General features: G+C 43.6%; 6 protein-coding genes and 1 pseudogene across 9 annotated transcripts; 3 read left to right on the forward strand and 4 right to left on the reverse strand.

Annotated features, from left to right (window-relative positions):
- Positions 1-14,597: 14,597 nt before the first annotated feature.
- stk16 (serine/threonine kinase 16) lies at positions 14,598-21,008 on the reverse strand. 2 transcript variants are annotated; one of them, XM_083662291.1, is made up of 8 exons: positions 20,930-21,008; positions 20,417-20,541; positions 20,199-20,307; positions 19,424-19,557; positions 18,729-18,816; positions 18,001-18,129; positions 17,760-17,881; positions 14,598-15,022 (listed from the first exon to the last, which is right to left on the reverse strand). In XM_083662291.1, the coding sequence occupies exons 2-8, from the start codon at positions 20,500-20,502 to the stop codon at positions 14,884-14,886; spliced, it is 807 nt and encodes a 268-aa protein (XP_083518417.1). In that variant the 5' UTR covers positions 20,503-20,541; positions 20,930-21,008; the 3' UTR covers positions 14,598-14,883. The 2 variants fall into 2 exon arrangements, with proteins under 2 accessions (XP_083518417.1, XP_083518416.1); XM_083662290.1 differs by having other exon boundaries at positions 20,088-20,307.
- An 86-nt stretch (positions 21,009-21,094) lies between these two features.
- On the forward strand, positions 21,095-27,397 carry pcnp (PEST proteolytic signal containing nuclear protein). Its single transcript, XM_083662067.1, has 7 exons — positions 21,095-21,151; positions 21,875-22,095; positions 22,498-22,704; positions 24,320-24,526; positions 25,257-25,334; positions 25,416-25,468; positions 25,724-27,397. Exons 1-7 carry the CDS (start codon positions 21,106-21,108, stop codon positions 25,830-25,832), a joined length of 921 nt encoding a protein of 306 aa, XP_083518193.1. The 5' UTR covers positions 21,095-21,105; the 3' UTR covers positions 25,833-27,397.
- Positions 27,398-28,165: 768 nt separating this feature from the next.
- Positions 28,166-31,737, reverse strand: ubap1lb (ubiquitin associated protein 1-like b; the record flags this gene model as incomplete). The annotated part of the gene is made up of 5 exons (XM_083662153.1): positions 28,166-28,300; positions 28,399-28,500; positions 29,299-29,469; positions 30,254-30,790; positions 31,627-31,737. 5 exons carry the CDS (start codon positions 31,735-31,737, stop codon positions 28,166-28,168), a joined length of 1,056 nt encoding a protein of 351 aa, XP_083518279.1.
- A 2,035-nt stretch (positions 31,738-33,772) lies between these two features.
- On the forward strand, positions 33,773-47,514 carry spg21 (SPG21 abhydrolase domain containing, maspardin). 2 transcript variants are annotated; one of them, XM_083662263.1, is made up of 9 exons: positions 33,773-33,871; positions 34,237-34,301; positions 37,749-37,910; positions 39,875-39,955; positions 40,419-40,564; positions 45,140-45,248; positions 45,801-45,908; positions 46,053-46,193; positions 46,482-47,514. In XM_083662263.1, exons 2-9 carry the CDS (start codon positions 34,239-34,241, stop codon positions 46,605-46,607), a joined length of 936 nt encoding a protein of 311 aa, XP_083518389.1. In that variant the 5' UTR covers positions 33,773-33,871; positions 34,237-34,238; the 3' UTR covers positions 46,608-47,514. The 2 variants fall into 2 exon arrangements, with proteins under 2 accessions (XP_083518389.1, XP_083518390.1); XM_083662264.1 differs by having other exon boundaries at positions 33,814-33,878.
- LOC310799822 (tubulin polymerization-promoting protein family member 3 pseudogene) lies at positions 38,507-39,031 on the reverse strand (annotated as a pseudogene). The gene has a single exon. The product of its transcript is annotated as a tubulin polymerization-promoting protein family member 3 pseudogene (transcript).
- Positions 47,515-56,524: 9,010 nt separating the features above from the next.
- On the reverse strand, positions 56,525-74,700 carry LOC310799741 (solute carrier organic anion transporter family member 3A1-like; the record flags this gene model as incomplete). Its single annotated transcript, XM_083662338.1, has 11 exons — positions 56,525-57,734; positions 58,960-59,024; positions 59,420-59,592; positions 60,272-60,407; positions 61,992-62,190; positions 63,595-63,759; positions 65,619-65,888; positions 66,868-66,966; positions 70,387-70,480; positions 71,013-71,378; positions 74,515-74,700. 11 exons carry the CDS (start codon positions 74,698-74,700, stop codon positions 57,358-57,360), a joined length of 2,130 nt encoding a protein of 709 aa, XP_083518464.1. The 3' UTR covers positions 56,525-57,357.
- Positions 74,701-80,911: 6,211 nt separating this feature from the next.
- On the forward strand, positions 80,912-101,154 carry LOC310799809 (alanine aminotransferase 2-like). The gene is made up of 11 exons (XM_083662426.1): positions 80,912-81,297; positions 85,469-85,558; positions 86,576-86,684; positions 88,254-88,387; positions 89,472-89,715; positions 90,329-90,408; positions 93,235-93,371; positions 93,526-93,700; positions 96,558-96,713; positions 97,468-97,580; positions 97,766-101,154. The coding sequence occupies exons 1-11, from the start codon at positions 81,043-81,045 to the stop codon at positions 97,908-97,910; spliced, it is 1,638 nt and encodes a 545-aa protein (XP_083518552.1). The 5' UTR covers positions 80,912-81,042; the 3' UTR covers positions 97,911-101,154.
- The last annotated feature ends 7,260 nt before the right edge of the window (positions 101,155-108,414 follow it).

Genomic DNA, 108,414 nt, shown 5'->3' on the forward strand with positions numbered 1-108,414 from the left:
CTCGCCCCTCTCTGAGGCTGCTCGCCCCTCTCTGAGGCTGCTCGCCCCTCTCTGAGGCTGCTCGCCCCTCCCTGAGGCTGCTCGCCCCTCTCTGAGGCTGCTCGCCCCTCCCTGAGACATGAGGCTGCTCGCTCTCCCTGTGACATGAGGCTGCTCGCCCCTCCCTGAGGCTGCTTGCCCCTCCCTGAGGCATGAGGCTGCTCGCCCCTCACTGAGACATGATGCTGCTCGCCCCTCCCCGAGGCTGGTCGCCCCTCCCTGAGACATGAGGCTGCTTGCCCTCTCTGAGGCTGCTCACCCCTCCCTGAGACATGAGGCTGCTCGCCCTCTCTGAGGATGCTCGCCCCTCCCTGAGACATGAGGCTGCTCACCCCTCCCTGAAACATGAGGCTGCTCGCCCCTCCCTGAGACATGAGGCTGCTCGCCCTCTCTGAGGCTGCTCACCCCTCCCTGAGACATGAGGCTGCTCGCCCTCTCTGAGGCTGCTCACCCCTCCCTGAGACATGAGGCTGCTCGCCCTTCCCTGAGACATGAGGCTGCTCGCCCTCTCTGAGGCTGCTCGCCCCTCCCTGAGGCTGCCCCCCCTCCCTGAGGCTGCTCGCCCCTCCCTGAGGCATGAGGCTGCTCACCCCTCCCTGAGGCTGCTCACCCCTCCCTGAGGCATGAGGCTGCTCACCCCTCCCTGAGGCTGCCCCCCCTCCCTGAGGCTGCTCGCCCCTCCCTGAGACATGAGGCTGCCCCCCCTCCCTGAGGCTGCTCGCCCCTCCCTGAGACGGCCTCCCCTCCCTGAGACATGAGGCTGCCCCCCCCTCCCTGAGGCTGCTCGCCCCTCCCTGAGACATGAGGCTAGCTGCCCCCCCCCCCCCTCCCCGAGGCTGTGTGTTTGCAGTGACAATGCAGCATTATGGAAATAAATGGTTCCATTAGGTGCATTGTGTTCTGTCATCAGGCCAAACACACTGGGTTATTAATGGACACAGCCTCCGCATTGATTAAGACAGAAGATTTATGTAGAAACACGCACTGGTGGCGTACCACCCTTCAATACACTTCTGCTGGTTGAAGTGTGCTCTCGCAAGTGGGCGCACGCACGCACGCACGCACGCACGCACACACACACACACACACACACACAGACAAGGAGTGACCTTATCGAGAGGCAAAGTGACCGCCTACTTCCTGCTTCAGCACTGTACCAGAGATTTTTACCCGCTATTTATTTTCCCATAGACATTTCGTAAAATGCTTATAAAAATAGCTTTACTTGTTCAAACCAAATGGTTCAGATATATTTAGAATCGGGAGAGACCATAGAACATTTAACTCGGACCAAAACCTTAAAAAAAAAAAACATAAAAAAATATTTTCTTTAAATCCACAATTTTTGGTCCGAGTGAAATGTTATGTGGTCTCTCCTGTTTCTAAATATATCTGAACCGTTTGGTTTGAACAAGTAAAGCTATTTTTATAAGCATTTTACAAAATGTCTATGGGAAAATAAATGGCGGATGAAAATCTCTGGTACAGTGCTGAAGCAGGAAGTAGGCGGTCACTTTGACTATCTATTAAAGTTGCCAAATTAGGATGCTTCTGCAATAATAGTGGGCCCTCTATAATTATATATATATTATATTATATATATATACAATATATAAATATAATTTGACAGATACACAAGACAATTTCCCAATTTCCTCTTTCAGCTTATTCATATCCACAGTGTCAGTGATGGAAAGATATAGTAAGTACCCTATAAAATGGGAATGACTTTTACAGAACCCCCCAGGTATTGTCATTAAATATTATACACATATACAATTCAAGAATTCACACTGATGTAGTTTGCATCGATACATTTGATAATGATATATATTTTTGTTTCTTACATTATCGTGAGTTCAGCCAGATCCCAGTAACATTGAAAACATCAGTGTGGAAATGACGAGTGCACTTCCCAAACTGCTCTGACAGCATGGCCAGGTACATCAACTCAAATGTAACGTGGTGAAGGTAATCTCAAATTTATCTGCAGCCACTCAGCGTCGTGTTGCCAGGCCCACTTCGTTAAGGTTGCTGACCAATCAAAACTCTTAACGAGCACTCAATTAGGATTATTATTTCACTTGCCGTTTGACAAAAATAACCTCCGCAAAACTTGAATGTGTGTGTTTGTGTGAGAGAGAGCGAGAGATAGAGAGAGAGCGAGAGATAGAGAGAGAGAGAGAGAGAGAGAGAGAGAGCGAGAGAGAGAGAGTGTGTGACTGGCAATGAATGCCTGCAATGTGCAGAATATGGCATAAATGCATACATCTGTTTCTGTATCTTTGTTAGTATCACATGTGTTACTCCTTCCTTTTCTACAGGATTTCTATAAGACAGGTGTCTCTGTGAGTGTGTGTGTGTGTGTGTGTGTGTGTGTGTGTGTGTGTGTGTGTGTGTGTGTGTGTGTGTGTGCGTGTGTGTGTGTGTGTGTGTGGCTGATCCCATTCATCAGGCCAGTTAACCCTTGGCAGCAAGTTGTAATATGGAGCAGGGGACCAGAAGGGGATGCAGGCACTTGCTCTAATTAAACCACTGCTCCCCCTCCCATTCCCCCATCCACACACACACACACACACACACGCACACGCACACACACACACACACACACACACACACACACACACACACACACACACACACACACACACACACACACACACACACACACACACACACCCACACCCCTCCTTGGGCATGACCTCCCCCCTCCAGGTTAGACATGGGGATAGATTTCAGTTCTGTTTACACCTGCATCTTTCGCTGACAGACATGAGAATTAAGTTGCTGACCAATGATGAATCCACACAGAGGCTCTTTGAATCGGACAGAGCGGGAGTTTGTTGAAGACTCTCTTACTAGCTGACATGTTTGTGTGGTAGCCCCTCACTGGATAAGACGTTGCCATATTGAAAGAGAAGAAATAACACTTACACCAGGGATACTCAACTTGCTTTGCCTGGGGGCCACTTTTGTAGAAATGATAGGAGGCCAGGGGCCAGTTAATAATATACAAACATTCATATGAATTTGTCTGTAGCGGATTGTAGGTTTTTGGCGTGTCAGCCGGAGTTTAGTCTGACAATTTTGTACACACAGGATAGTTAAGTTAGTTAGGTTAAGTTAAGTAGATATAGGTGCCTGGGTGGCGAGCAGAGAGCGGTATTTGACAATTTAGCTGGAGCTCAGTCAAACTTTATTTCACATCAGTTTTCATTGTGAATTAGAGAACGGTCGGGGGGGCCACTCTGCCCCCTATCGCGGGCCGCATCTGGCCCCCGGGCCGCAAGTTGAGTATCACTGGCTTACACAGTACTTGAAGTAATAGTCATAACTGGTATTGTAAGGCTTCACACTAATCACAACATATGCAGTACCATACCTCCAGGAGTTGAATATTCTTATATTTGCACGACACTTTCTGATACGATTATAAATATGGAACAGTGAATACATGCTGGGGGTTAACACATTTATAATGGGGTTATGATGCCTCACACAAGTAAAGTGGAAATTATAACTAAACTATGTTGACCCAGTCAGGTGTTAAGACCACACAGTTGCACGTTGACGGATGGAATCAACACAATCGATGACCTCAAAGCGACAAACGGACCCATTTTATTCATCGGAAAAAACAAAAACACCGTGGTCATAATAACTCCATAATACTCTTCCGACATTGATCTACGTGTGTGATGCAAGGTTTCCTAATTGTATTTGCGTTCCCAGGCTTGTTGACTTTAATCGACCTATGATGATGATTCTTTCACCCTGTAAGTACATTTTGCTGAGCTGTTGACCTTCTCGAAATCCTACGAGCTTAAATATAAATGACTTGTTTCCTTCAGTCGTGAAGCGATGACAGTGAGTCAAGTGGCATAAATGTGAGGAAGTGTTTGCACTGGTATGAACGCACACAGCTGGCCTTTGTGTGGCACAGTGGGTTCAACAGGGGGTTAAGATCGGGCCGATCTGTCTGCTTGACAGCATCAAAGGAGGCTGGCATCGTGAATACAGTCCCAGGCTGAGGCGTAGTCCACAGCGGCTGTTTGCGCCGAAGGTTAGCGTGCACTTGCACACTATACCTGCAAGCATGTATGCACATGTGCAGGCATTTTTGTTTTGAGTGAAATATACACATATTAAAAAAGAAAAAATCCAACCTAAGCAGTATGCAAAACAGCTCATTGGCAATGTGCCTCGCATTTCTGGCTAGAGCTGCGACGATGAATCGATCAGTCGATCGACAGAAAATTAATCGACAACTATTTTGATCGATTCATCGTTTTGAGTACAAGTTTAAGAGAAAAGGTCTAAATTCTCTGATTCCAGCTTCTTAAATGTGAATATTTTCTGGTTTCTTTACTCCTGTATGACAGTAATCTGATATTATCTTTGAGTTGTGGACAAAACAAGACATTTGAGGGCGTCATCTTGGGCTTTGGGAAACACTGATCGTCATTTGCTATCGTTTTCTGACATTTTATAGACCAAACAACTAATTGATTAATCGAGAAAATAATCGACAGATGAATCGATTATGAAAATAATCGTTAGTTGCAGCCCGATTTCTGGCCTCATATTGTATGTGGTGTATTTTTCTTATTCTCACAGATAACCGACTAAACACAGACCAGGTGACGTCATGCTGAGATATTTGCAGCGCAGCTACAAGTTTATGGAGATAATAGAGGAGTTTATAGCAAATAAATCGATCAATCAATCAATCAACAATAAATAGGCTAAATAATCAAGTCAAGTTTCCGAGTCCCCCAGAATTAAAGAGCGTGGGCTTCTTCCTAGACTCCATTTTGCACCGATGTTCAATGCTATTCCTTTTGCTCTCTCCACCTAAACAGCGAACTTCAGGCATGTTTTTTTTGGCATTCTGGGAAGTTGGAAATCACTAATCCCGCATTTCCACCGCCGGTATCAGCTCTACTCACCCTAACTCTACTCACTTTTTTTTTTGTTTTCCACTGGGCACCCGGGCTGACAAGGTAGGCTGAGGGAAAGGCGATGCGCCAAAAAAGCTAAAAACACACACCAGGACAGAAGTACCCTGGAATGCATAATTGAACATCATAGATTGATATTATTGAGATGACATGGATTTCATATAACAGGGTAAGAGTATCCAAGGGTGGAATTTCCCTTTAGGAGCAGCTTCAATTTTGTATTCTGAGATATTTGGCTCAACTCAAAAGGATAGTTCAGTGGAATCAGGAAGTCAGCTGACCTGATCAGGTGAGGTGTTCAAAGAGAGACAGGATAGCGATATACAACCCGTGGCTTTTATACTGATTTGACTTCTTCAAATCTGATCTGTTGCTTTTCTCTATGTTCCGGATATGCAACCTGCACACAAACATTCTCCTCGTTTGACGTGAGGGATTCAGGTCATTTGCGAGATTTGTATTCTTGTAGGTTATTAGCTATTTTACATAAAACCACAAAGATACCAGTGTGTGTGTGTGTGTGTGTGTGTGTGTGTGTGTGTGTCTGTCTCCATGCATATAGAGAGGGTCACGTCAACATCTCATTTATGTAATGGCTGCACATTTATCGCACCCCGGCGTGACTGACAGGTGGAAATGACATCACTAAACATTTCAATCGTTGTCCTTCTTCTCTCTGCAGAGTAATACATCCTAAGTGATGCATATTCCACCAACAAGCCGTTTTTACCCTCATCTACTTCATCTTTACTTCTTCTCGCTCCACCTTCCTCAGTCTCTCTCTCTCTCTCCCTCACACACACACACACACACACACACACACACACACTCACACACACACTTTAATCCCCCTCTCTCACTTGTCTCCGTTTCGTTTTTTACTGTCCCCACAACCTTATGGTGTCACTTGCAGTATCCAACCTTACGGTGTCACTGCCGTATCCAATTGGCATAATTGAGCCGGGTCAGATGATAAAGGGGACCTATAACAATCAATACAGGTGGAATAAAAAACAGCTCTCGGTTATTACTTTTGTCCTTTTCCGACGTCAATCAATGCCCCTCCCCAGCACGCGCACGGGCTATATTTCAGCTCAACACAAATTATTGTTAAAAAAAAAAGGAAGGAACGCTGCATAGTTTTTGAGGAAATTTGGCGGACATCTCAGGAGGGGTGAGGAGAGATGCACGACATATCCACACAATCATATCGGTGTCAGCCGATGTTATTTAATATTTAATATACCGGTATCGGTCCGATGAGCAAAATATTTAATGAAATTAAATCAAATGAAATGAATGAAAAGGCGTGACTTTGCCCTTTAAAAGTCTCCAGCATCTAGTGACCTCCTTGTCAATACATTTGTATGTATAGCTTTACTCATGTGGTTTTATATTTGATTATGTTTCTTTTTGGGTATGTCCTTTTGGGTTGTATTTTAATGTAAAAGTCGCCCTGTGGACAGGTGTTGAAAATTAGCGTTCCGCTATAAACACTTGACACTGTGTATCTGGCTGTTGTGCATACATGTATGTTACATCTCCAATGCTCTGTGATGTCCATATCAAATAAACTGAACCTAAACCTAAACAAAACAGAAATGTTAATATCGGTTATCGGTAATATATGGTAAATATATGATTTAAGGGCTTTTCCAAATGTTTTGGAAATAAAGCAGATTACTTTTTTCAAATCAGTATTTACATGTGATGTGTTTTTCAGTATGTAGCAAAGTTTGATTATCATAGAAACTTGTTTTTATACAGATCATATTGACGTCGGTAAATATTGGTTATTGGCCATAACACCAATGATCTTCTCAATTTTTAGACGATCGCGATATTAATACCGTATATCGGATAAAAAACAATATCAATATCGGTATCTGCCAAAATATCGATATGGGTGCATCCCTAGTGAGGAGACAAGAGGAGGTGAAAGAAGGAAGAGAGGAGGCTGCTGAGACAGATGAGATGTGACAGGCTGCCACTCTCCTCAGCACCGTTCTCATCAGCATGACACAGCTGTCACGGCCCTATTTCAGGAAAATTAAACAGCCTTACGGTAAACCAGGCTGCCTGCGGGCGGGGGAGGGGCTGGGAGGGAGGGAGCAGGCGGCGTGTGTGTGTGTGTGTGTGTGTGTGAGAAAATGAATAAGCTTGTCGTATGCAGATTGGCACACTGCTCCTCTCCTCCCCCCCTATCTGTTCCCCTCCTCTAAGCACCATCCTCTCCTTTTGACATGGTAATGGCTCCAAATTGATGAAGACACTTCACTCATTCAGTGACAACTCTACATAAACACTTCCCCTACGCCCCCAATCCATCACTCTCCCCCAGGCCCCTCCCTCCCTGCCGCCCTGCCTGCCATTGGCTGGGGGCGGGGACTTGTTTAATCAGCTAATTCGCTCTTCTTCGGTCGGCGTTAATGAGCGTGCCACCTCTGGATTATCTTGTCATCTCGTTCTCTTAATCTGCACTGATGAACTGCTCATCATACTATTAGCTTGCTGTTGCCTTTGAGCAAAGGTTAGAGGCCTATACTTAAATCAAATCTGTCCGGCCACATTTCTCTCTTTGTTAATTGTCGGTCCATAACTACTCTGATCCTGTCTTGTGAGGCGTGCAGAGACACTTATTTCCAACTTCCCTTAAATAAATCGACATAGGGAAATAACCACAAAATGGGTTTTCATGTAGACACCAGTATACATACCATTATAATATATTATAAGATGGAAAATTTCCCCTCTTTGAGTCTTTAGACTAGGATTAATTATGTGCATTATATGTGTTAATTTAATTGTTCAAAAATGTTTTTTTTTAAATTAAATTCTTCATCTTCCCTGCGACCGAATGTATCAATGCAAAGTCGAGTATCCTGCCTTAAGGAGCTGCTAACCCCACTTTGACGTCACACAACTCTAGTGACCCCACCACATTCAAAATACACACATTTTTTTGCTAAAAATTAATTTGTTTCCGATCATGTCATAGTTTGTAATATGTTTCAAAGTAAACGTTCATTTTAGGCCACATTTAGGATATTTCATGTATATTATTGTGGACGGCAGCCAGAGACAGAATAGCCAGGAGAAGCCACAGATTAGTCCACAGTGTGAGGATTTTATTTCCCCAGATGTTCTACAGGTGTGCTGGTATTTACAAGGCTGCAAATTAATGTTGAACAAACAATGACTCAAACAAATTCAACAATGAATAATGAAAAAGAGAAAAAGAGCTAAATAGGTTACAAATAATAATAATGGGCTCTGTCTAATTACTGGAAATGTCAGGCGACCTCATTTGAATTCCACGCGACCCCACTCGGGGTCCCGAGTACGACCCCCAAGGTTGGGAAAGCCTGGCGGCCGGCTAACCCGAAACTAATGTCATTATTCTGGGGTTTCAATAGTGTTTTAGTGTCCTGTGATGCTCTCTAAATACTGCTTCAGAGACTTTTCCACTCTGACAAGAATCATCTTCTGAGGGATCACTTTGAATGCTTGTCTTTTTTTTTGGGCTTGAAAGAAAAATAAAAAAACCAGACATTGAATATGGTGCAAAAATACCAGCTATCAGCAGCGTTCAAATAAACAAGCGCAGATTCGCAATAGCTGCGGCCACATTATGCAAATTTCCAAAATGCAGGATGGCAGGGGCAGCCCACCTTTTAGCCAATTGGCAGGCACATACATTCACACATGACCTCCTTGCCAAATTTCAGCCCTCTGCAATCCTGTGTTCTGACATTTGCCCACCCCACCGCCCCCTTTTAGCCAATTTGGCATGAACACACACACACACACACACACACACACACACACATACACACACACACACACACACACACACACACACACACACACACAGACACACACAGACACACACACACACACACACACACACACACACACAGACACACACAGACACACACACACACACACACACACACACACACACACACACACACACACACACACACACACACACACACACACAGACACACACAGACACACACACACACACACACACACACACACACACACACACACACAACATCCATGCCAAATTCCAGCCTCCTAGGGCAAAAACTGTTCCCGCTAAAGGGTGGTGGACCGACCGACAGAGTGAATAATAGAGCTGCTGGTCGCAGCTAAAAAACACCAGCATGGATATTGGCCTTCAAAACTGCACACTGCTGAAACCCTAATTGACACCAGGAAGTGATACGACCGTACATCACAACATATTCCAGGCTGTAAACGTATAGCAGTAGGCTACATACAATATGACCACAGCTTATGGTGGAGTGAGTGTGTCCTTACCAGTCAAGGCCACAGTGTGGCAGGTTGACGCACTGGCATGCAGAGGAGGCAAATAAGCTACAACTGGTGCAACATGTTCACGGAAACATCATCACCAATACATTCTGAGGGAAGATGGATTTTTTTTCTTTCGCCTTTGCTGATCTGAATCAATTATTTGCAAAAGTAAGACTTTACAACTGTGCGACCCACGCTGGTTGAGACAGAATGTGGTATAACCCTGATTCATTTTCATAATTCTAATTCAGTCCACATTAGAGGCATGGGGATCCCATGTGAGGAGCTATTTTGTCTTTCAGACACAAATCTGACAATGTGTGTGTATATATATATTTGCGTGCGTTTACTTCAAGGGCGTAAAATTCCGCTGCTTTGTCACGCACCTTGTGCGTCGGATGTTAACGCGCGCGGTACCCGTGTGTGCGTCACCCCGGGCAGTACAGTGAGGCTGGTCACGTGACCATGATGTAGCCATGTGCTTCACCCTGGGCACGGTGAGGCTAGTCACGTGACCTCGATTGGGAGAAATGAGGCTGAACGCTGGAGCCGGTGATGGACGCCCTGCAGCAAGGCTGGATCCTGAAGGCCAAGATTTCGTCCCCCGGGCTGCCACCCATATCCACCCTAACCCCAACCAAGTGGCTACCGGTGCCTAACCCCAACCCCAAGCCGTCACTCACCTTTGCCTAAGCCCCCGTTCACACAGGACGCCGAAGCAACGCTCAACCTAAGCTCTACCTACGCTGAACCCCCAAGTTTCATTTAGGCGTCCTTGTTAACAGGCGAGGCCGTTCACACACGACCCGTGCGCGCGTGCCACACTGAAGCCTCGACGAAGCCACGCTCACGCCTTGCTCAAGCGATCGCTCAGGATTCACGCCTATTTTCCAAGCGTGACGTGTGAAGCCAAGCATGAAGTCAATAGAGACAGTCGGCATATGTGGGAACGCCCACAAAATGTTATGCGGCTGGCGCGCGAGTGGGGTAAAACCGGCCATATATCTCAATGGGTTGACTCACCAAAGGAAGGTGCTACAGCTCTAACTACAGTTTTGGGGATTCTAGAGCAGAACACAAGACGTCTGTTCAGATGTGCGTTTACTGCGGTGGTTGAATCCTTGATCGTGTCTGCCTGGGCTGGGCTAGCAGCTAAATTCTAACTTTGCTGAATGGATCGAACGGGGGATTTACCCCACCCTGACCACGCCCCCAGCCAGGCTGAGCCAGCTAACCCAGCGTCTATGACGAGACATCGCCTGAACCTATGGGAGTTGTGGGCGGTTTCAAGGCGCGAGAGTATAGGCGCTGAGAGGAAAAGAGAAGGCTTCTTTGTGTGAACGGTTAGGCCGTACGTTCAGCTTGTGCCTGCTTCAAGCTTCAGTTCTACTTACGTTCGGGCTAACGCCAACCGCCCTCGGCCCCTGTGCGTCCAAATACGACGCACACAAGAGTGCCTAACCCCAACCAGGCGTCCGTGCGCGTCAACATCCGACGCACAAGGTGTGTGAAAAAATGGCGGGATTTGACTTCCTCTGAGTGAGAACGTGTGTTTCCCCCGTGGAGCCGGAGTCGTGTGCTGATGATCTTGTCCCCAGTTGCCCGTTTATGCGACCTTTCGTGCTGCTTCAGCAGTCATGCAGCTAGTAGGTGAAAGAGTTGTGATTCATAACAACACACAACCAGTACTGACCTTATACAGCAAATAAAAACCTATCGATCCTGCCTCACCTTCTCCCCAACTCCCACTTTAAAAGACTTATTGTGGAGTTCCATTTCATCTAATCACTTGGCAAAAACAGCCCAGGGTCTAAATAAAGAAGGGAGTAAATAAAAAAGTCTCCGGGCCAACGTGTTGCTCTCACCTTTGCAGATGAAATTACCCGAAAAGCTGTTACAAATCAATATAATCAATGCAATCAGCTAACTGACACAGGCAATCTCCTGCCAGTAAGTAAAATACCCCCCGGTGGAGATCTTTCAATCTCCAGCGCCATAATTGCCCCCGGGGGCGACGTTAGCGTGTAGCATTTTGTACACTTAATTAAATTAGCGAGCCCGGTGGACAGGCGAGGTTGCCGATCTCGGGGAAGGACGGATAGGTCTGGCCCTGTGCCAGTAATTAAGGCAATACCTTTCCTGATTACGCCAATCCCCCTTAATGAACTCATTATGCATTTTAACCCAAACACTCCCCGGAATTAATGAGCACAAAGAAAGCCGCTGGAAGGAAAAATACGCCCCGATCATAAGCACGAGCCATAACTCATCCACTCAACGGGGGTAGACGTAACGTCCATATTTCTCTCTCTCTCCCTCTCTCTCAGTGCAGCCAAGGCTAATTTGGACTTGAGTGACAGGAAAGTTCTAGGTCCATAACGCTTCAGAGAACAGGAGCACTCAGGATCTCGGGTCTGGAAACAGAAACTCTTTCCCGAGGCCTAACTGGTCTCTGAGCTGACCCTTTTGGAGGATTTACTAAAAAAAATATCCAAACCTGAATCAGTTACAAAGATCTTATATACAGACAGAACCACACTCACGTGACACGCCGCCCAAACACGCACGCGAGCACACAAGACACCCACCACACACACGACGTATAATGATTTAAAGAGACCTAGGAACACTGCGGTGGTGGGAGCAGCTCAGCACTGACCCATAATGCTCGGCTAATTAAATAATTCACTAATTGATTCATCGCCAAATCAATAAAGCCCCGCAGATGGTTTATGTTTATGGTGTGCGAGAGCCGAGGTGAGGAATAGCGATAGGTTTTCTCATCAGGGAGGCTGGTCGGGATACAATGAAAACACACACACACAGCATCCAACTCCCCCTAACTGAACGACGAAGACAAAAGCGCGCGGAATTGGGTGCTAAAAATGTAGGCGGCCATCGAGTTGACCTTGCGCATGTATTGCATGACATCATCTCAGACCCTCACAGGAAGATGATGGTGAATATAAAGGTGGGGGTGATATGTGTGTGTACGCTGAACCCATAAACACACCCCCTCCATCCTAACACCCAATCCCATGGGGAGTCTGGGGGATATGGGCCCGGAGAAGAAATCCCTCTGATATTATTAATTAAAGTGTAATGAATCCTTATAGGGGTGTCTGCGTGCGTAGCTAAAGGGCACATGCACTGTAAATTTGTGGCGATCGTGTTCTGTAAGATTGGTCGTCGTCGTCTGTGTGTGTTTGTTTGTGCTCGGTAAGGGTAAGAATCACCTTTGCGAATAATTAGGACGTGGAGAGTGAGGTACGACGTCCCGTTGATCCGAGTCAACGCGAGGGTTGTAAATCCGGCCACGGCTTCTGATACTGGTTTCCAAGCACGTGCGCTGCACAGACACAAAAACACACACACACACACACACACACACACACAGAGACCTTAGGAAATAACAATTTAACACTGAATAGGGGTAACGATGACATACTATTCATCTGAACCATAGTAATTTCTAAAAAGAAAGTAGTTACAGTATTTCACTTTCTCATTTAATGTGTCAATGGAAAACAGCAATGAAAAACAAAATTCTTTTAAGATTTGAATTAATATTGTCCACAAAAGTAAAACACCCAAGTTCACTAGGATATGATTCTTGTTCATACCAGAGCAACTCACTTTATAGATGTACATGTTTCAGTGTATTTGCAAAGTGTGAATGTCAAACATTCACAAACTTCATTATCACTCAATGTTGTGTTTTGCTGATCAAGGGCAAGTAAATTGTATTTAATTCAAATAACTCACTTTTCTTGATTCATAATTTTGGTTGATAATGCCTTTTTATTCAACAGAAACATTAAAAAACTGTAGACTGCTATATATAGCCTAATCAAATATCCCATTTTCCTGTGTAGTAACAGATAAACATACTGTAATTTCAATAGCAACAGTAACAACGCAATCTTACTTCTTTATATGTGTGAACTTTACCAGTACAATAATACATTTGTTAGTCATTGTTATTGGGCCGATAGCAGTATTGGTTTACCACCAACAACTGCTCAAAATCTGTAGTGATTTGACTAATCCAAATCTTCTATTAAAACATATTCATGCTTTGTGTCAATAACTGTTCCCAACAATAAACAAACTATGGGTCAACAGCCAAGGAAATAAAATTTATTTGCGGTTCAATATGGTCCATTATCACTTGGTTAAGTCACAAAACAAAGCATTATTAGTCTTTATAAAACAAAGCCTTAACCTTCATCTAAATGCCCGAAGTATTATTTTATTTAAAAAATAGTTTCAAAAGTACCATTCAGATCTTGTGAGATAGACCGCCGGACCTTTTGAGAGAACTACTGTAGGTGAACCCCTGAGAGAACAAAAATGCGTTATCCTCTTTTATATTCAACATTCAATCATTACAAATTAAATACACGTATTATGCAAAAGCTGTTGGAATGGAAAATATTTGAGCGTGTTTGAAAATGACAATGAATTAATTCAGTGAAAAGTTAAGTAAAAATATTAAACTGCAATAGCAGGATATGACGATGATATCAATTCTCACTTTAATAAAAGATTTCTAAAAGTGCATCCATTTTACCGGGCCTGACCCTTATTAGAGAGCAGGCATATTCCATAGAATCCCACTATATGCTTTCTTACATTTCTTTGCAAATAAATACCTGATGTATCTTTGATGTGTTTTTACAAAGACCCCATTCACAAATGATCAGCTACACAGACAGAAAGATGAGTGAAGAAGATCTGCTGCACAGGCATGTGTACAGAAGGGGACTGTGATGGTGCAGCACCTCCCTGTGTTCAAATGCAGCATTGCGGGTGAGGAGCACTCGGCTTCTCTGAGTAGAGGCATACGGTGGTGTGGGGTGAAGATGAGGCGAAAGGTTAAAGGTCAAGTTCTAGTTGGAGCTAAGACGGTTACAGCAGTCAGGTGTGACCCCCCCCACCAAGATGTTACGGATACCCCAAAAAAAATCAGTGATCAGCGTAAAAATACAAGAGTCCAGTTTGGAAATGGACCCTGTCAAGTGGTAGGGAATGTACAGCATGGTCTGTATAGTACTAAGTGATGCGTCCTTCCATTCTAGTTTGGCAATGCTTATTTGGTTTTCCTTTGCTCACCTAAAATGCCGACCACATTTTTTGGTTGACAAAAAGTTATACAATTCCACTTTCACATAAGAAAATCCTTTCATAACGCCACTGCATTAACTTAGAAACAACAACACTAGCCCAAAGTCGGACGCATCATAACTCCACACTGGTGCTGGTCTTGCAGACCTGGAACTAATTATATGTAAGGCCTTTGAATTTTTTTTTTTTTGCATTTGGTAAGCCAGGAATCAAAAAGTCCACTGTGATACGCAAGCTGGATCACACACACGCTGAAAGCTAACCGTTTTCCAAGCTCCCCCAGCTGGATGAAAGTCTGTATTCAAGCCATTATATTAGACGTCAATAAATAAAACACACATGTTCAAGCTCCAAAAACAAAAAAAAGGTCCATTCAAGTGTGCAAAGTTCTCATTCCGAGGCGTTTTTAACCCATGGGCAATCAGGCAGATCAGACCATGTTGGTTTGGGTGTTGGGGCTGCGACTCTGCAGGTCCTGGACCTGGTCGCGAACCCAGTTGATGTCGGGTCTCTCCTGGGGATTGGACACCATTATGGAGCTAAGCAGCATCTGCAGGCCTTCTGAGTAACTGGGCATAAAACAAACACCAAACAGTACCAATTCAGTATTATGACCCGTCACAAGTCATTTGTTGCTTGCACACACACACACACACACACAAAAATCGACATATTAACTGAATCACAACTAACCATCAGAAACAGGTGTAACAGTCAGACATAAGTCTTACTTCTGTTCATACTGCACAAAATATCTGTGAGGTTGCGAGGACAACCAATGCAAAGTTTACGCACAATATAAATGCACCAATCTAAATAATGTGCATAAATTAACGTTTTCAGTTCCCATTTCTGTTTCATATGCAAGGGAAAATTCAATTATTTGCAAGTAAGCTTGTATCAGCTTACTTGCAGGCTAATAAAGGCTTGCCAGTGAATGCAGAGAGAAAAGCAGTGATTTGCAAAATGCTAGAAATAAAAAAAGCAGTGGGTATTTATTTTACTTGCCAGCAGTTGAATCCAAATACTTCAGATATAGGTAGGGGTGGGGGGAAAAATCGATACACCATAGTATCGCGATATTTTGCCTGACGATATTGTATGGATATTTGGACGCCAAGTATCGATATAAAAAAAATAATAATAATATATATATATTTTTTTTTGCAGGCCAGGCCATGCCAGGCCACCGGGCATCTGCCCGAAGCGTCCGATGTTGCAGTCCACGCCTGCAGTGGCGTATTGAGTCCAGAGAAGCTTAACAATGTAGCCTACATTTTGGGCAAAAACAAAACAAAACAAAAAAACACTGCATGTTTTACTTCCGGTGAGGTCGAGGAAAAGGTAGGAAAAGTAGTTCGACAATATATCGAAATATCCAATATATTGCAATATCGGTGATATTGCAGTATCGCAATACTATCGTATCGTGACTCAAGTATCGTTTTAGTATCGTATCGTGGGTATCTGGTGATTCCCACCCCTATAGACGGTTTTAACTTGACAACAAAAACATTCTAAATTGAACCCCCGCTCACTTCCTGTTGCAGTGTTTGCTATGGACATAAAAGAAAAAAAACATTCAAGTGCAGGACTGACCATTCCGTGAAAACCGTCTATAGGTTACTGCAGAAAGTTGCTACCAGGGGGGCTCACATGAGGGAAGGGTGTGTGTGTGTGTGTGTGTGTGTGTGTGTGTGTGTGTCTGTGAACTGGATTCAACCCAAGAGTCAAGAATTATGTTCCAGCAGAAGCATTGTCGGGGGGAAACTTGAGAGGAATATCCTTTCAAAGGGAACTAGATGTTGCTTTCAACCAATCACAAAAGTGCTTGCCGGCACTCGACCTCAGAGAGCCGATGGCCATTGTGTGGTGGCGAGCTGGCACAGGCTGGTGGTTGCACCCTTGTAGGACACAGAGGGCCGAGGGGAAAAAGCATGTTGTGCAAGTTGGAGAAATGCAAACACCAGCAGCTGTTGTTGTTCATACCACTAGCTGGTAGGCGTGTGCCATATTGTATCGTCATATGGTTACGTTATATAATCATATCGTCCAAAATTCGTATCGTGATATTGTGATAATGTGGCAATACATTCCGACTGGATGTAATGACGTCAGACCGTTGTTACTAGGGCCGGGTATTGGCAAGGACCTCACGATACGATACGTATCACGATGCATGGGTCGCGATACGATTGTATCACGATACATTGCGATACAATACATATTGCGATATATTGCAATACTCTACACAATTTACTCAAAATTAAATAATAGAGCTAAAGATACAACACACTGTGTACCACCCAGGTAGTGTAATAATATGTACATCACTTTATACTGATAACTTAGTGGACAAATGTAGTCAAAACTACTGAGTGTTGAGTGTGTTACTGAACGCACTGACATAAAAAGTATTCTTATTGTGTCACTGACCACACGGCTGTGCAAAAACATCCATATGGGAAATATCGATACACTTTCGATTAGGGGTGGGAATCACCAGATACAGATGCCCAGTGGCCTGGCTTGGCATGCAATTTTTTTTTTTTTTTTTTTATATCGATACTTGGCGTCCAAATATCGATACAATATCGTCAGGCAAAATATCGCAATATATTGCCGTATCGATTTTATTGCACAGCCCTAGTCGTTACACTGTGCAACAGTGTGTGACGTACCCCACAGCAACAAGAAGCATGGCGGAAAGCGGCTCCACGGGGGGAGGAGTTAATTCCCAAAGAGGGAGTGACTTCAATAGTGTGGAGATGTTTAGGCTACAAAACAGCACGTACAACAAACCACGGTAATATTTCAAGGCAAAATTGGAAATTTTCTTTAAGGCAATCGGCTACATTTATGCTGACATATAAAACTAACACTTATTTTTGTTGCAATTGTAAGTTCTTGAAATTAATAACGAATTTTTCAGCATTTTTGTCATATCGTCAAGAATATCGCTATCGCAGAAATACCCTGAATTATCATGATATTATTTTAGGGCCATATCGGCCACCCCTACTAGCTGGGCCAGAAATAGAAACCTATCCTTGGACCCCTTTGGTGGGGTCCTATGCGTAATATCCCTCACAAGCACATAAGCACCTTTTGTGGCTGGTAGCACCACGTTAATGATGCCAAATTGATCATTGATGTATGCATTTTATTTTTCCTGTGTCTGAGCCTGTTTGTCTTGTTCGTTTATTGTTCTATTAAAAAATTGAAAATAAAATAAAATAGAAACCTATCCCACAAAAGTAAAGTGTAAAGATAGAGTTGATACGTTGCTAGACTTTCAGATCTGACCTGCAAGTCTGAGGGATAGTCACAGGATTCTGGACAGCCAAGGCAACACTGTCCCCCTTCTGAAAGATCAGGTCATACGGCCCCTCCAGCATCATCATGCAGTAAAGCACACAGCCAAGTGACTGAGGGGGAGGAGGTTACAAAAGAGGAAGGTGAGAATAAGGACCAGTCACTAAAAAGGTGCACAGAGATATAAAAGTCATCATAACCGGCACAGGAAGTACAAAATACAAACCCGTACCCAGATATCAGTTCGCTCGTCGATGATGCAGTGGCTCTCGACGTTGAAGAGCTCGGGAGCCCTGTAGGAAATGGTACACCGCTGGGCTGCCCAGTCCTGCACGGTCATAGCCTCCCTAGTTCCTCTCACCTGTAATCAATTCACAGTTCATACTCACTTCCAGGACCGTACACGAGATTTGCACTGACAATAAGGGAGCTCTTTCAACCGATATTTATGTGTTATAGCACTTTGAAAACACAGCAGATGTTGCGTTAGAATTTTTGTTTGTTGTCTGTCATTTTGACATAGGGTCGTACAAATGCTGTCATATTGTCATTTTAATTAAAAAAAAAATAACTATAATGAGACATAGCCTATTTAATACCATTTAATTTTCAAAAACAATCACATTAACATTAATATAGAGAAGAACAAACTTATGCATTTATTCAAGAGAAAAGATTAACAGAGACACCGACCGTGCGGTCACTTTTCAAGTCAACACACAAAGCAGATTAATGATTTTTTTGACATTGTGCATAAACTGGCAAAAAGGAAGGATGCCATTTTACATAATTAGACAATTCCAGCTGCAGAGGTGTTTGTCATTAGGTTTTACGTCTTTGCCTCAGACAGGCGTTTTTATTTTGATCTGAAGGCTGAACCCGTGTACTGCTGCCACACACTGGAGACTGGAAATATTGAAAAAAAATAATCTTAACCATCTCAATGGACTGGCCCCTTACCTCAATCCTGGCTTTATTCATAGAGCCCAGGTCCATCAGAAGCGGCCGGTTATCCTCCTCCAGCAGCACATTTGTAGGCTTCAGGTCTCTGTCAACAAATCATAACAGAAAATGTTTGTGTGCATGAAAGTGTGTGTGAAAGGTGTGAGCATATTAAAATAAAATTGAGAAGAGTTGCATGATATTGGCAAATAATCATATTGCGATTTTGCTGAATATTGCAATTGCAATAAGTATACAGAAGCTGATTTTTTATTTCAGGAAATACTTTAAATAAAAAAAATACAGATGTTGATTTAAAATGTCTACTGTTTGAATACATTACTTTTTTTTACGTGCAATTTAATTTATTTGGCCCCTATGGTCAGAATTTGGCTCAGCAGCACAATATCATGTTTAGGAGTCCATTTTGATCATGTATCACTCCGTGATAAAATAATTGCAGCCTTATGCGATTTGGAAATTTAAGAATTCTGTACAGCAATTTTAGATTTAGATTTTATTAAGAAGCTTTTGTTGGGTTAGGAAAGAGTAGTAGAACAGCAAAGAATGCATTTATATTTTCATCCGACATTTCCAATGTGTGCATGTTTGTGAGAGTTCTACGTGTGTGTGTGTGTGTGTGTGTGTGTGTGTGTGTGTGTGTGTGTGTGTGTGTGTGTGTGGAGGGGGGGGGGGGGTGTTGAGTGAGGTACCTGTGTGCATAACCTCTTTCGTGAATGGCCTTGAGGCCGGAGCAGATGCCAAGCATGATGTGCAAAATCTGTCTTTCAGGCAGGAAGCTCCCCTTGTCTCTCAGCTTCTCCAGAACTGACCAGAGGCTGCCCTTCTGTTCACACAAACACACCAACTTGTCACAAGTTGTCCCATCCAAAGAGGTCACTTCTGATTTACAAGGAAAAGGAAAGGCGCAGATTTGCAATAGCTGCAACCACATGTGATGGCAGGGGCAGCGCCACCCTGCATTTCAAACCCCCCCTCCACCCCCCTTTTAGCCAAATAGCATGAACACAAACACACACCTTCACACACACACACACACACACACACACACACACACACACTTGATCTCTATGTCAAATTACAGCCCTCTGCCCCTGCCATCCTGCATTTTTAAATTGCTACTCCACCGCCCCCTTTTTAGCCAATTGGCATGAACACAAACACACACGACCGCCATGCCAAATTTCAGCATCCTAGGGTGAAAAACTGTGACTGCTAAACTAAAAGCATGGTGAACTTTTTGTGGACCAACCGACTGACCAACCGAGTGACTGATAGCTGGTCGTAGCTAAAAACACACACGGTGCGCACACGCAAAGACACACACACACACAACAAAATGCTGTGCCAACTTACTCTAACATAAGGCAGAAGTAACCAGGCTTCACTCTTGCCCCCACGGTCTACGAAGGTGTGCGCGACTAAGCTCAAGATGTTGGGGTGGTTGAACATCTGGTGCATCTCCACCTCTGTCTGGGCCTCCTGATGGCCCTCACGGTCATGGCACAGAATCCTCTTCAGGGCATAGAAGCGCCCGTCCTGCACGCCCTCGACCAGATCCACATAACTGAACCCACTGATAAGAAGACAGAGAGACAGACAGACAGACAGAGGTTATGATGGCGGGTTTGTCTGGACTGTGACCTGGATTTTGAACCTGCATTGGGCACATGTGATCATCTTACCCTTCATCTAGTTTCTGGATGAAGTAGTATCTCTTGTTGTCGATGACGATGGAGCCACGGGAGCAAATGCACAGGGCCTGGCCCATCTTGTTTGGTACATTGCTTAATACCAAGCTAATGAGGGACTGATAGAGAAATAACATAACATTAATAAATCATCTCTGAGAGAGAGAGAGAGAGAGAGAGAGAGAGAGAGAGAGAGAGAGCGAGCAATGTATTGCTAACGTTAAACAGATAAGCTCATTAATTAAAGATAGCGTTAGATGAATGGTTGGGCCAGTCGTTAAATGTTTTCCCCCTAGTCAGGTGGAACGGCAGAGTATAACGTTACCATGGGTTGCATTTGGTGTCATGGCTAACGACCTACTTCCGAGGAGCTAACGATAACTTTGATAGCTGCCACAACCACAATAATGCCGATATATATCCCAAATAACTACACAATACCATACCAAAAAAAGCCAGGGCATGTAGATTCTGGATTTGGTGGCGAGTGTGGTGACGTTAACTTACCTGTTTGCTACACGGAGGTGCTATAGTACGTTAGCTTGCTGTCATGTTTTCCCTGATGTTGTCCCTTGGGGGGATGAAGGCACACACACACCACCAGTGTAGTTTTGAGCACAGCGCCTGGCGACAACTAGCGGCGTTATCGGGCGTTGCAGCCTGCAACTATTATTGAAGAAATCATGGCGGATAATAAGCGTCGCAGCAAGGGACACACCGACGATGGAGGTGATATTTGTGCAGTTCTAATGTATTAAGTAATGTTTTAAGTTAGGCATAAATCTTATTTAGCTGCGGCTTAGCTAGCAGTGACTTAACATTATGCAACATAGAGAAAAAGTCCACAAATCGTTATATCAGTAGAGCTATCAATAGAGCTAACGTTAATGTTAGCTACTTCTCGTTGGCTAATGCTAAGTAACGCTGACGTTAGCTGCTTAGCTGTTAGCTAAGACACGGGGACTGGCCTCAGTGCAAAATAATGTTAACAGTCGATTCTCAAAACAAATGCTGGCCGGCCAAATCTCAGTGACAATACAGCCTGCTTGCTACTAGCGTGTTAGCTAGCTAGCTAGCGTTACGTTAGCTCACGTTTAGCTTAGCTTGGGTCTTCTTTTGGGTTTTATGGCGGTCGGTCGGCATCCTTAAAGTTGCAATACCGCCACCTACTGGATTGTATCCTTCGCAATGCTAACACTTTACACTACAGTGTCCACCCAAAGTGCTTCATGATATTGTCCATACTATATTAGCTTCACAGTCCCGACTGCCTGGTAAAGCAGTAACGTTAAATTGTAACATCAGTCGAGTTGAATGTAACATTACCGTCAGTTCATTGGTGGCTTGAAACTCAGCCACTCAGGTAACAATAACGTTGATGCTGGTGATAGCTCATTCTGCATTTCTCAGGTAACAGTTACTCACCTTGTTAAGTTGTCTTGCCTCAAGCAGGGCCGGAGGAGGAGGGAGGCAGAGTGAACAATAAGCCTGTCTCTTCTAGCACTGTGGGAGGACGAGGAGCGACTGCAGCCAAACGCACATCCCAACATCTCTCATCTGAAGAGGAGGATGAGCCTGCACCGGCGCAGCTCAAAGTCTCCAAGATAGGGTTTAGCATGAGCAGTCGGATGGGGAAGAAGACCAACCCCATCTCCATCAAACTTGGAGCAACAGTGAGTGTAGAAATAGTCATGCAAAATAACTGTATGTAGATAACCAAATTGTTCTAATTTGGTTCCTAAGCTCCTACACAAGTCAAATGCAGAGTATATTGTATTTTTCCTGGCTTTTACATTGGCTCAGGAGGCATCATTGCTGGTAGTCTGGCCTTGGTTTTTATGTGCAGATTTAAAGATCATACAGCAATTTCTATGAAAAATCCTAAATATATAAAATATTTAAAATGGTCCTTAAGGTGGGTGAAAAAATGTAGGGACCAAAAGTATATGAGAAACTGAATAGCTAGTATCTGATGGCAAACACGCCAGAGAGCAGGTTGAAGAATTGTGATGCTTCTAGATTTTTTTTTAATGTTTTTCTCAACACCCCCCCCCCCCCTCTGCAACCTGTTTTAGAAACCCAAAGAGCCTGTACCAACGGTTCCTGCTAAAAAGGCAGCGCTGGCCTCTGTTTTCAACGAGGACAGTGATGATGATGATGAAGAGGATGAGGAGGAGGAGGATGAGCCTGCAGGCCCACCGGTGCAGCGCAAAGTCTCCAAGATGGGCTTTGGCATGATGGGGAAGAAGACCAACCCCATCTCCATCAAACTTGGAGCAACAGTGAGTGTAGAAATAGTCATGCAAAATAACAGTACGTAGATATATAGGCATGAACCCCAAGCATACAATTTACGAAAGGTGTAACGCTCATCTCAGTAGTGTAGTTACAACATCAAAGCGATGCTATAAGGCATAAAATATGATGTCATCATGATAACACCTTGTCCAGAACTACCCAAAAATAGATGTAACCCCAAATCCTTCCCAGTGTTACAGCTGGTATTGTTAGTTGAATTTCATCCCAACATCTGACTGTTGAAAACCTATAGTTACTTGTAACCATTTGGCTAACATAGCACATGTTCAAGTAGCTGATGAAGAAAGGCTACTTCAATTCTGAGTTTAGCATATAATAGCACAGAGATACTAGACGGTGTCAACCAAAATTTTCTAATTTGGTTCCTAAGCTCCTGAGTCCTACACAAGTCAAATGCAGAGTATATTGTGTTTTTCCTGGCTTTTACATTGGCTCAGGCTGGCATCATTGCTGGTAGTCTGGCCTTCGTTTTTATGTGCAGATTTAAAGATCATACAGCAATTTCTATGAACCCTGTATACAGTGGAAAAGTCCTAAATATATTAAAATATTTAAAATGGTCCTTAAAGTTGAACTGAATCCGTTCGTCACGTGCGTCACAGTCCGTTTCAGACTGAAAACATAACTTGTCTGAGATCACAGGTTGAGAGCCGGGTCATAGTAATATGTTGATGATTTTATTTGAGAATTCTGGGGACTGGATCGGGCTTTGGCCAATCCTGGCGTGTTCCGCCTCCAAATCGAGTGGGATTCAGCGTGTTCATGTTGTGGTGCTCTCCTCGGGAAGAGCCTGCTGACGCGAGGTTAGTGGCTGAGTGGAGCTCAGCGAGCCGCAGGCAGCCAGCTGCCTTCGTGTTGCCGAGCAGAGAGTGCAGCCTGTCGGCCTGGAATCTCCGATGTGCGACCTCTATCAACCAGCAGGCTCTCAAGCGCGCGCCTTTATCGCTGCTGTAAATACGATATTCCTGGAATGCGCGTTTTAACGAGCCAGTTACATTTCTTTGCATTCTTAGACATTACTGTTTTTTTCCCATGTTTCATACAATTGGCCAAGTTAGTAGTTAGTTTATGGGATAGGAATTCTGCCAGATGACAGGCACTAGGTGCCATTTTCCCTTTCTTTGGGAAGAGAAAATTATCCTGAAATGAAGATTTGATTGGCAGCTGCCATGTCCTGATATGATTGGTTGAAATGGGGTAGAAATTTGATAGTACTAGGTGACGTCAGCAAACTGTAGATTACTGTTATCAATGAAATCTTGAAAAATGAACTTTTGATGTGAAAAAGTGAAAAACTAAAGAAATTAGATTTTTGTGATTTGTTGTTGTTTGCATACATTATTAAATAGGTGCACTGCATACCCAGGTATTTGAACTAAAAGAAAAGAAAATAAGTCATTTTTGGGTTCAGCTCGACTTTAAGGTGGGTGAAAAAAATGTAGGGACCAAAAGTATATGAGAAACTGTGTATAGCTAGTATCTGATGGCGAACACGCCAGACAGCAGGTTGAAGAATTGTGATGCTTTCTAGATTTTTTTTAAATCTTTTTCTCAATCCCCCCCTGCAACCTGTTTTAGAAACCCAAAGAGCCTGCACCAACGGTTCCTGCTAAAAAGGCAGCGCTGGCCTCTGTCTTCAACGAGGACAGTGATGATGATGAAGAGGAGGATGAGGAGGAGGATGATGAGCCTGCAGGCCCACCGGCGCAGCTCAAAGTCTCCAAGACAGGCTTTGGCATGATGGGGAAGAAGACCAACCCCATCTCCATCAAACTTGGAGCAACAGTGAGTGTAGAAATAGTCGTGCAAAATAACTGTACGTAGATATATAGGCATGAGCCCCAAGCATACAATTTATGAAAGGTGTAACGTTCGTCTCAAAGCGATGCTATAGGCATAAAATATGATGTCATCATGATAACACCTTGTCCAGAACTACCCAAAAATAGATGTAACCTCCTTCCCAGTGTTACAACTGGTAAAAAGAGACTTGCCCTTATTGTTAGTTGAATTTCATCCCAACATCTGACTGTTGTAAACCTATAGTTACTTGTAACCATTTGGCTAACATAGCAAATGTTCAAGTAGCTGATGAAGGGAGGCTATTTCAATTCTGAGTTTAGCATATAATAGCACAAGGATACTAGACGGTGTCAACCGAATTGTTCTAATTTGGTTCCTAAGCTCCTGAGTCCTACATGACTCAAATGCAGAGTATATTGCATTTTTCCTGGCTTTTACATTGGCTTTTAAAAAGGCTCAAACTACCATCATTGCTGGTAGTCTGGCCTTGGTTTTTATGTGCAGATTTAAAGATCATACAGAATTTCTATGAGTGGAAAAGTCCTAAATATATTAAATATTTAAAATGGTCCTTAAGGTGGGTGAAAAAATGTAGGGACCAAAAGTATATGAGAAACTGTGTATAGCTAGTATCTGATGTGATCTGAAGAATTGTGATGCTTCTAGAATTTTTTTAAAATGTTTTTCTCACCCCCCCCGCAACCTGTTTTAGAAGCCCAAAGAGCCTGTACCAACGGTTCCTGCTAAAAAGGCAGCGCTGGCCTCTGTCTTCAACGAGGACAGTGAGGATGTAAGTGCACACACATGCATGCGTGTAACAAACACAAATCTGCACAGGCTCCAAGGCTAACGAGTTTGTCTCCTTACGCAGAGTGAGGATGAGATGCCCCCAGAAGCTAAGATGAGAATGAAGAACATCGGCCGGTATAATACATATTACACGCATACGTGATTCACTTTACAAAAATATGGCCTCAGCCACTAATTTGAGCTTCTTGAATACTTTTAAATGGATGACATTGAACTGTTTGGCCAATGCTCTCAACTAACGAACCTACTGAAAGGATCGAAGGACTTTTTGTTAGGAAGTTACATTGTCATTCACAGCATTCTCACCATCTTGTGAGAATACATTGAATTTTTGAAGTTTGAAATGACTAACCTCGCTATCGCTTTCAGGGAGACACCAACATCTGCAGGGCCCAACTCCTTCAACAAGGGCAAGCAGGGTTTCTCCGACCACCAGAAGCTTTGGGAGAGGAAGCTGAAGACCCAGTCAGACCAATAGTAAACACGTACCAGAGTTTTTGTCGCTATGGGATGTTTTTGTTTTATTGGTTAAACCAGTGGTTCTCAAATGTTTTCACATGAAGGACCCCTAAACTGACAAAGATTAGACCACAGGCCCCCATTTGATAGGATTTTGTCCCACGGTCCCCCATATGATAATAAGATTGATGCTTTTAGATGTTTTATTACAGAAAGTGTATAAAACCCATGACCAAAATAGTCATTGTGTTACTTATGAATGGAATTATAGCGAAAATAAATTACCACCCTTTTGGCTGGGGACCCCCTCAAGGACCCCCATTTGAGAACCACTGGGTTAAACCATGTCAGATGATTCCTAACGGTAGCCCATGTTTCAACAACCTTTGAGTACGTTCTTTTCAGAAACTGGTGAGTGTTTTGGACAGCAAGTGTTTAAGCCTTCTGTGATTTTCAGTGAGTAGACTCTTTGTTTTTCACTACCAGCTGACACCAAGTGATGGATGCGTCAGAGAGCTGTGGCTCTGGGCTGGGGGTGCAGGGGTGGGCATCTCTTCTAGCAGAGATGGTACAAACAAATTAGCCAGAAAATAAATAGATTTAAGCATAGTCTAAAATGTGCAATGGCACTGTGTAAACAGTTATTTTCTGTTAGTCTACAAAAATGAAAAGATTCTAGCAAAAATTAATCTCTCTACTGTACTTGTTTGCTTGCTAATTTGACAATCTTGCATCTCGTAAGCCCCTCACACCTCTTTGTTGTTGTGATGCATTGCTCGTTTCTAGTCGAAGCTGGTTTAAGTGTACTGAGCAATCTGTTCCGATTGTCGGCTGTTGGTGTAAAAATGTACATAGAATTAACTGTGATGATGTTTTATTTTTCAATTTAAAGCTTGGCGTGTGTGTCAGCGTGTGTAGGTTAATGTGCGTGCGTGGCAAACTATGTGCTAGACACTAAACAGCCTAGACACAGAAGTTGTTTTATCTTTTTCTCTCCACGTTAATGTCCAACTCCAGTTTGGTTTTCACTGAACTGTGCTTATGGTGTTTTTTTTGTTCTCCCCCATTTGTTTGAACCATGTCGATGTTTTTGGCTTGCTTACTCAACATGTAATTCCTCTTCCTGTTTTCCCTGAATCTGGCAAAGTTAGAAATGTTGCTGTGCTGTTGATCTTCAAAATAAAAGGACTGATACTGTTTTGGTATCAACGGTCAATAACTCCTGTGGAGAACAGCACAGTACAGCTGTGATTTGACTACCAGGATTCTGGTATCTCAGTCATATTTCATGCGTTTTGCTATCTAGACGTTTATGTACCATAGGTTAGTAAATGAATGGGCACGTTGACATCTTTATGCTTTTGATCAGTGCCCCATGTCACATCAGATTCAGAAAGCCCCTCGACGACACCGACCCGATCCACTGTTTGCTCAGATAAAATTGTGGTACCTCACTGACTTCTCCTGTGCCTCAAACTCCTTTTGGAAAACCCTTTGATTGGAAATAAAGACATTGAATTCCTCTGTGCATTGTGTACGTATTGTGTAGCATGGCCGGTGAATACTATGCACTGCCATCAGTGTTGGGCAAGTTACTTTCGAAATGTAATATACTACATATTACTAGTTACTTTCATTTGAAAGTACTAGTTACTTTACAATATTACTTTCTGTGTAGAGTAACTCGTTACTTATTACACTACTTTTGCATTACTTTTACCAAAACAACAGCAGCAGCAGAATGACATCGCTGCCCCGGAACCATCCCAAACAATAATTTCAACGGAAGTCAGTGTAAACAATCCAAAATTTTAAATGTTATCCTTTTCCTTTGTTATTGTCATCTATAGTGGTTATTTGCATAAAAACAAATAAGTTTGATTAGGAAACGATTATATCTTTTTTAAATATGTGCTTTGATTTAATAAAATGTAACTCAATTTGTAACGAGTTACTTGAGAAAGTAATTGGTATAATATTACTGAAATCCTATAAGTAATAAGTTATATTACTGAGTTACTGCTAAAAGTAATATATTATTATTATGTAATAATGAGTTACCCCCAACACTGACTGCGACTGCTTCGTCAAACAGACCTGTGTTGAATACGTATTTAATATACAGTTAAATAAGATTTAGGATGTAGTGTAAACATTACTTTTATTGTAGTTTATTGAATTGAAACTGATGTAATAACAGTTTTAATTTGAATGTTAATAAACACTCCATCTTTCAACAAAAAGCAACAGTTGATATAGAAAAATTAAATGAAAATGTGGAGCATAAATTAGCTCTAAGTCACCAAATACACATTTACACACACATTCCAACAACAGTGCCAAAATCCACAGTCACGCCACACGCATCATCAGTTCCTCCAGCGCACGTTCTCGGTGGTTCTCGTGGACCAGCAGCACTTCCTTCGCGTCATTCTGCTGGAAGCCCATCTCATTGAACTGGCTCAGGAGATGAAGAAACTCCTCCGCCTGGACGTCAAACACCAGACAAATTAACCTTGTGAACGAGTGAATTAACAGCAAAAGTGTCTCTCCTTATTGAGAATATTCAAAGGAAATTAATTGACCTTTGTTTCACAGTTTTGAAACATCTCCAGAGCCTCCTCTACCTGAGCTTCATCATAACCCAGCTCACAGAGATGGTCACATGCCACCAGGTAACTCAAGATCTGCAAACAAACACAAGTACTCATCTTCATTCAAAGTATTGTGTAATAGAGGACATACCAAATGAATGTGTCAAAAAGCAGCTACAAATTCATAGTCATATACTGTTGCCCCTCTGACTGCACCATGATTCCAACAGCCTCTGACTGAGAGGGGCTCAAAACTAGGGCATAACAACTTTTTATTCACCAGGCATTGAAATTTGCATCCACAAAAATATTTTAAACAAGCCAGAACATTACATTACATTACGTCATTTGGCAGACGCTTTTATCCTAAGTGACTTACAATAACACATTTTTGTCAGCAATAGAGCAATCAACTATGCAACACAGTCTATGACAACTACAACATCTGAAGGAATAGTGGTAAAGTTAAGCTAGTAATTTTTTTTTTGGTTCAAGAAGAAGAAGAAGAAGGTAAACTCATGAAGGACCATAGAAAATTAATGGGGGTAGCCTACCTGTAAACCATACAAACCTGTGTCTGCCTACATATAAATGACGAGCTTTCCCCAAAATACTGCTGGTTCTGTGCTGTTGTTGATATTTGGTATCTGGTATCTGATGCCTGCAGTACGCTATTCCCCTTATGTAGAAGAGACAGTCTGGCTTGAGAGACTAACAGGAAGTGTAAACACAATCGGAAGTTCTGATTGTGTTTACACTTCCTGTGACTCATAAACCCAGTCTGACCCATATGTGAGTCAAACTAGGTTTGACCAGGTGAGTCTCCCCAATGAGCCTGAGAGTGCAGGGCAGAAAGCAGGGAAAGTCATATAGGTGTGATGATGAGCTGACCTGCTCTGGGGTTTGCTGGCCTGTCTTCTGTAGGGCGACGATGGCAGTGTGGAGGGGGTAACCCCGAGCAGTGACCGCCCCCAGCAGCTCTCTTTCCTCTGGGCTCAGAGCTGAGAGAAGATCCACTGACAAGTCCCGACCAGCAGGGGGGCGCGAGGATGGCCTGAGAGACTTGACAGTGAAAGAACAGACTGTGGTGAGTCAATGGCACTTGGTGAGATGTTTACATTTGTGCATGGGTAAAGGCAAGACACTGAAGTCGGCTATGTACTCGCAGCTACTTATTTGTTGGCTGTCAGGGGAAGATTTGACCCCTCCCCCAAATAATAATAACAATAGGCTAATAAGAAGAAAAAGTTTCCTCTGCATTCTTGATGTAGACTGTAGTGGTTACAGTGCAGCTGATGGAAAAGAAACAGGCTTAGACCGTGTCTAACTCACTCACTCAGTCAATCACTCACTCAGTCAGTCAGTCAGTCAGTCACTACTACTCACTCACTGACTCACTCAGTCATTCACCCCACTTGGGGCCGCGACCCTAAGGTTGGGAACCACTGGGTTAATGCCTTCTGAAGTGGTTACATACTAACTGGAGAGACTGTTGGGAGGGCCATATGAAATCAGTTTAATTTCTTTCCAAATTCTGCCCCCCCCCCCCCCATTCTGTTTTTTCCTTTTTAAATTTAAATTTAATTCAGTAATGATATGTCTATATTTTTGATGACTTTGCTGTCTCAGCGTCAGACAGCCTCTTTCGACATGTTTCTCAAAGTGATAATGAAGTTGTGAGGTGACGTAAGGGTCCCAGGCAAGACCGCGCCCCCTCTCAAACAACAAACGAAAAGGGAATTATTTCTCTAGGCCTATTTTACAATTATGAAATCATTTAGGTTACTACAATGATTTGATGATCCCAATTCCCCTGGTTGGTCTCTCCCAAGGCGTTATCCCTCACCATTTGTGTTGGCTTTTGGTAATCCATGGTGGAGTCTGTGTCGACTGTATTGGCTCTGGAGTTAGGGTGTCTGTGTGAGGAGGACTGGCTGGTCGTCGTGTGGCCATCAACTTGGCTGCGTGTCTCCAGCAACGAGAGGGAAGCCTGCCGCAGGTTCTTCCTGCGTTGGTGTGGCAGGCTGCTCAGGCAGGCAGGAGGCTCCAGGAGGTTTGGGATGAAGGCTTGTGTCTTCCTGGAGCCGCGCTGACACGCAGCAGCAGAAGAAGTGTCTCCACCTGAGGAACCTTCTCGTTCCTCTCCAGAGCCCCAGCTGGGTTTGGAGTTGAGACTGCGGGACCTCTGGCGAGGGTTGGGCTCGCACAGGTCCGAGCCGTGTCGGCCGGCCAAGCGGCTCTGCTGGGGGCTACTGAACATCTGCCAGTAGGGGGGGCAGGATGCCAACACTTCTGATTGGGAGCACGGAGTCGCAGGCCGAGGCTGGATGCTGTAGCCACCCTGCAGCCCTGTGAGCACCCAGTTCTCCAGGCTGAACTCGTACTGCCACAAAACAAGAGATCACATTGGTGACGTGTCATTCTCCTTGCTAGTCCACACTCATCTCCTCCCATCTCCTATTCCTTTGATGCAACACATCTTATTGCAAAGTGTAAGAATAATTAAGGACAATTGACTCAAATGCTGCTTGCTCTGCATGTCAATAGAGAGCCAAAGTCGATGTCACTTCCTGCTTCTGCATGCGCACCAAGAGCTTTTCATCCGCCATTTATTTTCCCATAGACATTTCTTAAAATGCTTGTGGAAATAGTTTTACTTGGTCAAACCAAATGATTCGGCTATATTTAGAATCAGGAGATACCATAGAACATTTCACTCAGACCAAAACATAAAAAAAAAATGTAAAAAAGATATATATTTTTCAAATACGCTATTTATTTACTTTTTGGTCTGAGTGAAATGTTCTGTGGTCTCTCCTGTTTCTAAATATAGCTGAATCATGTGGTTTGACCCAGAGCCATATAATAGAAGAGTTGCGACATCTCCAATCACTCCACTGGACCAGTTTTGTACTCTCAAGAGTTCCCGAGAAGTAAGATTCCTGGGCCCAGTTGCACAAAGCACCTTAGGTTTAGATTTCCCTTCGAGTCAGAGTTAAGGTGTCCATAAAATAGAATCGGCTGCACAAAACACCCTTAAATCTTGTGCTTACGTTTTCCTTAAAATGTTTAACCTTATGGAGAAGATTTAAGGGTGTTTTGTAAAACTATTTTTATAAGCATTTTCCAAAATGTCTATGGGAAAATAAATGCTGGATGAAAGTCTCTTGGTATGCATGCTGAAGCAGTCTCTTGTAGTGTGGTAAGGTAGTCACACACCTCTGTCTCTTGCAGTATCGTAAGGTAGTCGGGGACTAGAATCACCACCTCTTCCTTGGTCTCCTGTGAAGCCATTGGCATCTTCAGAGGTACACCATCAAGACCATTCATGTTGCTGATGAGAGAGGGAGAGAGAATTTGAGTTGTGATGTTTTTTAATGATCAGTTGGGGGGGAGGCAGTGGGGCTTATAGGGTCCCTGAAAAAATTATCTGTACAGAATTCTCTGTCAGGAGAACTCCCGAATTTGAAGTCGATCCGACCAACGGTTCTCGAGACAGACAGACGCTGCTGTCATTATAGTGTAGATATGACATGAATTTCACATAGCTTCTCTGGTTAGCCAGAGAAGTACCTTCAGTGGCATCAAGGTAAACAAACCATAACATACAAACATGTCTCCAATCTGTCCAAGAGTAAAGGATCAAGGTAAACAAGCATGTGATGAGGTCAATGCATCACTGCTAAGTCTCTTCTATCCCCGCTGACGTGACGTCAGAAAGCTAATCACAACACAGCCAGGCTCAACAAGCCAGATGGTCCAGCACTGAAGACACATAAAGAAGCCAGATGCTCCATAATCTCATTAATGTTTCCAATATACAGTACAACACACAACATACAGTAGACAGTAGACACTATAGAGACTATAATTTATTGCAATTTGCTTGTATGGTAAAGTTATCAGAATATTAATATTTTGATTTGATATGTATTACGATTAACACAGTAAAGACAATAAACAAATAAGTCAGTCTTCATCAAAGAAAAGCACAAACAAGGAGAAATTCGAGAATATATATATATATATATATATATATATATATATATATATATATATATATATATATATATATATAAAAAAGCTATAGTGTATATCAGTGGTACTCAACCTTGCCCTACTCAGGAGCCATACCCTCTGAGGTTCGAATATGAGCTGCTTCCTTCCGGGCTCCGCCTTCGTGCCCCCATAGTTAAAAAGAACAGGTACAGAAATTCCTTTGTGCCTGTCTCTATCAGAGCGTTGAACGCTGCTGGGGTACAAATGTAATGTCTCCCCATCTGCCGTTGCTGTTATTTTGTTATTTATTTATTTATCCTTTTATTCTTTTATTCTTTTATCTTTATTTATTCTTAGGGGTACAATACAGTATATCTGTATTATATACTTTGTCTGCCCTTTGGTCTGGACTGAGGTTTTTTCTCTTGTGCTTTAATACAATGATACATTGTAGCTCTTTCTTGTGATATAAATGTGCTGCTGTGAGCGAACTGCACTTTGCTACTATGCACTTTATATCTCTACTGTGCACTTTAGATCGTTGCTACTGTTGTCATTTGCACTTTAACTATTGTGTTGCACTTTAAACTGCTGCTCTAGACTGTTTTTACAATGTTATTTTTGTCTTATTTGTTTTTATGTATGTACTTCGTACTACGCTTTCTGCAATCCAATTTGCCCTTTTGGGACACTTAATAAATCTTGAATCTTGAATCTTGAATACTGACAAAAAAAAAAGGAAAACAGCTGCCCCATGAAAAAAACTAAACAAAAAGAAAAGCCACCTCAAATATGACCAGGCTACCTTGAAGGATCCTAAAAGTTCCAAATATGTGACTAACCAAAATCTGTTAAGAAAGAATAAGTGTGATACTGGTAAATTGTACAATTTCATTATTTATACTGTTGTATACCGTTATATCTATACTTTATAATATTAAGCATTATTCTTTAATTATATGGAAAGACAGGCTTACCTGTATTTGTTTGAGCTGCAGCAGATCCTCTGGTATCCTCTCAGGTGTGTAGCTGACTGAGGACACTGTACCTACCTCCGGAGTGCATGTTGATATCACGTGACAGATTGCCAGACCGAGTCTGATACATTACTGCCCTCTAGTGGCGTTAATTATATCCAACAGTGCATGTATTCACATATCAATAATACCCATGATCAATACACAGAGTACTGCACATAATGGTATTTCATTGTGACTTCTCCTTAGGGGGCCAAAATGGCGGATGCGTAGCTCTGCTGCTGCGCGCTGATGTTACAGTGGAGCGATGTATTATGTCACTTCTTATCAATGTAGGATCTTTGACGCAGTTAAAAAAAAAAAAAAAGATCTACACGGAAGTGTCTGACAGTAAAGTCATATGACCAAAGACCAGAGCTGACTGCCTGGAGAAAATGTTACCCACAAATGGATGAAAGCGCGCAGCTACGGTGATTGATATCCAGAAGGTAAACGGTAACAATAGACAGCTCTTTCTGTCTAACCTTATTGTTTGTTTAGCCTACATGAACCGTGCCGTGTGTGTTGTTGTTCCAGCTAGCAGCTAGTTTACAGCGGATGGCTTCAACAGCCAGGCCCCTAAACCCGCATCGTAACGTTAGTCACGTTACTATTAGCGTCAGTCCTAATGTGTATAAAACTATCTAACGCTAACTACACAATTCTGTAAGGAAATACGCCTGGTTTGGGTTTTTGTCTTTAGCATTAAGTACGAGCGACCATCAGTTATTGGTTGATGAATGTATTAGTTAACATTAGCTATTGAAGTGAGATCTAGTCTGAAGCTGTTTGTTTATTTTTGGATGTGTTCCAGAGATGGAGGAGATTAAATTGTCTCCTGACTATAACTGGTTCAGAAGCACAGTGCCCCTGAAGAGGGTAAGTGTTGTTTGGCTTTGAATTCCCCTCAGATTCTAGCATGTTATCTATCACTGGGCCTAAATATGCAAATGATAGAAATAGGGCGATAGACTGTGTGGATGCAATACATTAATTCATACAGAAACAAATGTATTGAGAAATACACAAATGCGCGTAAAAAATAAATCTCATGTTAAAGAAATATACAAATAAAAATGAACGTGAATAAATACGTAGGCCTATAAGATAAATGATTTTTTATAGGCCTACGTATTTATTTCCCCAGATTTCCCAGTTGTTTTGTGTCTGTATTTGTGTCTACTTTGGGATGACACAGCCTATAAGGAGGCTGATTGAATCAAATGCATGTGGGTGGTGTTTAATGACAATCGGTTGATCGTCCTTGTGGAGCATTGCTTGATTGGGTTTGCCTTATGGCATCTATCTATCTATCTATCTATCTATCTATCCATCTATCTATCTTCTAAATTATAAATAAAATGGACTGTTTGTTTCAAGAATTTTGGCCGGCCACAGCTATGCCATTTTACGTGCGATGGGGCTGAAACTTTCATGAAGTGTAAAGAGCACCCGTGTGGGTAACCTGACGGAGCCAGATTTTTAAATTAGGGATTAATTGCCCTAAAGCCTTTAGTGATGATGTCATCAGTGAACTTTTTAACACAATCAACCCGGCCAAACGCATCAATAAGCTACTGGACTGGACATGAACACTGACCCCTGCATCTGCCACTGGATCCACAGCTTCCTAACGGGGCAACAGAAGGTAAAAATCAACATCACTTCTCACCCTCTGTACCTCAGCACAGGAGCCCCCCAAGGCTGCGTCCTTTCATCTTGGCTATTCTCTCTATACCCCAACCTGCTCATATCCCACTACAACTCTGTCAACATCTACAAATACGCAAGACCATACAACCATCATAGGCCTCATCACAGACAATAATGAAACTGAATACCGTGCACAGATCAACCAAACAGTCACCTGGTGCACAGACAATAACCTCCTACTCAACTCATCCAAAACCCAAGAAATCATCGACTTCAGACGCCAGCCACACCCCAAAACCCCCATACTCATCTCCGGCGAACCCATAACCACCACGGACTCATTTAAATGTCTTGGCACCCACATAAGCAACAACCTCAAATGGAAAACCAACCGATCTAATCAACAAAAAAAGCCAATCAGAGACTCTTCTTCCTCCGTCAGCTCAAAAAATTCATTCAGAAAACATCTGCTCCGGTTCTACCTGGCCATCATACAAAGCATCCTCACCTTCTCCAGAGCAGTGTGGACACTAACTCACAAAAACAAACTACAGAGAATAATCAATAAATCCTCCAAAATAATCAACCCCCCCTTCCGTCACTTGAATCACACACCACATCTTCCAGCTGTTGCCCTCCGGGAGGCGCTACAGGTCCTACATGCCCACCAAAACAACCCGTTTTCAAAATAGTTTCTTCCCCACTGCCATAAGGACACTGAACTCTCTACAATCCCCTATACAGTATGTTAGATGATGTCATCATTCCTACTATGATGTCATAGATCACTGATGATGTCACAGACGGTGATGATGGCATAATTCATAAATGTCTTAAATCATGTCGTCTCCGATGGCCTCACTGATGATGTCATAACACAAGGTGATGTCATATTCGGGACCTATAAAGGTTTGCTCTGCGAGTCCTCTGTAGTTGTTCATAGACTAACCTCACGGCAACCTTCTGCAACAGTTCCCATCTTCGAACCTTGCAGACTCAGCTATCAAGTGCTACAGCGTTCCTAGTTATCGAGACTTCAGTTTACCAAGTGTGTCTTGGACATTAAGTATCCGCACGTAAATCCACCAGTCTCACAGCAACCTTAACAGTATGAACAACTCAGAAATGGGTTTAGCGGATAAGGTTCCACCCATCAAGAGTGAGAGGGAGGAGGGCTCAGTCACCTCGCCCTCGGCATCGGGAATCAAGGCGGAGCCAAGCTGTAATGGTTTTAAAGGTTCTGAGCAAGCCCTACAGTCCCTTCATGACTATTACGAGGGACAGCTGCAAGAGATAGCTGCGGAGAGGGACACTGCAATAGGGAGACACTCGGGGGAAATAAGTCGCCTGGCACATCTCCTGTGTGCCCGGCAGAGTCAAACTTCTGTCGAGGCAACCATGCGCCCCGCCTCCCCTATCTCTGGTTCGTCACAGTGGATAATAACCCCTCCACCACCCATTCCTCCACGCGCCCATGCTTCTGCTTCTGGGTGGGTGGTTGCTGCCCCGGCCCTTACTTCCGCGCTGAGTGCCAGCATGGTTCAAGGCAGGGCAGTGGATGACCTCCTTGGCTTATCCCTCAGTACTCCAGTACCACCTGTTCCTTCTGCCGCTGCATCTACTTCCTCCTTTCCTCCGGGTTTTCCGCAGCAGGCAGGACCACAGGGTGCCGGAGCGGGCCGCCCCGTAGGGCATAGTCGCGTCTCGGCCCCCCGCCCGGTTTTCATGCCCGAAACGTTCACTGGTACCGGCGGCCGTGATTGGTCCGATTGGTCTGGACATTTCGAGCTCGCTGCAGACGTTAATGGGTGGGATGATCAATTGAAATTAAAATGTATCTCATTGCTGCTGTCAGGCCGCGCTCGGGACCTTTATAGTAGCCTTTTCGGCGGAGACTAAGCATGACTTCGCCTTGTTGAGGGGCGCTATGGCTAGATGTTTAGAGCCGTATGATAGTGAGGGCTGGTTTCAGGCGAGCTGCTGCTATGACTGTATTGTGTACTGCTACTGTGTCTATTGTGTATTGTTACTGTGTATTGTTGTGTATTTAACTGTATTTATTGCATATGATGTTCAATGTGGAACTTGAGGCAGAGTAGGGCGGGTCATGATTTTGCGGCATGCGTAATGTTAGAGTGTGTCGTGCGAGCGAGCTAATTCCTGTGTGCTTAACTCCGCTGCTGCTGCAGCTTTCTAAAATCAATATATTGAATTAGCCACTCTTAATTATAGTACCACAGGAATGAGTCTGGGAAGCTTGGACGCTAGGCCAGCACTTCTGGCTTGTACGTTTAAAAGTGAATGGGATTTTTGTATGGTGATTTTGGTTAAATGCATGAAATAAGGTCTGTGGTTAACAAAAGTTTATGAAACAGCGAAGTTTGTGTTCAGCAAGATAATTCACAAACCACTTTTAGGACTTTTGAAGCTTAAAATGTGTATTTCTTTTAACGCGATTAATAGAAAACAAGCAAAATCAAGCATTTTTTTTTATCTAGACAATAAATAAATAAACTGACATCTTGGGACATATTGGCATTAGTACTGTTCAAATATTGATAGCCTGTGCCTGCTGCGCACAGCAATATCACATGACCAGATGATTTAGTTTGAACTTTTTTTTTTAATCGATTGAAATTTTGGTCGTCATGACAACCCTTGTGTCTCCAACAGATCATCGTGGATGACGATGACAGCAAGGTGTGGTCACTGTACGACGCGGGCCCAAAGAGCATACGGTGTCCCATCATCTTCCTTCCCCCGGTCAGTGGAACAGCAGAGGTCTTCTTCCAGCAGGTCCTGGCTCTGACAGGCTGGGGCTACAGAGTCATCTCCGTGAGTTCATCACCCATTTACGGTTTTTCTCTCTTTTTTTTATTAGATTATAGATGGATCACCTCTGTCCTCATTCAACTCCACTCCACTTTCACTACCGGATTCACTATAAAAAACCTTCTGCTCACCTACAAAGCAACCAACACAACCCAGCTCCCACCTATCTTCTCTGACCTCCTCCAGTTGTACACGCCCTCCCGATCCCTGCCTGCGGTCCTCCCTCTGCTGGCCTCCTGACCGTCCTACCGGAGCTCATGAGTGAGCGCGAGCGGCAGGATCTTTGGCTTAAGCGGGGCAAGCAGAGTTGGAGATTTACGTGTCTGCCCGCCTTGTATCTCTTGTCTTTTTTTAATCTATGCTGATCTCTTATTTATGCTATGCTGCTGATGTTTGCCATGCTTGCTGTTTTTATGTGTTTTAGTACCGTATGTTCTTTTAGCATGTTATGTACTTTTATTCACTGTACGGCGTCCAGAGTGCCGCAGTGCAACCTGGTCTGGCCTGTATAGGAGCTTCAGCTCAGGACCAGCAGGGGGGTCAGTTGGACTTCTTGACCTTGTGGTCGTACGTCCCAGTCAGGACCAGCAGGGGGTCAGTCAGTGCTTGTCGTCGTACGTCCCAGCATCCTTGTAGGCGCCGACGTAGCCGGTGTCCTCCACCTTGTCCACGCGGCCGCCGAGGCCCCGCCCCTGGCCACTCTGGTCGAAGCGCTGCTTGTGGCAGCCGGTGTATTTGGACGTGTCGGTCATGCGGTCCACCGCCCCCGTCTTGGACACTTGTGTCACGCCGACGTTGGCGGGCCCTTTGCCTTCGACCAGTTTGAAGATGGACCTCACGGCCTCCTCCCTACTTTGACCTTTGAACCTCTTTGGAGCCATATCCTCCAGGGCCTTCTGGAACTCCTCGTAGGCGATGACCCTGGCCGTCTTGGCTTTGACTTTACTGAACACAATGTCCACTTCGGTGCTGGTGATATTCTTGCCGTCGATGATCTTGCAGTCCTTGCACAGTTTGGCCCAGTTCTTGCCGTTCATCTCCCTGCCGGTGGCCTTGCTGTCACCGTGGACAGCAAAGCGACTGAAGGCCATCAGGAGCTCCTGAAAGTCTCCACTTTCCGCCATGATGTCAAGAGACCTCTGTCTTCTGGTCATATCTATACCCTCAGCGGGAAGGGTTTATGACATCACTGATGATGTCACTAGGGCATGGTCATCAGACAAAAAGTGTGCTATGCGTGTGCTCAATTCTGGTATAGTGATGTCAGACCTGTACCAGGTCATCACTGATCATGTCACAATGTCTATGACAATTGCTCACTCGAGTGTCATCAGTCATCTGTCAATTGCGAAATTAAGCAATTGTGCGATGCGCATGCCAATAGAGCAGGAGAGGCCACGCAGCAGCTGAGCTGCGGGCGAGGCACTCGATGATGTCACCAGTGATGGTCACTCGAGCAATTGTGATGTCACTGATGATGTCACAATGTCTATGACATGCGAATTCGAGCAATTGTGCACTGAGTGATGTCACTCGAGGACGCCATGATGTGATCAGTGATGGTCACTCGAGCAATTGTGATGTCATCAGTGAGTGATGTCGTCAGTGATGCGAAGTTGAGCAAATGTGCACTGCGCATGCCAATAGAGCAGGCGAGGCCAGGCAGCAGCTGAGCTGCGTATGCGAGGCAAGCTGCAGGGTGGGCGGTAGCGAGCCCGCGCAGTGGGCGAGCCTAGGAATCTACGTAAAATGGCCCATATCGACCGATACTTTATCAGATCGATATAAATCGTGCATCCCTACTTTAAATAATCTAAAATATAAGATGGCTTTGGTTTGTTTGACTTCATTGGTCACAGCATAATTCCATTTTGCAGATTTTCTGAAAATTCGTCTAAAATCTGCGATACATTTGGATGGAAACCCAACTCGTGTTGACAGATCATGTTGTTTTCTGTTGCTCTCAGTTGCAGTATCCTGTGTACTGGGATCTCTTGGAGTTCTGCGATGGATTTCGGAAGCTACTCGATCACTTGCAGCTGGACAAAGTAAGCTGGCTTTCGCTCCATCATGTCTCTCTCTGTCTCTTTTGCTTCAACAAGTTCAAAGTATTCGGATAGGCTGATGACTAGAACAGGTGTAATCTGCTGTGTTATGATAGGCTGATGACTAGAGCAGGTGTAATCTGCTGCGTTATGATAGGCTGATGACTAGAACAGGTGTAATCTGCTGTGTTATGATAGGCTGATGACTAGAGCAGGTGTAATCTGCTGTGTAAGGTCAAAGTTTTTAATGAGTTTTATCAGGTCTAGATTATGGAGAAGCGTGCATCTGTCCATCCATCTGTCTTTGTTTATTTTTTATGCCTCTTGATGTGTTGTCATCCCACCGCGTGGTATCGAAAATGGTATAGAGTATCGATATCGATATTTTCCTGCGTATCGGTATCAAAGTAGAAATTCTAGTATCGTGACATCCCTACTAACAACATTGTTTACCCATTTGGTCAAGGTCCATCTTTTCGGGGCATCCTTGGGTGGATTCTTGGCCCAGAAGTTTGCTGAGTGCACACACAAGTCCCCCAGGGTGCACTCCCTGGTACTGTGCAACTCATTCAGTGATACGTCCATCTTTAACCAGACCTGGACAGCAAATAGGTAAGGTAGCCTGTTGATTTATTGATCGTGTTGCCGCCAATGATTTATCGATCTCTAGGGCCATTATGATTTCCGCAAAACAGAAAAAAATGGACAAAGTCATGGAATTTGCTCATAAAAATTGAATCAACTCGAAAACGTGGAATATTGCAGAATCAAAAGTAGACCTAATTATTGTAGTAACCTAAACAATTTCATAATTGTGAAATAGGACTAGAGAAATAATTCAGTTTTCAGTTGTCACATACGGTATATATACCGTATATATCCTATTCCTAATCCTTACATCAACATTAAAACGGATAAAATATATATATATATATATATATATATATATATATATATATATATATATATATAGCCCTAGATTGATCCTTATAGAGTACCGCTGTAAGCCTTTGTTCACACCATAGGCAGAACTGATGCTTGACTCATGCTGAACGTGAGCTAAGCCTAACTGTTCACACCAGACACTCTCCTTTCCTCTAACCGTTCACACCAGACACTCTCCTTTCCTCTAACCGTTCACACCAGACACTCTCCTTTCCTCTAACCGTTCACACCAGACACTCTCCTTTCCTCTAACCGTTCACACCAGACACTCTCCTTTCCTCTAACCGTTCACACCAGACACTCTCCTTTCCTCTAACCGTTCACACCAGACACTCTCCTTTCCTCAGCGCCGGGCTCGGAGCTGCTCCACCGGCCCCCTCCCCCCTCCATTCACCTCATGCATGGCAGCTTCAAGCTTCACGCGTCACGCTTGGAAAATAGGACTGAATCCTGAACGATCGCTTGAGCAAGGCGTGAGCGTGGCTTCAGCGTGACACGTGCGCGCGTAGTGAACGAACAGCCTCGCCTGTTAACAAGGACGCCTAAATGAAACTTGTGGGTTCAGCGTAGGTTGAGCTTAGGTTCAGCGTAGGTTGAGCTTAGGTTCAGCGTAGGTTGAGCTTAGGTTGAGCGTTGCTTCGGCGTGTGGTGTGAACGGCCGCTAATGAGTCCTAAGACCTGCCTGAAACCCAGATGTTAGCACTTCCGGGTCCCTTGTCTCAAAGTGGAACTTGGTGAAACGGAAAAACTTTGTGTTCAGCAAGATCATCTTCACAAATGAGGACCACTTTTACGACTTTTGATCACTTCAAAAATCTTAAAAGTGATCCTCATGTGTGAAGATGATCTTGCTAAACACATGGTTCACCGTTTCATAAACCTTTGTTAACCACAGACCTTATTTCAGGCATCAGCGGAAATCCCCATACAAAAATACCATTGACTTTGAGACGAGGGAACCAGGAAGTGCAGGGATGGCCTACAAAAATATGTCATCCCTGCAGTACACCTATTTCCCAGATTGTATTCTGCCATGTTACATTAGTGAGTGAATGATGTCTCATGTTACATTAGTGAGTGAATGATGTCTCATGTTACATTAGAGTTAATGATGTCTCATGTTACATTAGTGAGTGAATGATGTCTCATGTTAACATTAGTGAGTGAATGATGTCTCATGTTACATTAGTGAGTGAATGATGTCTCATGTTACATTAGTGAGTGAATGATGTCTCATGTTACATTAGTGAGTTAATGATGTCTCATGTTACATTAGTGAGTGAATGATGTCTCATGTTACATTAGTGAGTGAATGATGTCTCATGTTACATTAGAGTTAATGATGTCTCATGTTACATTAGTGAGTGAATGATGTCTCATGTTAACATTAGTGAGTTAATGATGTCTCATGTTACATTAGTGAGTGAATGATGTCTCATGTTACATTAGTGAGTTAATGATGTCTCATGTTACATTAGTGAGTTAATGATGTCTCATGTTACATTAGTGAGTTAATGATGTCTCATGTTACATTAGTGAGTTAATGATGTCTCATGTTACATTAGTGAGTTAATGATGTCTCATGTTACATTAGTGAGTGAATGATGTCTCATGTTACATTAGTGAGTGAATGATGTCTCATGTTACATTAGTGAGTTAATGATGTCTCATGTTACATTAGTGAGTTAATGATGTCTCATGTTACATTAGTGAGTGAATGATGTCTCATGTTACATTAGTGAGTGAATGATGTCTCATGTTACATTAGTGAGTGAATGATGTCTCATGTTAACATTAGTGAGTGAATGATGTCTCATGTTACATTAGTGAGTGAATGATGTCTCATGTTACATTAGTGAGTGAATGATGTCTCATGTTACATTAGTGAGTGAATGATGTCTCATGTTACATTAGTGAGTGAATGATGTCTCATGTTACATTAGTGAGTGAATGATGTCTCATGTTACATTAGTGAGTGAATGATGTCTCATGTTACATTAGTGAGTGAATGATGTCTCATGTTACATTAGTGAGTTAATGATGTCTCATGTCCGTTAGTGAGTTAATGATGTCTCATGTTACATTAGTGAGTTAACACATTGACTGCCAGACGTTTTTTTTTGCTGTAGGTAGCTTCTGCCAAGCCGTTTTTTGAGGATTATGGCTCATTTTACAAGAGCCGAGGATTCGTTTCAGCTTGGAGTTTGTGAACATACAATATCTCAAAAGTACTAATAGAATGTGTACTTTCTCTGTCTAAAAGAGTTAGTTTGTAGAGTTAGTAGTTATGTAAGCATTAGCAGTTGAATACAGCATGGTTTTAGCGTCAGAAAGAATATTCAGAGATAAACGGCTTTTTGTGAAATTGGATGGAACAGTCACTTTAACCATTCATTTTTGGCTCTCTCTCTCTCTCTCTCCCTCCCCCTCTCGCTCTCTCTCTCTCTCTCCCTCCCTCTCGCTCTCCCTCCCTCTCTCTCTCTCTCTCTCTCTCTCTCTCTCTCTCTCTCTCTCCCTCCCTCTCGAGTTGCTTCAACTCCTCCCTCCGTGGGCGGACAAGCTTGTCACCAGTCAGTGCTTTGCTGCTCTCCTGTGCCTGCATGTCTGCACGGCCGCTGTTTGAGGAAGTCGGGATGGACTCGCTCGTTTGGAGTTTTGGTTGAGAGAAGCTTTTGCGATTCTGGTCATATTTATGCTGCGTGTTTCAAAGTGTGTTCCTCCACCTGTAATCTATCACCCGATCATAGTAGATCGGCTGAATCTATTATGTAAATTTGCAATCCCGCATCGCCAGCAATCAGCGCGAAAAGGAGAGCGTTTTCCCCCATCCATTTTTCATGAGAATGGCTGGGCTGAGAATGGCGTGACAAGTTAAAAAAATGCTTTCCTTCCTCTAGCCAGGAGAGCACTGTTGCCACTTAGTGGGTCGGTGGAATGGGTTGTAAACGTTCGGTGACTCCAATAATTATATAAGAGATGTAAAAGGGTTAGATGCACAACCCACCGTCAAAAAAAAAAAATCGATGCCAAAAACGTGTAAACACGTTGTTGGCAGGGAACAGCTGGATTCTGAAAACGTGTTCATACGTTGTTGGCAGTGAATGTGTTAATGATGTCTCATGTTACATTAGTGAGTGAATGATGTCTCATGTTAACATTAGTGAGTGAATGATGTCTCATGTTACATTAGTGAGTGAATGATGTCTCATGTTACATTAGTGAGTGAATGATGTCTCATGTTACATTAGTGAGTGAATGATGTCTCATGTTACATTAGTGAGTGAATGATGTCTCATGTTACATTAGTGAGTGAATGATGTCTCATGTTACATTAGTGAGTTAATGATGTCTCATGTTACATTAGTGAGTGAATGATGTCTCATGTTACATTAGTGAGTGAATGATGTCTCATGTCCGTTAGTGAGTTAATGATGTCTCATGTTACATTAGTGAGTTAATGATGTCTCATGTCCGTTAGTGAGTTAATGATGTCTCATGTTACATTAGTGAGTGAATGATGTCTCATGTTACATTAGTGAGTTAATGATGTCTCATGTTACATTAGTGAGTTAATGATGTCTCATGTTACATTAGTGAGTTAATGATGTCTCATGTCCGTTAGTGAGTTAATGATGTCTCATGTTACATTAGTGAGTGAATGATGTCTCATGTTACATTAGTGAGTTAATGATGTCTCATGTCCGTTAGTGAGTTAATGATGTCTCATGTTACATTAGTGAGTGAATGATGTCTCATGTTACATTAGTGAGTTAATGATGTCTCATGTTACATTAGTGAGTTAATGATGTCTCATGTCCGTTAGTGAGTTAATGATGTCTCATGTGCATTAGAGCAGAGGTTCTCAAATGTTTTTCAGCCAAGGACCCCTTAAGATAGAAAATATACCGGGGACCCCCTCATTCTGATTTGTGATTTTGGGCTAAGCTTAATTGTTTCCACGGTAACGTGCTTGACTTTTAAATTGATAGGTTTGTTAGATTAGAATGTAATCCATGAACCATTTTATATTAAAGCATACAATATTTTCATTGAACTATGAAGCTTTTGCAAAAATATATATATATTTTTTTCATTTTCCTGAAAACTTTTTGCGGACCCCCTGGCAAAGTGCCACGGACCCCTGGGGGTCCCCGGACCCCCATTTGAGAACCACTGCTTTAGGGAGTTAAAGATGTGTCATGTCCATTAGAGTTAATGATGTCTCATGTCCATCTTCCTCAGTTTTTGGCTGATGCCAGCCTTCATGTTGAAGAAGATTGTCCTGGGGAACTTCGCTAAAGGACCTGTAGACCCTAAAATGGCAGGTGCAATTGACTTCATGGTTGACAGGGTAAGTCTTAAAGGCTAAATGTCTCCCACCAATCAGAAACCAGGGGGGGGGCGGGACTTAGCACAATGACTGGTTGTCCGTGGGACTGGACTTATCCCCGTTGAGTCAGGGGTTCCCAACCTGTTTTGCACCGTGGACCAGATTAAAATGGACAAAATTGCTGCGGGGGGGAGGTCACATGTCCATAAGAGCATTTTGGTGCTGTTGGAATGTCTATTTGGCTGGGGACTTAAAGGGGGTAGGCTAGCCCGTTCCGCAGACTACCAGTCATTGTGCTAAGCTAACTAGCAGGAGGGGCGCGTCACAACTTTCTAATGCACGCCCAGAGAAGAGAAGGGCGTCTATCTTCTCGTCTTACTATCGGGAATATGGCAAATAGGCGAATCTCCCAAATGTTGCTGTGTTCCTTTAAAGTTGTTGAAGTCGAGTGATGCTGAATCAGTTGTCTATCAGATAATGAATGAAATGGATAAATGATCCCATGCTGGCAGCAGCGCTGTTAAAATGCTCATGCTGTATTTCTCCCTCCACGTTTCTCTCTGTCTGCTGTAGTTGGAGAGCCTAAACCAAAGTGAGCTAGCATCGCGGCTAACGCTAAACTGTCAGAACTCTTATGTGGAGCCGCACAAAATAAAGGATGTTGCTGTGACCATTATTGATGTAAGTTGTGAGCATCTTTTGTATTGACCAGGTAAATAATCTGTCCCCGTTCAGGTTTATGAGGTTATACCATACATGAGTGTCTAACCTTTTCAATGAAATATGTATGACTTGTGAATTGTGTCCTTTCTTTTTGCTGTGGAGGTGTTTGATCAGAGTGCACTCTCATTGGAAGCCAAGGAGGAAATGTACAAGCTCTACCCAAACGCCAGGCGAGCTCATCTCAAAACGGGTGGAAACTTCCCTTACCTGTGCAGGAGTGCAGAAGTCAACCTCTACATCCAGGTAAAGGGGGCACTACTCAACATCATTAGTTAAGAAGTGACGGAGATAAGCGAGCGCTTTTAGTACGTACGCCAGCTAGGGGGGGCGTCCGGGGCAAAGTTCTGGCACGGTTCCAGTTTTGCAGCCCCGCCCCCACCCAGAGCTGTTAATATAAGACCCCGTGATTAAACACACAGGGCCATATCTTAACACCCGGTGCAGGGGCAGGGGCCAAGCGTTTTCTCTGCTAGTTCCTGTATTCACAGGTTCATTTGCGTCAGTTCTTATTTGGTCCTTTTGTATCCACAGATTCATTTGCGTCAGTTCCACGGAACGAGATATGCTGCCATCAACCCTGCCATGGTGAGCGCCGAGGAGCTCGAGGTCCAGAAGACTCACCTGAGGGAGGACTTGGACCCCGAAGATGACCAGTGAGACCGCATTGGACTATCGCCCCCAGGAGGGGGCAGCACTATGGCTGATGTCCCCTGACCATCGCATCATAGCCAGACATTTTCAACCATAGAGCCAAAGTCACGCCCCACTTCTGGCTTAGGCGTACAAATCAAGGGATTTCATCCGCCATTAATCTTTCCATAGACATTTTGTAAAATGATTATTAAAATAGTTTTACTTGGTCAAATCAAACGATTCAGCTATATTATATAGAGACCATAGCACATTTCACTCAGACCAAAACCAACACAAATAGCAGATTTTTTCCCTCTACTTTATAAATGTTATCTAGACATCTATCTGATTCTAAATATAGCTGAATCACTTGGTTTGACGAAGTAAAGCTATTTTTATAAGCATTTTTATGAGATGTCTATGGAAAATGACGGATGAAATGCCTTGGTTTCGCATACTTAACCCGGAAGTGGGCGTGACTTTGGCACTCTACTGTATACAATACACCAGACATTTTCAACCATTACCCTCTGACCACAATTCTTTACACTGATCTACTGAGGCCCGCATTTCAGAAGGGCTTTAGCTAGATCACCACTGTGGCATTTCTTTTTCTACAAAGCTGAATAATCAGTCGAGTTCAATTGATTATATTTGTATTTTACAGAAGAAGCAATATTTTGATAATCACTTGTACATAAATTGTAGCTGCCTGCTTTGCTTTGGAAATGTTGTATGATGGCACCATGATGCCTTTGCCTTATGTGAAATGAAATTATCTGTTGCACTTTTAAATTGCCCAAATCTTGTGTTTTCTTCAAGTTATGTTTCTTTTTTGGTTTACATACTAGCAGTCTACTATTGATCATAAAGTAAAAAAACAAAACAAAAAACACTGGTCACTGGTGTACAGTTATATCTAATTGTTATGTTAGCTATTTAGTAAAAGTATTGAATTTCATGTGTTGTGCAGTGGTGTTATTTCTACCCATATGGTGTGGTGATGTAAGAAGTATTTGCCAAATCTTTGCTAGTTTCTAGCACTGAAAATATATATATTTTTATTACCACTGGGTCAGTACTTCAAAGGACGTGTTTCAGTGACCCAGTGAACATTTAAAGGGAAAACAATAGATTTTGAGTGCTAGAAATTATAGCAAAGATTTGCACTGCACTTGCACTTGGCGTAAGATATGGCCCTCCTAGTCTCTTGTGTTGCCGCTCTCTCACCATTAGATTATATATATTTATTATATATTTATGATTCGATTTGCTAACACTTTTAAATACAGGGTCTCCCCGAGCATGAAAAACATGGGCAAAGTGTGAAGTGAAGAGAATATTGACGTGAAGTCACGTGTGAAGTGAGCCGAAGGGTGCACTGAGCTGTCTCACAAATTTAGACACCAGATTCACTTCCTGTCTATATGACAAAATAAAAGGAAGTGTTAACTTCCTTCATTAAGGTTCTGTTTTCAGAGGAAGGTTATAGAAACCCTTACAGAAAAACCACATGAACTTCACATGTGCAATATCACGTGTGATTTTTCACATAATGCAATTTCACATGTGAAACGTGAAAACATGTTAAATTTCACATGTGAAAACGTGGAACACGTGAAACGTGCTTTGCCCATCGACATTTTGTAAAATGCTTATAAAAATAGTTTTACTTGCCAAACACTTCAGCTATATTTAGAAACAGGAGCGACACATAACATTACACTCGGACCAAAACGTTGTTTTGTGTTTTTTTTAAAATGTTCTATGGTCTCTCCCGATTCTAAATATAGCTGAATCGCTTGGTTTGACCAAGTAAAACCCTTTTTCTAAGCATTTTACGGAATTATATGGGAAAATAAATGGCGGATGAAAATCTCCGGTACCATGCTGAAGCAGGAAGTGACGTTCACTTTGGCTCTATTGCATTTAGGAGTGTCTTGTCCAAGCTAAACATCCTGTATCTGGTTAAATAGCGCAAGTGGCTGGAATAGCTGCTGGATGAAAAGTTGTGTTTATGGCATGATGAGAATGTATTGTATCAATGGATCCTATCCTTGCACTGGCAAAGAGGAGATTTCACTAACAGGAATACTGTCATAGGTTTGTCAATCAGGCAGGAGAGGTCATCATAAAAACAAAAATAGTATTTAATGTATTTACAATAAACGTACAATCATGTCATCTTTTCCAAGAAATATACAGAACATAACACTTTAAAATATAAATTCATGTAATTTGGGGAGGGGGTAAAATCCAAAGAAGCAATAGAGCATAATCTAAAAATCTTTAGTGACTCTTTGAAAATATAGGTGATATTTTCATATTTCAATGCCCTTTTCCTTTTAAAAGGTCCCTTGCAAAGAGCCATGAAATTCATACATAGAATACCACCCACAACATGAGCAAATACATGACTGTAAACCGTCAATAACATGATTCCACATGCTGCCTAAAGGCTCAAACCAAAGGATTATCTATCTGACATGAAGAGTTTGCTTCAAAATGACATATCCACCATTTGGGAGTGACTACTACACTCAAAAAAATGAATGATAGTAGAAAAAGTAAAATAAATCACAATACTTTTTACAGGATATAATGGCTTGTAACCACGCATACATACATTTTCACTTCATTATGTCTTAACGGCCGCATTTTGGAATACACAGCTTGAATACAACATACTAGTAATACATTTCCTTTTGCATTTTGTAATAAATGATTACATATTGCGCTGTTTATTACAAAATGTGTGTTTCACTTATGATGGTTATTTTGTAATAACCGGCGCAAAAATCTCATAATCTCACTACTATAGAATAAGGCGGATTCCGCGGCGCACAATTTCTCAACTGCCAGTTGAGCAGGCGAGCGCGTGAAGCGTGCGAGGCATGCTAGAAATGAGCGATATTTCTAGTTTGTTACCAAATGCAGGGAAATGTAGCCCAATACATATTAGTGTTCAGGCCGTTTATTACAAAATGCGGCAGATTGTTACATAATGCGTTGTTACACGGCTAACTTACGTTTATTTTGTTAACAAAATGACAGTCTAGACTTTGTTTGCCCACAGTGGATATAGCGTTTTGGAAAGAAACTCTTCATATATGCCAATACTTCTATGGCCAAAGGTCAGCTATAAAACCCAAACCTGCTGTCACTACAAGGCAAGGTCATCAAAAAGAGAACAATGATAAAAAATAAGGTGTAAAAAAAAATGTTTTTATGCTCAAAAGTTCATTTGTCATCACAAGGCAAAAACATCTCAAGCACATTTTGGTGCCAAAAGAAACAGTCCTGTCGCCGCAGGTGAATACAAGGTCAAGCGAACGCGTTACAAACCTACATGTGGTCTCCTTGGCCAGTGTCAAACCTACATGTGGTCTCCTTGGCCAGTGTCAAACCTACATGTGGTCTCCTTGGCCAGTGTCAAACCTACATGTGGTCTCCTTGGCCAGTGTCAAACCTGCATGTGGTCTCCTTGGCCAGTGTCAAACCTACATGTGGTCTCCTTGGCCAGTGTCAAACCGACATGTGGTCTCCTTGGCCAGTGTCAAACCTACATGTGGTCTCCTTGGCCAGTGTCAAACCTACATGTGGTCTCCTTGGCCAGTGTCAAACCGACATGTGGTCTCCTTGGCCAGTGTCAAACCGACATGTGGTCTCCTTGGCCAGTGTCAAACCGACATGTGGTCTCCTTGGCCAGTGTCAAACCGACATGTGGTCTCCTTGGCCAGTGTCAAACCTACATGTGTCAAACCTACATGTGGTCTCCTTGGCCAGTGTCAAACCGACATGGGGTCTCCTTGGCCAGTGTCAAACCGACATGTGGTCTCCTTGGCCAGTGTCAAACCTACATGTGGTCTCCTTGGCCAGTGTCAAACCTACATGTGGTCTCCTTGGCCAGTGTCAAACCGACATGTGGTCTCCTTGGCCAGTGTCAAACCTACATGTGGTCTCCTTGGCCAGTGTCAAACCGACATGTGGTCTCCTTGGCCAGTGTCAAACCGACATGTGGTCTCCTTGGCCAGTGTCAAACCTACATGTGGTCTCCTTGGCCAGTGTCAATGTTACAGTGCACGGGGTGATATATCGGCACACCGTTAAGACTCCCACCAATCAATTCTCAAGAGTAGAGCTAAAATTCCAGGCACAGGTGCAGGACTGCTAATTGTTTAAGTTTGGCTAATATTCTACAGTCAACCTTATCTACAATGTCAGACTATAGCTTAACATTGGTGCCACTTATTTCAAGCAAAGTATTTGTTTTCATTTGGACCAAAGCAACAAAGAGTTATCAGCGTTGCCATAGATGGAAAGAGAGATTAATCTAAATTAAGACAATAACTCCACATGGTAAAAAAAAAAAAAAAAAAGGCCTACATAATCATGAATACATCCTAAATAATATGGTTTTATAGAACGATATACAGCATCTTATAGGCAATACGTTTTTGGGACACTTGTGTTTGTATGATATGGTCAAAGGAGCTGGAGGGAGATGACAGAAAGGCTACATACAGCTGGAGGATCCAGCCAGGTGAGATGGCTTCTCTGTAGAATGTTACAGAACACTTTGGCACTCGTATGGCACTAGTATGTACAGAGGGAACGCAATCAGCACTGACACACTGACTGGACGTTACAAAACATCTCCCTAACGCTAACAGCCAATGAATCCTCTTCTTCTGTTTGAAGGGTTGACGTCTTGTTCCAGTGTTAAAAATCCCTCTTAGTTCACATCAGAAATCAACAGTCGTATTATCTGGTCTAGTTCTAGCGGTATATCAACCCATTCGCACTCTCAGGGCATCGAATTGTATACGCCCACTTGCCACGCCCCCATACTGTAGGTCCAATAATCATTCAACTCATTAGCATCCTCTACTAACTCCTCTGTTTTTTCCCATTGAACTCGAGAACACTCTCTACTAGCTACTCTGTCCCCATTCAACACTTTAACATCCTCTACTAACTCCTCTGTTTCTCCACATTCAACTCTTGAACATCCTCTACTAGCTCTGTTGTTTTTCCCCATTCAACTTTTTCATCCTCTACTAACTCCTGTTTTCCCCATTCAACTCTTTAACATCCTCTAACTCCTCTATTTTCCCAATTCAACTCTTTAACATCCTCTAACTCCTCTGTTGTCCCAATTCAACTCTTTAACATCCTCTAACTCCTCTGTTGTCCCAATTCAACTCTTTAACATCCTCTAACTCCTCTGTTTACCCAATTCAACTCTTTAACATCCTCTACTAACTCCTCTGTTTTCCCCATTCAACTCTTTAACATCCTCTACTAACTCCTTTGTTTTTCCCATTCAACTCTTTAACATCCTCTAACTCCTCTGTTTTCCCCATTCAACTCTTTAACATCCTCTAACTCCTCTGTTTTCCCAATTCAACTCTTTAACATCCTCTACTAACTCCTCTGTTTTTCCCCATTCAACTCTTTAACATCCTCTAACTCCTCTGTTTTCCCCATTCAACTCTTTAACATCCTCTAACTCCTCTGTTTTCCCAATTCAACTCTTTAACATCCTCTACTAACTCCTCTGTTTTTCCCCATTCAACTCTTTAACATACTCTAATAACTCCTCTGTTTTTCCCCATTTAACTCTTTAACATCCTCTAACTCCTCTGTTTTCCCCATTTAACTCTTTAACATCCTCTAATAACTCCTCTGTTTTTCACCATTCAACTCTTTAACATCCTCTAATAACTCCTCTGTTTTCCCCCATTCAACTCTTTAACATTCTCTACTAACTCTTCTATTTTTCACCATTCAACTCTTTAACATCCTCTAATAACTCCTCTGTTTTCCCCCATTCAACTCTTTAACATTCTCTACTAACTCTTCTATTTTTCACCATTCAACTCTTTAACATCCTCTACTAACACTGTTTTCCCCCACTCAATATTTTCTGCTCATTATTATTATGTTGAGACAGCATAAATGAATGGTGTGAGTGACAGAAATCTCTCCAATCTGAATACATGATTATGATGATATGAAGAGTTTGGTTCCAGAATGGCATCTCCATCATTTGAAAAAGTCACTCCTAAAACACGATTGGCAGTACAAATGATGGTTACTTTTTAAAAGAGAGTAGGTAGCTGTAACTAAAGTCCTTTGGTGAATAAATGGCAGCCATTTTAGAGACAGCTTCCTCCCCCTCCAATGGATATTTACAACATTTTGGAAATGAACTCTTCACATATTGTAGTGGTAAATAGCTGGACAAAAGGAGTCCATGTTTTTGATGCAAAACATATTGAGTTCTTACAAAGTAAGCCAGGGAAAAAAGTCAATGTGTCGTTTTCTCTGTAGAAATAAATTATTTGAACAGGATGTGTCAGAAATCAGAATCCCATAGAATTCCTTGACAGATCAATATTTTGAAGGAGAAAAAAGGTATTTTAGACCAGCATCACTGTAGTATGGAGTGATTATGGAGAAGCTGAGGTCAGTAGTAGACTGTTATAAAATCAATTAATTAATTAATAAAATATTTTTTTTGTCAACATCACAATGCAGTATGCATTATTAAGCATTATTCTTCCACGGTCAGAAATACAATTTGGAGGCCATAACAGCTAAATGTCGATTCAACCATCACCATGACCACTGAGTCATGAGCATCACTAGTGTCCGTGCTAGTGACAGACTGAATACTGTATTCTCTTTGTTTTCGTTGCATGCATTATTACTGGCATGCTCTGAACTCTAATGGCGGCAGGGTGGGTAAGTGGTTCAAGAGACTGTGTCCTGTAACTGAAAGGCCACAGGTTCAGTCCCCGAAACGGCTCATGTGTGTCCTGCTCACTCACTCTGGGTAAGGGCATTAGCTAAACACCTAAAAGGTCATGTCTTCTTTTTTAATCTGCTTTTGGGGAAGTTGGAGCTAATTTATAGAAATGTCCCGGAAAGGGAATGTTGGACACCGGAGAAAAAGAAAAGAACCAGTATAGCTCTGTTCTATCCGTAGGCGCTGATCCCGTGGGTGTTCCCGGGCTCAAGCACCCACGGAGAAACCTGAGCAACTACAGGGAAGATGCACTTGATAGGCCCACTTCTATTCGCCAGCGGCCGCCGGCCGGGGTCAAATTTACATTGATTTGATACAGCAAACTCCACCCGTTCCGCAGCGTGGCATAGCCCCACATTGCAAAACAAGCAGATCAAAGGGCATAGCTTGAATGTGATTGGCTAAATTAGGACGCATTGTGCACTGTGTAATCGGTGTGTAGGAGAGAACTACGCTCTAGAGCAGAGGTTCTCAAATGTTTTTGAGCCAAGGAGCCCTTACAAGATAGAAAATATACCGGGGACCCCCTCATTCTGATTTGTGATTTTGGGCTGAGCTTAATTGTTTCCACGGTAACGTGCTCGACTTTTAAATTGATAGGTTTGTTAGATTAGAATGTAATCCATGAACCATTTTAGATTTAAAGCATAAAATATTTTCATTGAACTATGAAGCTTTATTTATTTTCCTGAAAACTTTTTGCGCACCCCCTGGCAAAGTGCCACGGACGCCTGGGGGTCCCCGGACCCCCATTTGAGAACTACTGCTCTAGACTAGACCAAGGCTGATATGGATTTCATAAAAAAAATACTGTGTGACTGTCCCTGTAACATCATGCAGTTCAGAAAGCTCATTTTCAGGCCTGCTGCGTCTCACAACTATAGGGATGGGTATTGTTTCGTATTTTTTCGATACCGGTGCTAAAACAATAGCCTACTTTTAAAACGGTACCGGTGCCTAAACAGTGCCTGAAACGGTACTTTTTAAATGTTTTAAGCGGATTTAAAGCAGTGTTTTTTTTAAGAGGGTGTAAAGAGGATGCAGCTGATTGGACAAATACGAGCGGATGTCCCACGCGGGACGTCCACTCGTATTTCCCCAATCACCTGCCTTTAGGCGGGCCATCCGGGCCATTCCCCTATCATCACTCATTATTTTCCTTGAGTTTCCCCTTTCCGTTTTGACCAAGTTTTCCCAGCTCGAAGTACAGACGTTTAGGCGGAAGCATTTGAAAATTGCGAGAGCTAACCGTCTGTTTTACGAGACGTCTACTTCAGTTACAATACCTTGCGCTGGTAGTACCCCACCGGGATTTCTGACATATTAGTAGATCCAGGCCCAAATGCTCCAAAACAACCTTTAAAACAAGAACAGAAGAAAGAGAGGGAACAGTGAAAGCATTTTTGTTCCTCTTTTCTAAAATTGTAGTTGTCTTAAACATCAATTGAACGGGTCCAAAATGAGATTAAAAGAAAAGTGACACTTACACCCGATGTACATCAGATGCGTTGCGGCTCCATGCGGATCCGGTAAAACTGCCGGAACAGACTGTCGCCCATGTTAATCGATGGGCGATACATGCGGTATACGTAAACAAATATGCACCCGTTACTATTTTTGTCGGATCCCGCATACGTCTGACAGATTACATGAGTGTGGGTCTGTTCACAGCCGTACCAGAGCTGTTCCGGAGCTAGCCCTTACTCTTAGAAAGTCTTCAATAGCACACAAAAAAAGGGTTGACGTGTAATTTCTGGTTCAATGGTGACATCTATTTTTCGACAACAATGTCTTTACAATAAAAACAACAAATCAAGGCTTGGCCCCTCCTCTGCCCTCATCAAGCTTTCCCTCCTGTGCCTCTGATGTTCTGTCTATAAGCTGCGTAGAGGCTAACAATATATATCATCACAAATATAATAACAAAGCAATGAATTAGAAAATGTGTAGTAGGAAAAGAAATTAGCGAGGTTAGCTAAAATGCAATAATTTATGAACCAATACCGTTGTTATTGGTTATATAGATAGCTAACTAGTTAACGGTCCCATTTCAGGCTATTTTGTTGTTGTTTAAAACATTTCTCATGGGGCTTTACAACAAGGTTATGAATTTTGTTACCAAAAAACAAAAACGGTGCGCGGTTTGGGTCAGCAAATTAGGAATATATAGACCCTTTTCACGGGGGCCATTTTGTGTCGAAAAGGCAGAATAAACACAGGTGCAAGCTAAACACTAATGAGGGTTTCCAAATTCCAATCATGGCAGTTGGAAACCCTCATTAGTGTTTTGCTTGCACCTGTGTTTACCCTGCCTTTTTGACACAAAATGGCCCCCGTGAAAAGGGTCTATTGCGGGCACGGTCGGGGCGGTTTCCGAAAGTGACAAAGCAGCAATATTAAATTATTAAATAACTTACAGCAGCAAAACAAGTAGACTAACCATTTCTTTCTCTCTCACACACGTGCACAGACAGACAGCCAAGGCTGGGAGTCTAATGTATGACTACAACACCTGCACTCTCTGTGGTAAAAACAAACAAATTTTAAAACATTTGAAATAGGGGGTAAAAGAAAAAAGGCAACTTTAAGATCTTTGCCGCTACACTTACTCAAAGACGCTGTGATTGATATTGGAGGATCATTATTAATATTATTATTATTATTATTTTAGCATTACGCCTGACACGTGGGGGGAGTAAAGAAAGAAACGTTTAAAATGAGGTAGCCTATGTGCCCTCAACAAACATTTTTGGAAGGCTTATTCATTGTAATTGTAATTTGTCCATAAACGAATTCCACTGCAGTTTTTTGTGTTCACGGACTGTGATCTATTTTTCAACTTTACTGCGACGTGACCAAACAGTTGAGAGCGGTGAAGACATATGAAGGAAATTTAGAGTATTGAAAAGAATAAGAAGTGTTTCTGTTAGACCTACCTCCTTTTGAAGACCTTTTGGATTCACTGAAGAAAGAGTGATATTTTGGGTTTGTAACGGCGACAAAGCGGAAATAACTCTTGTTAAGGGGTTGAGTTGCTGATATTTATGAGTCATATTATGCTTCAGTAAAGCAGACATATTACACATTTCATCTTTAAGTTACTGTTGACAAAATGTTTGCACTTCAACAGAGTGGATCGTCCAGATTTGAAAGATATTGGATTGTGAACTGAAAACTGCTCATATGATTTAGAAATAAAAGATGGTCTGGAGGTAAGGCTGAGTGAGTGAGAAGATGGCAGGGGAACTTCGTGGTTAGAGTCACCGTCCTGTCACCGTCATGGAAAGGTCCTGTTGAAGTGTCTTACTCATTTTAAATCGCCCTGGTATTGGGTAAGCGCATCTGCTAAATCTAGAAGTAAACAGTGTTCCATCACCAGCAATGCAATTAATGCAATTTTGTGATGCATAGCCATGTTAATTGTCTTATTTATGATTTGTTTCTGATAACTGGATCTGAACAATGCTTCGTTGAAAAATTCTAGTAGAAAATAAACCAATAATAATTGCTAATCGACACAATTTCCACGAGTTCCACACCCTGGTCTGAGAGTCATTCTAAATCTCATATGACCCCTAACTTTCATTTGCCTATAATTGATTTAATTCAAAAATTAGATACACCATTTGAAAAAGTGGCACCTACTCTTGGATATAGAGTTTTTTTTTTTTTTTTTTTGGAAATGCACTTTTCAGTTAGCTGACGATTTGACTTCCATCATTCTGCCTTCATGGGTCAGTGAAAAATAAGACCTTAGCCGTGACCGAAACACATTCTCTTAAGCCGAGGCGACATCGACGAGACACCATCCTTCAGGTCAAATGCACGGCTTCAAGCTCCAGTCTCCAGTCCAAGACTGCCACGATAAGACCAGTCCCACTCCAGACTGCCACGATAAGACCAGTCCTACTCCGGACTGCCACGATAAAACCAGTCTCCAGTCCCCGGTCCAGACTGCCACTATAAAACAGACTCCATGTTGTCGCACGACTCCGGATCTTCCAGGTTGTATATGAACTTTGTCCGGTTGGCTGGGTTCTGCGTGATCTCCTTGCCCAGGTTGTCCAGAGTGACGTTGGAGGCGAACAGCTCGGTGGGGGTGAGGTAGCCCTCGCTGTTCTTGATGTACTTCTTGTAGTTCGTCCTCAGACACTGCCAGGTGGTGGCGTACAGGATGAACGCCGAGGACTTGAGGACGATGGCGATGCTGACGTACAGGTGCCTGTAGGCCACGTTGTCGTACAGCAGGCAGGCGCCCTTCTCGCCGCAGACCGAGCTCCAGAACAGACAGGTGGAGTCGATGCCCATGCCGAAGATCAGAGGAGGCGGGATGAAGCCTGGGGTAGATATGGTGGGACGGGGGGACAGACAGCAGGTAAGAAGGTCAAAGAGGGTACCTTTTATATCCACACAGAGGCTGGTGACGTTTATTTCAGCTGAGGGACAAAATCACTCGTAGAGAGTCGGGATTCGAGGGATGGGTTGGGGGAGTGGCTAGGGGGATGTGGGTGGTGGGAGGGGGGGGGGGGGGTGTGATCAGTAAAGGGCGGGGCTAAGAGAAAAGGCGGCGTAGCTACTAGGGATAGGAAGGTTGTAGAGAGTCAGGGTGGCTAGGGGTATAGAGATGCATGTCTGGGAACGCCCACAAAATGTTAAACGGCTGGCGCGCGAGTGGGGTAAAACCGCCGATATATCTCATGGGCTGACTCACCAAAAGACGGTGCTGCGGCTCTAAACTACATGTTTGGGGATTCTAGAGCAGAACACAAGACGTCTGCTCAGATGTGCGTTTACTGCGGTGGTTAAATCCCCGATCGTGTCTGCCTGGGCTGGGCTATCAGCTAAATTCTAACTTTGCTGAATGGATAGAACGAGGGAATTTACCCCACCCAAACCCCGTTCCCAGGCTAACCCAGCGTCTATTGTGGGCGTTCCTAGAGCCTGTATGGGCGTTCCCAGACATGCAGACTGTCTCTATGTGGTTTGTGAAGTGGGCGTGGGCAATAAGCAGTAATGGGGCCATAGCTAGGGACAGGAAGGTCGTAGACAGTCGGGATTCGAGGGGTGGGTTGGGGGAGTGGCTAGGGGCATGTGGGTGTGGTCGTGTGAGTGAGGGGGCGCGATCAGTAAGGGGGCGTGGCTAGGAAAAGGGGCCGTAGCTAGGGATAGGAGAGGGTCGGGGTTTGAGGGGTGGGTAGGGCGGGGAGTGGCTAGGGGAATGTAGGTGGTGGGAGGGATTGTGGTACGACCACGATTAGCCATGTTGTTGAGGTACCCCCAAACATTGCCTAAAGTACCATAAGGCTGAACCCCACTCCACCGTGGAGCGTTTCAAGGCATTTGTGCTTGTATGAGTCTGGACAGGCATGGGTGTAGACAACAACCGGATTGTTGGCGGAGGAAAACAACCGCCAGGTGGTCATTTCTAGTTAATTAATTAGTTGGATTCTGTAGAAATGCAGTATTGTTATGTCCAACAGTTGGATGAAATTCATAAGAAATGGATAAGAATGCATAAGAATGACAGAATGTATAAGAAATGAATGTATTTGAGTTTCTTACCTATCAGTCTGAGGAGCAGGAACAGAACTCCGAGGGCGTAAGATTTAAGCTCTGGACTTACAGTTCTGAAAATAGATATATAAACAATAGATTATATAGATTATACTATATATATATATATATATATATATATATGCAGCCTCTCCTCTCTCCCCCCAGAGGCCTTTCACAGTCCACTTCAATTGGCTGATTATAACTCCTCTCAAATCCAGCTCCGTTAGGTCACCCGCAGGGGGTGCTCTTTACACTTGCTGAAGGATTCAGCCCAATCGCGCGTAAAATGGCATAGCTGTGGCCGAACACAATTCTGCTCACACACACACACACTCACTCACAGACAGACCCTTTGCATTCTTACTATAGCATTTTACTAGTGAAGTGATTCTGATTCCATCGTTTCCCCTTGCTCGGCCAAATGTCAAGAGCTCCCTCTAGTGGGTGTTTTGTGTATGACTCCTACCTGATGAGGATGATGACGGAGGGCGTCTGGGCCATAGCTCCGATCATGCTGCACACGCAGATCACACAGAGGAAGGTGAGGAAGGCCTGCTGACAGCCTGGACTCGGGCACTTCCCTGGTGAAGCCACTGCCTCCTCACTGTTGCTCGATATACAGCTACAACTGGTCAGGTTCTGCACACAAACACACACAGAGACAACAGATATATATATACATACAGTGCACTCCTCTTAAAAGTGTGTATATCAGGGGTCTCAAACTCAAATTACATGGGGGCCGCTGAGTGTCCAGGCTTGTCACAAGGGGGCCACTTCATGTATTTAAAAAAAAAATAGAAAAATGCAACCGTTCGAATTCTCAACATTAACAATTTATTCATTTATTTGAGGGACAATCTATTTTTTACATTAACAATTTATTTGTTTATTTGAGGGACTTTGTTTTCTTTTTTTAGGGACAATGCACATTACTAAATTAGGCAGTGTTAATTTTCAACTGTCCCTTGGAACTCTAGAATTAGAACTGATCATAAATGTCACTTGACAGCTCAGTAATCCGCTCTGCCACTGTGTTGGCTGAAAGGCTGATGTTGCTTAAGTGACTTTTTTTTCTGGACAGACGATATAACATATAACACAAGTGGACTATTGGCCAGAATGACATGAACATTTGGAAACTTATTCGGCGGGTATCTTGCATGTTGCATTCAGGTGCATTGTAAAAAATAAAAATAGAAATTGCAATTCCATCGCGGGCCACACAGGGGGCACCGGCAGGCCGCATGCGGCCCGCGGGCCGAGTTTGAGACCCCTGGTGTGTATATAGTGAAGTGAGGTGGAAGTGTTCACTCACTGGTTTGGTGCAGCCAGCGAAGCAGGCTGAGAGGTAGGTGACTCCGTTGGGACCGCAGACCGGGCTGACCGACGCCGTGTAGCAGTTACAGTTACTGATGCATGCAGAGTCTGGCCGCTGCCACGAGCGCAAGGTCCTAGTGCACACCAACTTAGGGTTAGTGTGTGTGTGTGTGTGTGTGTGTGTGTGTGTGTGTGTGTGTGTGTGTGTGTGTGTGCGTGTGTGTGTGTATGATGTGGCATTCATGTCATATGGGAATACCCATAGGATACGACTGTGGTTGCTCCTTTTTACATTTACATTTACTGTAGCACACATATAACATTTAACACACATATACTTTACACAATGTACTTTACTTTAAAGTCCCTGGAAACCAGAAATATCTTTTTATTATTTAGCATTTTGAGTTCATCACATCACAGGAACCTATGTTAATAAGCCACCAGCCAAATTTGAACGATGATGAACGTCGCAAAGTATATAAATTTAGGTTTGACAGTCATGGCAAAAGTCATGAGAATCAATTATATTTTAGAGTGTATTTTCTCCCGTGGACTGTGTGGGCGTGTCCCATCTGCAACAGGTCTTTTCCTCTCTCTCTCGGAGGAGACTGCTCGGAGGAGACCTCGAGAGAAGGAAAGAGAGATGGAGTGTGTGTGTTCGCGCGTTCCTCGGCGAACACACTCGCCGCTGCGCTGCGAGTGCACAACGCTACTGTGTGTGTGTCAGTGTGTGTGTGCGCGCGTGCGTGCATGCGTGTGTGTGATTCGATTAAATCTTATGACGTGATAAGATCATGCATTTTAGCACCGCGCGCTCCGCTCTCTTCAATGAGGAAATGGAAATCCAGACCTTGTAGAAAAGTGTCGATTTTTGGGGTTAGGGTTGAAAGTAATTCTGTCTCTTTTCTGAGGCACACAATTACTCACATAAGACCCTAAATTTAATAGTTAGAAGGTTTTTGTGGATTTTGGTTTCCAGGGACTTTAACACACATGTACTTTACACAATGTACTTTACTGTAACACACATGTACTTAGTGAGTGGCAAACGTGAGTTCGTTATAATCACATGATATAATTCAAATCCAGCAGGCAATTGTTTCCTGTCAAAGCGTTTTAAAGGAGACGTTCACCCAAAAATGAAAATTCAGTCATTATTATCTCATAAAAGTCATAAAAGTGGTCCTCCTCCTTTGTGAAGATTATCTTGCTGAACACAAACGTTGCCGTTTCATAAACTTTTGTTAACCACAGACCTTATTTCATGCATTTAACCAAAATCACCATACAAAAATTGCATTGCCTTTTCCCCCTACGAACCAGCATGGCGGCGATGTCTGGGTAAGCCTACAAAAATACATCATCCCTGTGGTACTCTATAGATTGCAGTACCTTGCAGAGTTTTTGTGAAGATTTTGATTTTGAGAAACTGGCAGCAGTCACTGCTGTTAGCAGGTGTTCGTGCTGAGCAGGGAAATTATAATTTTTTTCTCTGAAAATGGCATAAAAGTGATTTCACTTACTTCTATAACTTGTGGTAGTATAACAAAACAGGCTAGCGCTGTGATAGAAATGCTTGAAAAAAACACATCAGTAGGTCAAAGGTCAAAGGTCACACAGGGCCATTCAAGAGAGAGTCGCACCAACAGAAGTCCCATTGGAGATGACGCAACTCTAAATTATATCTGAATGGCTCTGGGGGTCACCATGCTTACTCGTTGCCGTAGGCGACGGTCACCCCGGCGACAGGTCCGGTGTCACAGCCCAGGAACAGGAAGGAGACATAGCAGGCGGTGGACACCAGGTTCACCAGCATGGCCATGCGCACCGCACCCAGAGCTGACAGGTTCAACTTCTTCACCAGAAGACCCCCCAGGAAGATCCCCAGACAGGCACAGGGGATGGCTGTCAGACCTGAGGGAGAGAGAGACAGACAGGCACAGGGTATGGCTGTCAGACCTGAGGGAGAGAGACAGACAGTCACACAGGGTATGGCTGTCAGACCTGAGGGAGAGAGACAGACAGTCACACAGGGTATGGCTGTCAGACCTGAGGGAGATCCCCAGACAGGCACAGGGGATGGCTGTCAGACCTGAGGGAGAGAGACAGACAGTCACAGGGGATGGCTGTCAGACCTGAGGGAGAGAGACAGACAGTCACACAAGGTATGGCTGTCAGACCTGAGGGAGAGAGACAGACAGTCACAGGGGATGGCTGTCAGACCTGAGGGAGAGAGACAGACAGGCACAGGGTATGGCTGTCAGACCTGAGGGAGAGAGACAGACAGTCACACAGGGTATGGCTGTCAGACCTGAGGGAGAGAGACAGACAGGCACAGGGGATGGCTGTCAGACCTGAGGGAGAGAGACAGACAGGCACAGGGGATGGCTGTCAGACCTGAGGGAGAGAGACAGACAGGCACAGGGGATGACTGTCAGACCTGAGGGAGAGAGACAGACAGGCACAGGGGATGGCTGTCAGACCTGAGGGAGAGAGACAGACAGTCACACAGGGTATGGCTGTCAGACCTGAGGGAGAGAGACAGACAGTCACACAGGGTATGGCTGTCAGACCTGAGGGAGAGAGACAGACAGGCACACAGGGTATGACTGTCAGACCTGAGGGAGAGAGACAGACAGTCACACAGGGTATGGCTGTCAGACCTGAGGGAGAGAGACAGACAGGCACACAGGGTATGACTGTCAGACCTGAGGGAGAGAGACAGACAGTCACACAGGGTATGGCTGTCAGACCTGAGGGAGAGAGACAGACAGGCACACAGGGTATGACCGTCTGGTGCAGTGTTAGAACCGTGTGCAAAGCTAACTAGCAGCTCATGTGGTCTGTAACAGTAGTTTATTGTGGCCATGTAAACATGTTTAGTTACTGGTGTTTTATTGTGTGGATAAGTTACTGGTTTACCTGTACATTCCAATAGTAATATTTTACTATAGTCTATTGATGTAGCTACAGTATATTCTATTTTACTTATATTGTTTTGTGGATATTATTACTAAGTTATTGCAAAACAATATAAGTAAAATAGAATATACTGTAGCTACATCAATAGACTATAGTAAAATATTACTATTGGAATGTACAGGTAAACCAGTAACTATGTTTTAAATGGACAAACATCATGTGTACCTTTGGCACAATACAAATAAGATCAAAAAGAAATTGTCACTCGCCATTCACCACCATTCTTTTTTTTTCAGACGGCGGTTGGCATAAGGCATGAGCGGAAGGGGAGGGGCTTCGGATCTCTATACCCTGCGGGAATACGGCAGCCAGGTTTGTGAAAAGGGATCCACTCACCTAGCAGCTGATTGGCCGAGGAGGTGGTGAGGTTGAACTGCTGCTCCAGGTATTTGCCCAGGAAGGCAGCGAAGCCGGCTACCACCGCTATCTCCATGCACGCTGCCAGCGTGATGCAGCTGAACACAGGGTTAGACAGCAGGTGCCTCGTCACCCGCGGGATTACTGAGAGACAGACAGACAGACAGACAGACAGACAGACAGACAGAGAGACAGACAGATAGAACAGGGAGAGAGACAGACAGACAGACAGACAGACAGACAGACAGACAGACAGACAGACAGACAGACAGAGAGACAGATAGAACAGGGAGAGAGACAGACAGACAGATGGAGAGACAGACAGACAGAGAGAGAGAGAACAGGGAGAGAGACAGACAGACAGACAGACAGACAGACAGACAGACAGACAGACAGACAGACAGACAGACAGACAGACAGACAGACAGACAGAGAGACAGACAGATAGAACAGGGAGAGAGACAGACAGACAGACAGACAGACAGACAGACAGACAGACAGACAGACAGACAGACAGACAGACAGACAGACAGACAGACAGACAGAGAGACAGATAGAACAGGGAGAGAGACAGACAGACAGACAGACAGACAGACAGACAGACAGACAGACAGACAGACAGACAGACAGACAGACAGAGAGACAGATAGAACAGGGAGAGAGACAGACAGACAGATGGAGAGACAGACAGACAGAGAGAGAGAGAACAGGGAGAGCCACAGAGAGAGAAGTTGAAAAATAATAAGAGATGAGATACTACTACCAGTACAAGTACTACTAACAATAAAAATAACATTTCTACTTGTTTCCCATTGTAATAATAATAACAACAACAACAATAATAATAATAACAATAGTAATAATAATAATATTACCAGATTAATTATTTATGCATATATTATTTACTAGAAATTAGCACGCTCATCTCTAGGATGGAGACTCTGGAGACGATGCACCATGGGTACACGTTCTTTCTGGTGTGACCAAACTCGTGCCAAAATCCGGCACTGGACGCTGTTGGGACCCCAGCAGCGCACCCCCCAAGTTGGATCGGACGAATGGTTCTGGAGCTACGTGAAAGCCGTGTTCTGATTGGTGGAATTGCACGAAATTCAAACTTGCAAACTTGCAAACTCTGCAATTTTGGGTCCCCAGCAGTGCAACCGGCAAGTTTGAAGTCAATCGGATGAACGGTCCTCAAGATAAACCACTTTTTGTGTTGCCAGTAGGTGCGCAATAACTCGGCGCGTGTGTGAAATTGGGCACCGCACTCCGTCGACATACAGACACGGATACATACGGCTCTCCAAGTATAGTAGTGATATAGCACTTAATGAAAAGCCATCGCGGCTTCAGTCGTACGTACGTACTGTGACGTGTTCTGTACGTGTCACCACGTCAAGTCTGCGAGGGTGAGCGACTGCACGGCTATAAGCAAGCTTCTGATACATAGACAGGCCTAAAGACTACGGTAACAAAATGCATTTTACTTACCTCCATGGCCTGTACCTCTACATATTTCTGTCATGATGTGGTTGAATATTATTTCTGGCCTACACAATTCAAGTAACAAGTCATTGTTTTACACGTTAATAATAAGTTATTTTTGTTTTGTTTTTGTTCGGGGAGTGGGAAAACTACGACGTCACGTGTGGAATGAATTGTGGGTAATTAAATCATTGAAGTGTGGTGAAGTTTGCAGCCCGAGCAGACTCTCTGGAAGTCTGCAGATAGTCCTGCTCGAGACCCCTTGTGGACTGGATGAATTGTGGATGTGGAGCGCTCGGCACTCGCAGACCTCCCGGGGAACGCGTCGGCAAAGTCTGCCGGTCTGCAAATGCACTGAAATACGGACGTTTGGATTGGACCGCTCCATGACCTCCTCCCCCTTTTCCACCCCCCCTCCTCTCTCCATGACTTCACGACTCTTCAACCCTTTTCTCTCTCCACCTCCACCTCCTCCCCTTCCGTTTCCTTTCCTTCCTGGCTCTACAACTGCTCACCTCTCAGATGCTCGCATACGGTGAGTCCGCTGTTGGCCTCAAAGCCATGCAGGTCTCCGTTGGGTTTGGAGCCCTGGTATTCCGGCGTTAGAGAGGGAGGCAGCATGGCCTGCTCGCTCTCCCCGCCGCTGTCCACGTCGGGATCGTCCAGCGCCTGGGGGAAGCCGAACATGAAAAGGGACGAGACGAAGAGTAAGGCACCGCAGAGGAGGAAGCCGCCCCACCAGGCCCCGATCCAGCGAGGGTCGTCTGGGGTGATGTCCAGCTTACCTGGACAGACAGGAGGCAAGGGGATGAAGCACAGAGCTTATAGGAGCCCAAGCAGAAGTGTAGGACCAAGCCTTCCCATGGCTGACTAAGTGGCCAACGCAATTTTCCAAGGAGTGCAAGGTAGTATGTCATCTGCAGCTAAACAAAGCAACACATGGTGTATATACAGACTGTACCTTTAATCCTGTATGATCTGAGTGAATAACGGAGCCAGTGACTTTCTTTAGCCTATGTGACAGGACAATTATATAATATTTATATATATTTATATATATAAAATTATAAATACTACTATTATATAAATATTATAAATATATATATATATTTTTTTTTATATAATATTTATAGATAGATAGATAGATAGATAGATAGATAGATAGATAGATAGATAGATAGATAGATAGATAGATAGATAGATTTTTATTTCTGTGTCATGCACCATATTCAAGGTGCCCAGCCCGTCTGGGCTTACAAGACACAAATCATTCAAGTTCAACAATACAAACAAATCAACAAACAAGCTACAAAACGCTCAAACATAACCAAGACAGAATTATATATTCAGATGAACAGCTTCTCCATTCTGAGTTTCCAAGCCCTCCCAATAAACCTGGCCAAACTGAAGACTTCATCTCTGAACATTGAACAACCATTCCAACTTCGCATCATCTCCTGAACAAAATAGTTCCGGTTTCTTATTTTGCATTAACTGAAATAGAGACAATCTTGGTTCCTCATATAGCGTACAATGAAACACAAAATGAAATTCGTCTTCCACAACACCTAATTCACATACAGTACAAAGTCTCTCCTCCTCAGCAATAGAATTGAACCTGCCATTTATATATTTATATATATATAATATTTAGAATGTTGTCAAGTTAAAACTGTCTGTAACTTATTCTATTGTGATAGGTGCTTCTACCACCTTCATTGATAAATATCGAGAGTAATGATGACAAAGCAAATGGCCACTTACTTGTGTCGATGAAGACAGCATCAACATAGACTTTGGTGCAGACGGACCCCAAGATGAAGCCACAAGCCGGACCGAAGACTAAGGTTGAAAATAGAATAGCTGCAGGAGACATGACAGGAAACAGGAAATGGTTAGTCACGTACCAATGGAATCGGCATCAGTGAGTCTGTCACTGGCGGTGTGGTAAAATGCTGATTTGTTTTTGAAAAAAGCAGATTCGTTCAGTTGCATGATAGAACACAAAAACCATAGTGATAACAAGTACTTTGAAAATATAATGATACAAACAAATGAAGTAAAAGAAGAAGAAGAAAGTAAAAAAAAACAAAAAATGTACCCACTGTTCCACCAACCAAAAAACCCTGGAAGAAACCAGTCAAAACATAGAAAATGCAGTTCCCCGGATCTTTCAGCAGAGGGCAGCATTGTATAACGCTGAGCTAGTACTAGCTCAGTGTTATACTGTGTATCAGGGCCTACACTACAGTACAAAAGACATGATGAGAAGGCGCTTTCTACTAGGGTTGTGGAATTCAAATATTCAAAGTTGGAAACTTTCCATTGGACTTAACGGGAATATAAGGGAATTAACAGGAAATAACTGGAAATGTGGTAATTTACTAACGGTATGAATCCACTGTATGATAGAGAACTGTAGGTTATTCCAGATATTGGAAGAGTGAATCCACACACCAAGGGCTTTGCATCTATAAGATGTCTCCCACCGACAGAGTTATTGGCGATCACTGTCATGTCGTGCAGCATGATGGATCTAAGGCCAGATGATCTCGCAGGACCATAAAGAATCAATCAGGAAGTGGGTTATTAGTGTGAAGGTACGGTGAGTTGGAAGGCAGAGGAGGATCTGAGAGCGCGAGAGAGGGAGCGCAGGTGTGAAGGAGTTCAGAGAGATATGAAGGTGCTAGACGATGAAGGGCCTTCAAGGTGAGAAGCTGAATTTTGAAATCGATAACGGTATTTAACGGGGAGCCAATGGAGTTTGTTGAAGAACCGGAGTGATACGGTCTCTGGGAAGGAGGCATTCCTCAGATATCACGTTAACGAACATCGGATGGACGTACCATTGGCAAGACACAAACATTTACAAAGTAGCACACGCAAACCCCATTAAGAGGTGAAGCATAACCTGTTATTTACATTGTTGTTGTAAACATGAACACACACAACGGCAGGTTAATTCACCAACTGAATCTAGCTGATTCTCTGTGTGGGGCAGCGGTGAGCAGTACAATAGAAAGGAGAGGAAGTTGCATCAGCATGGGGTATCAGTCAAGCAGGAGACAGGAATCAATAATCCAATTCCAATCTGGTCCTGGCATTATATTGAAGTGGGCTGAGGAGCTAGCTTCTGTAGGAAGCCATTTCCTCCTCCAAGCAGGAACACGTCTCGTTTGATTGGTCCATGTCAAACAATTCCAGCCATGTGTCCAAACATTACGGGTTAATATAACGAGCGACGTGGTGCTTGTATGTACTATGAACCTTACAGGTTAATATAATGAGCGACGTGGTGCTTGTATGTACTATGAACCTTATACAGGTTAATTTAACGAGCGACGTGGTGCTTGTATGTACTATGAACCTTATACAGGTTAATTTAACGAGCGACGTGGTGCTTGTATGTACTATGAACCTTACAGGTTAATATAACGAGCGACGTGGTGCTTGTATGTACTATGAACCTTACAGGTTAATATAACGAGCGACGTGGTGCTTGTATGTACTATGAACCTTATACAGGTTAATTTAACGAGCGACGTGGTGCTTGTATGTACTATGAACCTTACAGGTTAATATAACGAGCGACGTGGTGCTTGTATGTACTATGAACCTTACAGGTTAATATAACGAGCGACGTGGTGCCTGTATGTACTATGAACCTTACAGGTTAATATAACGAGCGACGTGGTGCTTGTATGTACTATGAACCTTACAGGTTAATATAACGAGCGACGTGGTACTTGTATACTATGAACCTTACAGGTTAATATAACGAGCGACGTGGTACTTAAGAAATTTACCACTCGAGGAAGGGGGTTGTGGCCACATTTACCACTGGTACAGGGTTGTGGCACGAGGCGAATAGCTACCACATAATATAAAAAATACACAATTGTAACATTCAATTCATTTATTTACAATCATTACTGGTTTCAGAATACATTTATCCTTCCGCCACAGAATATAGTTCCATACACAAGATCAATGATTGCACTAAACATTTAGTTGCCTTTGAGCCAAAAAACAACTAACCTATTCCTTAACGGGATTCACGTTCTTTGTTCACTTCACCTTCATCTTCATCTAACCACTGCTCAAAACTCAATCCACCCAGTAAATCAAACATTACTACGAAATCGGACATTTCCTTGTTAGAGATTTGTAGACTGACAGGCTAACAGTGGGCGGAGTCAGCACAGGTGTTCTTCATTCATCAGGGAGCGGAGTGATACTGCGGTTGGAGCCGAACTGTAGATTGTTGGCCTATTTACCACTGTTGCTAGCCAATCAGAATCCAGTATTCACTCATGCTGTTGTAGAATTGTATACTATGAACCTTACAGGTTAATATAACGAGCGACGTGGTGCTTGTATGTACTATGAACCTTACAGGTTAATATAACGAGCGACGTGGTGCTTGTATGTACTAACAGGTTATTATACAACATGTAGTTCTGACCAAGCAATCTGATTGGTCAAGGACCGTTCTCAAATGAGCATAACAGTACACCTAGCCGTTGTCAAATCATTCATTTGAGAACGGCCTCATCACTAAAATATCACTCCACCGTCTGTTCGGCAGACGGCCAAAATTCTGCAGGCAAGATGGCCGCCTATAGTAACCTGGCAGAATTTCAAGCCCATAAACGAATAACTTGGCCAATAAGTATGTAACATACAAAATAAAACAAAACGGTAATGTCTTCATTTGATGTCAAATGCGTAGGACATGTAACTGGTTCGTTAAACTCGCATTCCAGGAATATTGTATTTACCGCACAATTGCTCATGTGACATCACTGATGACATCACTTCCAGTTGAGTGACATCACTTCCGGGACAAAAATCACAGAGCCCACTTGCTCCCTTTTAGTTATGATGATGATGATGATGATGATGATGATGATGATGATGATGATGATGATGAAACGGACAGCTTACCTATTTACTGAAGTCTAACTGACTGACCTAAATTGTCCACGTGATGCCCTCGGCTGTACTTTTACTTGAATGGATAGCAGGGGCCACCATAAACAGAGATCATTATCACCCAGCCAATCAGAGCAGCACATCATTATCGTGACATCCCCGCACACAGCGCATAGTTCATCAGTGGAGAAACTAAGAGGATGGTTTTTGCCACCTTATTTTAAAGACCACTGAGAAATGTTTGAAACGGCTAAAAATAGCATGATTTTAAACAGCTAAAAATAGCATGATTTTAAACAGCTAAAAATAGCATGATTTGGGAGCTGTAGCTCGGTGCCACTCACTCACCTATATAGAGCGAGGAGTCCTTCCTGCGGACATGGTCGTCGATGTAGGATACCCCCAGAGGCTGCACGGGCGTGGCCCCGATGCCCAGCAGCACCTGATGAGTCACACATAGCCCACATATACATTACACACACACACACACCTCACATTGCCATTTTAAAGGTATTCTATGCAACGATTTCAACATTATATACATATAATACAGTTTTCCCTCTAAATCATCACTTCTGACCCATTAGAATTGTGTGCCGGTGTGTTTACGTGGTGAGACGCTGCCGCCATTTTGTATTTTTGTGTTTCCACATTGTTTTGCTGTGTTCTGTGTTGTGTGGTCGAGCGAAGTTGACAATAACTTTTGTATGAGTGTATATAATGTTTTTTAATTAAATAGTTGCAAAGTACACTGACTATACCTTTAACTGAATGTCTACTCATTTTGATTGCTCATTTGTTTTCCTTTTTTTGTTCTTATTCTGTATCTACTGTTGCTTTCTTTTTCTTGTTTCCTTTCTCTGGTTTCTGTTATATTGCATACTTTTTATGGATTATTGTTACAAAAAATTGATAATAAAAGATTTTGTTTAAAAAAAATTGCAAACAAATTGAAGATAAACAAACGTAAACACCTGGGCCCCGATCAGCAACAGGTACATCATGTTGGTGTTTGCTCGGTCGCTGCAGTTGTAGCCCGACTCGCGGCTCTCGATGCGGGACTGGTTGGAGCAGACCTCCCTGCCGTCCTCGGCGTGCCACGAGTCCCCCGCCTCGTACTCGTACTGGTGGGTCAGGAACTCGGGCAGGGCCGACAGCAGCGCGCCCAGCGCCATGACGATCCCCCCACAGCCAATCAGCCGGGGCCGGTGGGCCTTGGCGCCAAAGTAGCTGACGAATAGGATGAGGGCCAGGTTGCCGATCTCGAAGCTGCTGGCGATGACGCCCACGTCGGCGCTCTGGAGGTTGAAGCGTCTCTCCAGCGTGGTCAGAACGCTTACCTGGCAGAGAGAGAGGGACAGCGAGAGAGAGCAGCTGTTATATAGTGTACATTGTACAACTAGCATCCCTAGTTCTTAGAATGGCCTGCAGGGGGCGTCTGGGCAGTGTAGAGCAAAGTTTTTCAAAGTGGGAGGTGGGCCTCCCTCCCCAGGGGGTCTCCAAACAGTTTCTGGGGAGGCTCAGTGAATGGAAGTGTGGGGGGAGGGGAAATCGCTACATATATATAGATAGATAGATAGATAGATAGATAGATAGATAGATAGATAGATAGATAGATAGATAGATAGATAGATAGATAGATAGATAGATAGATAGATATAGATATACTGTATATATAGATATAGATATAGATATGTATGTGTATATATGTATATATGTGTGTGTGTGTGTGTATATATATATATACTGTATAATGTTATGTATTTGGTGCAGTCTGAAGTATGTCAAATGATAATGTGTAATTAATTTTGTTTATCTTATTTCCTTTTAACCATCTTACTGTATATTTTATAGTGCTCACAATTTATCTTTTGTTTCTAATATTTTCCTAAAGCAGAAATCAACGTGTTAAATGATTTGAATGCACTTTGCGGAGACGACCTACCCTCCGCTAGCGTGTCGGGTCGGGTGGTTCTTCACCTCCACGTTGCGCATTGAAATCTTTTAATGCACCCCTAGGAGTTGATTATCTCTTACATAATGCTGCTTGTCAAGAGCAAAATGACTTCAGAAGAACAGTGAGTGACACATGCGACTGTTAACTTATCCGTGTGACAAGAAGCCCCCCCAAGGAGGTACCTACTCGATCAGAGATGTTCTGTCCCTCCACAAAAATAATAATTGGTGTGGCAGTTTCTTTTTTATAGGTAACTTAGGCCCCTCCTCCATGGAATGTGACCAATATTGTGTAATTATAGGACCAAGACTGTGCTAAAGTCTACCAAGGTGGAGGAGATGGAAAATGGCTTGGGTTCACATGACATCATTCATATTTAGGCCAATGTCTGGGCCTAAAGTCAATGATTTAATTACATTGGAGTCACCGCACCGATACATCAATAGTAGCCTCAGACCTCGACTACTCGTTAGTTTCACTCAATCATAGTCTCAGAGTAGGACCGTAATATGGCTCCATTCAACAAGGCCCTACTTTTACATACGTGTAGCAATCACAATAAAACACAAAGTTGTTGTCCGTCGAGTCAGGCTATTCGTCTTCTTAAATATTGCATATTAGTCCGAGCCATTTTTGTCATGCCAGAGCCTGTCTTTCCTTCCGCGTCCTAGCGGGGAAACAGCGCCCTCTCTGCTGTGGCTACGGGTGGAAACCCATAATTACGCATCCGGAAGAACAGAAATGACAAGCTATGGCATGACAAAAACAGCTTGGAATTGGAAAGAACACGAAAAGCCCGCCTCGATGGACAACAAACTTGTGTTTACTTTAAGGCAAGTAGCCTACTGTTTTATTGTGATTTCTACATGTATGAACAAGTGTGAATTTGCAATAGCTGCGACCACATAATATTATGCAAATTTCCAAAATGCAGGATGACAGGGGCAGCCCACCTACTCTGCCTCTGCCCCCCTGCATCTCGAACCCTACCCACCCACCCTTTTAGCCAATCGGCATGCACACAAACACTTGCACACACACACACACACATGACCTGCATGCCAATTTTCAGCCTCCTAGGGTGAAAACTGTGCCCGCTAAAGCGTGGTGAACTTTTTGTTGACTGACCAGCCAACCAATCAACCAACAGAGTGACTTATAGAGCTGCTGGTTCCAAGCTAAGAAAGTAGGGGCCTTATTGAATGGAACCTGCAGTGCCTTACGGTCCCACTCTGAGACTATGATTGAGTGAAACAAAATGAGTAGTCGAATTCTGAGGCTACATCGATAGCAGCTGTGGTTAGGGCATTATACCCAATAATAATACCACCTCAAAATTGAATCAACACACATCTGAATTTTGGTGTGAATAGAGCGTCTTTTGAGAAGAGATTAAATGTGAGAAAATGGTTCAATGTCATTCACCTCTGCATCGGTGGGCAGTGATAAAAGATAATTGTCATTTTTATCTGATGTAACAGTCAGGGCCTAAAGAGGCCTTCAGGGACCTAAACTCACTTTACCGGTCTTTTCATTTGCAGAATAGAGGTTCATTTTATGCTGACATAAATCTTGATGACATCTGTTTCTAATTTACGCTAAACGTTAGTAAAGAGGGGAAACATGCTAAATTCGTGTTTCTCTCTGAAAATATAATAAAATATCTACGGCCTTATGATGATCACCGACTTGACGTCATAGTTTTCCAACCAACCCCCCTCCCTCTCAGTGCCGACTATTATGTTATAATAATAATACATTGTCACGGGCCTGCTGCTGCATTACTGAGGCTGGCATAAAAGGATGTAGCGCGCAGCAGGTCGGCCGTATGTCCAGTGTTTGGTAACATGCTTTCATTGGACCAGCGCATTTCTTCTTGTGGAGAGGGAGAACTGTGTAGCAGCAGCAGCGCAGTGTGGGGCCGCTGTCTGTGACGCGCTTTGTGTGTCGTGCAGATGTCAGTACTGCTGCATAGGCCTGACGGCTAAAAGGGCAGATTAATGCGCACCGTCTCGTCAATCAACCGACGCACAATTGTCCGTGATGGTGACCGCTTTAATCTGCTAATATAGTGATTACAGCATCAGCTGCTGCACCGCCGCAGCGTCGCTGCTCACTAGCCGGGCCGGGCCGGTGGTAAAGGACGTTGCGCTGACCTGGTGTAACCGGACTACAGGCTTCAGTAGCTACCCCGTTTACCCGACTACATTTTGCTTAGAAAAGAAGAGAAAACTATTACATGCAAATTATTGAATGATAACCCACCTTTTTTTATAACACAAAATAAGAAATTGAGTGAAAGAGCAAATTGGTGCCCCCTGAGCAGATTTATTTTAACGTTTCATTTATTTTCATGATTTATTCTTACATATTTTTTCCCTTTCTCTCAAGTACCCCCTGTAGTACCTCCACGTACCCCTAGGGGTACGCGTACCCAGTTTGGGAACCACTGGCCTAGTACAATATTGTGCAAATAGCTATGTTGCGATTGTGGTTGTGGTGCGGATCGAGAGACTCACCAGATAGGCGCCCACTGTGCCCTGCGCCAACATGAGCGCACATTCTGACACCAGGAAGATCTTGATGTTGGAGAAACAGGAGGTCTTCTTCTGGCTGTCCTGGTCCGGGTCCCTCGCGTCCCGCTCCGGGTCCAGGTCCTCCTGGCTGCTCCGCTCTGTGCAGGTCTGCTGCTTCTTCACCTGCATCCTGTCAAGCCAGGCTCTCTCTCAGGCTCTGCGAGGCCTGGGCATGGCTGGCTCACCGTGGAGACAGAGCAGAGCGCTGCACTGCAGAGTCAACACAGACCCGCAGATCTCTGCCTTCAGCCGGTGGTCAAGGATGGAAAATAGCGCTGGAAATGCCGCTGTGTCCACTCAGCATTACGCCTGCCTGTGCAGCATAGATTTCTATACATCATAGGCTATTTCACTAGATCTAGCCTATTCGTCTCCAGTACCCGGCGGCCGGCGTAGTAGTAGCCTATAAGACGCCCCACATCCGGGATGTTAGGCTACCTCTCCATCAGGACCAGTACCGACTGGTTTTGGTCTCCCAGTCCGGTGCAGACCCGCAGCTTGGTGGATGGAAATGACGATGCTCCTCCCATAGAGAGGTGTTATTCTCCATCCTCTGCTCGCTCTCGCTCTCTCTCTCTCTCTCTCTCTCTCTCTCTCTCTCTCTCTCTCTCTCTCTCTCTCTCTCTCTCTCTCTCCCTCTCTCTCTCTCTCCCTCTCTTTATTTATTTATTTTTAAATTGTATAAGCTGCATTATTGTACCTGCTTACAGGTTGACAATTTGTCACATTGACATAAATGCTAAATTGCATCGTACATTCAGGTGCGCACTGAATCCCCCCCCCCCCAAACACACACACACACACACACACACACACACACACACACACACACACACACACACACACACACACACACACACACACACACACACACACACACACACACACACACACACACACACACGGACACAATAATGATGACACAGCAGCACCATCCCATTAGATTAAAACATGTTAACAAAAGCATGTGGGGAAACCTTATTGGGTAACACTTTACAATAAGGTACACAAATATAGTAGTTACTATAGCCTAGTGAACTTTTAGTTCATGAATAGTTAATGATTAGCTAATGGCCTTTAATCATTAGTTAATCATTAATTAATGATTAAAGTCAGTTATGAGTATAGTAGTTAATCATTAGTTAATCATTAGTTAAAGTCACATTGTGAGTATAGTTAATCATTAGTTCGTTGTCAGTTCCTTAGTAGAGTAATAACTCATTAGTTAATGGTTAGTTAATGGTCAGTTTGGGAGTATAGTAGTTAATCGTTAGTTAATCATTACTTAATTATTACCTGTCCATAACTCTTTTTGTGTACCCTATTGTAAAGTTGTGCATCATACTCAGTAGTTTATGAGTACCGAATCATGATGTATTTTTGTAGGCTTAACAAGAAGTTCCTGCGCTGCTGGTTCGTATAGGGGGGAAAAGGCCATGGGATTTTTCGTTAAATGCACAAAACTTTATGAAACAGCGACGTTTGTGTTCAGCAAGATCATCTTCACAAATGAGGACCGCTTTTATGACTTGAAGCGTATAAGCGGGATTTTCAGAAAACGCTTAGCTAGCGGTTTCATAAACGTGAACGTGTCACAAACCTTATTTCATGCATTTAACCGAAATCAAATCCCCATACAAAGATCCCGTTCACTTTGACATGTATGAGCCGGAAGTGTTATAGCGTCCATGTTTTCCGGACTCATTCCTGCGGTAGGCTACTCTCTATGACAAACAGGCCAATCTCCCAAAATGTTGGTGTGTTCCTTTAAGTCATCATCATGTAGGGTAGCCTACATGTAGGGTAGCCTACATGATGGAGGTACTACACAGGGGGGTACTTGAGAGAAAGGGGGAAATGGAAAAGTGTACGAATAAATCATGAAAATAAATGAAACGTTCAAATAAATCTGCTCAGGAGGCACTAATTGGAACTCCTTCACTCTCTTCCTTATTTTTGTAATGTTATATTTTTGAAAAGGTGGGGTTATTGCGTCATGTTTTTCTCTTGTCGTTTTCTAAGCAAAATGTTGTCGTCAGGTAAAGGGGGTTATTTGGGTTCAGAAATCAGGTAAAGGGGTCACTGAAGCCCGAAATGTTTGCGACCCACTTGCTTTGAGTGGATCATCCAGAACAAATGAGAATGATGACAGCCGGGGTCGAGGAGGCACAGAGACACAGGGCACCAATCCTCCATAACTGTAGAATAAGAGAGCACCAAGTGCCATGGTCAGCTCACACTGATCCACAGCTTTTGGCTCGGAATCGCCCCGAGGACCATCCAGGGGCTCGAGCGGGATCAATTCAATAGCATCTTAAAGCCAGCAGAATCTATCAGCTGAAGTGTGGACTCAGCAGAAGACCACCTATTCCTCATGGTGTCACTCAGAGGGCCCGCCCGGGTGATTTAAGCCCAAATGTAGTGGCTCCCCTGCTGATGGAGGGCGAAGCGATTGAAGACAGTTTATTTTAGGATGGCCCCGCAGAAACAAATAATGCATACCGTTTAGAATTTATTGAATACCCAAACGTATAAATAACCTGAACTCTTCGGTGTAGGTTGTGTTGTGTGCCAAAAAGCCCAGGCCGTCCTCCCTCCTCACAAGGGAAAATGACATTGGTCGGTTTTCGAGGGGGTGAAAACGACCAATGTTTACGAATGGGGCCTCTTGCGGTCGTATGAGTAAGTGCATACTCCAGAGGACAATGCTGTCAGGTAGGGCCAGAAGCCTTAAGCTATGGTCATATCAATGCTAACCTCAGCCCAAAATGGTTGGTGGTTTCTATTGTGGTAAATGAATTCACCTCTAGACCAGATGTTCACAACACAACCCACCTTTTAAAAATGACAAAAAGCATCACGACACAATTCACAACAGGTCGTGAGAAGAGAAAAATGTGTGCATAAATAAATGTTCTTGACCATTTTTACTGCCAGTTCCACATCAGCTTATATTTATTATCTTAGTGAATAGGTAAACCAGCCATTTCAAAGTGTGTTGTGCTGGTGTCTCCTGGTGGTCATCGCCACTTCCAACCCCACCAAAGAGAACATCTCCAACCCTACTCAAGAAGACATCTCTCAAGTGTTGTGCTGATTTCATCAGGGATTGTAACATCTAGTCCTATTAAGCATTCCTTAGTTTTATGCACGTTATTGAAAATATACACATGTTCAATACTTTATAAATGAGAATAAATAAATATGTGGATTTAGTCGGAGTTAACGGAAATTCTGCAAATTTATTCGGTGACCCAAATAAAAGCTCCTGCGGCCCACCTGTGGGTCCCGAGTCCAACCCAGTATTTGAGAAATACCGAGAGACTATAACAGAGCCGAAATATTATCATAATACAGGTCAGATAAACCCATTCAAAGCCATGACATAACTAGACTATACTAGAATTTTACTAACATAGTCTGACACTGCCGAAGCAGCTCTCTATATGAGACATTACAAGGGATTCTAGAGCACTGGGCTGTACAACCGCTCTCAGGAGATTTGCAGACCCAAGCTCTCTTTTAAACTGTAGTAGAGTACACACAATATCCCTGATGGATCAAATCTAGATCTCCTGAAAAGGACATGGTTTACAAATACACAAAACACCACCAGTCTAGATCATTTTGTCCAAACATCAGATCAATGCAATGATGCTCTTCTTGCCAGGCCTCGCTCCTGCGTGTGCATCGGGGGTAATATCTGGTGGGTGAAATGACCTCCACTCTAACTAACAGGAGGATTGATTTTCTCCGCGGTCCCTAGATGTCTCTGACAGCCTAAATTTACTAGGTGCTGCCTCAGCAGGCCTGTAGGCACAGCTCCTCCTGCATGTATTGTTGCCCTGCCATTTGTATTGGGAACTAGGGATATCACAGCTGAGTGACGTCACACACCTGATTTCTGCGTAAACAAGCCAGGGTTAGCTCTAGCCAGTATTAGCAATAACAGTTGATAACAACGCATTTCGTGGTATCTAGCGCATACATATAAACACTGTTTAGCAGCATGTCCACAGTTGGACAGTACTGTGTGTATGACTGATTTGATGAGACACAAATGACTACTAGCGCGGAGCTGCCATCTTGGATTTTGAGGTTGGGGACGGTGAAGTAAATTTTGGCCAGGGAATAATTAGCATGGCCAGTTTCAAAGGGGTCCCTTGACCTCTGACCTCAAGATATCGGAATGAGAATGGGTTCTCGGGTTATGGTTACGCACCTTGAGTTCCATGCACTTTGTGTCAGAAAGGTGTCTTTCACTTTGAAAATGTTTAAGCTTTTGTCTTTCAATCAACGATAAATTTAACTCTAATAAAAGCTTTTACTAAAAGTTAGAATATCATACAATACATTAATGTAATGTAATTTCCATTGATAGTATAATAGATTTCGTAATTTCACATAACATCAACATTTATTTTTGACTTATGGCCCTCCATCCAGATACATTTTTGGCCCTTGATAAGAAAAGATTTGGATCAGGAGTAGGCCTAAATGTGTTAGATATAGAGTAATACAGATGAAAATGATGCACAGGGCATATTTTACCCCTGCCAAACTCAAAAAGATGGACCAGAAACCTATCAGACCAATGTTGGCACGGATGTGGTGAAGTAGGAACTCTCAGTCACATGTTATGGAACATGGAGGGAGGTGGAACAAATTGTCTCAGTAGAGCTCCAGTTTTTGAGAATGTTCAAAACGAGTTCAGCAGGTAAGATTAATCTTACCTTTGCGTGCCTCACTACAAAACGCTTGATCTTAATGAACTGGAAGGTGAGAAAACCCTCCTGCTTCTCTAGAGATAGGTGGCTCTAGGATTTCCTCCAACTTTTAAAGTATGGAAAAGATCACCTCCATCCTCAGGGCCTTAGACCAGGATGCAGGCGAGCTCTGGGATACTATAAGATCCTATCTGGACCTACAAGCACACAGATACAGTATTTCTTCCCTGTATAAGCCACACTCAGAGCCCACTGCAAGCCAGCCCACCCTACCCATCCAAAGTTCCTACGGCCTACAGCATCTACCCAGGCTAGCCACCTAACTGTTGGTGTACCTGTCTATCTTCAGGACCAGAGTCGGTGCACCCCAAGGGTGCATTAGCTCACCTGTATTGTTTACTCTGTACACGACAGATTGTAACACCTATGAGTCAAACCAGTTTCTTCTGAAATACTCAGACGATTCTACTCTAATATCTCTGATGTCTGACAGTGATGACCCGAGACAGTACCAGTGCAGCGTTGATCAGTTAGTGGGGTGGGGTGATAAAAGCCATCTGATTATCAACACTGATAAGACTGAGGAAATCATTTTTGGTTCTGCCCCTGGTGATATGACACCGCCTGTGACCATCCATGGTACTGACATTAAACAAGTTCCGTCGTACAAATATCTGGGGGTGATGATAGACACCACTCTGTCATGGTCCTCACATATTGAGTACATTTGTAAGAGGATACAGCAGCGTATTTACTTCCTACGAAGACTTAGATCGTTTGGTGCTAGCAGTCAGATCTTATCTTTCTTTTATACCTCTGTTGTACAAACTGTGTTGTTGTACTGTAGCACGACCTGGTTTAACAGCCTATCAGTAACCCATAAGAACAAACTGTATAGCCAAATTAAGATCTGTGCTAAAATTACTGGTAGGCCTGTTGAGGCCGTGCTACATTCTTTCAAAGAAGCCCATACTAAGAGCATGCTTAGACTAGCAAATAGTATCTCCTCGGACCCCTTACATGTTTTAAATGGAGAATATCAACTGTTGCCATCCATGAGGCGGTTCAGGGTCCCTAAATTTAAGAAAAACAGACTAAAGAACTCTTTTGTACATCAGTCTGTCCTGCTTTTAAACCAACATCGATAATTCAGAGGATACTGTATGTTTGTTGCTTTTTGCTCTTTCTGCTCTAGTTTGTCTGTAACTAGTTCTGTCCTGTCTGTATTGTGAACGGCGATGCCATGGAGGCAAAACAAATTTCAGTGTAAGCTGACAATAAAGTTGTATCGTATCGTATCGTATCGTATCGTATCTTGAGAATTATCTGTACCGGTGCTGACATATGGGACATATCTGTAGCCTACCCCAATTGAATAAGAGCACTGTCCCCACCCCACCCCCCCTCTTTTCGATGGCATCATTGGTGTCATACTTGTCGTTGTTGGTATTTCTGTTGTTGGTGTCATTGTTGTGTAACCTGTAATTGTTGTTACTCTGTGTGTTGTGTGTTGATTTTGTGTCCTGTATTCTAGAAGAAGAAGAAGAAGTCTTATTTTGAAAGTTGTAAACCGGAAGTAGAGAATGTTTAACTTCAGCTGGCTTGTTGGGCTACAGCGGGCTTGTTTGGATCAGGTTAGGATCAGCGAGTTTTAGTTGTAATCTGTGCCACAGAGAAAACGGTGAAAAGCTTTCTTGGTGTTTCTCCTTGATGAAGCACCGAGCCGGGCCGGTCCAGTTGGGAAATGCACCGTGTCAAACACCTAGCGAGGCTCTCCAGGCAGCATCCATGTCTGTATGGGAGCAAGCCGCTGAGTTCATTCAGCTGGCCCGGGGAGAGGCGGTTCAGCACAGAGCCTGCCCCCGCGGACAGCAGGGAGAAGAGCCGAGAGAAGTGCCTGACTATGGACAGCCTCAGCCCGCAGGTGAAGGCAGTGGAGTACGCTGTGAGAGGACCCATAGTCATCAAGGCTGGAGACATCGAGAGGAGGCTGCAGCAGGTAGGCTGCCTACATCATCACACATAAAGTCAACGACAACGATCGGTCCCACCATTTCATTTAGAATAAAGTCTGCTATATTTAGAATCAGGATATGATGATGATTATTTTAAGTTTTGGTCTGAGTGAAATGTTCTGTGGTCTCTCCCGATTCTATAGCTGAATCGCTTGGTTTGACCAGTAAAACTATTTATAGGCTACGAATTTTACAAATTGTAGATGGAAAAATGAATGGCGGATGGAATCCCTTAACCCCGAAGTATACGAATAATGACTCTTAAGTGTGTCGATAAGAAAGGCAACATTAAATTGACAGAATTTTGCATGGAGTTTGGCGCTGAATTCTCTCGGTTTGAGCGTAGGCGGCATGACAGACAGAGCAGGTTGCATTCAAGGACCCTAAAAAAGAAGGATAAGACAACACGCCACGTCACAGCGTTAAAATTTTGCACTGGAGGCTGGAGCCAGACTTTGGGGCCAGCTCTGAAGTGAATGGCGCAGACTAGCCTGGGTAAACCCAGCCCCCACGTGACCTGCTCTCAGACCTGCTCTCAGTCACTACGTCCTTGTGACTAGTGAGCAGGGTCTGTCTGAGAGCAGGTCACTGGGGGCTGGGTTTACCCAGGCTAGGCGCAGACAGGGTAAGTGACGTCCCACTATAAACCACCATATGAGTCGTTTCACATTTGATTGAAAAATGCTTCTGTCTTGTTTCGCACTGTGTGTGCAAAGGAGTCCCAGACGACGACGTGCTATTTACAACTTTTATTTCTTAGCGGAGCGGGCATGTAGGTGGACTGCATGGCAGGAAGGCAAACTTCACACTGGCTTGACTGGCTATTCAAGAGATGCCCTACACTTCATGTGAACCTATCACAATCAGTTCTGATCAACATCCAATAGGGGTCAATAGAGTATCACATTAACATGTCCTAGGTCTAACCATAGACTGTATTATAGAGAGTGAATATTCTGGATAGCATAAATGATACAAACTATATAAGTCGATATTCTGTGTGAATATTACAGCTTCCACCAGATTAAAGAAAACATGTGATGTCGACTGGTCTTTTTTATGTAAATGTGTGTTTGTTTAACATAATATTGGTCTCCAAACAGATCAGGGCTCTGTCCAGCAGCTACATATAGCTCAACTCGAGCCCTGTTTGGTGCGAAATAGAGCTAGATTAGGTAACTCCATAACTTGATTTGAAATTTGGTTTACAGTGTATCCAACATTTTGGCATAGGGACCCATAGGGATACATTTGATGCAGTTGTTGCCATATGTCACCATCATCAGGTGACCCCCCCCATGCCAAAACATGCAAAATAGTCAAACAGTAAAAACTACTAATTTGAAGCCTTACCTCCAGGATGGATGCCTAACATCAGGGGATTCACGATTAAAAAAATGATGTTAGGCATTCATCCTGGAGGTAAGGCTTCAAATTTGTAGTTTTTAGTCTGTTTGACTATTTCCCCATGTTTGGCATAGAGATCAATTTCTTGTAAACTGCATGGAATTTATTGCTGTGCCAAAACTGGGGAAATGGGGGGGAATAGTCAAACACCATAGAAACTACAAATTTGAAGCCTTGACTCCAGGATGGATGTCTAACATCAGGGAATCTATGATTTTTTTGAAAAATGGCTTGAGGTCAAAAGAAAAATATTGTTTTTGTGCAAAATTAACATTCAAACCAATGGGCAAATGATGACATTGACTTTGAGGCCATGCAATTTTCAACTATTTTCAACCAACACAAAATTTGCCTTTTTTTTCTTTGACAATTCCAAGGTCTTTGGTTCAGGATGAGAGCATAAAAAAATAACATGACTTTTGTTAAAAATGGCTGGAGGAACCAAAATAGCATTTTGAATGGAAGTCGATCATCAAAACTTGGAAGCTTAATAGGCATGACGTGAGTATTTTGGCTACAGGGTGATAGGAATTGTCCCTAACGTGGTGAGTGTCGCACTTTTGTAAAACACCCCCAAAAAGTGACCTGGGGTCTAATTTCAGACCAGTAGAAGAACAAAGAATTTCAAAATGGCCACGATGCGAATGTAAAAAAAAATCCAAGACTTGGACCAGTAGGACACAAGGGTTTTTAATCTGATGGAAGCATTTTTTAATCAAAGGTGAAATGACACAGATACAGATATGATGGTTTATAGTGGGACTTACTTACCCTGCCCGTCCCACTCACTTCAATAGGATGGGCCCCAAATTCTGGCCCCAATGCAAAATTCTAATGCTGTGACGTGAGTGATGTCTTATCCTTATTTTTTAGAATCCTTGGTTGCATCATCCTCCGCGCATCCTCACCAGCTCAGATCAGTGATCCTCACATCCTGTCCCCAGAGTACCTTTGTAATTAACTGTAGCATTACAATGCATGTGAAGTTCCTCTGAAGCCAACACATCAAAGTTAAATACATCTGTATGATGGTACAAGTATCCAATCTTCTTGCTATACTAGGTTAATGACAGATAGGTTAGCCTGCCCAGGCTGGATACACCAAAATGTGTTTGGCGTTGTGCCACCCAGTCAAGTCAGACAGAACATAAAATATGACTTCCTGTCAGAACCTTCAAAATAAATCTAATTTATAATAATTAGCTTTTAGTAGTGTTGTGACGGCATGATAACCTTAGGCAAAAATACCATGGTTCCACAGTAAATGGGGTGGCTGTGCTACGCTGTCAGTATGCACAGCGCACAGCCAGGCACACACGCACGCACGCGCACGCACACACACACACACACACACACACACACACACACACACACACACACACACACACACACACAGCACTGCTGCTTACAGGACTGTTTAATGCTGAACTGATTAGCATCAATCCCCTTTTCAAACATTGCCAATGCTCTTATTATTATTGTTATTATAGGCATAGTTTGCATAGCAAGAGCCAAGATAGTTGGCTACATGTACCAGGCAGCTAAAGTTAGCATTGTAACGTTAGCCATCCCTCAATCAGGTTGTTTAAATGTCATGTAGCCTTCTGGCTCGCCAGCTTGTGATAATTTAACATGGGTAAAAATGAAAGCTGTGTGAGTTGTATGGCATAATGGCAGTGAGCTGATTTCCCACCACTCAATCACAGGTTATACTGTAGTTAGGAAAACACTTCATTCCATTTGATGTCTCCAGGTCAAGATGCAGTTCTCTAAAATAATTGGCATTGTGGATATAGTCTTTTTACGTGAATAACATTTTGGGTGAAGGAAGATTTAGCTATATTTCAAGAAAAGTGGCAGCAGTGTAGAAACTACTGTAGAAGTGAGTGACTAAGCTAATAACCATAACCAAAGGTAGAGCAGGTCGGCCAATGACTCAAGGGTTGGCGGTTCGAATCCCGCTCCCTCCCAGCTGTTGTCGTTGTGTCCTTGGGCAAGACACTTAACCCTCATTGCCTCGTATGAATGGGTATGAATGTCTATGAATGTTGGTGGTGGTCGGAGGGGCCGTAGGCGCGAAATGGCTGCCACGCTTCCGTCAGTCTTCCCCAGGGCAGCTGTGGCTACATCACCCGTAGCTTACCACCACTGGTACGAATGGTGTGAATGAATAATGATTCCTGTGAAGCGCTTTGGGTGTCTAGAAAAGCGCTATATAAATCCAATCATTATTATTATTATTATTTATTATAACCGCACAAATAATTGACAAAGAAATCTCGAAATAAATATACAGTATTTACCCTAATGAGAAAAGGAGCAAATATTGATGGTTAAAACTGAATAATGACATCACAACAGTCTAATCCTAATGTTAATTTAAAATGAGATATTCCTCTAAATCTGGCTTCAAGCAGCCAACTTTTTAGAAAAACAGACAAAAATGTCCACTCGGAAGAGAAGAAGAAGTTAAACAGTTAAATCTGTGTCTCTATTGCACATTCAAACCTTAATACCATTCCTTAATAACAGATTAATAGATATTTCCAATGAGTTTGGAAATTCTAGAGAAATGCAGAAATGCAGTATAAATCTGCCATAGATTTAGTGGAGCTAGACTAAAACTAAAACATTTCAGATGACTAAAATATGACTAAAACTAAATGGCATTGTAGTCAAAATACTATGACTAAAACTAAATAAAAATTTGCTCTCAAAATTAACACTGGTTGTCTCTTATCTCTGCAGGGGGTGAAGCAGCCCTTCACTGAGGTCATCAAAGCCAACATTGGGGATGCCCACGCCATGGGCCAGCAGCCAATCACCTTCCTCCGTCAGGTGAGGGTGGGGTAGGGGTTGGGCCACATTCAGACACACTCCGACCTCTCATGGTTAATGCAGGGGGGGGGCAACCTCACCCAGTGCGCCCCTTGGGTCACTTTCCACCCACCCCCCACCCCCTGTTAAGTTCATTAAATGGACACATTTATAAATGCATTTGAATATGAAAAATATTAAATGTTGTTATAATAAACTTTGATTACCGGGGTTCTGGACCAAAATATTTGACTGGTACTCTAAGGCCTACAAAATAACCCTGCAACCGGAGGCAGAACTCGGCATCTTCGGCTGCTTCGGCTGTTTTTTATTAATAAAAACAGGTCATTAAAATGATCAATAATGATCGATATCGACTGATATGAAATATTTTATATCGATATACTTTTCTATCTATATCGCCCAGCCTTAAAGGTTATGAATGTGGTTTTTCTTCTATTGCAGAGTGAGAGGTGGAAAAAAAGGTGTGTCTTTGATGACTATCTAGAGTCTCATATATCAATCATATCATATCATGACTCATACAGGGAGTGGTTGCCTCCAGACATCTTGTTTCATCAGCTGCTTGTCAAACACACAAACAGGACTTAGAGCAGGGAGGCGACACTGTGACGAGAGAGAGGGCCACAAAAAAAATAAAAGAAATGCCTCCTCGCCACCACCAGAGGGCCAGATTGTGACCGTGCACCTCCTCCACCAGTTGGATCCTGTGTAGTAGAGCAGTGGTTCCCAGAGTGCCTTGAGGCGAGTCCAGGTGTGCCGTCATGATTTTGTGACAACCAGGGGTTAAATTGAGCTGCCCTGCTGGGGCCATCCACGATAATAATGTCCAAAAATCCCTCTATGCAGGAAAAACCCTGCTGTTGTTGTTGATCCTTCCAAATATTATAATAATTATATTATTATAATTATTATATTAGAATGTTTGGTTTTTCTGACCCTTAAGAGATGCCTACTAGAGTGTGTTTGTGTACTTGAACATGCCCTTGTTCTCTCTCTCTCTGTCTCTCGCTGTAGGTGGTGGCTCTCTGCTGTTTCCCTGAGCTGCTGGACAGTCCGTCTCTGCCCGACGACGCCAAGCAGAGAGCCCAACGCATCCTGCAGGGCTGTGGAGGACACAGCCTGGGTGGGTCTGTCTGTCTGCCTGCCTGCCTGCCTGTCTGTCTGTCTGTCTGTCTGCCTGCCTGTCTGTCTGTCTGCCTGTCTGTCTGTCTGTCTGTCTGCCTGCCTGTCTGTCTGTCTGTCTGTCTGACTGTCTGCCTGTCTGCCTGCCTGTCTGTCTGTCTGTCTGTCTGTCTGTCTGCCTGCCTGCCTGTCTGTCTGTCTGTCTGTCTGCCTGCCTGCCTGCCTGTCTGTCTGTCTGTCTGCCTGCCTGTCTGTCTGTCTGTCTGACTGTCTGCCTGTCTGTCTGCCTGCCTGTCTGTCTGTCTGTCTGTCTGTCTGTCTGCCTGCCTGTCTGTCTGTCTGTCTGTCTGTCTGTCTGTCTGTCTGTCTGTCTGTCTGTCTGACTGTCTGTCTGTCTGTCTGTCTGTCTGTCTGCCTGTCTGTCTGTCTGTCTGCTTGTCTGTCTGTCTGTCTGTCTGTCTGTCTGTCTGCCCTGTCTGTGTGTTGTGCGGTGGGGGCTTGGAGCTGGTAGAGGAGTGCTGACATAGTGGGATTATTGGCTGCTGACCCATTGGCCCTTTACAAACACTTTCTCAGGATCAAATCCGAACAGGGGTCATGTCCTGTTAGTCTCACTAACCCCTAACCCCTAACCGTTATAGGAGCTCAGTCTGATACTGTTAGCTACTGAGTTGTCTAACCACCGGATAGCTTGGCTGACACACTTGGTATGTTGATGTTCAATACGATACCATCCTGTGTTATGTGTTGCATAGAAAAACGTAACGATCGAGGCAGTCCTTCAAAGCAAACACAATACATTTGTTGCTCCAGTGCACAAAATGTGAATACAGTCCATTTCCTTGTCCAAGATACAAAAAGCAGAGCACAGCAAACAAATGTTACCGCCACAGCAGCGAAGCGGTCAAAAACCCTTTGCCCTTTCCGGGGTCAAACACCTGGTGAACCACAGTGAAGCCAGTACCTGTATAGATCGCCTGAGCCCAGGCAATATGGCACAGCGACACCCCAAGGACATACAAAGCATTACACACAATAATCACACAGGAAATGTGATCAGACCAAATTTGGCTCCTACACTAACCCTACCGGGCTATCGGCATTGGGGGTTGTCGGTATAGTGAGCGGACCCCCTGTAACGGAAGTCCAGCTGTCTGCATCCGTTGGTGATCACATTGCTCCCTCCATAAGTTCTGACAATGACTGATTTGATATCAGGACAACTCTGACTACACGGCAACTCAAAAACATTTTTATTACTCTATCAATTTAGAGAATCTCAAAGTTAAAGTCTCACATTTGTACGTTGAGTTAAGTTCTGACAATGACTGTGTTCAGGATAACCCTGAATACACAGTGACCAAAAAGTCAAATGTACGCACGACAGTAAGATCGGACTGATCATGTTTACTGTCACTACCAAATGCCCATTCTGTGCAAGGAGAAACCCTGTGTACATGTGAAAATAAGAATCTATGTGTGTGTGTGTGTGTGTGTGTGTGTGTGTGTGTGTGTGTGTGTGTGTGTGTGTGTGTGTGTGTGTGTGTATGTTTGCGTGTGTCTGTGTCAGGCTCATACAGTGCCAGCCAAGGCGTGGAGTGTATCCGCCAGGACATCGCTGCCTACATCGAGCAGAGGGACCAGGGTGTCCCTGCTGACTGGAACAACGTCTACCTCACCACAGGGGCCAGTGATGGCATCGTGGTACGTACCTCACCTCACCACAGGGGCCAGTGATGGCATCGTGGTACGTACCTCACCTCACCACAGGGGCCAGTGATGGCGTCGTGGTACGTACCTCACCTCACCACAGGGGCCAGTGATGGCATCGTGGTACGTACCTCACCTCACCACAGGAGCCAGTGATGGCATCGTGGTAGGTACCTCACCTCACCACAGGGGCCAGTGATGGCATCGTGGTAGGTACCTCACCTCACCACAGGGGCCAGTGATGGCATCGTGGTACGTACCTCACCTCACCACAGGGGCCAGTGATGGCATCGTGGTACGTACCTCACCTCACCACAGGGGCCAGTGATGGCATCGTGGTACGTACCTCACCTCACCACAGGAGCCAGTGATGGCATCGTGGTAGGTACCTCACCTCACCACAGGGGCCAGTGATGGCATTGTGGTAGGTACCTCACCTCACCACAGGGGCCAGTGATGGCATCGTGGTACGTACCTCACCTCACCACAGGGGCCAGTGATGGCATCGTGGTAGGTACCTCACCTCACCACAGGGGCCAGTGATGGCATCGTGGTACGTACCTCACCTCACCACAGGGGCCAGTGATGGCGTCGTGGTACGTACCTCACCTCACCACAGGGGCCAGTGATGGCATCGTGGTACGTACCTCACCTCACCACAGGGGCCAGTGTATAGTAAAATAAAAACACTGATTTGAGTGGACTAACCTCGTTTGTTAGTGTATTATTCAAAGCTTTATATAGTCAAGTACTGTCCATTTGGTAGTTAGTCCAAAAACGTCATTCTAGCCCCCACGCCCCACCTCCAGTACCACGGCCCACACTTTGGGAATCACTGTATTAGATCAAATATACTGAATTTATTTATTTATTAATTTACTTACCAAAGAATGTCTGAACTGGCAGCCATCTTTTAGTTTTTAAAATTACCTGGAATAAATCTGGCTTCTCTGTGGTCATAAATGTACGGTTTGATATCAAGATGATTCATATTGGACATTTCTACACAAAGTTGCGCCAAAATAGTATTTCCAGGGTGTCTGATGGGTTGATATGATGTCCTTGGTCCTGTGTGCAGAGCATCCTGAAGCTGCTGGTCTCAGGTGAGGGAAGCTCCAGGAGCGGCGTGATGATCCCCATCCCCCAGTACCCTCTGTACTCAGCAGCCATCTCCGAGCTGGAAGCCGTGCAGGTCAACTACTACCTGGACGAGGCTAACTGCTGGGCCCTGGACCTCCAGGAGCTGCGAAGAGCCTACCGGGCCGCCAAGCAACACTGCCAGCCCCGAGTCCTCTGCATCATCAACCCCGGAAATCCCACGGGTGAGATCTCTCGCTCGAGCAAAGGTCAAGGTCACCGTGACCTCACGAATGCCATTTTCAAGCTCATTAACGCAAACAATATCTCAATAACGCCTTGACGGTATTTCTTCACATTTGGTTCAAAAGTCAAAGTGTAGACAGACGCGGATGCCGACTGCTCACTTGTTGGCGGAGGCGTATATCCGCCGTGCGGTCGTTCTAGTTTTAACCAGGTTTGTCCCATTGAGATAAAGGATCTATTTTACAAGGGAGACCTGGCCAAGAACAGCAGCAATGCAAAGTTTCAACATAAAACACATAAACACATTGAATTGAATAATATTAAAATGATCAGATAAAACATTTGCATACAGACAGCCTGTTTTCAATAGATTTCACCATCTCCTCCTCTCATCTCTGCTTTCCTCTCCTCTCTCCTACTCTGCATTCCTCCTCTCCTCTCCTCTCCCCTCCTCTCCTCTCCTCTCCTCTCCTCTCCTCTCCTCTCCTCTCCTCTCCTCTCCTCTCCTCTCCTCTCCTCTCCTCTTTCCTCCTCTCCTCTCCTCTCCTCTCCTCTCCTCTCCTCTCCTCTCCTCTCCTCTCCTCTTTCCTTCTCTCCTCTCCTCTCCTGCAGGTCAGGTACAGAGTAGGAAATGCATAGAGGAGGTGCTCCACTTCGCCTATGAGGAGAACCTCTTTGTCATGTCAGATGAGGTAAGTGCCATTGCCAGCACTAAATACCATGACCACAATCTCATTGGGTCAATATTTTGTGAAAGCACCAAAAGTCATATTGACGTGATATCGATATATGATCGATAGGCTTTTGGCCGACAATATTGTGCTATTTGATTTTGCCCATATTGCGCAGATCCCTAGCAGATGTAGTATCTTATGCCAGGATCAGACTACACGATATTTTTTGTCGTTCACGATGTCACCATGTCAGACAAGGCCATCATACTGCCATAAATTCGTGACATGTCTTGGTCGGGAGACTGGCCACACTACAAGTGTATTCTCGTTTAACACCGACAGAGCATCGTATGCCACCGTCATCACGTCGTCTGCTGTCGTCAGCGAGTTCACAGGTCGTCGGGGAGGCGGACCTGTGAACGAAATCTCCCAGCATGCAATACATTGACAAGAAATAGCAACCAAATCAGCCTAAATAGGCTAAAGTGGTAGATAGAAATAATGTTTATGTTAGCACTACATGCAATTGTAGAACATTTCAATATTGGACAAAATAAAATATTGAAATCCAAACACAACCCTATGTGAAACATATATGTAATCCAGGTGCTATATATATCCCTTGTAGAATTAACGTTATTTGGATGAGTGACAGCCTCTACTGTGATGCACTGTGATGTCCGCTCCAGCCTCGAATAAAACTTGGCTTACTTCATGTGCACGCCCACTATTTTCTTGCCCGCTGCTGCGAGATGAGAAGGAAGAGAAACGAGCATGCAGCCGACTCTTCTGAGCCCATGTTATTTGTAGTGAGCAATGCCCATTGTCCAGGCGTTTAAACGCAAATTAAAACACCCTGGCCTTTTTATCTCTTTTATTCTTTTGAGCGGAGCGGAGCGGGCGAAATCTGTATCGAGCGGGGAGGCGTTATTTCGAATCGCACATACTGTAGGTTACGCAAAACCCACCTGTGCCCGCCTACGCAGCAGTCAAGCGCCGGGATTGGCCAGGAGCAAGTCTTTTCTCTTCTTTTGACAGCTGGAATCTCCCACACCACAAATCGATTTCATCAACCAACTGAATTGCGGACATTGAAATTAATTATAAGTGTATTAACGCCAATGAAAACGTAACACAAGCTTTTAACACACAATCGATTTTTAAACATTTATTTCAAAACATATTGTAAAATTCAGGCCTTGTCAGCGAAGTGACATGTTGTTTAACCTGCAAATGAAAACTATAAACGGGGAGCGGTCTCCCCAGGACCTGATACCTGTCTTCCGGGGTGTCACACTAGGCGAAACCATGTCCAAAAGACTGACATGCCAGTCTTTTCGTCAGGGCGTCGTGAGGCGTCCTAGACGTCCCGACTGGTCCCGACGCTGGTCTTTGATTATGTCACACTACAAGAGGTGAAGACGGCCGATCGTCGTCCCCGACGGTCATATTCGTCATAGACGGCTGAATTCGTGTAGTCTGAACCAGGCATTATGCCTGGTTCAGACTACACGAATTCAGCCCGATATTAGACCGATTTGGTCGTGCGCGACAGATTTTCAGCGTCGGGCCCGAATATGACCGTCGGGGACGACGATCGGCCGTCTTCACCTCTTGTAGTGTGACATAATCAAAGACCAGCGTCGGGACCAGTCGGGACGTCTAGGACGCCTCACGACGCCCTGACGAAAAGACTGGCATGTCAGTCTTTTGGACATGGTTTCGCCTAGTGTGACACCCCGGAAGACAGGTATCAGGTCCTGGGGAGACCGCTCCCCGCTCGATACAGATTTCACCCGCTCGCACTCACCGCTCCGCTCCGCTCAAAAGAATAAAAGAGATAAAAGGCCAGGGTGTTTTAATTTGCGTTTAAACGCCTGGGCAATGGGCATTGCTCACTACAAATAACATGAGCTTTGAGCTCAGCAGAGTCGGCTGCATGTTCGTTTCTCTTCCTTCTCGTCTCGCAGCAGCTGGCAAGAAAATAGTGGGCGTGCACATGAAGTAGGTTGGAGGCTGGAGCGGACATCACAGTGCATCACAGCAGAGCCTGTCACTCATCCAAATAACGTTAATTCTGCTAGGGATATATATAGCACCTGGATTACATACATGTTTCACATAGGGTTGTGTTTGGATTTCAATGTTTTATTTTGCCCAATATTGAAATCTTCTACAATTGCATGTTGTGCTAACATAAACATTATTTCTATCTACCACTTTAGCCTATTTAGGCTGATTTGGTTGCTATTTCTTGTCAATGTAGTGGCCTCAAAGCATGCTGGGAGATTTCGTTCACAGGTCCGCCTCCCCGACGACCTGTGAACTCGCTGACGACAGCTGACGACGTGATGACGGTGGCATACGACGCTCTGTCGGTGTCAAGCGAGAATACACTTGTAGTATGGCCAGTCTCCCGACCAAGACATGTCACGAATTTATGGCAGTATGGTGGCCTCGTCTGACATGGTGACATCGTGAACGACAAAAAATATCGTGTAGTCTGATCCTGGCATTAGTTAAAATGATTAAATGGGCGGTGTCTGTCTGTCCGGGCAGTGTCAGTCACGATTTGTGACGGAAGTGATGTCACAGGATGTCATCAGTGATGTCATCAGTGATGTCGCTCGAGCATTGTGATGTCTTCTTCTTCTTCTTCTTCTACTAATGGCTTTCCGGCAGACTGGATGCGTTGCGGCACATTGCTGCCACACAGAATGTTACACAAATTCCATGCATGGAGCCACTCAAGCTCCCAGGGGCTCCAATTCCAATTAACTCCTAATTGAGTGTCAAAAACATGCCATGTTGCAGTTTGAGTGAGGCAGCCTCCCGTCTGTTCAGGTGTACCAGGACAACGTATACGCGGCAGACTGTCAGTTCCACTCCTTCAAGAAGGTCCTGTATGAGATGGGCCCAGACCACTTCAACACTGTGGAGCTGGCCTCCTTCCACTCCACCTCCAAGGGCTATACTGGAGAGTGAGTATCCACTCACTTCAACACATACAAACACAGTGTCTCTCTCTCTCTCTCTCTCTCTCTCTCTCTCTCTCTCTCTCTCTCTCTCTCTCTCTCTCTCTCTCTCTCTGTGTCTTCAGGTGTGGTTTAACCTCTCTCTCTCCCCCTCTGGTAGGTGCGGTTTCCGCGGAGGCTACATGGAGGTGTTGAACATGGACCCAGAGGTGACCGCCCAGCTGGTCAAGCTGCTGTCCGTCCGCCTCTGCCCCCCCGTCTCTGGACAGGCCGCAATGGACGTCATCGTCAACCCTCCCAAAGTGCATGAACCCTCCTATGCACAGTTCCACAAGGTTTGTATGCGTTTGTGTGTATCTGTATCTGTGTAACGCATTTGGATATGAGATGAATGAAAACATGGGACAAATGAGCAAATGATAAAACCAGAAATAAACACTGAACTTGTGACGTAGGAATATTAATTGGCAGAGAAGCCAGTTAATAGCGTGATCCTCCCACGTGCTACGTCCTACCGGTGAGGCTCCAGCTGTCAGGTGGCTACTGCTCATGTCTCGGAGGAAGCATGGTGCTAGTTTCGGCTCTCCCCGGATCGGCAGAGGGTGGAGCAGTAACCGAGGCAGCAGGGCGAATCCACACAAGAAAAGAAGAAGAAGAGAATAGCCTATACCGAATAACATTTATAAGCCACTTGGATTACTGGTCAGCAATGCAACAAGTGGAGTAATTAATATAGAGAAAACAATTAAATAAACTGTGCATTTTATTTATAACTAAAAAAGAAGTGTAGATATAAATGGACACTAGGAGGCAGTGTGGTCTCCTAGTGAGAGGTTTTAACCCTGGGGAGCACTGACAGCCAGTTTGATCATTTTCTTTGATAAAAGTAAGTGACATTGTTGGTTTAACAACTTGAGTACCGTAAATTCCGGACTATAAGCCGCACCGGTGTATAAGCCGCACCTGCAAAGTTGACTATTTTTTTCTTATATAAGCCGCACCGGACTATAAGCCGCGGGTGTTTTAATGGTATTTTTTTTTTTTTTTTGTGTTTTAATGTTTAATTACCATATGTAAGGGTTCATGCACAGAGGGGATTGTCGGGAAAGAGATGGCTGTTTGAGGAAGCTCCCATTTATTAACATTTCAACAAAACAACATAACACAACACCACCTGTGTTGTTTTTTACAGTGCACACAGTGTCATACAGTGTCATACAGTGTGGTGAAAAGAGGGCAAGAGAGGAAATTAAAACTTATTATAGTTATATAGGATTTATAGTTAGAAAGAGTGCTAAAAAAGAGTTTTTTTTTTTTTTTTTTTTTGAAAAAATCCATAGATAAGCCGCACCGTTATATAAGCCGCAGGGGCCAAAAAAGGCCAAAAAACGGGAAAAAAGGTGCGGCTTATAGTCCGGAATTTACGGTATATATGATTAACCACTTTAGTATCTAGCATCATGAGTTCAACGTTAAACACCGTTTCCACCGCGCGTTTCACTGATTGGCTACAGAAAGGGAAAATGTCATTTTCTATTTTGGTTAGTGTGGACTTTACAGTGTACTAGTTAAGATGTACCTTACTTTTTTCCCCACAAAAAGGTTAAATTATCTTGATAAAATCCTTAAAATTACTTTCTCTCCTTCTGCCTCATTAAAAATTCAAAGGCAACCAATCAGGGTTATCTAGAGCATAATCATAATGGGCCAATCACAGCATACAAACAAGGGCTTTAACTGCCGAATAGTGCACCGGGATTGGCTCCAGTATTCGTGATGTCACAAATAATGCTCGTTGAAAAATGGCCTTTTCAGTGACCTCAGAGAAACATTCCACTTTCAGCAGATGATTGTGAAAACAGCTTTCTAGTGTCAAACTGCACAGACGTCATTCTGCACAGAGAAGCTCAGACATCCAACTGCAGGAACAAGAAGAACAACACATTTTTGACTTCAGAGCGTCTTTAACTCATTGAGTGCCAGCCACTTTTGGAGAACGGAAGCTCCCAGTGCCAGAGTTTCAGAGCGTTTTCAGTGATTTCTCGAGGCCCACAGAATATTGTGTGATATTACTATGTAAACACCGAACACACACAAAGAACGAGGAGACCCTGTTCTATCATCTGCAAAAAAAAGTTTATTGATACCATTTTCCGTTCTTTAGTTATGAGCCGGAGAAGATAGGCTGTTTTGAGCAAAAAGACAGTTTTCAAATTACAGTATAAGCTGAGATATTCAGCCTTTTGTGAAATGCAGCATTTCAAGCACATTCACTGACTCTAGCTAATATTTTCTGATGTAGTGACGTGGTGTAGTTCTGTGCAGCCTGCGTGCCCCACCCCCCTCTCCCCCCCTGAGCTGCAAACTCCTCCCCACACGCACCCAGTCTATTTTCGGAGCCTCCGTTTTTGCGCCGGGCGGCTGACGGCGGCTCCCGGGCAGCTCCCAGCGCGACAAGGAAATGCCAAACGGGACTGCAGGAAAAGGTTTGGCCATTCGGCGTCGGGTGCTGCCTTTCTGGCGGGTAATCGTGTGGAGAAACTATATGCAGACAGACAGACAGAGGCAGAGGAGCTCAGTTGTGGGCGCGGATTGACTGATGTTCGCAGCCAACTGTCAGCTGCAGACAGAGCAATCTATATGGCTCTGGCTGCAGCATGCATCGGTTTCTCTTTGATCACGGCTTTCTCCTGCAGTTTTCCGGACCTTTCTGTAATCTGGAGAGCACTGTCGCCACCTAAGGGTTCTGTAAAATAGGTTAGACACATTCAATAGCTCCCATATTGTAAGAGGCGATGTAAGAGGCTTAGATCGACATCCCCCCGTCAAAAAACGCAATTGACGAACATGTTCGTCCTTGGCACTCTACGTTACTAAACGAAATGACGAACATGTTCGTCCATGGCACTCAATGAGTTAAGAGATAACAGCTGGTGCTACAGGAGTTTAGGAAGAATGGGGAGAAAACTGTTCATCAATGGCCTATGTTCCGCAAGGAATACAAAGGCCTAAATAAGTGTATCTCACATGAGAATAGTTTTTTTTTTAACACTGTTCGTGTCTTATGTTGTGTATTTGTGTGTTCTTCTGTTGTGTGTGTGTGTGTGTGTGTGTGTGTGTGTGTGTGTGTGTGTGTGTGTGTGTGTGTGTGTGTGTGTGTGTGTGTGTGTGTGTGTGTGATGTTGGCACCAGGAGAAGAGCTCGGTCCTGGAGGCTCTGGCTGAGAAGGCCAAGATGACGGAGCAGATCCTGAACTCGGTACCTGGGATCACCTGCAACCCGGTGCAAGGAGCCATGTACGCCTTCCCCCAGATCTACATCCCACCCAGAGCCATCCAGGAAGCCCAGGTCTGTCAGAGCATGGACAAAAAAGAGTGGGGCAGAGAGCGTGTGTGTGTGTGGGTGGCAGAGATGCTCACAAGTCATTTTTTGCAAGTCTAAGTCAAGTCTCAAGTCTTTGGTCACAAGTCCAAGTCAAGTCTCAAGTCTCTTATGGATGAGCGTTCTATCATCTGCTACATGCCATCCAGTCTGCTTAGAACACTGCAGCTAAAACCAAGGAATTCAAAGCATGTACTGCGTTATCCTCCTCACTCCTTTATTAACATACAGTATCAGCATTGATTGGATGACATCAGTAAAGATTTCCTTAATGTTAATGCACCAATTTTTTTTAATAAAAAATAAAGATTGTTCACAAGTCCCAAAACTCAAGTCCAAGTCAAGTCTCAAGTCTTTGAGGATGAGTCTCAAGTCACTGTGGGTGAGACTTAAGTGCGACTCCAGTCCAAGTCCCCATCTCTGGTGGGTGGGTGTGTCTAACGCTGACAGAGGAAGAGATAGAGAGAGAGAGGGGCGAAGTCATTTTAGGTGTGCATAGTTAATTGTCTCGCGTGCATCTGCTCGGATCTTCAGATCGCCCTTTTTAGACGGCAGTCGTTATTGGTGCCCGATCAATCGGAGCACCCCTATCCACAGCCTGACCTGCCGAGCTTCCCCAGCAGGAGGAGCCATGGTGCCGGTGAAGAGGTTACCAGTTACTGTTTCCTCAGCTAATAACATGTCCTGTCTGTCTCTCCTGTCTGTCTGTCTGCCTCTCCAGGCCCTGTCTGTGGCTCCTGACATGCTGTACTGTCTGAGGCTGCTGGAGGAGACCGGGATCTGTGTAGTTCCAGGAAGTGGCTTTGGTCAGCGGGAGGGAACCCACCATTTTAGGTGAGACCTGCCTGTCTGTCTGTCTGTCTGTCTGTCTGTCTGTCTGTCTGCCTGCCTGTCTGTCTGTCTCTGTCTGTCTGCCTGCCTGTCTGTCTCTCTGTCTCATACCACGTTTGTTAGCTTGGAGAAGGGTGCCATCATGAACACTCGAGATGAGAACATCACCTGTATGTGTGTCTCTCCAGGATGACCATCCTGCCAAGCACAGAGAAGCTCAAAGTCCTCCTGGAGAAGGTCAGAGATTTCCACCTCAAATTCCTCAAGGACTATTCACCACAGGAACCTCCGACCAGAAGAACCACCCAGGAAAACCAACACACAGAAACCTAAAACCAAGTTTACCCCACACACACACACACACACACACACACACACACACACACAGCTTACAGTTTTATGAATTGACGTCTAAAGCTCAGATCGCTTTACGTTGGCTCTGGTGTTTCAGGACTTGTGTTACAGAAACATTGTGCCTTTCTGTCAGCTTACATTTGAAGGGACAACGGTTAGTGCATGCGAGAGCAGAGATGGCCGTCTACTCAAAGACCTGGATCCACATCTAGATGATATATGGCTTTGGAGCACAGATGAATGACAGTCGATAGCCTGCTTTTGTCATGGAGCACAAATACTGCTCTACTACTTCCTGTTCCAGTGAGTTTACTTCCTGTCCAAGTGAGTTTACTATATGCTGTCACTTATCTGTTTTCTATGCCCATCGCCTTGTATGATTACCTCTGCCAGCGGTGGTGGCCGGGAGTGTCATGTTTTCGCCTAGTCGTCTGTCTGTCTGTCTGTCTGTTTGCAGGATATCCAAAAAAAAAAGTTATGAACGGATTTGCACAAAACTTGGCAGAAAAGCAGCTTGCTTTTAATTAACTAGTAGTTGGTTATATCGGATTCCATTTTTAAAGTAACCCTCCCCCATGCCTGAAAGCAGGTCATGCAGGTCATTAAACTTAAACTTAAAAGTAGTGCTGCACGATTTGGGGAAAAGGTACGATTGCGTTTATCGTGGACAATATTGCGATTGCGATATAGTAAACAAACATTTCATTTTTTCCCAAATTCCATTTTAATTTTTCCGAATTCTGTGTTCTGCTTTTTACGCTAAATTTACCATCAGAAATCATGTCTAATAAATGGGAATGAATAAATGTCCACAATTTAATAAGATATAACAGTCAATTTACAAAACAATGCACTATTTTTAACAAGTGCTTCAAGTCAGAAATACAGTAGATGACTGTACAACATATTCTATTCAAATTATTTAAAATGTTTGTGAAGTGCTTACAGTATAAGCTTCTCATTGTGTGCTTCAAGTAAAAAAACAACTGTGAACAAAACATTCACTTCAGAGTTTTTAGACCGACGTCACTTCAGGCTGTTTTGTCATTTACATGTATTCTACAGTCCACCACTAGGGACACTATTGTAAAGTAGTCACTGTTGAGATGCTGTGAAATGAACTTCCATTCATAGTAGAAGAAGAGTAAGATGGCTGTAAAATGACTTGGGCCTACTGACTTTTGTGGACCAATTATGTCATTTGTCAATGTCATTTGTCATCAACTGATCTCAAATCAACTCTCAATAACTGTCCAACTAAATGAATGGATATGTACAGTATGTGTGAGATCATGTGCAAAATAAATCAGCATTGTTTTTTGGTGAAGTTCTCCTAAGTTAACATGGACCGACTGGAGAAGGCAGATGGCAGCAGGTCGGGGAATGGTAGGGCTCCGTACTCACCTTCACCTAACCAAGGCTGTGGTGCCCAGTGGCCGGGTGCTGCAGCACCGTGCCCCGGGGAGAGGCGGCAGTGAGGGGCCAGTGAGTGGAGCGACCACCGCGCCTCTCCGCTCAGCCACTCCTCTGTCTCTCTTCCCCAAACACAGAAATACAGACTTGGTGTGCAAAAGCCTTAATGAGTTATTAATTTGAGTTAGTGTGGACCAGTGATGTCACTGGTCCACACTTTAACACTCAATAACTGTCAAATTAAATGACAGACTTCAAAACAGTTTACAGTTTTCTGATATACTACTGATGTTCTAATGATACAAAGCTGGTTGAAAATGGGCAGAGTGTTCCTTTAACTCATATCAAATTGGCTTGTGCATATCTATTTTTCTATAGCCTACATGTACAGTAGGTCCGTAGGCCCACTGCTGATAATACATTGGTGAAAATGACCAGATTCATGAAAGCATTTTACAAAGAGAGTCTTTGTACTAAAATAATTTACTCAATTGAGTAGAGTTCGCATATTCCAAATGTAGCGTATGACTCCAACCATTAGCTAATTAACCATTGACTGTATATAATATGGATGATGCATCCCCGCTTCCTCAATGCAAAGCTGAAGCCAAAACATCTCGAGCGGCCATCTTGCTTGTTTGCTTGTTTCGGTGCTGTCCGTTTCAGACGCCGCACAAAGGGAATCCCCTTCTGCGTCCGCTATCGACGTGTTTTCAAAGTACCTGTCGCTACGTGAAACGACAACAACCTTCAAGCTAGCAACCTACACACTGAAAATGGCAAGTTTGACATGCGTTTACATAAGTTTTTGTACTCTTTTGTGGCGTTTTCTTTTGCAGGGATTTAGCAATTTGGTTCCATCAAAACATTTCCCCCCAGCGCTATTTCGCAAAGGACACCGTCGCTGGGCTTGGCACCGCCCAAGATGGTTGTGATTGGTTAAAAGAAATGCAAACAAGGCAGTGTTTTTTCCTCCCTTTATAGCAGAACGAGAGTAGGTTGAGCCAGGCTCTCTCCAGCGCTGGTGAGGTGTCGAGATAGTCTGGCCAAGCAAGAACTACATAAAATGACAAACATCCAAATGTATCTGACGTGGACTAACTTTGATTATTTCCTTTGGCTCATTTCCCTCCCGCTAACATGGACATTTATTACCTATACTGAAGCCAGCCACCAGAGGGCGATCGAGATGTTTTTCGCTTCACTTTTGAGCTGTCATCATGACGTCCATATTTTATACAGTACGGTTTGAACACGCTGCACTGCTACACTGCACATTTCCTGATACTTGTAGATTAGCGTTAATCCACTAGCCAGATGAGAATTTTAATATGTAAACATGACTTTGTCATACATTTGCCCAGAAGTAAGACTGTTGACATAAATGTGTTGTCTGTGTTTATCTTTTGTATGCTCTCTTTGTAAACTTAATTTTGAAAAGTGTGAATTCCAGATTTGCCATTGTTGGCTGCTGTCATGTTTTGTAGATTAAAAATGTATAGGCATTCAGTTGTGTAGTGATATCAGATGCAACTCTCTGGAGAAAGTGTTATTGGTTATTCTATTTACTATCTTTACATATACAGTATACAACTTATGTCTGTTTGTTTCCATTAATTTCTACACATCAAAAGTACACATATTTAACATTAAATGCCAAAACATGGGCAATGTTTCTTCTTGTCTTTTTATATCAAAATCCATTATGCTTACTCCCTGGAAAACAAATGTACTTTAGTTGTTATATACTATGCAGGTAACACTTTAAGGTACAATATAATAACAAATAATTTCACAAATAAAAATCGTTTTTTCCCCGTCTCGGATCTATTCCAACAATGAAGGACACAGCATTGCGGCATGTTGACCAGGCAGAGAGGCTTGGAAGCTTGGCGCTTGGACCTGGAAGTAGTATTGTCGGGAGGTCATAGGTCACAGCTTAGCAAGCGAATAGCTCACTCATAAACATGTGGATATTGTGTGATGTTTGAAGGTTGTTTTTTCAATCCCTGCCTCAGGCAGCACCAGTGATGCTATTTTTATCATCAGTAGTTTGAACACAGATAGAAATAAGCTGATGTAGGAGTCTAGTCAGTCTCTGACTAGCTCAGTCAGATAAACAGCTGCTCACTCGTTCAATCCTGACCTATCTCACTCTTTATGCTGTGTTGTCAGTGTGGACATTGTGTAGAATTCAGAAGGTGAACTCCAAACAGTTCATAGCTCAGCATGATGAGTCGCTGTCGCTACGTGACAGGTGGGGTATTGGTTCGCTTCCCGATGGAGGAGACAGCACCACCCTGTCTTTAACATCAGTAGCTGTTTATGCCTAGCAGCCAGCTTTAATATTAATTAATTAGAAGTGTAATAAAAACTAAAAGAACATTGTTATGCCTATTTCCACTTTTATTCAAATACAAATAACTTTTGCTGCCTCAAAACACACAGACAAAAGTTCTGTCTGTGCACATCCCAGGTTAGAACTCACAACCTATATATATATAACTTCATAGGGTGGTGGTGCCCCAATCAGGTGATGACAGACACCTGTGATCATTACAAAATACATAATTGTTGACACAGTAGGTCTCTCAACAAGAACACAACTATAAATTGGATGATCATATTCAGCCATACAGTGAGAGGGAGATTTAAAATGGTGAGCATTTTTATTGATTTATTTATTAATTTTTACTACTGGGGGAACCTGCCCCCCCCCCCCCATTAACACGCCATGCCATCTCTTTTTCCTCTCTCGTTCTCATTCTCTCTTATGTCTCTCACCCAGAGCAGACCCACGTTGCATTCAGGTACAGTCAGTTAAATTCAGCTTCAGGGATGGTGGTGGTGGTTGCTTAAACCTGCGCAAAACCTCTGGTGTCACTCCACATTTACTCTTTAGGCTTTAGGCAAGGTGCCACAATAGTCTACTGGAAATTTCTTGGACCCAGTAATGTTGTTTCTTATGAACTTTTATGATTCAAATGTCATATTATAAAGTGGATGAAATTCAACTTGGTTGCTAAGAGTTGCATGCTGGGCAATTTGAGTAATTACCATAATGAGCTAATTAATGGCCCAAACTGGAAATTAGCATGAATTATATAAATAGTGAGGCACTTCAAAAGTCATATAGAAATACAGCATCAGTGGCAGTGCCTCGTGGTTCCTTATGTATGTCAGCTGCCTTCAGGGGGAGAGGTTGTGAGTTCTAACCTGGGAACTGACTGAGCCTTGAACTCACGACCTCAAAAGTTAGCGGTTTGAAACCACAAGCTAAATACTGCTGTTCAGCAATCAAACTCTCTGAGCCACTGGGTCACACTTCTTAGGATGGGGTTTCTCAGAGCATTTCATTATTTCCTCTGGCTGTTGCTGTTCAAAACTGACTGAGACTCGAACCCACGACCTCAAAAGTGAGTGAGTCCTCAATAATGCAGGGCAGCAAGCCAACTCTCTGTGCCAACAGGCCAGACGTCTTAAGAAAGGTTTTCTCAGGGTTTTAAATCACTCTTTCCTCTGCAAGCAACACACTAATGAGGGTTTCCAAATTCCAATCATTGGAAGTTGGAAACCCTCATTCGTGTTTTGCTTGCACCTGTGTTTACCCTGCCTTTTCGGCACAAAATGGCCCCCGTGAAAAGGGTCTATTGGCTCATGTCTGCGGGAGGGAAGCCGGTTTGAGGGTATTTGTTCTGTTCGCTGCTCTAGCGCCTCCTCTGGTCGGTGGGAATAGGGAACTGGTTGGAATAGCGTGATCCTCCCACGTGCTACGTCCTACCGGTGAGGCTCCAGCTGTCAGGTGAAAAGAAGCGGCTCGGAGGAAGCATGGTGCTAGTCTACGGCTCTCCCCAGATCGGCAGAGGGTGGAGCAGCGACCGGGGCAGCAGGGGGAATAATTGCCGAAGTACAATTTGAGAAAAAATGGGATAAAATCCCCCCCATAAATAGAAGGCCATCTATCTATCATCTAATCATATTGTGATGATATGAAGATATTTTAATATCATGATGACACATTTCTGATGTCTAAATTGATGATGAAAAGCAAATTTTCCATATTGCCCAGCCCTACATCTCACATGTGTCTTTGACTTGGAACTGAACATTTAGCACACTTGTATAAAATACAGAAATATACATCATGTATTCATTCATGTATACATACATTCATTCAGGTATTCATTCATTCATCATTAACCTAAAAATAGCGAGATATGATTTTCCCTCCATAATATTGTCCAGCTCTGGGTCAGAGGAAGTGGGCTGTAGCTCACCCAGATAACCATATGGATGTGGTGAAAACGGTTGTTGGTTCAATCCCTGCTTCAGAAATGTTCACTTTTGCTGACTGTAAGATGCCAGCAGTGATGCTTCTTTATCAAGTGATTTGAGGATTAATTTTGAGGTCTTAAAAACCAATGGGTGACATCACGCTCACATTGTTCATTCTTCTTTACCATGTTCTTTATCATCAGTAGTTTGAACACTGATATCAATAAGCTGATGAAGAAGCCTGGACAGTCCCTATAGCTTTAGCTCAGTTAGATAAACAACTGCTTGGTGTGTAGTTGTTCACTGGTTCAAATCCCACCTGTCTCATTCTTTGTCAAATGAGATGCCAACGCCCAAACTGAGAAATATATGGACAGTCTAAAATGTGTCTTTTTACTGGCAGCTGCAGATCATTTGCAAGATGTATTTACTCTTTCAATGTGGGTAAAAGTTGAGCTGTCTGCGGTTTCCTCCTGATCATATCTCTGTAGAAGTCAGGGCGGAGACCAGCCCCTGGGAAAGTACGGAACTTTCAAATGGAAAATGTGTAGGAACCCGGAGTCAATATCTTTGGGCTTTCTGCCATTATGCATTTGATGGTAAAAGTATCTTTAGTGGGAAAACCTATGAGGAAGAAATGATAGCTGTTTTTCAAAAGAGAAAAGTTGGACACAAAATTAGACTGAATTAGAATTGATAAATGCAATAAATGTGTTTATTTCCCCCTTTCACAGGACTTTCCATGCATTTGTTTTCCTCGCCCGCACGTGCGTAGGTCTTTTCTCAAGCGTAGGCCTAGTTGTCTAACCACTTGAGGCTGCTGCCCTGGCAGTGTCTTCACTTTGATGACAGACAGACAGCTGAACAGTGGGGCTTTGTCAGTGTTGTCACAGAGCCTAAATCACTCTCTCGTCAAACCGAACACACAGCCTAAAGCAGTGTTTCTCAACCGGTGGGTCGGGGACAGAAACGTGGGCCGCGGGGCCGTTTTGAGCGGGTCGCGGGTGTGTGCATGAGAAAAAAAGCGATTCTACTCATTGAGGACGCTGGCGGCTGCAGCCAACATTATTACGTTTCAGAGGCTGGTACTAGCGGGCTAATTTCTAAAGTCAGAGTGAAGATGCTGGTACCAGTGCTGCTAAACTAGAAGACCCTAAGGCATTCATTAGTAGGCATGCCATGCTAGCGCTTGTTACGAAGGGGGCTAAAACGCTACAAAGTTAGGCTAAATGACGCTACAAAGTCAGGCTAATTTTGGAAAATTGACTCAATGACTAAGGAAAAATGTGGGTCGTGAGGCTAGACCAGTTGAGAACCACTGGCCTAAAGCACCTTCCCCTTCAAACTGTTGGTGGGGTGGCGTGTTATCCATCAGATCATCAAATCAGATAGGGTCACTCTGCTCCATTTAAAATCCACAGATCTGCGGTCTTAGAATAGAGCTCTATTTTAAGACTGCAAAAAAAGGCGTAGGCTGCTAGACTGAGAAGTATATGGACGGTCTAAATGTGGTGTTTTGCGTCGTTTTACGCCTGGCAGCTGCAGATCCTTAAGACACATTTACTCTTTCAATGTCGGTCAAAGTGGAGCTGTCTGTGGTTTCCTTTCTCATCACCTTATAAATAATGTTATGTTACGTAACATTATTTAGATTATAAATAATGTTATGTTACGTAGCATGCAACTGTCTTTCTGGCAACAAACCATTGCTCTGCCCACACAGTTTTACAAACCAAACCCAGTAACCACGTCAGTGTCAGTGAGGTTGGCCGTAACCAACCACCCCCCTACCTGGTAACTTGCTTCATGGATGCTTCTCTTGTGTGAACGTGCTTCCATCACGATAAACAAGGTGGTAATTTTAAGATCATTTAGATACTGAGAATCAAGATGATCTTGATCAATCTTTGGCAATGTAGTGTATATAACCAAGAATGTGTGATGTAACTGGTGGGGATGTGGGGAAAACAACCTATAAGAGGAATCAGCGTGACGTCGCAACGACAAATCACCGCAAAACACACGGAACCGCGGCAGTTAACTAGTATGAGTTGTGCCAAACAAACGTTAATATCTCAAGAACTATACATGACATCGCCTATATTTTCACATTCTGGTGTGAGAGCAGAAGTAGCTCAAGAGTTTGATGTATAATATATGCACGTCGTGTTAAAGTTGTGTGAGCTGTCGCAGTTTTTAAAATGTACACCGCACAGCTGGGGAGTGAGCACTCAAGGCTCGCTCCATAGGGTTCCATTGCCGTTTCCACCCGGAAACGCGGTTTGTTTACCAAAACGCTGCTCGACTGATCCCTCGTATAGATTACAATATAATGAATGTTTACAGTTTAAAATGGCCTTTGATCTTTGGCTGCTCCGAGTCCTCTCTGAACTTCCCCCACGGCTGTACAACAATCTCTGACACTGGGGACAACTGTCGCCAAAAGGCTTATTCTGAAGGAGTGGAAGTCGTCCTCTTCGCCTTCTTTTCGGGTGTGGCTGATGGACATGATCTCTGTTCTACAGATGGAGAGACTCAGGTCCCTGAGAACCAACGCGCTTAAAAGGTTCTCAGATATCTGGGACCCGTTTTTGACCTACTTTGACGAGGTTAAGAATGATAAGTGACAGGTTGGGGATGATGGATGGCTCGCCCAGTTGGTATCCCATGGACGCCTTAGGCGGGATCCCAGGTACACGATATCTTTTATAAACACATAAGCACCTTATGCGGCTGATAGCATGTTATATTGTTGAATGTTAATGACGTATGTATGTTTTTTTTTTCTTCTTCTTTTTTCCTTTTCTTTTCCTGTGTCTGAGCCTGTTTGTCTTGTTCGTATATTGTTCTATATAAAATGGAAAATAAAGTATTAAAAAAAAAAAGGCCTTTGGATTTTTCCCCCTAAATTTTAACAATGTACAAACAAAACAAAACAAAGGAACAAGCTCAGACACAGGAAAGGAAAACAAATAAAAGCATACATATAATATTGACAATTATGGTGCTACCACCCATATAAGGGTGCTTACGTGCTTATAAAAGATGCCGTGCATGGGGTCCCATGCAAGGGGCCCAAGACAAACCAGCCGGGCAAGTAATACTAAATAGTTTGAAACTTTCCAAGTGAGTTGGTTCTCAGGGATCTGAGCCTCTCCATCCTTATAACAGAGATCATGTCCATCAACCACAGTTGGAAAGAAGGGAAAGTAGGGGACTTCCATTCTTTCAGAATTAGTTTTGTGGCAACAGTCGTCCCCAGTGTCAGAGACTGTTGCACAAATGTGGGGAAGCCCAGAGAGGTCTCCGAGCAGCCAAAGATGGCGAGTTCTGCATCCGGCTGAAGGGTTATTTTGTAGGCCTTAGAGCATACATGGGCAACATATGGCCCGCGGGCCGTATGTGGCCCGCGGGCGCCCCCTGTGTGGCCCGCGATGGAATTGCAAAAAAAGAAGAAAAAAAACCCTTTTTTTTTTCTTTTTACAGTGCACTTGAACGCAACATGCAATATACCCGCTGAATAAGTGTCCAAATGTTCATGTCATTCTGGGCAATACTCCACTTCTGTTATAGCATTTCAGTCTGGAATATGGAATATCTTTCAATAATATTTATGACTAAAAGGCTAAAAGTAATCTCATGTGTAAGAAATGACTGTTCTACATTGAAGTAGAAATTTAAATAATTAACTTGTTGGTTTTGGATTTATTTAGCTTCAAGAGTGCATTTTTGTTCTTGTGTGACCCTCAACACAGGCTTTGAGAATCCCGGGCCACTTACTGATACTTATGCTTAAATTAACCCACTCATATTCTGGTTTATTTCAAGAAAAACATTTCGGCTAGTGGAAATTCTAATTGGCTGGTAACTTTAAAATCTAGCAGCCATATTGGCAGGTGGTGAAAAAAGTTAATTTCAAGCCCTGCAGGGAGAGCAGGTGGTGACATAGGAGTGAGTGAGGAAAAGGATCAAATATTGGTGGTTAAGACTGAATAATGACATCACAATTGTTAATTTAAAATTAGTTATTCCTCTAAACCTGGCTTCAAATGCCCCAAATTTTTCGTGCTGGCGCCGTTCAGCCCTCAGCAAAATCTGGTAGCGAGGACATTTTTTTGTGGCCCTCTCTATCATCAAAGTTGCCCATCCATGGGTTACGGCATGACAATATTTGTTCGGCCCCCGGCAACAATCTGGGTTTCTCATGTGGCCCCCCATGAAAAATAGTTGCCCACCCCTGCCTTAGATGGTAAATCATCTCTTAGTCCTCTGTGACAGTATTCCCCTGTGTGTACCCTCTAACACGAACATGCACTCTTGAAGCTAAATAAATCCAAAACCAACAAGTTAATTATTTAAATTTCTACCTCAATGTAGAACAGCCATTTCTTACACATGAGATTACTTTTGGCCTTTTAGCAGGGCCGGTTCCAGAACAAGATGACTAGGGGTGCATCCTAGATAGGAAGGGGTGCAGATGCCCAGGCGAAAGGCCGGGCCCACTCGGGTGGCCGGCCGAAGGCCGGTGTTCTGTCGATTTCTACTACCCGTCGAGAACTGCTACTTTGTGATTCTGCGCGTGCGCAACGCCGATTTTCCAAGTTTCATCGCCACGCCCATAATTTCTTGAAACCCTTCAGTCCACGCTGTTGTTAACGGTGAGTAACATCCTCAACATACATATAATACATATACATATATATATACAGGCCAGCAGAGATAATTTTAGAGATAACAAGGTTGCAAGATAATTTAAACACAGACGTCATGTGATAATACTAGTCCCGTGCGAATC

The sequence above is a fragment of the Poromitra crassiceps genome (genome assembly GCF_964638095.1).
Source record: "Poromitra crassiceps genome assembly, chromosome: 28".
In the NCBI taxonomy this organism is placed as follows: domain Eukaryota; kingdom Metazoa; phylum Chordata; class Actinopteri; order Beryciformes; family Melamphaidae; genus Poromitra; species Poromitra crassiceps.

What these genes read in the sequence shown, in the direction of transcription:
- spg21 (XM_083662263.1), top strand. Translation starts at nt 34,239, where the DNA reads ATGGAGGAGATTAAATTGTCTCCTGACTATAACTGGTTCAGAAGCACA. An exon ending in GGGGCTACAGAGTCATCTCC is followed by an intron (nt 37,911 to 39,874) that starts GTGAGTTCATCA and finishes TGTTGCTCTCAG; the next exon opens with TTGCAGTATCCTGTGTACTG. An exon ending in AAGTCAACCTCTACATCCAG is followed by an intron (nt 46,194 to 46,481) that starts GTAAAGGGGGCA and finishes TTGTATCCACAG; the next exon opens with ATTCATTTGCGTCAGTTCCA.
- LOC310799809 (XM_083662426.1), top strand. Translation starts at nt 81,043, where the DNA reads ATGCACCGTGTCAAACACCTAGCGAGGCTCTCCAGGCAGCATCCATGT. An exon ending in GGGCCAGTGATGGCATCGTG is followed by an intron (nt 88,388 to 89,471) that starts GTACGTACCTCA and finishes TCCTGTGTGCAG; the next exon opens with AGCATCCTGAAGCTGCTGGT. An exon ending in GAGGGAACCCACCATTTTAG is followed by an intron (nt 97,581 to 97,765) that starts GTGAGACCTGCC and finishes GTGTCTCTCCAG; the next exon opens with GATGACCATCCTGCCAAGCA.
- stk16 (XM_083662290.1), bottom strand. Translation starts at nt 20,502, where the DNA reads ATGGGCCAGGCCCTGTGCATTTGCTCCCGTGGCTCCATCGTCATCGAC. An exon ending in TACTTCTGCCTTATGTTAGA is followed by an intron (nt 19,558 to 20,087) that starts GTAAGTTGGCAC and finishes TTGTGTGAACAG; the next exon opens with AAGGGCAGCCTCTGGTCAGT. An exon ending in ACGAGCGAACTGATATCTGG is followed by an intron (nt 17,882 to 18,000) that starts GTACGGGTTTGT and finishes CCTCCCCCTCAG; the next exon opens with TCACTTGGCTGTGTGCTTTA.
- pcnp (XM_083662067.1), top strand. Translation starts at nt 21,106, where the DNA reads ATGGCGGATAATAAGCGTCGCAGCAAGGGACACACCGACGATGGAG. An exon ending in GGGACACACCGACGATGGAG is followed by an intron (nt 21,152 to 21,874) that starts GTGATATTTGTG and finishes TGCCTCAAGCAG; the next exon opens with GGCCGGAGGAGGAGGGAGGC. An exon ending in CCATCAAACTTGGAGCAACA is followed by an intron (nt 24,527 to 25,256) that starts GTGAGTGTAGAA and finishes AACCTGTTTTAG; the next exon opens with AAGCCCAAAGAGCCTGTACC.